Source organism: Neofelis nebulosa, chromosome 2, assembly GCF_028018385.1.
Source record: "Neofelis nebulosa isolate mNeoNeb1 chromosome 2, mNeoNeb1.pri, whole genome shotgun sequence".
NCBI classification, from domain to species: domain Eukaryota; kingdom Metazoa; phylum Chordata; class Mammalia; order Carnivora; family Felidae; genus Neofelis; species Neofelis nebulosa.
In genome coordinates, this window is record NC_080783.1 from 56,520,355 (window position 1) to 56,664,533 (window position 144,179).

The following is a 144,179-nucleotide window of genomic DNA, read 5'->3' on the forward strand; positions in this document are numbered from 1 at the left end:
CTGAAGTAGGCCCGAACCAAAAACCCCTGGAGACTGGCCAAGGTGTCAGTGAAAAGGGCAAGGTCCACTGGATCCTTCGCAGAAGATACTGTGTCTGCTTCCGGTGCTGACAACTAGCCCATCTGATATCCATCACACTAAGACATTATTTTTAGATCTGAGGAAGGAGTGGCAGGGTTTTAAAAATAAAGTACTAGATGTAGGGAGAATTTATTTGAGAACCTTAATCCTGACCAGGAAATGCAGGCCATGGGCCTGCTAGCACTAGACCTGGAAAAGATTGGTACCAGCAGCTTTCCATGTAAAAATGACTAAGACTGAGACTCCACACTTCTCTTGTAAACAAAGGTGATGCTACTAGCTTCAAGAAAATTCCTCTTACCACCTGTAATAATCTTTTGTCTTTCCAACTATTGAAGAGTGAGGCTGTTTTGTTATCTGGTTTTGATTTCTGCACTGGGTATACCCTGTCTGCTCTTCCAGATCTACCTACAGTCCTTCTTCTCTACCCTGCTCCATTTTCTGGGAAAACACTTAGAGACTCACTTCTCCTCTGTCTTCTGGTTAGGACCAGCCAACAGGAGATATCAGCAAGAGATTGGAGGTTGGGAGGACAAATGATCAGAAGAATAGCTTTATTGTGGGTAGGGCTTATTAAAATGCTCCTGGTTTCAACAATCTGATAAAAAGCACTTGAAATCGAAATAGCTGAATACTTTAATACGATTAAACCTATGTCATCCCAAAGCCCAGCATTCTGCTTGATAGAGAAACATTAGGGGCAGCCCCACTAAAGTTAGGAATAAGACAGGAGTGCTCACTGCCACCATTATTATTTAAAATTTTACTGATTGCACTGGCAGTCACAATTAGACATGATAAAGATCTCAAGTATAAAAATGGGAAAGGAAGAAAAATACTCACTATTTGCAGTTGATATGATTGTATGCCTTTAAACCCTAGAAATTCAAGTGATAAATTACTATAAACAATGAGAAAATTCAGTAAAGTAGAAGGATGCAAAATTAATATACACAAACCAATCTAACATATACAAGCAATATCTTATTAGAAAATAGAAGGATTAGGGGGGTGGCACCTGGATGGCCCAGTCAATTAAGCGTCCAACTCTTAATTTTAGCTCAGGTCATGATCTCATGGTTCATGAGTTTGAGCCCTGCATTGGGCTCTGTGCTGACAGCCTGGAGCCTACCTGGGATTCTCTCTGTCCTTCTCTCTCTGCCCTTCCCCCACTTGCTCTCTATCTCTCTCTCAAAATAAATTAAAAAATAAAAATAAAAACTAGAAAAAAAGAAGATAGAAGGATGAGAGACCTTATTTAATGTAGCAACAAAAAAGAGGAAGTACCTAGGAATAAATTTAATAAGAAATGTACAAGCTCTATATGTAGAAAATTCAAAACAAAACCAGAGGACCTAAAAAAGATTTGAACGAGTGGAAAGACATACCTGGAGGAAAATTCTAAATTGTTATAATGTCACTTTCCCTAACTTCATTTAAAATTTTAGCACAATCCCAATAAAAATACCAACTCTTATTCTTTCTACATGACAAAAATTTCTCAGATTTGTACTGGGGACAGGAAGAGAATAGCCAGGAAAGTCTAAAAAGAAGAGAAATATGTACGTCTGTGTGTGGCAGAAGGTGGAATGGTTAGCCCTACTAGATATTAGAACACATAATAAAGCCTCAGTAATTAAAATAATGTGGAACTAGTCCATAAAGGAACATACAAATGAGTGGAATAAATGAGAATGTCCTGATACAGACCCAAATAGATGCAGGAATTAGTATATGATAAAGGGGATGTTGCAAATCACCAGGAGAAAGAGAATATTGAATAAATAGCGTTGGTATAACTTAAATAGCCATCTGGAATGAAAGTAGGTCCATATTTCACACTATTCAATAAAGTAAATTACAAAGATATAAGTATTTTTTTTTCAATATATGAAGTTTATTGTCAAATTGGTTTCCATACAACACCCAGTGCTCATCAAAGATAAGTATTTAAATGTAAAAAATTATAACTATAATCACTAAAGAGGGGCACCTGGATAGCTTAGTGGGAAGAACAAGTGACACTTGATCTCAGGGTCATGAGTTTGAGCCCCACATTGGGTGTAGACATTGCTAAAAATAAATAAACTTTAAAAAAAGAATTTATGGTATTTAAATAATAATGATAATAATGATAATAATAAAATCACTAGAAGAAAACAATGGGAGGATTTCTTTATAACTTTGGAAGGGTCTTTGTAAATGTGACTGAAAATCCAAAAGCCATTTAAAAATTGATAAAGTTGATTATGTAAAAAAAAAATTCTTTCACCATAATTAAAGTTAAAAGACATATCACAAGCTGGGAAAAGCATTTTCAACTTATATAAAAAGTACTATTACTCCTTATATACAAAGCACTACTAGAAATAAGTAAGACAAAAAGTTGACATCCCAAGAGAGAAATGGGCAATGGAAATGAATAAGCAACCAATGGCTTCTGGTACCAGTTCTAACAAGCAATTCTCAGACCAAGCTGGGTGTCCTACAATTGTACTCCATTCTGAAACTATTTAACCTGGAGATTGGCCCAGATCCCATAAGTTAAGGACTCAGTCGTACAACACTGCCTGTTCTCCATTTCAGATGCCAACAGCAAGTCCAAGTCGTCACCTGGGTGGATTATAGATTAGAGGTTCCAACAATCCCCTTCTTGGGTTTGATTAATTTGCTAGAGCAGCCCACAGAACTCAAAGAAACATTTTATTTCCTAGATTACCTTTTTATTATAAAAGGATATAACTCAGGAACAGCTAGATGGAAGAGATGCATAGGGCAAGGTATGAAGAAAGTTACGGAGTTTCCATGCTCTCTGACAGCTCCAGTCTCCACATGTTCACCAATCGGGAAGTTCTCTGAATCCCTCTGTTTTTTTTGGAGGCTTCATTTCCTGGGCATGATTGATTCCATCATTGGCCATTGGTGATTGAATGCAATATCCAGTTCCTCTCACACCCCAGGAGGTCAGGGGGGTGTGACTGAAAGTTCCAAGCCTCTAATCAAAAGGTTGGCTCCCCTAGCAACCCACCCCCATCCTTAAGTCCTTTCCAAAAGTCACCTCATTGACATAACAAAAGATATCTTTATTGTGCCTATCACTTAAGAATTCCAAGAGTTTTGGGGCGCCTGGGTGGCGCAGTCGGTTAAGCGTCCGACTTCAGCCAGGTCACGATCTCGCGGTCCGTGAGTTCGAGCCCCGCGTCAGGCTCTGGGCTGATGGCTCGGAGCCTGGAGCCTGTTTCCGATTCTGTGTCTCCCTCTCTCTCTGCCCCTCCCCTGTTCATGCTCTGTCTCTCTCTGTCCCAAAAATAAATTAAAAACGTTGAAAAAAAAAAATTAAAAAAAAAAAAAAGAATTCCAAGAGTTTTAGGAACTCTGCCATAAACTTAAGGAGGCCAAATACATATTTCTTATTATAAATCACAAAGTCACAACTCACAGAAAATTTCATAAATATATGAAAAGATATTCAACTTCACTCATAAGAGAAATGCAAATTAAAGCTATGCTGATATATCATTTTTCATATATCAGATTTTCAAATATTTAAAAATTTGATTATCTTTGTGGGATTGTAAATTGGTACAATTCCATGGAGGGCAATTTGGCAAAATCCATCAATCTTACACATGCACATATCCTTTGAGCCAACAATTCCTTCTAATCAAATATATCCTTTAAATACATTTGACACATAAAATGACCTAGGTACAAGTTTATTCCTTGTAGCATTACTTGTAATAGCAAAATTGGAAACAACCCAATGTCCATCAATACGAAACTGGTTAAGTAAATCATAATGTATCCATATAATGGAATATTATGCAGCCATAAACATAAGAAATACATAAAAAAGAAAGGGTATGCTGTATGGCGTGGGGCTCAATCGCACAACCCTGGGATCATAACCCAAACCAAAATCAAGAGTTGGGCACTCAACAGACTGAGCCACTCAGGTGCCCCTCCAAGATATTTTTAATGAAAAATGCAGTATGCACTATCTTCTGTGTGATAAAAGAAAAAATGTAATATATACACACACACACACACACACACACACATATATTATGTAATGTATATATAATGTAATGTATGTATGTATGTATATATGTATGTATGTATGTATGTATGTATGTATGTATGTATTTGCTTGTATACCCATAAACTACTCTGAAATGATATCCAAGAAACCAGTAACCATGAATTAGGAGGAGATCTAGTGAATGGGAGATAGGAAGGGAGAGAAATTTTCGCCTTTCATATTTTGTAAATATTTGAGTCATGGGCATATATTGCTTATTAAAATATTAAATATTTTTAAAGTGCTTGTAAAAAAGATCAAACAATACAGAAATGCCTAAGGTAGGAAATGAGTGGTCCCCTACCTCTAAACCTACCACTCAGAGAAAACCAATGCCAACAGACGGCCATTGACCTTAAGAGATTTAGTCATTGAGAAGGAGATAGGATACTTTTTTTAAAAATTATGTATTAGGCAAGGAAAACATTATTTTCTGAGTCTCTGAAATGTTGTTGTGGCATTGCCAAATCTGCTTAGACCAAAGATAAACAGCTGAAATAAATATTGACCTCTTTCTGCATGCTCAGAGTGAGCCACTGGACTTACATAGCACATTCAATCCTATGTGAGTTCAGGTATATGTAAAATTAGAACTAGAAAATAATTCTGAATTAGGTAGCAATGTAAAAGTGAATGGTAGAGACCATTAGCTCTAATGGGCTAAGTATCATGTGTATGTGAAATTAAGACATTAACATTTCAGCAAATGAAAATGTTTATGTAGTCTGAAAATTCTTGGCACTGGAACCACAGAATTCAGCTAGCAAGGGCATCTAAATTACAAATGTAAAAGAGTTGCAAAGAACACTAAAAATTATTCCTAATTTTCCACTGCCATTATTAAAAATTATTTTAAAATATTTTCTAACTGGAATCTGACATTCCACTATGCAATGAAGCAAGTATCATGTTACAAGGCCCCCCCCTCGAAATCATGTTCCTTTGATTCAAAAAATTCCTTGATGAGTAGGAAATGAATGTTATAAATACCTGTGACAAAAAACATACATATCGCCTCCCTGTTTCAAAATAAATTGCAGTGTCTCTAGCCAAACCAGCAGTTGATATTTTTAATACATGTGCCTTAATACAACACAACAAAACAATGTTTATACAATACACTCTCTTTCCTCTCTTCTTATAAAAGTAGTGTGTTGATGTTGGAAGAAACCTTAGAAATCAACAAGTCCTCTCATGCAATCATTCATTCATTTAACAAATAGTTATCAAGTGTCCCCATGTCTCAGGCAAAGTAAAAAGCAATAGCATAAGAAGATGAATAACACAGTTCCTGGCCCTTGAGAAGCTTACCTCAGCTAACTCCTTTATTTTTATTTTGAAGAATCTCCAGGCCTCTCAAGTTCAGACCAGTGCTTCTTTTGATTACACCAAACACCAAGCGTTTATGAAAAGAACTAAATCTAAAAGAATGGCAATTATCTATTATTAATGCTTTTCACATAGTAATTTTTGGATTACCATTTAGAGGATCTAACTTCTCTTTTTCTTCACAAGTAATTTTATATACATTATGACAGTTACCTCACAAAACTTTCATTTCACAGATGAGGAAACTGATGTCAGTGAGATTAATCAACTTTCCCTGCATCACACAGCTAGTAAGTGAATCCAGATCTGTCTCTAGCATTTATATTCTCTCTACCGTAGTATCCAGCAGGATTTGTCAAAATGTAAGCTGCAGAAATTGTAATTAATATTAATACTTGCAGAGTATATGATTGTAATTTGATTGATAAATCTGCTGCTGCTTTACAGAGATTTTCTTTTTTTAATGTTTGTTTATTTTCGAAAGAGAGAGAGAGAAGGGCAGAGAGAGAGGGAAAAAACAGAGAATACTAAGCAGGCTCTGCACTGTGAGCACAGATCCTGATGCGGAGCTTGAACTCACAAACTGTGAGATCATGACCTAAGCCAAAATCAAGAGTTGGACACTTAACCACCTGAACCACACAGGCGCCCGTCACAGAGAATTTCTTACGGAAAAGCACACTATAACTAAACAATGTATTTGTGAGCGCCGTAATGTCGTTTCAAGAAGAACATGAAATGACATTGGATAACTATTTGTTTCAATCATTACAATACTCTGCATTAAAATGATCAGTGTATAAATGAAATTACTGTTTTTTCCCCACATATTCCTTTACCTTTTTATCCATAAACCTGCCTGTAGCCTTATCTTTTGTTCATTTGAACTGCTTTGCTCTACGTCTTTTGAATATCCACATCGAGTCTATTATATTTTTTAAGTTACTATAATATTTTTACATTATATTATTATTATTATTATTATTATTATTATGTTTTTTAAAAGGTGCCTGATTTTTCTTCTTTTAACCACACTGGTGTGACTCACCTCCTAACATACATGCTTCTCTACTTTTAAGTCTTCAAGGAGCAGGACATTCACTTTACAATAAATTGTTGATACACAGCTCGCTCAGAGCAGGGTTTGGATTTTTGCAATGAAGGTGATCTATATAGTAAAAGAAATAATTTGGGTAAAATCTCATGATTGAATCTGGCACTGATTGGCAGTTAGCTTTGAAGACCTTGGACCTTGGAATCAGACCATAAAATCTGAACCATGTTCTTTGGAGTGATATTCTTCAAATTCACCTGTGAGCAACTAGCAATCAGATACAGGTTTCTAGGGGCCCTTGTAATCTTTCTTTCTTTCTTTCTTTCTTTCTTTCTTTCTTTCTTTCTTTCTTCTTATGTATTTACAGATTAGGGTCAATAGTAAAGGGCTGGCAAGCAGCAATCAAGAGAGAAAAACAAATATTTGGAAATCTGAAACTGAATTTCAACATGAAAATTATAGCATAGTTTATATGGCTTTATTATATGCCGATAGCATAAAATTACGCTACACCCTTCAAAGTGTGTCATACGCTTAAATGGGATCCATGGCAAAAGTTATGGTACAGATCATAGTCCCTACTTTGTTTATTCACAAATAATTAATTTATTATGAATAAATTATTGTAAATAATAACTGGGTGGTATCTTGGGACCTAGCTTGGCCCAGTGAAAAGGCAAAGGTTTTGGAATGAGCTAACCCTAGGATATCATGTGAACTCTGCCGTGGAAGCTTGGCTAAGTTACTGAATCATAGAGTTGTGACCTTGGCCAAGTTACTGTATTGGATTGAACTAAGCTTTATCATGTGTAAAATGGTTGTTGTGAGGATTAGTAATGACTGATAAAAGGTTTGGAAGTAGAGGTTCTTACATAGTAGGCACTCAGTAAACTCAAGTCTCACATGGGATATTTCACGAAGTAATAATTTTTTATTGAATAATTACACAACAATTTTTTATCGAATTGATTGCAAGGAAATTAAGTGTTCGTATTATGTGACCTTCCTCCTGGAATGGACAATTGAAATTGAAAGGGCGTATTTCTTGCTGCTGACAATGCAGTACTTACTTCCCCAGGAGACTAGAACAGACTAACTTTAGCAAAAAATGTCCCCATAATGTTCCTTTATGGAGAAGTCTATAGTATACACAAAAACTTCCTTTATCTTATAAATAAGTATTGTCACAAAATATCTGTTTACTCAGTGTTTAGGGCTTGTTGATGTTGTTATTAATAAATCTGCAGTGACCTTGTTAGGGTACTTAATAAATGATTTTAACCAACTTGGTTCAAATTGTTTATGGTAACAACTAGGGTTTCAAAGAGAGAGGAATCAAGGAGATAAAAGAAACAGGTAATAGCTGTTGCTTCTCAGCACAGTTCAGGAAGTACGAGTAAGTAGGTCCATCAATGCATAGTATATGTAGTATTTTGTAGTATTTTTTTTTTACAAACTCAAATTTGCATTAAGATGCATATTTTATATTTTTTGGAATTTTATGTCATTTAAATCAATAGTTAATGATATTGGTTTCCCATAATTTCTCTTTGATTATCTAACAGCAAAGTTTCTAACAATGAAGCATAGTGTAGAGATATATCCCCTTCCTTTCAGTCAATGTATAGAAAACATTATATTACACATTAAAACTGCTGAGCTCTGAAAAGATAATCCACATCTTTAGTCATTAGAGGAATTCAAATTAAATGCAAATTAAAACCACAGTCACACACACACACACACATGAATGGCTATACCAAGCAGTCTTGGCAAGAATGTGAAGGAACTCTAATAGATTGCTAGTGGGAATATAAAATGGTATGGCCACTTATGAAAATATCTAGCTGAATCTTATGAAGTTAAAACATACTCCTACCATATGACCCATGCATTCTACTCCTAGGTATTTACCCAAGAGAAATGAAATGTATATTCTTACAAAGACTTATATGTGAATGTCCAGCAGCGTTATTCATAGCTAAAAAATGGAAACAACCCAATGTCTATCAACATGTGAATGAATAAATAAGTTGTGGTATATCCACACAGTGAATACTACTCAACAATAAAAAACAATTAACTAGTGATACTTGCAAAAACATATATGAATCTCAATTGTGTGGAGTGAAAGAAGCCAGATTTAAAAAGAGTATACATTGAATGATTCCATTTATAATATTCTAGAACATGCAAACGAATCCATAGTTCCAGAAAGTAGATCACTAGTTGCCTAGGGGATAGGGGATAGGGGAAAGTAGATCACTAGTTGCCCATCCTAGGGGATGGGATAGGGGATAGGGAGAAGCAGAATTAAAATGAGACACAGGCAAACTTCTGGGAGTGATGGACATATTTATTATCTTGATCGTTTTGATGGCTTCACACAAAAACATCAAAACTTATTCAATTATTGTATGTCAGCTATACCTAAAGCTGTTTTAGAAAAACAAACAAACATTGTGTCAATTTTTCATAAAAATGAAGAGACAACCCTGACCTTGTGCCATCAGGTTGACTGGATCCACTGCCTCTTTTCTGTGGCATCCACCATTTCCTGGCTCTGGGCAATGGTGATGTTTTACTACTGGACATTGACCTTAAGGGTAGAATCCATGTTTAATTAATTTTGGCCTTCCTTCAAATGCCCAGCATGGTAACCCTCATCAACTGTTATTTTTTAAATGAATAAATTACCTGGATACTTTTTGGCAAAACATTTCAGGAAACTGTTCTACCCAAATTCCCTAACTAACTCTTGCTATTTTTTTTTAACATCCAAATGAGGCAGCAAATCTTCATGCTTAAGAACTTTAGTGCCAGAGTAAACTGATCAGCTACCTACTAACTACTCAGCCATAGTTAGAATCAGCTAGCCACTCCAGGCCTCTCTTTCCTCATTTTTATTTATTTATTATTATTTAAATATTTTATTTTAATTAATGAATTAATTTGTAATTTACATCCAAGTTAGTTAGCATATAGTGCAACAATGATTTCAGGAGTAGATTCCTTAATGCCCCTTACCCTTTTAGCCCATCCCCCCTCCCACACCCCTCCAGTAATCCTTGTTTGTTCTCCATATTTAAGAGTCTCTTATGTTCTGTCCCCCTCCCTGTTTTTGTATTATTTTTGCTTCCCTTCCCTGATGTTCATCTATTCTGTGTCTTAAAGTCCTCATATGAGTGAAGTCGATATGTGTATTTCTCTGACTGACTAATTTCACTTAGCATAATATCCTCTACTTCCATCCACGTAGTTGCAAATGGCAAGATTTCATTCTTTTTGATTGCTGAGTAATACTCCATTTGTGTGTGTGTGTGTGTGTGTGTGTGTGTGTGTGTGTATGTGTGTGTGTATACCACATCTCCTTTATCCATTCATCCATCGATGGACATTTGGGCTCTTTCCATACTTTGGCTATTGTTGATAGTGCTGCTATAAACATTGGGGTGCATGTGTCCCTTCAGAACAGCATACATGTATCCCTTGGATAAATACCTAGTAGTACAATTGCTGGGTCATAGGGTAGTTCTATTTTTAATTTTTTGAAGAACCTTCATACTGTTTTCCAGAGTGGCTGCACCAGTTTGCATTCCCACCAGCAGTGGAAAAGAGATCCTGTCTCTCTGCATCCTCACCAACATCTGTTGTTGCCTGAGTTGTTAATGTTAGCCATTCTGACAGGTGTGAGGTGGTATCTCAGTGTGGTTTTGATTTGTATTTCCCTGATGATGAGTGATGTTGAGCATTTTTTCATGCGTTGGTTGGCCATCTGGAGGTCTTTTTTGGAGAAGTGTCTATTCACGGCTTTTGCCCATTTCTTCACTGGATGATTTGTTTTTTGGGTGTTGAGTCTGATAAGTTCTTTATAGATTTTGGATACTAACCCTTTGTCTGATTTGTTGTTTGCAAATATCTTCTCCCATTTCATCTGTTGCCTTTTAGTTTTGCTTATTGTTTCCTTTGCTGTGCAGAAGCTTTTTATTTTGATGAGGTCCCAATAGTTCATTTTTGCTTTGGTTTCCCTTGCCTCTGGAGACGTGTTGAGTAAGAAGTTGCTGCAGCCGAGGTCAAAGAGGTTTTTGTCTGCTTTCTCCTCGAGGATTTTGATGGCTTCCTGTCTTACAGTTAGGTCTGCTTTGAGTTTATTTTGAGTTTATTTTTTGGAGTTTATTATTTTGAGTTTATGTATCCATTTTGAGTTTATTTTTGTGTATGGTGAAAGAAAGTGGTCCAGGTTATTTTTCTGCATGTCACTGTCCAGTTTTCCCAGCACCACTTGATGAAGAGACTGTCTTTATTCTATTGGATATCCTTAACTGCTTTGTCAAAGATTAGTTGGCCATATGTTTGTGGGTCCATTTCTGAGTTCTCTATTCTGTTCCATTGATCTGAGTGTCTGTTTTTGTGCCATAAATATTTGATTTTTAAGTCATCTCTACACCCAATGTGGGGCTTGAACCCACAACCCCGAGATCAAGAGTCCCATCATGCTCCACTGTCTGAGCCAGCCAAGTGCCCTGTTTCCTCATTGTTAAAGGAGATTATAATATACTTATGTCATTGGTTTTCTGAGAGGATTAGATAAAATAATCCATGTAAAGTGCATGGTCCATAGTCAAAACTCAATTTTTAAAATGCAAATGAATTCATACATTTACTATCACAAAGCCTTTCAAAGTTTATGAACCTCAAAGATTGAAATATTTCATCTTTCATCAGGAGAAAGAAATGTGATGAACAGGTACCTAAACCTCACCAGGAAAGATAGCTTTTTTTTTTAAATGTTTGGTTGGTTGGTTTCTCTCTCTCTCTCCAAATAGTTAATAAATAAACATTTTTTTTTAAACTGGCATTACATTTGCAACTACGTGGATGGAACTAGAGGGTATTATGCTAAGCGAAATTAGTCACAGAAAGACAAATATCATATGACTTCACTCATATGAGGACTTTAAGACACAGAATAGATGAACATCAGGGAAGGGAAGCAAAAATAATACAAAAACAGGGAGGGGGACAGAACATAAGAGACTCTTCAGTATGGAGAACAAACAAGGGTTACTGGAGGGGTGTGGGAGGGGGGATGGGCTAAAAGGGTAAAGGGCATTAAGGAATCTACTCCTGAAATCATTGTTGCACTATATGCTAACTAACTTGGATGTAAATTAAAAAAAATAAAATAAAGTTACCTACATGTTAGGCTTTTTAGAACCACACAACGAGAGGAATTTAGTTTATTGGAAGAAATGCAACGGTTATAATAGCTTATAATCTTGTCAGTGTATTTTATACCAAGGCTCTTAGACCTTTTCATTAAAACAGAAAAATAAAAACTCTACCATTAGGTAGAGAGGCTGAAATTGCAAACAGTCCATTTAGTTTTTTCCTGCCCTTTACTTTGAGGTTCTTACATGTAGAAATCCTGTTCTCATGTTTGTTTGCAAGTTTTCTCTCTAGTGAAAACTACTTTATCCTTCTGTCTGTGGGGAATTAATTAAACAGAATGTGGAAAAATGTAATCTCCAGGGTGCCTTGCTGTCAGTTCCCTCAGTAAATACAGCACAACCAAGGGACTCTACAGAGACCTGACCTAGAGTGGACCGAGCCTGGGATTTAGAACTGGACAGTTTCAGAGAATAATTTTCTTGAGTTTTGAGCAACTCAAGTCATTGTTTTGTCGTCTTCTGATTTATAATATTGGGCCTAACCATGTCTCTATGATTTGTAGGAATATTTATAAAATATATGAAATAATTGTCATCATTAATAAACTGGGTTATTAATCTCCTCCAAAAATAAGGTGCTGGCATGTAAGTAAAATTTATAACTAACCCTTTAGATCTGGTCCAGTACTTAATTTGCCTTCCAAAGCCCTGGTCAATTTGTTGTGTGAGAAGAACATAATACCAGGATCAGGAAATGTTGTTCTATTCCTCGCTGTGCCAATAGCTAGCTCTGTGATCAGTGGTAACCACTTCACCCCTCAGTTTCCTCAAATGTAAAAGTAGAGAGTTGGACTAGATCAGGAAGGGAAAACACATGATATGTGCCACTACTCCTACTATTCTGTGTCCATGGCAGACATTATTAATCAATCGCTGAAATTTTTCTACCAAATCGGGAAGCTGCTTCTGAATTCTCAACAAAGCATTGTAGAGTTGGCAATCAAAATAAAACTTTCTGGCCATCTTTGGGTCAGTAAATCTTTAAAGATTCTTTTAATTCTCATATTATGCAGAGGCCAAAATGAGAGTCCATGGAATAGCAAATGTCAAAAGATAAATACCTTGGCAATTCTTCTCTTTTCACATTCCAACCTCTGAGAGTATTAAAGACTCTGTCTGCAAGGCCTGTCCATGAGGATACTTTGCTCTTCCATGATTGCATTCAGCTTTTTGTTTTTTCAAAATGAAAATAGTTTAATTGATTTTCCCCCTAATTCTAAAAATGCTTACTATAAAAATTTGAACAGTACAGAAAAGTACAAATAAAAGTGAAAATTATCTGATATTCAACACCCATTATTAATATTTGGTAACTGGCCTTGCAGACATAGCTCTAGGTGCATGTTTCTGTACTCTGTTTATTTTCTTTATATTGCAATGTTATGTATAGGCAACTTTGAGTATCATTCTGAAGCTGTGATTCTTAGTCTCTACTCAATGTACTCAAAAAATTCCATCTTTGACTGGGGGCTCCTATTCGGCTGAGTGAACATTGCAAATATAGCAGTAGATTGAAAGCGCAAAGGATCTTTAGACCCTTACCACAACTGCACTTAAAGATATGGTTGAATTCTCCAGGCTCCACTCTAGTAAATACAGAATGGAACAATTTGCAAAGCTTGTGGTTAAAATTCAGTTTGAAAATGAAATGGACCCAGTGGCTTGGGAGAAAGCAAATGTTCCTCCTTTACCCCATACCTCACCCCCACTTTTTTTTTGCTTATTATTATAATATAAAGTAATATATGTTTATTTAGGAAAACACAGGCAAAAATGAGAAAAATAAAATCATAAGCAATCTAATCAGAATGATTATGATTAATATTTTGGAGCATTATGTTCAGTCTTTTTTTTCAATGCATATATATTTATGGAAGTATAAACACATAATTCAAAAGCACTCTTAAACTTCTGGGTTTTTTTCTTTGCTCACTGCACTGCAGTTTCTGCAGAGCGTTATTTCTATTATGAGCAGAAACCATACAAGTTAAAACTGGCTTTGGAGACATACACTTCTTTGTATCAGTAGTTTTGTATAGTGACGTATGCACACCAAGGACCCAAGGTTATGGGTGTGTTTTGAAATTAATACACAAATTACTTTGAACACTGATGTATGGGAGTTCAGTTTATCCACTGGGTATGCTGCTCCTGAAGTTTAAATTCCCTCAGCAGATATTCAGCAAGTATCTTACATAACTAGTATAAATGAAGTCATGTCACGGCTAGAATTTCGATATGAATTTTATCTGCATCTACATAATTGATGAAATGTCTGTGTTCCTTCAGTGTATTTTGACAAGAATATCTCATCATCTAACATCATCTATCTAATGGTATGATACTGGTGCATGCTGTGATAAGGTGACTTATTTTGTGTGTAGCAAAAAAAAAAAAAAAAAAAAAAAAAAAAAAAAATATATATATATATATATATATATATATATATATATATATATTATAGGAAAGATACCTTCCTCACTCACAGGGAAGTCAATATGCCTCTAAGGGTTTGAGACTATTACATTGCAAAATATCATCCCTATATGTACCCCCCAATGATGGTTAACAAACAAAAAGCAGCCAGAAGAAACCTTGTCTTTGTTATCTATTGCTGAGAAACAAGCCACCCCCAAAATTTAGTGCCTGAAAACAATTGATTATAATCTCTTGCAATTCTTTGGGCTGATTAGACACAGCCAGGTAGTCTTCTACATGTCTTGCTTGGAGTCTCTCATTGATGGCGTTAGATAGCAGCTGGGGCTAGAATTCTCTGGGGGCTTGACTAGGTGGACTGGAAGGTTCCAAGGTGTTTTCTTCACTCACATGTCCGGTGCTTTGGTTCACATAGCCTCCCTCTCCACCTGGAGCCTCTTCCCCCAGGGTTTCTCCATGACCTCTCTTCCATGAAGATAGACTTCTTACATGACTGACCTCTATGAGTGTAAAATTAAAAGCTCCCAGGACTTTTTAAGTCAGAGGCCTGCCTTTTTAAGGCAGAGGCAGAGGCCTGGCATAGTATCACTTTCAGCCTCTTTCCATAGGGTAAAACAACTCAGGGCCAGCCTTGATTCAATGTGGGGGGACTATACAAGCACATCAGTATGAGGAGCAGTGGTTCATTGGGTGCCATTTTTGGAAACTAGTAACCCAATATTCTCCAACTATAAACAGGACAAATTTAGAATTCCAACTATAATTCCAAAAATCTGGATATTTTCTGGCTCAAACAGAGTACAATTAAAGGAATTAAAAGAAGAGATAAGAAGTCTCAAGGTGATGAAGGATTTTGAAACAGTAGGTGTTTCCTTGTCCTTGCAAACCTGGCAGATTAGATCAGAGAGAGGAACGTGAAATAAACTGGCCATTGCATCCCCATTATCCAAATTTTGTGTACTCAGAAGGCTTAATTAATGATTTTTATTTTTTTGTGAGAACTCTATAACCAAGTATTACAGTTCTGACACATTTGAAGCATATAGGCAGGGTTGTCTTTCCAAAGACAGCAAAAAATTCAGACAGCAGTGGAAATGTGCAAGGGTTAGTAGAATGCAAAACAGGGGAAAAATAAAATAGTAGCTAGGAGAGCCGGCAGTAAAGATTCCCATGGTACCAGAACAGGAGAGGAAAACCAGCATCCTCTTTTCTGTTCCTCTGGAGCTTCTCAGTGCATAGTATCTGTGCCCTCACAGCACAGTAGGTAAGTTTAGAGGGCAAGGAAGGACCCAGGTTCTCACATGAAGACTATCTAATTCTGCAGAGTGTCTGCAAAGACTAGGAACCTCCTTGACATAGATGGTCTGAGACTGGGGTTCCCTTTTCTTGTGCTGAACCACCATTTAACCCAAGCAGCTTTTTGTTAATGTTTATTTTTCTTTGACATGTTTAGACTGTTATCATATTATTCTCCTCCCTCTAAAAATATGTACTCTGGAGGTGCCTAAAATAATACACTCCCAGCAATTGCAGTTTTGAAAAATAAAGGTTATTTCATTCATTAAATTCAATGGAAATTTGTTGCTTAACAAGGAAATAACAAACGCCTTATAAACTCCTTGAGGGCAACTACTGTGTCATATATGACTTTAGTATCTCCTACCCCCTGGGTTCACTGTCTACTTTCTCAGATGTAGTAGTTTTAATAAGTAACTTGAATTGTTAGGCAATATGCTCTTGTGCCCTTTGAGGCAGAAGTGTCATTTCATTACGTCTCTGCATGTTTCATTGTAAATAATCAGGTTCATTGTAAATAATTCCACCTAAGCTTGTTTTCAGTGTGCAGATCATTTTGCAGGCTTTTCAAATAACAGCTGAAAAGGTTTAATTCAAGTTGAAGAAGCTTGCTTCAATTACAAGCAATTAATTTAGTTAGGCTTCACTTAGCTCAAGGAATATTTGAACATATGACTTTACAGATAAATCTTGGCAGTGTCAAATTATGCAACCAAGAGAAAGTAAGTTCTTTGCAGTTTTTTGGGCGTTGATCTGCTACAGTCAGGCTTTTTTTTCTTTTCTTTTTTTTTTTTCTCCTGTCAGGTTTTTGAATGAAATAGTAAAACCTCTGCCAGCACTATCTACTTCACCTGGCTTTGCATAATTCCAAGAAACTAGAAACTAAAAACAAGGATTACTAAAGAGTTAGAAAGATTGTTAACACATAAGAGAGAAAAAACCCCCAAAACTATCTCTTCTCTCTTAAATCTGAAAAGATTTCACAATATTCCTGTTTTCAAGTACTTGAAGTTTTCTGTGGACAATGCTTAATTTTTAAATAATTGCTTTTAATGTAAAAGGCAATATATATTGTAGATTTAAAATATACTTAAAGTAACAACGAGAAAGGTAAAAATCATTCGTGAGCTTACAGCTACGATTTTAGTAAACATTAAAGTTGTTTAATTTTTTTCCTAGACACCACCTGTTTTTACAAGACGGGTCCATACTACACCAACTATTTTATAGCTTGGCCTTTTTTATTTTTATTGTTTACATCATATGCTGGGTACGTGAAAAGAAACTTGTGAAGATTATGGCATGTTGTAGTATTGCAGTCTTAAAAGGCGCCATCTGTGGTGTGACGTGTGCGCTTTGGTGGGAAGAGAAGACTCCTGGTGGACAATACTGACCATTCTCCAACCAAAAGAGACCTCCCCGTTTGCCCACAGGGATGGGCCAGCTAGAGTGCCAGCGCGTGGGAGCAAGCGGAGGGCGTTCAGGGTGACCGAGAGCACGAGCTACCCGCGCGGTCCACGGCTGCCCTGGGCAAGTCCCACTGGCCCCGGCCCAGGTATGGACGGAGGGCGAGAGGGCAGTTCGCGTCGCGCACGGCCTGGGTCTAAACATTTAACCCCCACCCCCAGGGCTGGCGCCACTCTCGGGCGGTGGAGTGAGATAAAGCCGGGCAAGGTTCTGCAACTCCAGATCAGGGAGGCGCAGCTCCGACACCGGCGCCTCCGCGGGGTCTCCAGTAGTGTTTGTTCCAACTGTTTAAACTGTTTCAAAGCGCCTGAACCCAAACGACCTTCTGAAAACAACTCTTAATCTCGCGGGCCGAGAGTTTAGGTTTTATTTGCAGGGAGAGGGAGGGATTGAGCGCGGGGACCAGGAAGCCAATGCAGCTCTCCTCCCGGCACCCCGCTCGCCTGTCCGCGGGGACCCCCGCCCGCGGCCCTTCCCTGCCCCGGGCCCACGAGCTTCTTGCGTCAGCTGGGGCGGGGGTGGGGGATTTTCGGAAGCTCTGCCTGCGCAGCCAGCCCGGGAACGACTGGCCGGGGCTCTTGCCCCGCCCTCTGGGGGGGCGGGAGGCGGAGCGGGGCAACAGCCCAGCGGGCCACTCGGGCCGTGTCGCGGGAGTGCTGCGGTGACCGGAGGAGCAGCCGTCGCCCGCCTGTGCCGCCCAGTCCGCGCCGCGCCTCGGCACCTGGGACAAGGCTGCCGTCGGGGAGCGCCACACCACGGTCCCCAGCTCATCATGATGGACTTGGAGCTGCCGCCGCCCGGACTGCCGTCCCAGCAGGTGCTGCCCCGGCCCTTGGAGCCCAGCGGTGGTGCCAGGACGGGGACAGGGGCTCAGGGAGCTGCGGACTGGGCGGGACAACCGCAGCCGGCTTCTCCCGTCTACGGCCTGAGTCCGGACTGCTGTGGCCGCGCACTAGAGCCGCTGCGCTTGCGCTGGGGCCCGGGCGGGGAGGAGGAGTAGGGACCCAAAGGGCTGCGAGGATCCTATGGGACGCGAGGAGAGTGGGAGTGCGACCCCCGAGGGCGACTATATGGAGGTCTGGAAGCTACTTCCGTGTGCGTAGGGCGAAGGGGCCTCTCTAGCCGCGTCCCCGGCTTCCGGAGCTGGGACTCGGGAGCTCCAGCTGGAGTTTGAGCAGCCCCAGAGGTGGCAGGGCAGGAGGGGGCGGACGCTGGCGGTCTGAGCCGGCGCGGCCCGGCCCTTCCGGGGCTGCGCTGCTCCCCCGCCTCGGAGCCGGCAAAAATGTGCCTAGTCACGGGGCCGCTCTCGGGGGAGTTGAGGTCTCCTCCGGACTGGTACCCGGAGCCCTGCCCTACCGCCGCCTCCATCCACGTTCTCCGCGGGCGCGGGCGGTCGCTCTGCGCGCTCACCCTGCTGGCCCGTCTAAGGGCACCCCTTGGCAAAGTAGTCAGTCCATCCATCAGATCGCTCGTAGGCAGCTTGGCGAGAAAGCCCAGCCCCCAGGGTGGGGGAGGGAGGAGGTCACTAAGTGCCCAGCGCTCTGCGATGCCCCGACGTGCGGCGGCGGGACCAGGCGCTCCCTCGCGTGGTGGGAAATGTTCGGCCTCGGAGATCCGGGGTCGGCCTCTGGCAACCGGCGGGTAAATGCGGGCGGGGCAGCGAACTGAGGTCGGACGCGGCTTTCCGATACCCGCGTGGTGCCTCCCAGTGGCGCACGCCGGATGCGTGGACTCGGCCTCCAAGACAGTGGCCCGTTGGCTGTCACGGCGGCCCTCGGTTGGCCCTTTCCTGCTTTATAGCGTGCAAACCTTGCCGCGCCGGGGCCAAGGGACAAGTTGGAGCTGTTGATCTGTTGCGCAATTGTTATTTTCCCCAGGGCGGCTTTGTCTTTGGATTTAACGTTTCAGAATTGCAGTTCCAAAATGTGTAAGGCAGGATATTCTGTGCTGTGCTGTCAAGGGTAAGAGTTTCGAGAGTGGATTAGAATTTCTGTTGATTTTAGGCTGTTAGCAAATTTTTTGCTGTCATATATTATTTCTTCCTTGGATGCTTTCGTTTTTTTCTAGTTGAGAATTTGCTTCGATTTCTTAGCATGTTTCTTTTGCTAGGGCAGAAGGTGGGACACTTGGGTTTCATAGTATTTTGCTAGCGAGTTTTGTAAATAGTTATAAAAGTGAAAACAAGTTACTGTTCATACTTTATAGGGACTTTCAAAGAAGTAGATATTTATATTTCCAAATGTTTTTGGTAATTGGGTTTTTAGGAAAAATACTTAATACTTTGTTCAAGGAAATGTGTAGCGTAATAGGTATAAGTAAGAGCATATGTTTATACTGTTAAATGTGAAGTTTTACATTAATCTTGAAGATTTAAGATTTTAAGTTATTGATAATATATTGTGCTTTTTTGTTATTTAAAGCTGTTTGTCTTAACACCCCCCCCCCCTTAATGATTAGGATTGTATTCCCTCAGTTCGCGCTACTATGAAGTATATTGTACTTTCCGATTTAACTGCTATTCAACAGAATTTATATAACCATCTAGCTATTTATACAGTAATCTATATAACCAAAGGATATAAAAGGCTAATGGACTTTTGTTTTTCTAAACTGTGTTCTAGAGTTCTCTATTATTTTTAATTTTTTTCCCTGTGTAATTTAACATTCTATATATACAAAAGTTCATTAAGCATGTGTATTGCTTTCTCTTTTAAATGTGAATTTTCAGTTATATTTGATAAGGTAACTACTTTTCCTCCTTTGTAATCAGACACAGTTTTCATATTTGAAGACTATGAAAAAAGGAAATGGAGTAAAATTTGAAATCAAGTTCATGTGTGTAACTGTTAATCATATTAAATAATAGTGGTAGTCTGGAAAGATTTCAACAAAAAGTCAAGAATGGATTCTGAACTTTGTCAAATAAATTCCAGGTATGAGGTGGTACTAGGATTCAGTTTTTCATCCTGTGGGCAGAGGAGGTATTGATAAACAGGGTAGAAAGCAGAGCCTGAGATTCTGTATTTCTGTTAGCTGAAGGAACCATCCATTACCCCTTTCAATGGTGTCTCAGATAAAGTACTTTTATATATGAGGGATGGAGTTGATCTTGGACTAGACTAAGATTATTTTTAAAGGAACATAAGACAGGCCTCTCATCTGAATGAATGTTAAGCAAAGAACAACTTGACTTTTTAGATACGACTTTTTAGACTTGAGAGATTATGGAAGCTGCATGTAGGAGAATAAATACACAATTCATATCAGTCTTTCTGCTTTAAAAATAATGGGTCATTCTGGAATCTTTGTTGTTAACTTGGGTTTTTATAAACAATGCTGGATAAAAAAGAACTCCTGTCTTTCTTTAGGATTACCAGGATCAGTTGAAAACCAAATACAATTTTTCTTAATATTTATTTTCATTCAGGATGAATATTCTTCAGAGCTACATGAGAAAAGGAAGCCTCTGTGGACTATAAGCACATTTTTTTGTTGTTGTTGAGAATTTCCTACCTACTGGCTGAACATAATTTAAAGTGGGTTTTGCATAAAAAATATTTTCTCTTGAATTTTTCTTTGATCTGGGGTTAACTTTTCAGTGCAAACTCTTGGGTGCAGGAAGAATTTGGCACTAAGATGATAATAGATGAGTTATTGGGCACTTCCTTGAGTGCCAGGAGCTGCAATGATTGCTTCACATGCATAATTCCACACTAACCCCATGGGAAATACTATTATCTCCAGTTTCCAGGAGGAGAATAGAGGCACAAAGAGGCCAAGATTCCTGCTTAAAGTGCCCCCAACTATTTTTTATTAATTACTTTATTTACATAAGTAATCTCTGCACCCAACATGGAGCTTAAACTCACTACCTGGAGATCAAGAGTCTCACATTCCACCTACTGAGCCAGCCAGGCGCCTGAAATGCCCCAACTATTGACTGGTGGAGATGGGATTCAAACCTAGATAGTCTGACTCCAATGGCTTTAAATCACCACTTCCAGACTAGACCAGGACTGCTTAAACTTTAAACAGGAGGAATAGCTCACATTTTAAAAAGTGGAATAATTGAGAAGAACTAGGGGAAAGAGAGGCAGGAATTAAAAAGATTAACTTCTGCACCTTTTCCACTTAACAAGAAATTCATTAACTTTGTATGTATTGGAGGAGGCAGGCCCTCTTAAATTCAGTGAAAGTAAATACAACCTGGTGATTAATTACCACATGGGGGCTTTTTAAGGAAGACACTGAGACCTAGAGGGGTTTCATTTGGAGGGGCAGGACCATTTCCTTCCTTCCTTCCTTCCTTCCTTCCTTCCTTCCTTCCTTCCTTCCTTCCTTCCTTCCTCTCTCTCTCTCTCTCTCTCTCTCTCTCTCTCTCTCTCTCTCTCTCTTTCTTTCTTTCTTTCTTTCTTTCTTTCTTTCTTTGTAATCTCCACATGGGGCTCAAACTCACAACCCTGAGATCAGGAGTCACACACTCTGCTGACTGAGCCAGCCAGGCGCCCCAGGGCCACTTCTCAATATAATAATACTTTTAAAAATTCATGGGATCTCAGCAGTGTTCAAGATTAAGGTTAGGGTTATGTTAGGGTTGGGGCAGTACATTTTTCAGGGACCATTTTTCCTTTTTCTTAATTAAATCTGTTAGCTGCTAGAACCCCCTTTGCTTACCTTTATTTGCCTTGTTAGTTGGTACATTCTCCTGTTCATTGACTTTTTTTGCTTTGAAGCAGTCAAAAATAAGTTTGATAATATATGTATATGTATGTATATATATATATAGTGAAAAGTGGGATTGACAGGGTTAGGCCAGGTTGAAAGTCACTGGGTAGAATGGGGAGAATTTGAATGGAAAATGGGTAGGAGAAATTTGTTGGCTCAAATTAAACACCAGTCTCTTGTTTAGGGCATTTCTGAATTGAAGCAAGCATAAGGGCTCAAGTTATCTCAATGAAGCTTATTTAGGGTTTTGAATATTTCAAAATCAAATATATTATTTCTTAGTCTTTATTGTTAAACAAGTTGTTTTCAGAATTATTGTCTTATTTGTATGAATTAAAGATGGTGCATGATTTTTAGGACCCGGTGGATGATTTGCCTGAAAGTTAGTGTGGGTAAACCCAGGGTATTTAAATGCCTGGTCCAGGGGTGCCTAGGTGGCTCAGTCGGTTTAGCATCCGACTTTGGCTTGGGTCATGATCTCAGTTTGTGGGTTTGAGCCCTGCATCGGGCTCTGTGCTGATAGCTCAGAGCCTGGAGCCTGCTTTGGATTCTGCCTCCCTCTCTCTGCTCTCCCCTGCTCAATCTCTTTCTCTCCTGTCTCTCTCTCTCTCTCTCTCTCTCTCTCTCTCTCAAAAATAAACAAACATTAAAAGAAAATAAGAAAATAAATGCCTGGTCCAGCCATTTCTGAAAGTTTGCTGAAATCTGTTGCATACCAGGGTATGGGAGGACAAATTTACTAATGCTTTATTTAACGTACCTCCTTTACCTTTGGCTGTATGTTTGTTTTAAATTTACTGTTAACATGAATAATAGAGTTTATATTTTGATAATATGATTTTTAGGAGTTACTAAAATTTCATTGCCACCTGCTTTTAAATATGGTCCAACAGACATTTATTGAAAGGGGTCTAAGATACAGGCCAAGGCTTTTTCAATTGCCCAATTGATATGGCATGTTTTCTGGAAATGAAAGCAAAAATTTTATAATATTTACATTCCAAAACAGTATTAGGAAAAAACAATGGTATTCTTACACTAACCTTCCCACACACACAGACACCCTCCCTCCAAGAAAACACCAAGACTGCTAAACAAAATTCCGTTCTGCCTAAAGTTGTTGGTTTTCTTTGTGTCAGCCCCTGCCACAATAATCACTTTTCAGTTATTGGTATTAACAGTTTTAAGAACTTGGGCTGGCTCAGTTGGTAGAGCATGTGACTCTTGATCTCAGGGTCATGGGTTTGAACCCCAGGTTGGGTGTAGTGATTACTTAAAAAAAAAGTTAGGAACTCTGAGGGTAGGAGGCACTTTTAACCGATCATCTTTATGGCACATGGCCTATAATACCTGTGTGTCATAAAGCCTCCTATATGAGAGTCTTTCTGTGTGTGTAAGCATGTAAGTTTATTTGATCCAAACTCTGATAGTGAAGACAAATCCAGGGCATAAGAAGGGTTTAGAACACCCAAGTCCATCTATCAATGGCCCTGTTGATAATTGGCTCTTGAGAGTCATTAGAATCCCATCGACAGCCTGTGTTCTGGAAGATTAAAAAAAATCCTTGGCAATGCCAGGTAGTCACTCCTTTCTCATAAACTCCGAAATGGAGACTTTGGTGCCTGTGGTAATAGCATACTGGCCAGATCTGAGCCTTCCGTTGCTTTTTTTTAAGTAAGAGAATGATTGTGTAAGAAAAGAAAAAAAAAATCAGGTCATTTTGACTTTGAAGCTTTCTTTTGAACTTCAGAGTTTTTATTTTCTGCATTAGGCAATTCTGTTGCATCGCCTTTTAAAATCTCTGATATTTGTCTTGACTGTGTATTTTTCCCCCCTCTACAGCTAGATTGTGAATTTCTTGAAAGCTGGGCATAGAATTTGTATTTCTCTCCTTTTTAAAAATAAATAAATAAATAAAATATTTACTTTTGAGAGGAGAGAGAGCGAGAGCCTGAGCAGGGGAGGGGCAGAGAGAGAGAGGGAGAGAGAATCCCAAGCAGGCTCCACACTGTCAGTGCAGACCTCGACTCGGGACTCCCGAACCTCGAGGTCATGACCTGAGCTGAAACCAAGTCAGACGCTTAACCAGCTGAGTCACCCAGGTGCCCCTGTGCTTTTTTTGAAACAGCTATATGAGATAGAATTCACATACCGTATGGTGTACCCATTTAAAATAGTTCAGTGATTTAGTGTATTCAGAGTTGTGCAGCCATCACCACAACCGATTTTAGAACATTTTCAGTACCCCAAAAAGAAACCCCATAATTATTAGCAGTAACTCCCCATTTCCCTTCAACTCCCTTAGTCTCTGGTAACCACTCATCCATTTTTTATCTCTGTGGAGTTGTCTGTTCTGGATATTTCATGTAAATGAAATCATGCCTTATGTGGTTTTTTGTGATTGGCTTCTTTCATTTGATACCTTGTTTATAAGGTTTGACCACAGGGTAGCATGTATCAGGACTTCATTCCTTTTTATTGCCGGCTGCTGTTCCACTGTATGGATACACCACATTTAATTTCTCTTCTCATCAGTTGATGGACATTTGGGTTGTTTCTGCTTTATGTATTTCTTTTTGTTCCCTACAGCAATGGTTCTTTTTTTTTTTTTTAATTTTTTTTCAACGTTTTTTATTTATTTTTGGGACAGAGAGAGACAGAGCATGAACAGGGGAGGTGCAGAGAGAGGGAGACACAGAATCGGAAACAGGCTCCAGGCTCCGAGCCATCAGCCCAGAGCCTGACGCGGGGCTCAAACTCACGGACCGCGAGATCGTGACCTGGCTGAAGTCGGACGCTTAACCGACTGCGCCACCCAGGCGCCCCAGCAATGGTTCTTAAACTTTGTTTTCTAGTTGAATCAACCATCAGTATTTTAACATGCTGACATCCAGGTCATATCCCTCATTAAAACAAAATCTGTGGTGGTGGGACCCAAACATCAGTATTTTTTTTTAAGCTTCTGAAAAGGGATTTTCCAGTGTGCAGTCAGGTTTATGAACCAGTGCCTTAGAGCACCTAGCTCAGTGCTTGGTACCCACTGAAGGTATTTATAGTGATTTAGAAAATCTGGTTAGGATATTTGCCGAAAATCATGAAAAGAAGTGTCTTTGTATTTGATCACTGACCTTCACAACCTAAGGTTAACACCCAAATCTGGGATCTGTTTTAAGGTGCCTGGCGAATGTTGGAAATTCAGTAAATATAACTTGAGCTCTTTAATCCCTCATGGGGATTTGGGTGATAATTTTGTTATCAAGAGGTTTTCCCCAAGGGGGTCAGAATTCCTCTGTGTTTGGTCAGGAATGTGACCTGTGAGGACGTGCAGTCTCAATCATTTAGGGTGAGCCTAGGAAAGGCAGTGGGGACAGAATGCTTGGGCTAAGTGTTGGAGAGCCTGGAGGCTAGGACACACTTTGCCTTCCTCTAGGAAATTCCGTGCTCTGAGTTTTTCGGCCTTGTTATCCTCTCCATTTGAAGAGAACAAAAACCTTACATCTGCAAGGCAACTTTTAGCAATTCAATTTTTTGGTTCCCTGTAATCTGCCTAGTGAAGTATACTTTATATTCTGACTGCGGTAGCTGCCATTTGTATTTACCCAAATGGCTTTCTGGTTTACATCTTTGGAAACTGGGGCTAACTTAGGAATCTTTTACGAGTGAGTGTGTGTGTGTGTGTGTGTGTGTGTGTGTGTGTGCATGCGTGTGCATGTGTGTGAGCTACAGCACTGCAGTACCACTCAAGAGACCTGAAAGTATGGTCCCATACTGGGATCGGGCCCAGAAGGGAGCAGGCACCCGGTTCCAGCCACAGCCTCTCTCTAGTGTGGCCAGGTAAAACTTTGGCAGCCCACCTCCAGCCTTTCTGTAGCCATCAGTAGTTCGAAATTCTTTTAACCCATTCTTCCTTTTTGCTTTAAGATTTAAAAAACAATATCTTATTCTTTCATTTGTTCCTAAGAGTTTTGTCCTGAGGATAGGTGTAATGTGTGTTTAAAGTACCTTCAAACAGTGGGATTTCAGTGTTAACATTTAGGCTGTATGCAACGCATACTTGTATTTCAGTGAATGACTTGCCCCGGTAAAGGCTGTTTTCCTTCTTTGCTGGGATGTAGCCATCATCCAGAGTGGGTTAGTGCCCGTCTCTCCCCCCACCCCATGTCTGTGTAAGATCAGGGACAATAACTGACTGCCTGTGTGGGTGGCCTGCTGATAAAGAGTATGGAACTTTGCTGTACTCCAGACTTGACAGCCTTTTGTCTGCTCTGCTTCAGCACAAAAGTATAATGCACATGGATGTAGAACTCAACCAGTTCTCAGTCTAAGGGATTAGAATACAGGGGAAAGTGATTATCCTGTTCTGTTGCTTTCTGTGAACGGAACTGAAACAGAAGGGTGACACATGATAGAATTACTCTACTTTTTCAGGTGCTTGAGGGCTGACTACAGAACCTGTCCTTTCTGTTGCTTTGGTTTTTTTTTGTATTGGATCTAGGAAGTCTTATTGCTGTGTCTGGAGACTGGAAGAGCCCTGAATTTTTTGACGTAGCAAAAAAATAAATCAAAAATTTTTTAATGTTAAAATCCTGGTAATAAAAACCACCAAAAATTAAAACTAGATTTTTTAATTGCCATAGGGGAAATTGCCAATTTTGAAGAAGTTGTTTTGTTCTTGGTAATTCTCAGTGAAACAGAAGTAAAATATGCTTTGAGGAACCAACCCCCAAGGACAGGACCAGGGCTGGTTCACTTTATGCTAACTGCGGTCCCTGCCCTGTATGTTCTTCTGCTGAGACCAGGACCAGGAATGAGAACCATTCTGTGAGTTCAGGCTCTTTCTTCTCCAAAGACAGAGGCTCACCCTCTGCTGGAAACTTCTTACTTAAGGCTGAATGTTTGGGAGAACCTTGGGGCATTGGATTGAGAGTAAGGATGGTGACTTCAAGAGGGCAAATTCTGGGTTCTATTTGACTTGGAAAAAAAGGTGCTAGCATGAAAGGGAGAGAGATTGGGAGGAAAAAGAAAACTAGCTTAAGGGACTTCTTTTCAGGGACCCAGGAGGAATACAGACTTTTTGGACTTTTCCTGAGGAAAGCATCAGATGGACTTGGAATTTGTACCTGAAGATCTCCTAAATGTTTAATACTTGGATTTGCTCTTCAGTGTGCAGCCGGCACTTACGTTCTCCATGTGAGGAAAGAGAAAGCAATTTTGAGTTATCTTGTGGTGTTGACACTCGTTGTCTTTAGTTCTTTCAACAACCCTGTTAATGTAGGCTTTGTCTTTTCCTGAGAAGACTCTTTGGAGAGGTTAAAAAACAGCCCAGAGTTCAGTTTAGGAAACCAGAAACCACACGAGATGTTTCAGACAGGGAATTTAATACAGGAAATTAATGTATAACTGATTGGACAGACAACCCACAGGTTAGCAGCCTCAGGAAGCCACTCAGAAGCTGGCACCGCATCAGGAGCTGGCAGCACTGAGAGGGGTTCTCCCTCCCACCCTCCAGCCCCTCTCCTGTGCCCCTTCTAGTTGATGGAGTGCAAATATGTGACCACTGGGTAATTCAATAATGTCATCTTAGAAATCCCTATAGAGTACAGATGGAGTCTCCATTCGACGAGTTCCCAGTTTGGGTGAGTATTCCCGTTGTTGGTAGGTCAAGTGCCTTCCTTTCCCTGTGAGGTGCCCCTGGGATGCCAGGGCAGGATTGATTCTGTGTAGCCATGTTTTTGATGTTGCTGAAGGACTTGGGCCTCTGGGTCTTAAACTTCTGGGGAGGTTCAGAAAGGAGGGAAAATATCTTAAGAGCTGGGGAACCTCACGTCTTTTCTCAATGATCCTGAGAAATAAAGCCTTTTCTCCCCCAGAGAGATGGGAGTAAGAATGACACCCCTAGAGAACTCATCCATCTTCCTTTCCTCTGTGCCTGTGGGACTCTTGGAAGTCTGGGGCTCCTGGAGTACATGGCTCAGAGTCCAGTTGATAATGGAACTGTAAAGCTTTAGCACTTGTGGCTGTGCTGGTGGAGGTGGTCATGATGAAGAGACGGAGGGGACAATTAGTCTTCCCTTGCAGTCACGTTTAACCAGCTTCCTTCCAATGTCGTGAAAGAATCAGCCTTTTGATGTTACAAGGCATCTGAATACAGACAACCAACTATTTCATAGGGAAGGAAAGGGAAAAAGCTAACATTTACTGAACACCTGGTAATACTGTAGTAGGTCTTGGACATGTTCTCTTACTTGATCTTGACAATAAATCTGTGGTGGTAAAGGCTATTACCTCCATTTTACAGGTGAGGAAACCTACTCAAAGAGGTAAAATAACTTGTCTGGGGCCATGTCACTCATGATGGCAGAACAGGGATTTAGCATGTCCATAATCCCTGCTCTCCTGTCCGTTTTCCTTGTTCCTTCCATTTCTTTTCTTGTCTAATAACTGTGGGTATTTTGTTAGAAACTAAGGAATGAGGTACTCCTTTACAAAGATTAATTAAGGCAGTGTCCTTACCTCAAGGAGCTTTACTCAGTGTTTTCCAAAGGGAGTGCTGCTGACACATGGGCTGGACTTCTCTCTTTGGAGTGGAGGACTGTCCCACATTACAGGATATTCAGCACTATTGTGACAGCTAGGAAAACCCCCCCACCCCCCATTTCCATCCAGTTTCGGTTGCTGCTCAGTGGTGGTGCCAGCCCCAGTGGAACCGCTGTCCTGCACGGTGTTCTAGAGACTGATGAAGCCAGGATATTACTGTTCCCAGGAAAGCTCAGGGCATTACAGGAGTCCCTCATGATCCAAGACGCCCAATGGTTGCCTGAAACCACAGATAGTACTAAACCCTATATACACGATGTTTTTTCCTATACCTGCATACCTATGACAAAGTTTAATTTCTAAATTAGGCACAGTAAGAGGTGAACAACAACATGATAAAATAGACCAATTATAACAATGTAATGTAATAAAAGTTATAAATGTGGTCTCCCAAAATACTACTCTCCTTGTGATGATGTGAGGTGATAAAATGCCTATGTGTTGAGATGAAGTGAGCGACATAGGCCTTGCGACATAAATTAGGCTGCTGTTGACCTTCTGACAATACATCAGGAGGATCGTCTGCTTCTGGACCTCAGTTGACTACAGGTAACTGAAACTGGTGGAATAACAGGGGACTCCATGTGTACTTCCCGGTTCTTTGTAGGAAGGCCCCATCTCCTCAGATGGCAGCCTGTTCACACCTTTTATCCTAAACCTGAAGGGAGTAACAGAGAGAGAGAGAGCCACGAAAGTTCTAGAAACCAGAGGGACCAAGAACATTTCATTTACTCAGGTAGAGTGTCTAGTCCAGTTCACTTAACACAGAGGTCATTGTCATTTGATATGGTAATAATCGTCATTGCTGATGTTCACCATTTCTCAGGCCTACAGCTACAAGGAAGCTTTCCTCAAAAGATAAGCTAAACATTATTTTAAAATTTCAAGATGAAGTTAAAAGCCATGTACCATACCTCTCTGGATCTTTACTGCCTTTTCTACTGGGTACTTTGTGAAGAAGGCTGAGTCCTGAGTATAGAATAGCTGAAGAGGTTAATTATGGTAATAGATTGATGCTTTGGAAAAAAAAAAAGTCTAGAATATGGGGGCAAAGTGAGGTTACCATGTTCCACCGTCAGTCTGAGGGACATAACTAGGGGCCTCTAAGGAAATATATTTAGCATTTATGTTGACTGACGTGTTCAGGTTGCAAGGTGGTTTTTTTTTTTTTTTTTTTAATGTTGATTTTTGAGAGAAAGAGACAGAGCGTGAGTGGAGGAGGGGCAGAGAGAGAGGGAGACACAGAATCCGAAGCAAGCTCCAGGCTCTGAGCTGTCAGCACAGGGCCCGATGCAGGGCTCAATCTCAGGAACCGCGAGATCATGACCTGAGCCAAAGTCAGACGCTTAACCACCTGTGTCACCCAGGTGCCCCCAGGATATTTGATTCTCTCAAAAAATCAATTTTATTGTTAACTTGAAGGAATATGTGTTTATAGATTTAACGTATAATACTTTATTTTTAGTAGAGCACCCAAAGAATAATTTGAAGTATTATTACTATGAAATAACTTCGATAATTTTAAATAATTTTTCTACGATTGGTAGTTGGGTCATAAGTGATAGGAAACACGGTACCTTTGTTATGTAAGTAATTAGAATTCTTTGAACCCAGACACCTTATGTACACAGTGAAAATACTGAATTCTGAGCCTAAATGTGCACCTACTCATTCCACAAAAATTTATTAGGAATTTACACACCCTAGGAACTTTCAGGGCATGAAGTTGTTTTAATCTTCCAAGATAATGTGGCAAATGTGTTGTCTTCCTTGAAAGACATTTGCTTTTCAAGTTTTCCCTCCTCCTAATCAAACGCTTTGCTCTTTGTACACCTGGATTATAGGGCATGTTTCATATCATTGAGCATAATTTACTTTATATCTCTGTTTTCTCTGCTTAAGGTCTTCCTCTAGGGAAGAGACTGTATTTTATTTCTTTTTTATAACTCTGGTGTCTGGCATCATGCCTAGACTTTACATAATAGTAGTTGCTCCCTAAACTGAGGGTGAGTCTTACTGCCCTCCAGGTGCTCGGTATTTACACAGGCTCATCTGTGACACGTGACAGCTCCATGACAGTGCAGAAGAGAAAGTGTCACTTCTAACTGGGGTGCTCCGAGGACATCCTGGAGGAGGTAGCATTTTAACTATAGGTTTTTGTTTTTGTTTTTTAAGTCCATAGGATTTCTTTGGCTCAGACTTCATTTGGAACCCTGAGGAAGGGTGCAGGCACAAGCCAGACTTCTGGCAACAGATTGGGTCACTAGGGATGAGAAGGTTAATTTGGGGCTGGTTGTAGAGAGCCCTTCACTGCCCATGTGTGGCATTTCAAGTTTTCTGTAAGTATCTTGAAACACAGAAGGCTTTGGAAAGGGCAAGACACATGAGCTGAATGTGGACAGGAAGTTATTATGGCCCATGCATCAGAAAATGGAGAGGTTGGAGACAGAGGGATGGTTGGGGGGGTTGGGGAGTGGAGAGGTGTGGGTGTGGTTTGGCATCAGCACATGTACTGAGGATCTGTCTTGTAACTCTAATCTGTAACTACCTTTGTTAGCCATTTAAGAATTTTTTAAGCCCCCTTTTCATAGGAGAGGAGTAGATTTCCTCTTTCTGTTGGTCCCATCATGATACCATTTGTGCTCAAGCTGTTTCTACGTTTTAACAGAAATTCATCCACCGGTGTGTTCATTTTCCTGATGAAAGGGGAGGGAAACAACCCAGAAATTGCTGCTTTGCTTGAGGGATGGATTGTTTTTTCTCCAAGGTGGCATACAGGGAGTTTGTCTCTTTGTGCCCTTCTCTAAGATCGATTTACTCTTACTGCCTATTTTCAACTGTAACAGTCTTATCCTTGGCTTCCAAGCCCAGTGATTAGCAGTATTCACCGAAGAAAAGAAAGAACAGACAGTATCCTCTCTTTTTCATAAGCCCCGAGCTAACAGAGGTAGGCATCTAACCATATTGGTGATAGCAGCCACAGTCTCTCGGGCTCTTCTCAGTGCTGGCCAGGGTGCTAATGCTTCAACACACTGAATTTGTTGTTTGCGCTCCTTATTCACCCTGTGAGGCAGGCATTATCCCAGTGTTGCAGGCCAAGGGCTGAGGCCCAGAGAGGTTAAGTCGATGGATGTTACAGTGGCATGTGCTTCAGTTCCATCAACATTGGAATGTGTATGACACCTGCCACGGTGCTCTTAGAACTGAGTAACAAAAGAGCTGGGCATAAGGTCTAGCGCACAGCACACATTCAGCAAATGGTGGCTGTGGTGTTGTTACCATAACTGTATTTCTTTGGCACGGGTGGCTCGGTTGGTTAAGCGTCCGACTTCAGCTCAGGACAGGATCTCACGGTTCGTAGGTTTGAGCCTCGCATCGGGCTCTGTGCTGACAGAGCCTGGAGCCTGCTTCCGATTCTGTGTCTCCCTCTCTCTGCCCCTCTCCTGCTCATGCTCTGTCTCTCTCTGTCTCTCAAAAATAAATAAATGTAAAAAAATTTTTCTTAATAACTGTATTTCTTCTCTGACGGGGATGTTTGATGTGTGGGGAGCTGAGATTTCTTAGGCACACTTGAAAAAGTCCTTTCTTGAATTCTGTGTAGTGGCATAAACACATACTCTTTTTGCTCTTTGCCGTAAACTTATTCTCCTGTGGTCTTCCCTGTGCGTGTCTTTCACGTGGGGACTGAAGTCTCTAGAGACAGAAAACCAATCCGTGGCAAGACCTTACATGTGCCCTGTGGCAGCAGAGGGCTACCTGCTGGCCCAGTCTCCCCTGTGGGACCCTCCAGCCTGTCTGCTGGATTCCCTGTACTAGTGTGGATTGATAAGCTGCCATCTCTTTGAGCTTCTTCCCAGACACACTCCCTCACTTGGGGCAGAATTTCTTACTCTGGGGTTCTGGGCCTAGAAAAGCAGCAGAGTTTGGGGAATGGAAGCGCATTAGTGGAAGTATAAATCCAAACATGAGCTGAGCTGACCCCTGCAGCCTTGTCCTCTTCCCAGCCCTGCCCTACATCATTTAGTCTTCAAGGTCTGAAATGGTCCTTTTGTAATGCTACCCCTGAGTAACTCACACCTTAAAAAAAGGAGGGGGGCAGTTGGGGAGCCTGGGTGGCTCAGTGGACCAAGCGTCTGACTCGTGGTTTTGGCTTAGGTCATAATCTCATGGTTTCGTGAGTTCGAGCACGGCACTGTGCTGCCGGGTATGGAGCCTGCTTGGGATTCTCTCTCCCTCAATCTCTCTCTCTCTCTCTCTCTCTCTCTCTCTCTCACCCTCTCCCTACCCTCCCCGGCTCATGCTGTCTTTTTCTCTCAAATAAATGAACTTTAAAAAGGATAAAAAGTAGGGGCGCCTGGATGGCGCAGTCGGTTAAGCGTCCGACTTCAGCCAGGTCACGATCTCGCGGTCCGTGAGTTCGAGCCCCGCGTCAGGCTCTGGGCTGATGGCTCGGAGCCTGGAGCCTGTTTCCGATTCTGTGTCTCCCTCTCTCTCTGCCCCTCCCCCGTTCATGCTCTGTCTCTCTCTGTCCTAAAAATAAAAAAAAATAAAAAAATAAAAAAAAAAAACGTTTAAAAAAGGATAAAAAGTAAAGGGTAGAGTGGTGAAGGGAAAGAAGACCTTCTATAAAACCCTTGAGGGGAGGTAACCTAGCTGAAAACTTCTTCCATTCACTACCCTTTGGTACTGCCATGATGTCTGATGCGTGCATAAATTATGACCTCACCTTCTACTTCTTATATAGTGGTTAGACCCAGAAGCTTAAAATTTAGATTCTTCTTGTGTTCATTTGACATTGGCAATGGCAGTTGAATTTATTAATGGTTTTAATACTTCACCCCTGGTTGTCCTTTATATTTTTAAGGGGCATTATGTACTTTTTTTTTTTTCATATGAAAAAAAAGCTCTGTGAGGCTAGGCTTAGTGTCTTGGTTAGTCCTGGTAGGAATGGCACAGTGAGGTTGGGTGGCGAGGTCCACGCTCCCCTGTGCAGCTGGTTAGCAGCAGAGCCCTAACTGGTGCCACATTGGGTGGTCTCTCTCTGAAGAGACCTAGGTTATTCGAGTGACTCTGTGACCTACACCTGGGTTGGAGCTCACTGTTCCCAGTTAGTAGATGTGGGTCTTCAGGCAAAATTACTGAACCTCTTTGTGGTTCAGTTTCTTTGCTCCAAAAGGGCGATGGTGATAATACTACCTGCCTTGCAGATTGGTGTGAGTAAAGGAGATGCTAGATACAAGTGCTTGCAGTCATGTTGAGTCAGAGAAAGTGAACTACAAATGGTAGCCGTTATTATTAACGTTATTACTTACATTATGTCATACCACTCTTAATCTGGATTTAGAGTGCCGTACTATGATCTTTCATTCTCAAGTCTTAATGTGAAGGCTCACCCGCTAACCAGTGTCCTTACATATTTATTTAGCAAGTTAATTGAAAAGATTGACATTAAGGAAAAGAAAAGATTTCTGTACTGATCTTAAGAGCATGAGATACAATATAGACACTAATTATAATTTTCTATAAGAGGTCCAAGTTGCCACCTGGAGGTTGGCAACAACAGTGGGTACTGTGTGTTTTCAAACATATGCATCCGAAAGCAGCTGAAATAGAATTTCCAAACTCAGCTTCATTCATATCCTTAGTTGGAATAGACAGTGCTTTCCTGTCACCTAAGCCCCTTATTTCTCCCCATTCTTCAGATGACCTTTGCGATAATTTGTAATTGTGTGGCGTCTGGACCACACCACCCTGAGTAACATCCAAATGGTCCGTTCTGTCATTACGAGCCCCTTTAGTCATTCAGACTCACACTGGCACTTGCAGGTCACTGTAGGAGCTTTTTACAAATAATTGCTAACAGTGTAAGTACTACCTGGTGAAGTTTGGGAGGGTTCATGTTCTCACTGTATCCTGAAGAACTAATTTGCAAAACAGAAGAGTTTGGTTCAATAGAATCTGAGCCCCCCATCCCCGCCCTCCCTTGCAACTGCACTGTCACTAACCAACGGAGCTAGTGCAGCTGAGGAACTGAATTTTTAATTTTAATTAATTTTGACTTACATTTTAAAACAGGAAAAATAAGTAAATGTAAAACCAGAAACATTGTTAAGATCTTTTGTTAATTCTTTATTCTGGAAGGCAGCTACATTTCATGTGATCATATCCGTGAGATGTGTTGTAATGTATATTGTGTTCATCACTTCTGATACCTCATTAATAATTTTAAGTTTTTGGTTAAATGTTAAAATATTTTTTGATATGTTGTATTACACATATTGCTAAAATTAAATTCACTTGTTTCTTTTTTGTCTTTTTAGTAAGGCTACTAAAATTTTTTAAATGACACATGTGGCTTGCGTTATATTTCTATTGGACAGTACTACTTTAAAGCATCTATTACAGGTAGCTAAAATTAGCTTGTTTTAAAATTCAAAATTAGGGGCGCCTGGCTGGCTCAGTCAGTAGAGCATGTGACTCTTGATCTTGGGGGTGTGAGTTCGAGCCCCACATTGGGTGTAGAGATTACTTAAAAAAAATAAAAGCTTAAAAAAAGAAATAAGTAGGGGCGCCTGGGTGGCGCAGTCGGTTAAGCGTCCGACTTCAGCCAGGTCACGATCTCGCGGTCCGTGAGTTCGAGCCCCGCGTCAGGCTCTGGGCCGATGGCTCGGAGCCTGGAGCCTGTTTCCGATTCTGTGTCTCCCTCTCTCTCTGCCCCTCCCCCGTTCATGCTCTGTCTCTCTCTGTCCCAAAAATAAATTAAAAAAAAAAAAAAAAAAAAAGAAATAAGTAAAATTCAAAATTAGATTTGAGACTTGCATTTTGGATATCATAGAACCAGAGGTATTTAGAGGAAGGGATCTCAGGAGTTCCCTAACCCAGCCCTGTCCTTTGGCAGAGGAAGAAACCGAGGCTAAAAGATAAGGTAAAATGGCATGATTAGGTGGGGACTGGAACCTGATGTTCTTGATGGCCTCCTCCTTTGGGTCCACGGTTTGCTTGGCCTTGGAACCTGGTGGGCATCAGGGCTGCAAAAATCTGAAAACTCCTCCCAGATCCAGACTGAAGAAAAGGCCTTTAAGAAAAAATTATTTTGAGTGGTAAGGAAAAATAATTTTTTTGCTTTGCCTACTAGTGGATGGACAAGAGAGTCAATTCCGTGTTTGACATGTATTTTTGTTGGGCAGAATAATGAATGATACAGTCATGGGGAATAGTAATAAGGTAAAAATAATTCCCACTCTTTGTGTGAACATTTACTTTGGGAGCCTCCATACATCTGGCTTTCATGTTTTAATTTAAGAAATTCTTGGGACGCCTGTGTGGCTCAGTCGGTTGAGCGTCTGACTTTGGCTCAGGTCATGATCTCAAGCCCCGTGTCAGGGCTCTATGCTGGCAGCTCAGAGCCTGGAGCCTGCTTGGAATTCTGTGTCTCCTTCTCTCTCTGCCCCTCCCCTGCTCATGCTCGCTCTCTCTCTTTCTCTGTCAAAAATAAGCATTAAAAAAATTTTTTTAATTGAAAAAAAAAAAAAGAAAGAAAGAAATCCTTTCCCCAAAGCCAGAGATTTTAAACCAGACCCACAACTTTTGTCCTGGAAAAACAGAGGAAGAGCTCTTGACTTCACGTGTTTATCATTTAGGCAGGTCGTCTGCGGTCACTTGGTAAAAGTCTAGGCCTGCTTTATGGTATTGTTTCTTTACAAGTGTAGCAAAAGAGATTTAAAGGAAGAAGCCACCAACAAACTAAAAGGAACACCCTTTGAGCAAACCCGAATTGTATTTGTGTTTTGAGGAGTGGAAGAAGAAGGGAAGGCATTATGATTTACTAAATGGCGATTTGATTTATGAGTATGTCCGTCAGATTAGAGGAGGCTGCTTGTGCCTAAAGTGCAGGTGACAAGTGGGCGACCTTTGATTTAACATTTAGCCTTTCTCAACCTCCATTTCTTCATCTCACTGATCTTCACACTTAGTGTGAGGATTACATGACATAAGAATGCAAGTGAAAGTGTTTTGTGATCTTAAAGTACTACAGATGTGCGGGCGGGTGTCTGCAGGCCCTTCGCCGCCGCAATGCAGAACTATTTCTTGGGTCACGCTTGCTCTCGGTGAACGCTTGGATGATTCTTTCAAATTTGGAATGTGCATTTGGTGGGTATATGACCTTGACTCCGTGATTTGGGGATTCTTGGGGGTCCACACTGGTTCTGAGTTGCTTTTGTTGTAGCAGAGATGATCTGCCTGAAGGGGGCTTAGTTCTGTTATATTGATCAGGGACACAGTCTTTAGGAAACTACATGGTATTTAGAGCTCGGCTGTGAGGGAAGGAAAGTTTTGTACAGAAAAATGCACATTAGACATTCGTCACGTAGCAGGGTTTTATAGGCCATTAGTTTGGCCACAGGGTTCAGTGCCATACAACAGTTTGTAAAGGTCTGTTTTCAAACTAATTCCTAATACTTTTTGATTCTTAAGAGAAATTGCAATAGGAAGTCTACTTTAAAATCTAATTTGTGTTAGGTTTGACCATATGACCTCTTCGGGGCTGCTTCATCAAATGAGAGACAGGTCGGATACTCATTTAGCATCTCTTGGCCTCAGGAACCTCATTTATAAACCTGGGGTTTAGACTATGGTCTCCAAGATCACTGTCCGCTTTCCTTTTTCCCTTTGTAGTTTACCTTGTCTGAGAAAGGCGGAGTCACTGACTTTGCCTGACATGCTTTGTATTTCAGCTATTGAGACCTTGCCCAGCCTCTGTCTTACCTGTCTGTGCCATACCCTTTCCTTTTTTCTGCTACTGCAGATATTCTGCTGGCTCCTCAGGTACCATCCAAGGTTAAGTTGGCTAGAGCAAGGCCAGACATAGACTGGTGTTTAAAGAAATGATGCTTGCTAGCCAACCAACTGTGTAATATTCATTCTCCTCTGTAGCCTTAGTTTCACAGTGAAGATAGAGGGAGGGGCTGGTTTGAAGTGATTCCAGAATTAACATAGGGGACCTTGTACAGTTAGTATGTATTTGTTGTGTGGGTACTGTGTGCCCGTGATGCAAGCTGTGAAGGACACACGAGTGGGGAAATGGGCAGTCCCACATGTGGCTACAACCTCCGTGTAGAACTGTTGAGCAGTATCTGTCATGATTATAAATGCAGATGCAGTTGACCCTTGAACGACACAGCTTTGAACTGTGCAGGTCCACTTATACACACGTTTTTTGGATAAGTGTATTTTCTCTTTCTTCTGATTTTCATAATAACATTTTCTTTTCTCTAGCTTACTATATTGTAAGAATACGGTATATAATGCATATAACATACAAAGTAGGTGTTAATCTACCATTTGTTACCAGTAAGGCTTCTGGTTTTTGAACATGGATTTTTGACTGGGGGAGGGGAGGTCAGTGCCAGTAATTCCCACATTGTTCAAGGCTCAACTGTACTGTTTGACCCAGCAGTTCCACTTATGATTATTTATTCCATAGATGTCTCCACACATTTTTATGAAATGATTTGTGCACAAGGATATTCGTTGTAGCATTGATTTGTAATAGCAAAAGATTCAAAATATCTTAAAAGCCCAATGAGGGACTGATTAAATAATTATATTATTAAATAATATATTATTCTAGTGCACCTTTATGATGAAGCACTGCTCAGCCATTAAAAATAATGGAAGCAGGGTTGGGGGAGGCCTGGGTGGCTCAGTCAGTTAAGCCTCCAACTTTGGCTCAGGTTATGATCTCGCGGTTCGTGAGTTCAAGCCTTTGTGTTGGGCTCTGTGTTGACAGCTCAGAGCCTGGAGCCTGTTTCGGATTCTGTGTCTCCCTCTCTCTGCCCCTCCCCCGCTCAATGCTCTGTCTCTCTCTCTCTCTCCTTCAAAAGTAAAAAAAACATTTAAAAAAAAAAAAAAAAAGTGGAACAAGGGCACCTGGCCAGCTCAGTTGGTGGAGAATGTGACTGTTGATCACAGGATTGTAAGTTCAAGTGCCTCGCTGGGTGTAGAGATGACTTAAAAATAAAATCTTTTAAAAAAAAATAATGGAACAACTCTATGCCCTGATTTAGAACAGTCTCTAAAATACATTAGTAAGTGTGAAACACTATGATTATATGCTGTTTGTATGTGTGTGTTTAATAGAATATCTTCCCAAGAAAACACAAAAAATTGATGCCAGCAGTTGCCTTGGGGAAAGGTAACTTGGGATATTACTTTCGCAACTTTTAAATTTTTTTCCACATATACATGTGTTATCTATGTTAAAAAAGACATTGTCGGGGCGCCTGGGTGGCTTGGTCGGTTAAGCGTCCGACTTCGGCTCAGGTCATGATCTCACGGTCCGTGAGTTCGAGCCCCGCGTCGGGCTCTGTGCCGACAGCTCAGAGCCTGGAGCCTGTTTCAGATTCTGTGTCTCCCTCTCTCTCTGCCCCTCCCCTGTTCATGCTCTGTCTCTCTCTGTCTCAAAAATAAATAAACGTTAAAAAAAAAAAAAAAAAAGACATTGTCATGCCCTGCAGGAGTTTACAGTTTAGCCAGACCATTATAAGAAAGCCCAGATAAGACATATCGAGTACAGGGTCAATATTGTCTTTATGGGAAGATAGATTTAAATGCTGACTTCTCCTGGTGCAGCTAAGTTGACCTGATTTACCCATGAGTCATCAGGACAGGCAGGTCCGAGTGTCAGGAGGGACAGCTTCCAGGTCTTCATGTCCTGCCTGAGGGGAGGGTACTGGGGCTAAAGCAGTTTCCAGACCTTGTCCTGGTGCGGCATGAGCGCCAAGGAGCGGCACCACGGCTTGGGAAGAGCCTGGCAGGCCTGGAATCATTTCTGGGTTGGAGTCCTGGCTCTGCCACCTGCCAAACATGTGATTTGGGGCAGTGCTGGTCGGTGCCCAAAGCCTAAATGTGCTCATCCCTAAACGAAGACAAACCACCTCCCTCAGGCCACCGCAGTGAGGCTGGAATGAGATGCCACCTGCGAACACCCTGTAAACCATGAAGTGCCTGGCAAACGCCAGCTGTAATAGAAGCTGTTGGGTACCTGCAGGCTGGCAACGTACAGCAAAAGATGCTAATTTAAAAATGAAATTGAAGCAAAAATGTATCTTTTTCCCTCTGTCAAATAACTTGACATGAGCTGTAAAGTAGAGGTTAGGTGGTTTTGGCATCCTTGACCTGTCACCTTGGGCCAAGTCATTTCATCCTCTGGCCCGTTTCCCTATTGGAAAAATGAAAGGGGCTGTCTGTGTGAGTCCTGTGGTCCCTTACAGTTGTAACATTTCGTGACAGACATTGTGGCATTAGCAGTGATACGCAGCTCAGCTGAGATGAGTCACACTGACTGAAAAGTCCAAATGGGAGGAGGAAGTCTCTGGGTGGTGAGAATTTTCCTCATGCTGGAGGATCTGAGTCTCTGGGGAGACGGGGGTGAGACACTGCCGCCATCAAGAGGGGAGACTGAGAGGGGTGCCTGGGTGGCTCGGTCAGTTAAGCATCTGACTTTTGGCTCAAGTCATGATCTCACTGTTTGGGAGTTCAAGCCCCGCGTCGGGCTCTGTGCTGACAGCTCGGAGCCTGGAGCCTGCTTCAGATTCTATGTCTCCCTCTCTGCCCCTCCCTCTTTTGTGCTCTGTCTCTTAATGAATAAACGTTAAAAAAAAATGTAAAAATAAAAAGGAGGGGAGACCAAGAATGCATAAAGCGAGTGGCAATGTATTCATTGTTCTCTGTTCTCTCTATCTCCATAACCTCCTTTGCTTTCGAATGTTTCCTTAGATTAGACCTTTGGAAACCAGGCTTAACCCTTGTTTATTGAGTAGGACATTCATACAGTTGTGACCGCAGTGTGGTCTTTGTGCATTTAGTGACACTTGCCTTCGTGCTGCCTTGCTCCTATACACTTCTCATCATGTCGGAAATTAGATCAGAGACTATCTTATTTATCTTTGTGTCCCCAGCAACTAGCATGGTTCCTGGCACCTGAGAGGTGATCTGTACACATGTATTATTAGATGGGTAGATGGACTGATGATCTATTGGAGGGCAGTATGTACACGAATCTTGTTGATCTTGACTACCACTACCATTATTATAGCTACCACCACCCTTCGAGTAAAATGAGGTTTTAGCCTTTAGTGGCTTATTATTTCTAGAAATATTTCATACTCGCAAAAGAGTGCATGCTAAAAAAGCTTAAACAGACCCCGTAAGAATGTATTTTAACAGAATCTACAGTTTAAAAAAAGGCTAATTCATTTAATTACCTTTAATTAGGCAATTTATATATAGTATATAATACATGTGTATCTAATATTCAACACCACCCCCACCACAGCATACAAGGTCTTTGGTTTGTGTAATAAACAGTATAAAGTACTTACTCAGCCTGAAAGCCTGGGTGACTACCCTGATTCTTACTTTCTAAAGCTAACGGTACACAGTGAAATCTGAAAAGAAACTTTAAGATTGAAATAAAGAATTTCTTTTTAAAAACGCAGGACCCAAGGAGGGAAAAGTATCACACAGGGCATTTAGAAGTAGCGGAAGTGGCTGTAAAGAGCCCCACCAGTTGGGTCGTGGCAGTTGGGTCGTGCCGGATGGAGCACTGTTCTCCCTCACCGTGGCCTCCCCGTAGGAGGGAGGGCCACCAGGATGAGCAGGCGGGGCTGTTCGACCTCCAGGGGGATAGCTGAGCCGTGTAGGGGGACCACACCCAGTGAATTTCAGGGTACATTAGGTAAAGTCGGTTGAGGAGTTAGACCCAGTGCTCCAGAAGGTTCTCTTGTGCCGCGCCTCTGTGTGTGTGTGTGTGTTTTCCAGTAGAATCATTCTAATAGTGATGGAAGACGTACTCACAAAGTTCCTTTCATATGTGGAGGACAGCATCCAGAACTGAATATATACATGCTTGTTAAAAAATGGGGAAGGGATTAGAAAAATGTATTCTGAAGTTTGCTTACCAAACCAAGCCATTCTCTTGGCAAACTCCTCATAACCCTTATAGAAGCCCTTCCAGGCATGGCAGCATCATCTGCTCAAATACAGACTGCCAAAAAAAGAAGTCTTTTGGGGTCCAGGTGTGAAAGTTCTCATGGAAAAGCTGGAGCCAGTGCACTTTTTATAGCAGGTGGGATCACCTACCCTTATTGGAAATTAACTGCCCTTTCTGATTTCTTTTTGGCTAAACAGCTATATATCTCTTGAGAAAATCAGCAGTCCCAAGTTCCTATTCAGTTCACTTACCAGTTTTGCTTTATCTTTGCACAATTTTTGCAGCTTGCAGACAAGCATAATGGGTGAGAGTTCCAGTAAACTGGCTGGATTGTATTTCTTAGATTGAGTCATTGCTGAGAAACTTGCTTGTGAACAGGAAGCAGCCCATGAAAATGTCTGTACATAGTAACATGCCAGACTGAGGAAACTGGACTGTTCTCTAGTTGAAAGACAAAAGTGTGGAAGGATGGGTCCACTACTCGGGGAATAGCAAACTTGTGATCTCGGGTTTTAACTTGTTGAATAATTCATCTCTCGGTGTATGTTTGAAAATGTTTATTCTGTCAGAAATGGCTGGTTGTTAGAGATTGAGGAAATAATCCTTAGTAAGATTTCTCTAGAAGGAAAACTTGGACTATTGGTAACTATTACTACCTACTAGGATCTCTGCTGACACATAACTGCTTACTAGGCCAGTTATTTTTAAAAATGGAGTTGTAGTTATACAGAAATTAACTCAGTGACATTTACACTTGGCCTAGATGGCTTTATGACCCCTTCCATCTCTAACATTCTGTGATTTTATATATTTACACACACACACACGTACACTTTGTGATTCATTTTAATTACCTACTTCGTAATTATTATAGCAATATATTTAAAAGTTAGCACATCAGCCCAGTAGAACTAAAAATACTTGACTGTGGGCAAACTAAAAAGAATAACCTGTCCTCTGTCTTCTCTAGAATGCTCACTGTAAAAACAATGGGCATTGTTTGTGTATCTTCCTGTAATGAAGCAGTGGGAGAGATGCAAAGAGAAGTAAATAGGCAGATAACTATTTATGAAATATAATCGTCATCAGTGAGATGTATTTTAAAAATACACCTGCTTGGTGTCATTTTACTTTGTTTAGCAAGGATTGTGACTTGTGAACTAAGGAGTAACTTGTTATTTGATCAATTCTTCAAAATTCACATGCACTTGGTTGTTTTTGTAACCACCGGTTGCTTTCATTTGATAGGATTCATGTTCCATCTGGTTTTGCTCAAAACTATTTGAGCAGCTTCAATGGAGAAAATATTAAACCAGATTTACTTTTTACGTGAATAATATAACCACCAGGGCATAATCAATCTAAAGACTGAAGTGTATGGGGAAAAAACTACCAAAAAACCCCCCCATAGACTCTGAATGTCAGTAATTAATATTTGAATGAAGTAATTAATATTTGAAAGAGATCGCAGGGGAATAAAATTTAAAAGACACTATTTTCATGCTGGAAGTACATGATTTTAAGGGGTAGCTTGACATCAATTTGCTCTTACACAGTGAAGTTGGAAATGAGGAGGGGCACGGAGGTGGCTCAGGTGGTTGAGCATCCGACACTTGATTTAGGCTCAGGTCTTGATCTCACCGTTCAGAGTTCAAGCCCCAAGTTGGGCTCTGCGCTGACAGTGGGAGGCCTGCTTGGGCTTCTCTCTCTCTGCCCCTCCCCCCTTGCACAGGCACGGGCTTTCTCTCTCTCTCAAAAAAAACTTAAAAAAATTTTTTTTTAATTTGGAAATGAGCAGCTTTTATTTTCTACTTACATTTTTAGTAGTCTGTGCAGTTTTTTTTAAGTTTATTGGTGAAATTTATTTTTATAAACAAACCTCCTACCACCTTCCCATCCTAAAGACAAAATAAAGGATGAGGGAGGGGAGGACACTGGGTTGGGAGGTGCAAGCCTCATTGATACGTGTGAATATATTATAGAAACCATCTTATTTTTCATTTCAAATACTTCCCCAAAGCCTCAGTTTACAGAATTACCTTAAGAGAAGATTATGCTATCTTGCCTTATCTTTTCTGATTTTTTGGATCATCTGAGCATGAAAAATGCTGGTTTGTTCAAAGTACAAAACCTTATTTTGAGAGCGAGAGCAGGGTAGGGGCAGAGAGAGGGAGAAAGAGAATTGTAAGCAGGCTCCAAGTTGTCAGTACAAAGCCTGATACAGAGCTCGAGCTCGTGAACCATGAGATCATGACCTGAGCCAAAATCAAAAGTCGGATGCTTAACCGACTGAGCCACCCAGGCACCCCTGAAGACATGTTTAATGTGGGATTCAGTGTTCAAGGCCTCTCTTCTTTCTTTATCCTAGAACAAAGATACTTGTTTCTAAGTGGTATGAGTTAATAAACCAACTTCAGATTCCCCATAAAACATGTAATAGATTACACAGATGGCAAATGATGATATATACATTTTAAATATGAATATTTCCGTTGGACCAGATGGTGATTTAATGTGAATTGTCAAACATTTATGTTTCTTATTAAATTGTCATCTTTTGTGTAAGCCAAGCTAGCAGCATAATTTGCAACACACTCAGGAATCACTAAAGGACAACAACAAAAAAGTCAGATGCTAAGTGGCTCCATATGGCCTGTGAAGGCTCCCATCCAGCGCCTCAGTTGCTCTGGGAAGTTTTTCCCAGGTCTTCAGGAAAAATACCTGTTGGAATGCCGTGGAAACCATCCCCCTGCTTTCCTCTCCATCCCCAGACTCTACCGATCTGCCATTTTACCTGGTGGCCTGCCTTTTTGGGGGCCTGGAGAGGATAAGAAGCTCTTCTTTCTCAGGGCCTCAGGTTTATGTGCCAAAGAGCAGTTTTAGCTTTTCCTTAGGCATTTCCCTTCCCCGCTGTCCTGCGTCCTGTTCTTGTTTGTTATAGGCTCCACCCGGACTACTTCCTCTTAGACGGTTCACGAGCCTTGCAGAGGTGGGTCATTTGTGGAGTAAGTCATGTGCCTAGTCACAGGGTTCCTTGCAGGAAATGCTCACTGCCTGTGAGGGTAGCACAGAACAGTCCCAAGCCCGTGGGGTTCCCCAACAGCAAGTCTTAGGTGGACACATTTCTGCTGTTCTCATTTTCAGCATAAAGCTTTGTTTCATACACCATCAAATCTCTGCAGGTTTTTTTCTTCTGAAGTTGAAGTGAAAATTTGAGTAACAGAGTATAATATGTTAAGGCCATGACAAGAAACCCATTGTTGCTTTATTCAAAATTTGATCAGAACATTTGTTTTAAGGAATTCAGGGTAGTTAAAACTACCATTGCTTTTATTTTCAAGCATAAGTTTTCTTTTAGTGACTTCTCATAGCAACAGTAAATATTACATAAAATAAACTTTGGGGTGCCTGGGTGGCTCAGTCGGTTAAGAGTCCAACTTCGGCTCAGGTCATGATCTCACTGCTTGTGAGTTCAAGCCCCATGTCGGCCTCTGTACTGACAGCTCAGAGCCTGGAGCCTGCTTTGGATTTTGTGTGTCTGTCTCTCTCTGTCCCTCTCCCACTAGCACTCTGTCTCTCCCTTTCTCAAAAATAAACATTAAAAAAATAATAATAAAAATAAACTTTAAAAGGGGCACCTGGGTGGCTCAGTCGGTTGAGTGTCCTCTTGATTTCAGCTCAGGTCATGATCCCAGGATCATGAGATAGAGCCCAGTGTCAGGCTCTGCACTGGGTGTGGAACCTGCTTAAGATTCTGTCTCCCTCTGCCCCTCACCTGATGCGCTCTCTCTCTCTCTCTCTCTCTCTCTCTCTCTCAAAAATATATATATACAATTTTAAAAATTCAAAAAATAATAAACTTTAAATACAGAGGAGGGGTGCCTGGGTGGCTCAGTCAGTTAAGTGTATCCAATTCTTGATTTTGGCTCAGGTCACAATCTCATGGTTTGTGGGATTGAGCCCCATGCACTGACAGCTCAGAGCCTGCTTGAGATTCTCTCTCTCCCTCTTTCTCTGCCCCTCCTCTATGTGCATACGTGCGTGCTCTCTCTCAAAATGAATAAACTTAAAAAAATACAGAGGAAAACCTCCGAGAACACTTTGAAACCTGCTTTGTCCCCTGTGATCTCACTGAAGGCTGCCCGGCCTGCACTAAGAACAATTAGATGTTGTCACATGAAACATCTTTTGGTGGCATTACTGGTGGAGACAGTAAGCTAGAGCGGTAGGAGCTGCTCTGCCCCCTAGGGTCCAGCATTGTTTCAGATCAGAGAAGAATAGGATGCTCAAGAGCTGATCCAAACGATTCAGGTTTTATTTTTCCTGTTTGTGGATGAGGATCCATTAAGGTGCCCTTTTCTGATCCTGTTACGGGAAATTTTAAGAAATTGAATTAGTTTGGCTGTGCATTGAAGGGTAGTCATATCAGAAGTTGAATGGCTGTTGAATGGGTATATATGTGCTATCCATGCTTACATCAAAGTATAGGTTACTGTTTTTGTTTTCAACCCATGTTGCACAAGCCAGGGAGTCAATTTCAGACCCTCCCTGAGGAAGAACCGAGTAGCCTCCCTGCTGAATGTTTTTCAGGCTCCCACTACAGTTAGGTCCACAGCTTCTTTATTATCCATTGGGCTTGAGTTTGATCTTGCTTATATTACAGCAGGTATTAGAACCATCACTGTCAACATGCATAGCAACATTTGCATATACTTTACATATAGAGAGGTTTCTTTCACATCTCACTTGATCAGCCAACATCTGTATGGCAGGAGTAGGACAGAATAGTTATATACTAAATTTATAGCTAAACCATCTGAACCCACTCAAGCATCTCATCTGGTGGGGAGGGAAGGGGGAGAAAGGAAAGAATAGACTTGTATCAACTCTTGGTGTACTTGCCTCTGTTAATTTTAGAGTAAATACATTAGACATTTTCTTTCAGCCCATAGGGCTGGGTTCTGGGGATCCTCTGGAATAGTCTGATTTGTGAGCAGATGTTGGCAACATGAACTGCTTCAGCGTTCTTTCAGTTCTTTTATGAAAAAGTCAAAGCTGGATATTGATTTTTATCCTGAGATCTCTTAACAAGGAGAAGGCCCCGCCTAGGCATTCTGGGGAAATTAAGGAAGGGATGTGTCAGAATGGCCCCTAGGTGCAGGGGCAAGTGTTTGGGTTTCTCTTTGATTCATCTTCTGAAGAGCTCAGCACACTGTCCACATGTTTTTTTTTTGGGGGGGGGGGGGTGGCGGTAGGAACAGGTACTGCCGGTCTTATAGAGAGAAACTGGAGTTCAACTGAGACTGTGTGATCATGCATGCCTTTAAATCCTAGCGCTGGCATTTAGTGGGTGTGAATATACCAAACACCTCCTTAGTACCTGGCTCCTTTAGCTCCAGCTTGGAGAAAGCCTAGATAGGATACCCCACTGTTCTAAATTCACTAAGAAGATATGGCCCAATCTAATTAGAATTTTAAAGTAGGTTTCTCTAATACCTTGGACCTTTCTCATTCAACACCTTTGGATAAACATGTCCATTAGCATGGAAACACATCATTTTTAAAATGGGAATTATTTTCATGTTTTGTGTTAGTGGGGAGTTCCCTGTGGAGATAGCCATGTATGAATAAATGCTCTGTGGTTGCTATTCTGTGTCATGGCCAGGAAAGTGAATGAGGTGATGTGCTCAATCCAGCCTTCTGTAACCTGGCCACTTTTTCACATCCCCAAGATGTTAAAGCAGAGTATATATACGACAATGGATTTTATATCCTGCCCGGTTTGGGAACCACTGGCCAATGATCAGATTTTATTTTTTTTAGTGTAGCTTGTGGTTAAAAAAGCATGAGTCCAGGATTGAGACTACCCAGGACATATCCCTGTATACTTCCTAGAAGTATCCCTTCTTTCTAAACCTCAGTATTTTTATCTGTAAAAAATAGGATGTATGTTATCTTCATATGGTTCTTTGCAGATTAATTTGTATATATATAAAGTACTTTTAACAATGCTTGGCATGTAGAAAGCCTTTAATAAACGTTGGCTTAAAAAGATACACGTTAGCCAGTTCTAAAGAGCTACAGACGGTGTTATAATTATACCTACTCTGTTTGCTGTAGACTCTTTAACACTGCTCAAGGCTAGAATACTGATAAACCCCATGGTCAGGAAGGGTTTCACAGCATTTAAGATTCTACCACCAGGGCTCGAATGCCATAGCCTCTGCTGTCCATGTAGCTGTGCTGCCTTTAGGCTGGGTGGCCTGCCCCCTCCTTTGTTGGGTAAAAATAGCCTGACTGCTCAGTGAAGCAACAGCCATGTTATTTTTGTCCTTGGAGGCAGAAAGTAGAGTCTAGACGCACTGGGCAACCCTGTGCTGCCAGCCATCATCAGAACCAAAATACATGTGATGTTTGTGCATAGTGTCTACTGGCTTTCAGGCCCCAACTGCCTTCCCCCATGTCTTGATTTTTCCAGTCTCAATCTCATTTTCTTATTTTCAGTATAGATGATTTCTTAAATGGAAAGTGATTTAAATTTCCTACCTGTGAAGACTTTTCCAAAAACTAAAGTTATAAGTCAAAAAATTGCTTTTGACATATTTGTGGTTAGGAAAATCTGGACATGGTACCTAGGCCTAGTTTTGTTATAGAGATATAGAGATATAGAAATAACCATTCCTTCATTCATTGTAAGATCTCCCCATGTCTTAAACTTTCAGTACCTTCCATCCTTCTGTGGAACCATGTTTGTTTTTTTTTTCTCCTGTGTGTGTGTGTGCGTGTGTGTGTGTGTCTGTGTGTTTAAGAGGGTTATCTGTGATTTCTCAGAAGTGAAACTAGTGGGTACTACCCCTTTTCCAGGGCCAGCCTCTTGCTTCACCCATGGGTCACAAGATTACCATTAGCTAGGACTTTTCTTTACCAGTTTGTTCATACCTCAGGAGCTAAAACTCAAATCAAGAGGAAATTGTTTTAATAAGTGAGCCACAGGGATTAGAGTAGCAAGAAATGATGGGGGAAAGTAATCCAGTGTAGGAAATACCAAAAGATTGGTGATATTTCGCAACTGCTAGATTGACATTTAACCAGGGTTTTTCCCCTTTTCTCTGTAAACTGTGTATTTGCTGAGGTTTAGAAAAAATTCTACATATTTGATCATGTTTTCCATGTCTCATAATACCAGTGGCTTGGAGTGTTTGCTCCAATTTCTATATTCCACTAAACAAGTGTGAGATTTCTTTTAATTCAAGAGCTGTAGTGTGCAACATGTTACTTTGCTCTTTAGTGACCTCTACTATCACCCAGTCGTTAATAATCCAAGTAATAAGTGATTAGAATGGATGGCTGTGTTTTTAGGTTTTTTTCTTTTAATGAATAGATTCATTGAATGGAATTAACTGTGCCCTTCCAGAACATTGGATCTGTGTTCCCATTCAGATTGTTTCTAATTTCCCTATCCCGCAACATCAATAATGGCATAATATAAATTTTAGGATCTCTGCCATTTTATTTTTTTTTCAACTTTTTTATTTTTTATTTTTTTTTTATTTTTTATTTTTTTTATTTTTGGGACAGAGAGAGACAGAGCATGAACGGGGGAGGGGCAGAGAGAGAGGGAGACACAGAATCGGAAATGGGCTCCAGGCTCCAAGCCATCAGCCCAGAGCCTGACGCGGGGCTCGAACTCACGGACCGTGAGATTGTGACCTGGCTGAAGTCGGACGCTTAACCGACTGCGCCACCCAGGCGCCCCAGGATCTCTGCCATTTTAAAAACCATCTTAACCATGGTCTCTCTTTCCTTTTTTTTTTTTTTTTTTTTTTTTAACATAGGACATGGATTTGATTGACATACTTTGGAGGCAAGATATAGATCTCGGGGTAAGTCGAGAGGTATTTGACTTCAGTCAACGACGGAAGGAACATGAGCTGGAAAAACAGAAAAAACTTGAAAAGGAAAGACAAGAACAACTCCAAAAGGAGCAAGAGAAAGCCTTCTTTGCTCAGTTACAACTAGATGAAGAGACAGGTGAATTCCTCCCAATTCAGCCTGCCCAACACATCCCATCAGAAACCAGTGGATCTGCCAACTACTCCCAGGTATAGAATTCTCACTTCTTGGGAAGGTGTGTGGCAGGGTTTAAGGAACTGATACTGACCGGTGAGTTTAAAATATCTGCATTGGAGTTCCAGATTTGCCTTTTTACTGTCTTCATGACCATATCAAGTCAACTTCCCAGCCCCAGCTTCCTGAGGAGTTCAAAACCTGACTTTCCTCACAGAGTCGTAAGGATTGAGAGGACATAAATTACATGAAAGTGCTTTGGAAGCTGTGGAAACGTCCTGTAAGGATCGACCGAGCAGCAGCAGTAGTCATAGTAGAAACTGTAGTACAAGAGTACTAGCGTTTTATTTCCAGATGGGCAGTTGAAGCTCAGAGATTCAGTAACTTGCCCGGAGCACACAAGAAATCAGGGAAGCCAAGATTTGAACCCAGATGGTCTGGTCTGTTTGATTCTGTGTGCTATACTACACTAAACTGATTTCAGGAGAAGAGAAACGTTTGAGTAACCAAATTGTAATCATTGTAGGACACTGAACAATATTTCTCTTCTTCTATGTCTTTCCTTTTTATCCAGGTTGCCCACATTCCCAAACCAGATGCTCTGTACTTCGATGACTGCATGCAGCTTTTGGCAGAGACATTCCCATTTGTAGATGACAATGAGGTACAACATTTGGTTAACAGCAAAACTCCCCAACTATATCTCATACATCCTATGAGTGTGCCTTCATTAAAGAAGTATTTTAGGGGGAAATTTTGTCAAAGAAATCTTAGCCTATAGATAACGTTACAATTCAAAAAAAAAAAAAAGAAAGAAAGAAAAGGTCCCTACACCATGCAAGACCAAATCCTCTTATCCTTGCATAGCCAGAAGCATGGATCTGCATAACCATGAAAACAGGTAACTCATTTGATACATACAGGTACTTAGAAATAAATTTGGGTGAGTAAAAAGCAAGCTGGGTAACAAACCAAGACTTGCTCAGTTAACGATTCGTTTGTTTTGCGTTTGAAGCACTATACTAGCTATTATACTGGGAGATGCAAATTAAATCCAAAAGCGTATCACTTTCCTTGAAATTTACCTTCAAATGCATAGGCTAAAACAAGCCAGTAAATGAATAAATGTGGAGTTATTTTGTCAGGGGGGGAAAAAAGATTTGTTTCATTATATAGAAATAGGGGCCACAGTACTGTTGGCTAATTCCAGTTTAAAGTGTTGTGATGGTGCGCCGGCATGTGCTTCTTTCTCCACTGTTGCTGGCAGACTCACACAGATAAATGCTTTGTCAATTTTAGGTTTCTTCAGCTGCGTTTCAGTCACTTGTTCCTGATATTCCCAGCCAAATCGAGAACCCCGTCTTCATTGCTCCTAATCAGGCTCAGTCACCTCAGACTCTTGTCACTCAGTCAGTCATTGCTGATTTAGACAATATGCAGCAGGACTTTGAGCAAGTTTGGGAGGAGCTACTGTCCATTCCAGAATTACAGGTAACTAAGATCTAATAACAGTAAGTGCCAAAAACACTTTCATATTCAGTGCCTTTAAATTATTTATTCCACTTACTCTTTATATGCCACCTACTTCTAGGAAGGATTGGAGGGTGCTTTTAAATTAGTCACGAGAGGGGCGCCTGGCTGGTTCAGTCAGAAGAGCATGTGACTCTTGACCTCAGGGTCGTGAGTTCAAGCCCCACATTGGATGTAGACATTACTTAAGTAAATGAAATTAGTCATGAGAGCTGCCCATGCTCACTTAAGTATGCTTTTGTTAATTAAATGGACTGGATGTCTTGAGGAAAGACCAAGTTGTAAACCTGAAGTCTGATCTAAGAACTGTGAAAATAATACATATGCTTACACATAAATATCTGTTAGAAATAGGAATTATCTGAATTATAGAAGACCTTGGGAAGAATGAGGGTGGGGAGAGAGTTTACCATCAAATATAGATTATCAGCTATTAAAAACATTTGCATTCAGGGGCACCTGGCTGGCTCAGTCTGTGGAGCTGGATGGAGTGTGTGACTCTTGACCTCAGGGTTTTGAGTCCAAGCCCCACATTGGGTGTAGAGATCACTTAAAAATAAAATCTTTCAAAATAAGTAAAAATATGTGCCATCAGATACAGATTATCAGCTGTTAAAAATACTTGACTTACATTTGGTAAAAATTTCTTTTCTGTGCAGTGTCTTAATATTCAAAATGACAAGTTGGTTGAGACTAGCACGGTCCCAAGTCCAGAAACCAAAATGACAGAAATTGACAACAATTATCATTTCTACTCATCGATGCCCTCACTGGAAAAGGAAGTAGGTAACTGCAGTCCACATTTTCTCAGTGCTTTTGAGGATTCCTTCAGCAGCATCCTCTCCACAGAAGATTCCAGCCAGTTGACCGTGAACTCATTAAATTCAGATGCCACAATAAACACTGATTTTGGTGATGAATTTTATTCTGCTTTCATAGCAGAACCCAGTAGCAGCAATAGCATGCCCTCCTCGGCTACTTTAAGCCAGTCACTCTCTGAACTTCTTAATGGGCCCATTGATGTTTCTGATCTATCACTTTGTAAAGCCTTCAACCAAAACCACCCTGAAAGCACAGAATTCAATGACTCTGACTCTGGCATTTCGCTGAACACGAGTCCTGGCCTGGCATCACCAGAACACTCAGTGGAATCTTCTGTCTATGGAGACACACCGCTTGGCTTCAGTGATTCTGAAATGGAAGAGATAGATAGTGCCCCTGGGAGTGTCAAACAGAATGGTCCTAAAACACAACCCGTACAGTCTTCTGGAGATACAGTCCAACCCCTGTCACCATCCCCAGGGCACAGTGCTCCAGTGCGTGATGCCCAGTGTGAAAACACGCCCAAGAAAGAATTGCCTGTAAGTCCCGGTCATCGAAAAACCCCATTCACAAAAGACAAACATTCAAGCCGCTTGGAGGCTCATCTCACAAGAGATGAGCTAAGGGCCAAAGCTCTCCACATCCCATTCCCTGTTGAAAAGATCATTAACCTCCCTGTTGATGACTTCAATGAGATGATGTCCAAGGAACAATTCAACGAAGCTCAACTGGCTTTAATTCGAGATATACGCAGGCGGGGTAAGAATAAAGTGGCTGCTCAGAACTGCAGAAAAAGAAAACTGGAAAATATAGTGGAACTGGAACAAGATTTGGATCATTTGAAAGATGAAAAAGAAAAATTGCTCAGAGAAAAGGGCGAGAATGACAAAAGCCTGCATCTACTGAAAAAACAGCTTAGCACCCTGTATCTTGAAGTCTTCAGCATGTTACGTGATGAAGATGGAAAACCTTACTCTCCTAGTGAATACTCCCTGCAGCAAACAAGAGATGGCAATGTGTTCCTTGTGCCCAAGAGTAAGAAGCCAGATGTGAAGAAAAACTAGATTTGGAAGGATCTGACCTTTTCTGAGCTAGTGGGTTTTTTTGTTTTTTTGTTTTGTACTGTTATACTAAAAGCTCCTACTGTGATGTGAAATGCAAAAACATACTTTATAAGTAATTCTATGCAAAATTATAGTAAAAACCTAGTATAGGAAATAATATAAACTTTAAAAAAGCATTAAGGTAAGTCATCAGTATGCTGAATCAGTAGTTTCACTTTAACTGCGAACTTAATTTCTTAGAACACCATTTGGGCTAGTTCCTGTATAAGTGTAAATACTACAAAAACTTATTTATACTGTTCTTATCTCATTTGTTACATTCATAGATTTATATGATACATCTGGCTAAGAGCAAATTGCAAAACTAACCACTATGTACTTTTTTATAAATACTGTATGAACAAAAAGGCATTTTTTTATATTAAATTGTTTAGCTATGGCAAAAACCAATTTAGTTGAAAAGCTGGTACTAATAAAGGAGTATTATGACTGTTAAATTATCTTTGGAATTCATTTGAGTTTATTCACAGTATTTTCCATAACACACTTAACATATTTAGAAACATTCTTAACATTCAGAACATTTCATTATAAATATGAAAAGCATTTTATACTGAACTTCTGGTCCCAGAGACCTAAAGAAAGTATATCCAGATGTTTTATCTCTTCAATAGCAAACACAGCTCAACCAAGGAAAATATGTGGACATGGAAACATTCAGTTTACTTACATCAATACATGTATGCCTACCATGTACTAGGTATTTTTTGAAGAACAGGACATGAAAATCCCAGTACTCCCGGAACTGAAGGAAGACAGCAAACCCACACACACCGGGATTGGGGAGACCAGTAGAAAGGAAACATTGCAATTTAAACTAGGGTTGCAGGGACTCCTGGGTGGCTCAGTTAAGCGTCCAACTCTTGATTTCAGCTCGGCTCATGATGTTGCAGTTCAGGAGTTCAAGCCCCTCTTCGGGCTCTGCGCTGACAGTGCAGAGCCTGCTTGGGATTCTCTCTGCCCCTCCCTCTCAAAATAAGTTTAAAAAAAAAAAAAGGGTTGCAAACAGTAAAAGCCTATTGAGATGGCAAGGTTTGAAGGTGACCCATTCTATTAACTAAAGAGTATAACAGCCATGATACAGGATGTTCAAAGGCTCTGAACTCTAGAAACAAGGACTATACGGCTGACCAGCATTCACTTTCAAATGTCCCCTCTGTAAAGAGAGCTTCCTTATATTCTTGCTTTCTCATCTTATATTCTAAGACTTTTGACTGCTGCTCAAAAAAAGTATACAGCTGAAAATGGAGGGAGAAACAAAGCAGGTAGGAGTGGAATACGGCATAGAACCTTGTTACACCTTCATGAGGACTTTGGCTTTTCCCTAGGAAAGTGGGGAACCATAGGTGTTAAGGAGTAACATCTGATTTTTAAGTTTCCTTAGCCTGTGTATTGAAGATAGTCTAGAAGGTTAAGGTGGGAGCAGGAAGACCACTGGGAAAGTTCTGAAATAGATGGGATAGTGTTTTGGTCTAGGGTGGGGATAGTAGGAACAGTGAGAAGGCACTGGATTCTGCAGGTTTCAAAGGTAGAACTAAAAGAACTTTCTGATAGATGTTGGGTGAAGATGGGAGTCAAGGACTTGTAATATCTTTAAGAACTGAGGGGCATCTGGGTGGCTCAATCAGTCAAGCATCTCTTGATTTTTGGCTCAGGTCATGATTTCATGGTTCACGAGTTCAAGCCCACTGTCGGACTCTCCTGGCAGTATGGAACTTGCTTGGTCCCTCTCCTCTGTCCACTCATGCTCTCAAAAGCAAGCTTAAAAAAAAAAAAAAAAAAAGTGGGGTAATGGGAGATTCATCTTGAGGATTAAAACACATTTAGAATAAGTACTACAAGGCAGAGGCCCACAGGCCCTAGAGGCGCTGGGCTTTCTGCTGCCATTTTGCTAAATGACCTCCAATAACTGAAGACACTTGGGCTCATTTCCTCATCTGTAGAGGAAGTATTGAGTTACTATGCAAAAAGTATTGTGCCTAGCTCACTAAGCACTCAACAAGCATATTTTCCATTTTCCTTAGCCTTGTACTGGGATGCGTTTTAGTTGCTAGTGAAAGAAACTAAGGTGAAATTAGCCAGTAAGAAAACCTGGCCTGAATGACAAAGCTCAGCTTGGGGTTGAACACGACTTCAGAGACTAGTGAATGTAGCAGGCATTCAGATTCTGCTGCTGGCCTCTCTGGCACAGTCAAGAATGTCTTCTGTAACTGGTGGTGATGAGACATTTTTCCAACCTCAAGACAAAAGACTGAAGTGCTCCACCCTTAGGCATTATGGGGGTATGTGGCATGAATCCATTACCTGCAGCCCCACCTGAACACCTGGGATTGGCGCACCTACAAGGGGTGAGAAGCACTGCTGGGCAGACTGGAACAGACTTCTAGCCTGGTAACAGTTGAGTTCACTGTGGTGACTCTTTTTTTTTTTTTTTTTACAGGATCTGAAAAAATAACTTGTAAGTACAAAACATTCTCTCTAGTTCTCTGAAAATAGGCATCTGAGTGACTCAGGTTAAGTGTCCAACTCAGGTCATGATCTCAGTTGTGATACACTCCTCCTGCCCAAGTCAGGCTCTGCTGAGTGGAGCCTGCTTTGGATTCTCTGCCCCTCCCCCACTCTCTTGCAATTTTTAAAAATACGGCATTGTGCAGAACTTAATGTTTAAATATAACAAAACCTACTTATGACAAAAAATAAAGCCAAGTTTTCATCTTTTGATCTAGACTTGAGTTAGAGCTTTATACTGTCCTCAGTTTAATTTTGGCTATCCAATTATTCAAACACTAAACTCAAGTTCCTAGTTTTAAAATGTGTACCTACCTGGGTGGCTCAATTAAGCATCCAAATTTCAGCTTATATCATGATCTCAAGGTTTGTGGGTTCAGGCCCCACATCAGGCTGTTGCTGATAGGGAGCCTAAAACCTGCTTCAGATCCTCTAGCTCCCTCTTAGCCCCTCGCCCCGCTCCCACTCTCAAAACTGAACCTTAAACATTTTTTCAAAAAAAAAAAGCGTATCTATGCCTTTTACATTGATTTATAGCAAGCATTCTTAGGAATCTTAACTGAACGATACTGCATTTATTACGTAAAGAAACATTTTCTTGCTGAGATTTCTCAAGCCCATGTTTAGGGAAGGAGTGGCTACTCACATTAACTTACACTTATCCTACCCATACTTGTTTTTAGGCCTCAGAACATACACAAAGTAATTGCCATTCCTATTTTACAGATACTTATCAGGAACAGGTTTTCAGTTGCTTTTTATACTTTTTGAGAACTGGAAAAATTTCTTTAAAATAGAGTTTTTTTTGTTTAAGGTTTAGAGACAGAAACAGCGATGAGTGGGAAAGGGGCATAGAGAGGGAGGAGGGAGACTGAATCCCAAGCACGCTCTGCACTGTCAGGATGGACCCTGATGCAGGGCTCGAACTCACGAAATTGAGTCATGACCAGAGCCAAAACCAAGAGTTGGACACTTAACCGACTGAGCCACCCAAGGCACCACACCCCAAGAGAACTGAGAAATATTTAAAGGCCACAAAAACTGTGTGGAGAGAAAAACTTGTAAGACATTGGCATAATTAACTTTATTGTAACCCGTTAAAATATTAAGTATTCTTCAGGATAGTAAGAAAGCACCCATAATTACCCCAAATATCTTTAGACCGTGGACCAGATGCTAGCTTAAGTTCTTTAAACCCAGCATCAGATTCAACCTCCAGACTCAATGAAAAAGAGGGTATCATCTCCGCTTTACACAAGTTATTAGGTAAAAACAGCTCCTAATCTGGATAGAATTTGAGTTTTCATGGAGAAAGTTACTTCTTTTCACTAACAGTTAATAAATTTAGTATTTCCTTCAACACTACATACGACAATCCACAATACCATTAACAGTAAACTGTCAGTTAAACATTATCAGGTTACTGTTACTTCTAAATGCCATTCATACATAACTTCAAAGTCAGAAGTCAGACCCTCCTAGCCTCATTTGATACTTAAAGCATGTATTAAATAAAACTTTACTATTTTCAATGTAATGTTTAACTTTACGTACTTAATGTATATGAAACCAAGATTCCTAGGGTCTGTGTTGACATCAAACTGCCAATGGGTAGCATGCATAAAGAAACCCCAAATAACTTTCCCAAGCTCACAAAACAGCTTAAGTTCTGTATTTAAATATTGTACTGACTTAAACTTGATATAAACAAAAATCTAATTGCATTATTCTAATACCTATTAAAGAGACAAAAGATTAAATCCAAATAGACCACCTATCAGAGTTCTTTTCAATAAGTACCTATAGTTTACTCAACATTTCTATCAATAATGTATGGACTAACAGTGTATTTTAAAGTGAAAATTACCTGTATTTTAACTTCCAAACTAGTTAACATTTGATAGAATTCATCTTTTGTCATTATAGGCCCTTTTAACATATTATGGCTATATACATGGATATGGTAAAACCTAACCATTTCCTATTTCCAAGTATTTTAAAGCTGCCAATACCGTTGTATTTAACACTTACCAATAAATCTTAGAAGTTGAGTATCCTGGGCAAATTCTTATTTCCTACCTTTCAGCATAGTACCCACTTAACCTCTAGAATGCAGTTCAATGCACCCTTGCCATTACCAGTCTTTATATAAAGTGTTCTACTGGAATTATAAGGTACTTACTGCTGCAGAGTAAGACCACTGCACATACCACGAAACCAGTGTTGAAACCAAACCCAAGCAAAATGCGTTGCAATCCTAACAGCTAGAATTCCTTACATGGCTACAACTCCTATTCAACATGTTCTTAATAGCTACTAATGCTAAGAATCCAAATATTTGTGCTACAAAGTTTCCCTAAAAGTCACAATTCTTAAAACTCTACCCCCAACAAAGTTCTTGCTTTAACAGAGGAGTATTACCACCTTTATTTGGATAAAAATGCAGTATTTCAGTCTGGCCGAATTTCCTGTTTTCTCCCAGTCCACCCTCACACCACAGAATACTCAACCAATCCACTGAAACCCCTTCATCTTTCCTATCTTTTCAGTCATTTAAGTATCCTTAACTGCGTTTTTTAAGTTCAGATTCCTCACTTACCACCCAAGCATCTCATACACTGGTATTCAAGACTTAAATCCTTAAGCAACAGGCTTTCAGTTCATTTTCTGTCCCCATTTCGTGTCATGTTTGTTTCCCACTGAATAGAATCCATAACCTTGAACTGCTATGTAAAGGCTCATTTCAAGTTTCCCATTATTTTATTATTAATAAAGTATGTAATATTCACCTAGAGTGTTTAAATCACACAAACACTGGAAAGCAACAAAACAACACACACATTTCTAAAAATATTTTAATGAAAAAGTTATCTTTCTGTAAACATTTCATTAATACTACAAATGAAACATTTGAATCCATTACAGACCACCTCTTAAGTCTTAAAAATCAGGATAAAACATTGAAATTTAAAAGTAATCTTGAGTATTATATAGGCTAACAATCCTTTCATTACCCCTGCCATTAACTTGCTTATTCAACTATTTGTGACATTCAATTATTGGAACTCCGATACTGTCCCTTAATTAGAAATGTTTCAAGTTGTGACATACCAGAACTCTTAAAACCAAGCCTATTCCAACCATTCAGTTCCTTAACAAATGATCTTTAGTACCAAATTTCCTTTTTTAGAACTTGAGTGTCTATCAGGCATTTTTTTTTTTTAATGTAGTGTGGGAAGCAATAACCTATAAGTTGGTTTGACAAAATCTGTTAAAAAGCCTGGCTCAACCATTTTCCCCCTTCTAGAACTTCCTTATTTGGCTTACTGGTGCTATGACTAAAGAGCACATTTTTCAGAAATGACAGTGGAACTACATTTAAATAAAATCATTTTATTTCAGAAGAAAGGAGATGGACTGTAAAGAATATTACCTATCTTGGTTAATTTGCTTCACGCTAAAAGAAAATTTATTAAAAGACTATTATCTTCTTCAACTTCATTTTTATGATGATGTGTGGAAATTTAGTCCTGATTTAGTTGGAGAAAACAGAGCCAACCATTTTCTGAGAATAAACTAAAACTACACCTATGTATTAACTTTGTAATTTAGAAACTGTTTTAAAAGCCTGTCCCCCAAGTTTTTTTCAAAGTACATAAACATCAAATCTCATTTTCTGAAGTTGTTAAGTCCAACATGAGGCTTGAACTCACCCATGACCCCATGATCAAGAGTTGCATGCTATACAAACTGAGCCAGCCAAGCACCCCTCAATTTCTCAAATTTTTAATAAGCCCTTTGGGACAGTGATAATAGCCCTTATGAATGATCAAATGATTTAAATAGTAATATTTTAATTACTCTTTGGGAAATCTTTTAAGGGAGTATTAGCATAATTAGGTCCCCCACTACTTCTGGTTAACTGATTAAAACACAAAAGAACCAAAATGTATCCTATTAGTTCAAGTAATTCCCTGGATTTATATGCAAGAGAACTTTATGAGGCCACTTGAATGAAGACCATTCTTCTATCACCTGACAATTTTGAAAGTTCATTCTAAGGTGTTTTTCATGGAATAAGGATTAGCAGCTTAATGCTTCTGTTCCAAGTGTTATGCTTATTACAAAAACTTCACAAAATTTAAGGTTACTCATCAAAAACCAACTTTACCCTAAACACACCAACAATGAATTGTATATATGGGGCCACATCTGACTCAAGATAAATATTCATGGCTGTTGCAGGGCCTGAAACTGTTTAAAATGTGTTGGATGTGGTTCTAAAATGTTGGATCTGGTTCTGAAATAAAGTATTCAGCTGAGTAATTTTGCCAATGTACCTAATAGTTTCAAAATATGTCATATAAGTTTGTAGGGAAACAAATGGTGTCATGAGCTTTTACTGTGAGCTACAAACCTTACCCAGCCAGAAACCTTCGTATATAAGATGGTAGGAAAGACATTCCTCATTTAGGCAAGTAGGGTTCTCATTCAACCTGCAAATCAAAAAGATTACTCTTACCTTGCTTTACAAAAAATTACTCTTTAATTAGTGAAAAAATTCAAATTCAAGCCTTACCTAATGCTTATTGCCCTTCCTTGCAGGTCTAAATGCTAGACCTAGTGACTGTGGCAACTATCTCTCATTGTGATGTTCCAAAAGGCGAAGAGCTCCTTCCTGCTAGACTTTCTTCGATATTTCAGTTGTAATAAGCAGATTTAACTAGCTTTTGGAAAGTTGCTCACTATCACCATAGTATCTTATGCCTTCACTTCTCTGTAGTTGAAGCTCTTGCTGCTGCCTTGTCATTCTTTATTTATGCTGACTTGTCCATACTCAAAAGGCTGCTGAAGTCCTGTCTTAGTGAGTCTCCTTTGATCCACACTGTGCTTAAAATGCACATCTTAGGTCCTTTAAAGCTGGTTAAATCGCTCTCCTCATGGCTTACTTTTCCACACTGTTCACAAGAACTAAGCTAATACAACTTATAAACAGGTCACATACACAGATTTCACCTGCTTATAGGTTGCAAACATCAACTTACTGAAAATATTTTCACTATTAAACTAGTTCCAGAACACAGAAAGTTTGTTAACAGTACAATTAACCTCATATGCCATTAAAGGATACTGTCAAGGTTGTGTCAAACATTTTCACAAACATAGAAACAGGAAATGTCAATCTCCCCCATTCCTTCAACCTTTATTATATGAATAAAAGAACTTGAGACAATTTAGCTCAATTTTAATAAAATGTTTCCCAAGCATTACTTTGACCAGGTACCCAGGTTTAAATTATGAACATTGACAGTGTCCATTTATATAACCACATTTGAAGTTGTTAAAGACTTAACCATTTTCTAATATTAGCCTATTTTCTACGCTGCTTATTCACATATGTCCGTTAACAAATGGAATGTTGTCTGTTACATTTATTGGTTTGTGAGTGTTTTCTGGAAAACTGCAGTATCTGTGAAGACCGATTTCCATGCTGGCATTGCATGCATCCAAATATTAATAATGCACAGAGGCACAGAATTAGAGCAACAAGAGAGCATATTCAAACACTAGCACGCCCCATTCCCCTTTTTATTGCTTGTTTTGCTTAGTACTTCTGAAAACAAAAATAATCTCGAATTCAACGTTCAACTGCCAAAGAAAGAGTAACAGCAGAGCACATACTCAGGGCTCGAATGAAATTGTAAGCACTAGCTGGCGCACAACAGTAGACATTGGTTTTTGTATTTACGACCTTATCTAAAACTCTTCTCAACCAGGGTCTTCCAAACCAAACTGTTAACTCATACCAACATGATTTATATGTTCAAACATACATATGGAATAACAGTGTGTTCTTCTGGATTTTTAAGTGAGCAAAAACTCACACTATTCAAATTTGAATTTGGGTCTCTGGGAAGTGAGAAGCTTGTACTAAGCAACTATGCTACACTTCTACTGTAGGAAGTCATTTGGGATGATTTTATCTAGACTGTCCTTGGTTTTATCCAGCAGAATACAGAGGGTACACACAGGAAAGCATGCCAGCCAGTTAAGGGTTCAACAATGCATGATTTTTATTCTCTTGCTTCTGAAAGCTTGTATCAAAAAAATAGATATATATTAAACCAAGGAAAATAACTGAAGACTTATGGGCCTCTTGTGCTTTAAAAAGGGAAAGGAAGAGTAGCCACTAATTTGCTCAGATACAGCAAGCTTAGTGGTCCTGTTATTTTGAAAAGTTTTTAAGAATGGTTTTTAAGGGAAAGGGAAAACATCCACTACCCCTTTCCAGAATTTAAACAGAGGGCAGCAGACATTCTTTACACCCAAATAAAACTATGGCAGTTCACATGTGACCATGGTGAATGTAGAATGGAGATGTTCTAAACACAGCTAGGACTCTCAGCAAAGCTAACACACTAAAATCATATGATTACATTTTGAAATAAAATGCACAAAAACCAAATAGGAATTTTGAGATTTTTCATTTGAAGGTAAATCTTAATGCTATTAAATTCACAAATATGCTAATTTAAATACCCAATTCTATTTATCTAAAACACACATTGCAAACATACAAATATCTATTCTCTCCACATGTCAGAGCCCATTCATTTCATGGTTTGGAAATGCGGAGAATAGATTCCCCTTAAACTGCAAGTCAGCAGGTGTTTCTTTACAGTTAACTTTAGCAAAATTCATACAAAATAGTAATTAACAATGATCTTCTTTACTTGTTAACTCACAAGGAAACACCTTCAAAACTGCATTTTGTTAAAGTTTCTGTACTAAAATGTAGAAAAACTGAACTACACAAATATTGAAAAGTTAAAAATTCCTTAATTTTTTATTCCTGGTACCACTACCACAATTTACAGGGCAATATACCTGATGTAATGAAAAGAAAAAGAAAAAGACAAAGCTACAACAGATAAAAGACCTCAGGAATGTACATCTAATTGACACTACATTGCATTAATCAATAGCTGCACTTTTTGCAAACTGTGGCTATGACAGTCCTGAACAAGAAGGGTTTCCTGTTTAAGCTGCAGTAACTTTTCTGACTATGGATCATCGTTCCTTCTGTGGCAGATTTTTACAGTTCCTCTAATGCATTTGGGACGACTGTCTCAAAGTAACCTGCAGCTTTCCTGACAACTCCTCGCTCTCTCTCCTGCTAAGAACTGTAGCCTGTTGAATAATACAGGATAAAAAAATTATTACACTCAGTGAACAGTTCCACATATTCTTTATCATCATGATAAAAATTTAAAGATACCTACCCTTTTCTTCTGAAAATTTTTAGAACCTTCTGCTACCATATCCACCACTTCCACCACCAGATCCATAACCACCTAGAAATACACAAGTTGTTTTGTTTTAAAAATCTGTGTATGTTTTTAAATTAAGAAGTCTATGGAAAACTTAACCAGAAAAATAAAAACAGTACTTACCACCATAGGGACTGCCCGAGCTTCTTCCACCAAAACTGCCCCCCTTCATGGGTCCATAATTTGATTGCTGTTGTCCACTGTAATTTCCAAAATCATTATAGTTCCCACCACCACCATAGTTACCTGAAATCACAAAAGTTTTGTTTGTAGTTGACCTATACAATTATTTTCCTCTTTTAACATATGTACCCATTCTTGTGACAGCACACTTGGGAACACTTAAAATGCAACCCATTTGCAGTTTATAGAGCTACCAACTCTACCAACAGAGGCCGACTAGCAGACCTGAGGCATAAGTAGGAGAGGAAGAATCAGAGTGAAGATGGTCCAGAAGAGCTCCTATGTCCGCATCAGATGTTATGCCCCAGTTCATTTTCTTGCCTTCATACTACTAACACCATCAGAAATGTGCTTGATTCACTCTAATTCTAATGTAGTACAACTTTTATATCAATGACAAAGAACATACAATCAGATGTTATGCCCCAGTTCATTTTCTTGCCTTCATACTACTAACACCATCAGAAATGTGCTTGATTCACTCTAATTCTAATGTAGTACGACTTTTATATCAATGACAAAGAACATACTCTAAATGAGCTACTCAAAAAAGAAGGGTGGCTCAATCAGGTAAGTGTCTGACTCTTGATCTCAGCTCAGGCCATGATCTTATGGTCCTGAGACAGAGCCCCACATGGGGTTCTACGCTTTCAGCATGGAGATTCTCTCCCTTGCTCTCTGCCACTCCCCCACTCTCTAAAGTTAAAAAAAAAAAAAAAAAACAACTTCAAGGGGCATCTGGCTGGCCCAGTGGGTAGAGTATGCAACCCTTGATCTTGGGGTTTTGAGTCCAAGCCCCACACTGGGCACAGAGCTTACTTAAAAATTAAATAATTTAAAATGACAAAAACTTAAAAACCTTCTGTTGTTGACACATTAACATCCCAACAAAACTCAATGTATTCGAAACAAAGCTCTTCATCTACAGTATCATGGAATAATGATGAAACTGGATTATCTGAAATGTACCTGACATCAAAATTCAAAATACTCCTGTCACCTAAACCCCAGATGACAACTGATTTTTCAACGTGTCTGCATTTAATTTGAACTTCCCATTTGTCCAATTTTAAAGTGCCTAGAATTAAGTTAATTCTGGCAACAATTACTAAAAATATGTCCATTTTGATTACATAACAGTTGAACACATTTTACCAATTTGCTAAGTAGCCAGCAAAAAAATTCGGTTTCATCACCCATCATTTGAGTATTTTCTAATATTATGATTTGACTAAATGCTACATTTTAACATTTTTTAAAACATCTGTAATGACCTATAAATGATATGGAATATTTAAAACAAGTAAAAGCTTACCACCTCCAAAATTTCCTCCTTCATTGTAACCATCATATCCTCCACCACCGCCACCATATCCACCTCCTTGGTTTCCATATCCTGGTCCACCTCCACCATAGCCTCCTCTGCTACTATAACCAGGACCACCACCATAGTTGCCACCTAAAAAAAAAAAAAAAAAAAAAAGTCACAAAAAACCCCACAAATATAGAGTCAAATTATTGAACTATATTTGTATCACCACCAACCAACTGAAAAATAAACCAATGACTTAACACTCTAAAGGCTGGTAATACCTCATTAACACAGCATCAGAAACCTGGGCTACTGAGAATTAAGATGAAAGCTTAAATATCTTTTCATACTAAAAAAAAATTGTTCTACTTTTTTGAAGTTAAAGTTCACTGAAGAAAATAGTGAACAGTATCCACTGACACAGTCTGGCTCCACTGCTAGTACAATAAAACATTATTAACCAAAGAGAACTAGCTGATGTTAAAAATTAAGGGGGGGGGGGGAATCCTGGTCTTTCATGTCATTAGTTAAAAAAAAAAAAAATCACACTTTCTAATAAGCCAAGGAAGTTTTCACTAAAATTCACAATATAAACAAATGCTTAACTACCAATAAAGTACATAAAGTCAAAACATCAAACAGTTAAAAACTTACCATCACCTCCAAATCCATTATATCCACCATCACCTCCTCCATAACTACCTCTGCTGCCACCACCTCCACCACCATAGCCTCCTGAGGAAAAGGTTATGAATTAAAAATAAATACTCAACTTAGCAATGACTTTTAGATAAACACATTACAAGATAACTATCTTACCTCTTCCACCAAAGTTTCCACCACGGCCAAAGTTACCACCACCTCCAAAGTTTCCTCCACGACCCATAAAGTTGCCAGATCCACCTCCACGACCTTTAACACGGGCAAGGAAGATCTTTAAAAACCTTACAAACACCACTCACTTCTATTGTGTATATATACATTGTTCTACTCACCTCTTTGCGATCCAGCAGACTGCATTTCTTGTTTAGAAAGGGCCTTTTTCACTTCACAATTATGCCCATTAATAGTGTGGTATTTCTGAACTAAATTTTTTTTTAATCAAACAAACAAACAGAAGTTATTTGATGTTTGGAAAAGCACATATAAATGATAGCCTTTTAAAAACTCATTAAAATATCGTCAAGAAGGTAGTGACTGAATGGGAATGAGGGAGTGTTCTGGAACAATAAATAAGGTTTATTTCTTGATCCGGATGCTGGTTACACAGGTGTAGTCATTTATGAAAACTGAACCATATGCTTTATATGCTATGAAACACAATACAAAATGATAAGCAGTCTGGCAAATCTAGCATAGCACAAAGGAACCTTTTCTGTTTTCTCATTCAAGCTCCAATAAATTCCTACTTACCAACAATTTTATCAACTGTATCATGATCATCAAAAGTTACAAAAGCAAATCCTCTCTTTTTTCCACTCTGCCTGTCCTCCATAACTTCTATGGTTTCAATCTTGCCATACTTTTCAAAGTAGTCTCTCAAATTATATTCTTCTGTATCTTCTTTAATACCACCGACAAAAATTTTCTTCACAGTTAGATGGGCACCAGGCTTTACAGAATCCTACGTATAAAAAATACTTGTCAAAAACCAAATTCAAATTCTTCAACAATTCCGCACATTATGCAACATAATATCAAAATACCTCTCTAGAAACAGCTCTCTTTGGTTCCACTACACGCCCATCAACCTTGTGTGGTCGAGCACACATTGCTGCATCCACCTCCTCCACACAAGAGTAAGTCACAAAACCAAAACCCCTGGAACGTTTTGTTTGGGGGTCTCTCATCACCTATAAAACAGAAGTTTTAAAGTACTGAAATACATCTGTACAGGTCCCACACCCCTTAACAACCTTTTTTTGCTCTTTTAGTTAACTTACCACACAATCTGTAAGTGTGCCCCATTTTTCAAAATGTTCTCTTAAACTATCATCTGTAGTTTCAAAGCTCAAACCACCAATAAACAGTTTTCTCAACTGCTCTGGTTCCTTTGGATCATGGCCCTGAGAAAACAAATACATGTTAATTATTTCTTTGAGCGGATGAATTGCTAAGGTGCACAAAACTTTAATCTGCTACAAATGATAAACTCACATCAAATTCCTGTACCATTAACACTTTGTCCAATTAAAAACTGAAGATCACGCATCAACTGATTAAAGGTACCAACACCAAAAAATTCTGTAGCCAGTCTTTCAAATGCCAACATCACTTCAACTACATTGAAGTCCAAGAAAACTTCAGAATCAAAAGTCCCTTAACTTTAGACTTCAACTAAAAGTATCTGGGGACAGTTTAGAAGTTGCTACTGGCAAACTATTCTTTAAGAAACCAATGTGTTGTAGAAGCAGTAGTCCATCCATGCCATTTATTTTCATGTCTTCCCTCCTCAGTCTACGTTTCAAGCATTTAATTTTAAACCACAAAACCGTGAAGAAAAACTTAAAGGTTCTTAGTGGTAAACTTTTAAAAATTCATCAATTTCAAGAAAATCAAGATGTTAAAACAGGTATTCCTCAATACCAGGCTAAACCAGCATTCTTCCTCCAAAAATTACAAAAAGAAACCCACCATTTATCTTGATCGCTTTCTATAACCAATCTGTATTTGCACTTGTATCACATGGCAAAAATTTCAAAAACATAGGATCACAAAAAGGACAAGTTACATTAAATATAGTATGTAATGTTCGACAAGAATGGAGCACAACAAAACAAAACGAGATTTAAAAAAATTAAGATGTGATATGGACTGAATTGTTTTGCAATTTAACTAGTTCCTTAATAAAGTTACATGAACTGCCATTTAATGCATGCATTAAAATTCATTCATCCAAAGTCCTTAAATAAAGGGGCTCACATTTACATTCTAATGTCTTCGTGTGTCTTCCAAAGTAGAGATGTTAAGGCATTTAATATGAAAAGACTGTCACATGCTAGAAAAAAATGTTAAATGATTAATAGCCTAAAGCACCATTCACGTAATCTTTTCAAATCTTGGTTAACAGCATTTAATCGACAAAACACAAAGATGACCAAAAAAAACCTTGTAACCGCATAAAATTATCTCAAACACAGGAAAAATTCAACTGTGGTTGCAGTCCTCAACAACAAAAATCAAAGAAACCATTACAGCCAACCCACAAGGCGCGAAAATACGTATAATTCTAAGTACTTTAGCAAGAATAGTAAATCAGGAAGTATTCTAAAGCAGCAAACTTTTTAAAAATTTCATTATTGTCAACTGGGTGCTGCGAAGAAAAAAACAGGAGAATTAAATTCTCGTCGCCTTAAAAAGATCTGAAAGGACGAGAAACGCGCGGGCAGAACTTCAGCGAAAGCACTAGGCCCCAAGACCCAAGAACGTTTGTGGCATTTTCTGCCGGGCCGCCTCCTCCCGCTTCCTTCCAATCCCGCGCTCTTTCCCAGCGGCGGAGCGAGGCGGCGGCCATTGCGGCCCAATGCGCCATTTCGTAACGCGGCAGCGGATCAATGTCAATGTGGCCGCCGCCCGGCTGCTCGCTCGCCCGGATGTGACTGCTCGTCCCCTCCCCTCCCCCACCGCCTCCTCCCAACCGCTCCCGCCGAGGCCCGCCATGCCGCCCTCGGCCTTGGATCCGAGGCCGCGCGGCCTGCCGGCCAGCTCCTCTCCCGAGATCTCCCCAGCCACGCAACGCCTCCGAGGGGCCACCTGTGCAGCCGAAGGAGAAGGCAAGGGGAGCGAAGGGCCCCCAGAAGGCCTCCGAGGCCCGCTCCCCTCCCCCTCCCACCGCCCGTCTCAACGCAGAGCGCGGGACGGTCGACACGGTCCACCCGACCTCCCCGCTCCCACCGAGCTAGGCCCCCCACGCCGGCCACTACCCGTCAACCCCCCGCTCTCCCCCTAATACCTCCTCCCCCCGGCGGCGGCGGCGACGGCCGGAGTCGGGCTGGGGGCGACCGGGCGGCGGTTTTACCTCCATTTTGAGACCGGACTCGCCTCTTCCAACTCGAGTTCAATATGGGACCGAGAGGAAGAGGCGGGGCTAGTCATCACGTGACGCGCTTTCCGCGCGCCACCGGCCTGTGGGGGAGGGGCAAGTTCGGAAGGGGGCGTGGGCAACTAGGCGCGAAGAGGGAATGGACGAGCGGGTTGGCGGGCGGGGAGCGGGGGCGGGCCGGTCCGCGGGAGCGCGCGCGCCTCGCCAACTTCCAGTGCGGTGCCGCCTTTTCCGACGTTCGCGCCGGGAATCAGGCGGGGACGTCAGCTGGGACTCAGCCAATAGCGAGCGCCCACGTCGGGAGAATGCCTCGTGACCGCGCGTCACCGGAGAAAAGGCTTTTCTCTTTCTTCTCGCGCTTTTTTCCCCTCCCCCACGTAGGCTTCTCGGTTTGCTCTTACGAATTCATTTCATTCCCGTGCCTGAATAAAACCGCACTTTTCTCACCTGTGCTTTAAGGTTGCAAGAAAGCCCTGTGGGCCCCTCGGCATCTCGCACGTTTCCACATGCCAGAGACCAGATTCTGTGACTGCGATGCCCACTGTGAGGTATCCCTGCGACCCCGACATGTGTGATTCATAGGCACCTTGGAAAGGCCTCAAAACGCGGCTGACCTAGTGAAATTTCACCCTTAATGAGCTGAGGCAGGACTGGTCGAGGTCAGTTCATTAGGTACTCACCGAACTTAAATCTATGGCCACAGATTTCTAACTTCTGGTTAACGTGGAAAGCTGAAACAGCTGTTCTCGTGGACGTAATTTCAGGAATGATTTACAAGATTTCTAAAAGGGTGGTCAGTTAGGCTTCTTTTACGCGAGTGATCTTTATCTTAATGTTTCCAACTCGATTTTGAAGTATAACGAACGAGACAGATAGAAAACCGATCTAACAATCCTTTATGTAGTGAAGTGATTTTAAATCATTCGACCTTACTGAGCTCTAGTTTTAGTTTTTTAAATGAAAAATGGAGGTGAGTCTCCAACACCTATGGGAGCTGTAAATTAATAATCTACCGATCCGTGTCTAAACGAAGGTACTGATAAAAGTGGCCACAATTGGCAAGTCTCCTACCCTGCTAAGAAATGCCCGGTATTTTAATGTAACGATCCGTAAAGAAGCAGCCAGCCACTTTAGAATTGAGAAAGCGCTCCTTTGGAAAGATTAGAAATCTAATCAAATACATAAATCGCTTGAAAAACAGTTTGTGTTAAATAGGGAATGGTGGGCTTGGAGTTTGGAAAAGGGAGCACAAAGAGTAAGAGTTTGTTGATGTTTATCTAGCGCTGCCAAGTGGAACAGGTGTTTTATTTAGGAGGCATGAACAAAAAGTACTCTGTTTTGAGGCAGAACCCAGTCACCAGGCCTTAATGTAACTTGGATGAAATAACCCTCCAAAGTAGCCTCTTCCTATTATGACTCCACATCACAAGCAAACCATTATGTATTTTTATCAGGTACTCTTGATAGCCAACAAAAGTAGTTAAGACATTCAGAAAATATATACCCTTAGTGTCTGGTTAATACATCAGGCTTTGTGAGTTTGATTATTGTGAAATAGTCATGAATAACTTGGACAATTCTGAGTACTTAGAAAAACACAAAGGGGCGCCTGGGTGGCTCAGTCAGTTAAGGGGCCAACTTCGGCTCAGGTCATGATCTCCGAGGTCTGTGAGTTCAAGCCCCGCGTGGGGCTCTGTGCTGACAGCTCAGAGCCTGGAGCCTGTTTCCGATTCTGTGTCTCCCTCTCTCTGACCCTCCCCTGTTCATGCTCTGTCTCTCCCTGTCTCAAAAATAAATAAAACGTTAAAAAAAAAAATTAAAAAAAAGAAAAACACAAAGTTAAAGACTTCTTCACTTAGGAAGGTAGTGTCTACACCAAGATACCTAAGAGCCACTGCAAAGGTCATCAAGAAGACTGATCACTTGGGGCGCCTGGCCTGCTCAGTGGGTACAGCATGTGATTATTGATCTCAGGGTCACGAGTTCAAGCCCCACATTGGGCATTGAGCTTACTTAGGAAAAAAACAAAAAAAAAAACTGATCACTTGGCTTTACCATAGGGCATGTTTGTCTAGGTGTTTGCTAACCAAGTTACTTCTAATTAGTAATGATAATCATAATTTGCTATTATTCTTTTTTTAATTGTATTAAATTCTTATATTCATATGAGAAATGATGGGGGATGGGGTATTAAGTACTTCCATCCAAGAATATATGTCAGTACATTCATTCACGTCTTTTGTCCTTGAGTAAATATGGATTCCTCTCTTTGGATTTATCCAGGTTTGCTGTTAAGTGATTTTTCGACATTAGCTATTTGTTATGCTTGTGTCTAAGTTTACCCTCCAGCCCTGGAGCCACATAGTATCTCATACAAATATCCATGCTGGAGTACTTGACCCTGTTGGATACAGACTTAAACCTTGGCCACTGTACACTGTAGCCCTGGCACTCTTTGAAATGTGAGAAAGAGAGAAAGAAACTATATGGTGTGGGAAGCAGGGGACAAGGTCCTAGGGTAAGATGAGATGGCAGACACACTTTATAAAGAAATTATATCAGGGATTCTCAACATCTTTCATATCATAACACATACAGAAAAGGATAATTTTTGCACAGCAAACTAGTAACATAAAAGAAGAGATTTGGAGGCATCTAACTGATGGTAAAAAAAAAAGTCATAGCATTATCTTTATATAATTATAAAATAAGTAATGCATTAGAGAATATATTAAAAATTAAATTAGAATAAATCTTTCAAATAAAAATTTTCCACATTTTTTAATGATCAACTTGATCATTAAAGATCATCCTGTGAATACATTTTGACATTAGGTTTTATGGTCAAAGTGGCTTTATGCAGTTTCTGATCCAGACTTCTTAATAATAAACTTCTCATATTCCAAATAGTAATTTATCAGTGAGGGACTCTGGTCACATAAGTGGGTGATAGAATGTTTAAAACCATTTTATAAAACCATTCAAAATTTACAATTATAATTATATGCAAAGAATAACAACCCTTTTACTGACAAATGTCATATTGCAATTTCATAAGATAATGAAAATGGATTTGGAACCCAATAGTATATTTTTATATCAGGATTTCCATATTGAAACTCTAGCTTTCAGAACATGCATGCATTGTCAACAGCTAGCCTGGGCACCAGAAAAAGAGTACATTGTTACAAAGGGATAGAAATAACCACTATATGTTAAGACAGATATGAAGGGCATTGCCTGGAGTTGAGCCCACTAGAAACCCCACTCTGTCCTCTTTCACCCTCTAACAGACCACCCCTGAGGCTGTGTGTTGTGACCCTTGGATATCTGGATCACAAATATGAGCACTGGCTCCAAAATCTCCAGTCACTGATGGGTAGTGAGGTCCTTTGCATATGGATGCCCAAGTGATAGGCATCTCCTTGGCCATGCACATCCGTCAGAACTGTAAGTGCTGGTTGTTGTCCACTGTGCTTGCTGCTGCTTTAGGATACACCCCAGACTGCTTTGCACAGGCTGCCCTAAAGAGACCTAAACAAGGCTGCTCACAGCCAGAAGTACTGGCCCAGAGGACTCTGGCTCTCCCTGGCCCTTCTTAATTGCCCAGTTGCAGGAGAAGTCAGTTTCTTAACCCACATCCAGGACACCAGCAGGCCAAAGTGCAGTAGTTGGGAAGCCCTACCTAGATTGCATGCCTCATTTTGTGAATGAGAAAACTATTATGCAGATCAAGGAATTGATTTTTTCCAAGATTAACAGGAAATGATGACAAAGTCAGAACGGAAAGAGAATGGAAATTGAATGAAAATATTTTGGACATGTAATTCTGAGAAAGGAGGAAGTGTAACATACTATAAGCTTTATCATCTACCACTATATTCAGAATATGATAATAGTTTTATTTCTCTAAAATCTTGGTTTTTAAATAAGGAGTATTTAAAGTAAAACACAAAACAAAATTCTCTCCCCTACAAATCCTATTACATAGATTTAACCACAGTCAACAACTTAGTGTCTCTCCATTTATATTTTCTTCTAGGCTTAATCGATGCCTTAAAAATATATGAACGTGTATGGATAACCATAACTTTGACTTAGTTTAGGCTGCTTAACAAAATACCACAGACTGAGTGAATTAAAAACATTTATTTTTCACAGTTTTAGACTGGGAAGTCTATCAGACTGCCAGTATGGGTGGGTTCTTGTAAGAGCCCTCTTGCTGATTGCAGATGGCTGCCTTCTTGCTGTGTCCTCACTTGGAAGAGAGAGAGAGCTAGCTCTTGCGTTTCTTCTTTATAAGAACATTCATCCCATCACGAGGACTATACCTTAATGACTTAACTGTCTCCTAAAGGCCCCATCTCCCAACACATTGGGGGTTACCAACACATTGGGGATTAGGGTTCCAACATATGAATTTGGAGGCAACACAAACATTCAATCCATAGCATACCTCCATAACCCAGGGACTGGTATTACTGTCTATCCCTCCTTTTTGGTGTTCTCCTACCTTGTCTTTATTTAGGACGTTGATTCTCCCCTTAAGGGTTCTCTCAGCTCCTCTCTGGTCCTTTCCTCCGTTGTCTTCTCCCTCTGTTTACACAAGATTTGTAATACTGAGAACCCTCAGGGAATTTGCATATACTTCCCAGGGAGGTTAAAGTAGTGGTCAATTTTGGTTTTTTAGTTTTTTTGTGGGGGGAGGGGGGAATGATTGTTATTTAGCAATTTTTTTTAATTTTTAATTTTTTAAATTTTTATTGAAATCCAAGTTAGTTAACATATAGTGTAATAATGATTTCAGGAATAGAATTTAGTGATTTATCACTTACATATAACACCCAGTGCTCATCCCAACAAGTGCCCTCCTTAATGCCCATCACGCATTTAGCCCATCCCCCCACCCAACCCTCCAGCAACCCTCAGTTTGTTCTCTGTATTTAAGAGTCTCTTATGGTTTGCCTCCCTCTGTTTTTATCTTATTTTTCCTTCCCTTCCCCTCTATTCATCTGTTTTGTTTCTTAAATTCCACATATGAGTGAAATCATATGATATTTATCTTTCTCTCACTGACTTATTTTCCTTAGCATAATGCAGTCTAGTTCCATCCACGTTGTTACAAATGGCAAGATTTCATTATTTTTGATTGCTGAGTAATATTCCATTGTGTATATACCACATCTTCTTTATCCATTAGTCAGTTGATGGACATTTGGGCTCTTTACATAATTTGGCTGTTGTTGATAGTGCTGCTATAAACATTGGGATGCATGTGCCCCTTTGAATCAGTATTTTTGATATCCTTTGGAAAATACCTAGTAGTGCAATTGCTGTGTTGTAGGGTAGCTCTATTTTAAAACAAAAAAAATTTTTTTTTGAGAGAGAGGGCACAAGTGACCAAGGGGCAGAGAGAGAGGGAGAGAGAAAGAGATTCCTATGAGGGGCAGACAGACACAGAGAGAGAGGGAGAGAGAGAAAAGCGTGACTCACCTGAAGCAGGGCTTGTGCTTACTTGAAGTGGGTCTCAAACTCATCTGAAGTAGGGCTTGAGTTCACCCAAAATGGGGCTAAAACTCATGAATGGTGAGATATGACCTGACCTGAAGTCAGATGCTTAACTGACTGAGCCACCCAGGTTTTTTGAGGAACCTCTATACTGTTTTCCAGAATGGCTGCACCAGCAGCAGTGCAATTCCCATCAGCAGTGCAAAACTGTTCCCCTTTCTCTGCATCCTTGCCAATCTGTTATTTCCTGGGTTGTTAATTTTAGCCATTCTGACAGGTGTGAGGTGTATCTCATTGTGGTTTTGATTTGTAGTTCCCCGATGATGAGCGATGTTGATCATCTTGTCATGTGTCTATTAGCCATCTGGATGTCTTCTTTGGGAAAGTGTCCGTTCATGTCTTTTGCACATTTCTTCACTGGATGATTTGTTTTTTGGGTGTTGACTTTTCATAAGTTCTTTATAGATTTTGGGATACTAACCCTTTACCCTATCTCTCATTTGACAATATCTTCTCCCAGTGGCCAGTTCTGATGAGTGTGATGAGATGATAGGATAGATCACACCCTCTTCCCCAACACACACGCACATACACACACATACACCAGGCACACCCCATAGGTGGGTGATTTAAAGTATGAGGAGGTAATTTGATACTAGAAGTATTAATGAATCATGCACAGTGATTATGTTCTTTCTCAGGTCCCAACTTGGAAATTTGAAAAAGCTAAAATCTTTGTAATAGGTTTTTCACAAACGACTTCCCTGTGTTTGCCTTGTCACATCTTCTGGAATGAATATCTGTGATTTCACCTATCTAGCATCCAGTTCCCTTCTAGTAATAGCACTCTGATTTTCCTGTGGAACTACCCACTTCTCATTCTCAGACTACATGGTTCAGCAAGAACTGATACCATCCCTGACCACAGGGGCAGCATGTAATTTAGGCCTGGCCAATTGGAACATTGTATCCCTTTGTCACTGAACTAAGGAGTTTGCTCCTTGGTGAGTTACAAAGACTACACCAAATGGTGTTGTCACACAAAAGAAACTTTATTTGCAACAAATAAGGAGATCACAGGGAATAACTTCCAAAGTGTGCTCCCCAAGCAAGGGTGAGTGTGTTCCTTTTATTTAGGATTAGGGTAAATATTCAGAAAGAAGAGTTTTGTCATCCTATGTAGAGGTGAGCCTAAGGTCATGCATACATACTTAGGAAACATGACTATACATGCATGGTATGTGATGTAAGGTTTGTGCTCCTCCTTAGGTGGACATTTTAACACTTATCTCCTCTAATGAAGTAGAAGTAACTGTTCAACACTCCATGGCTCTTCTGCAGAGGTCCATCTGTGCAGGTGAGTCATTGGTTGAACTCAAACTTGTCTCGGCCAGCAGGAGCTCTTCCTGTTGTTTGCCTGTAAAAGATAAGGTTAACATTCTTGTGAAGTAGTGGGGGTCATTGGGGGTCTTGGTGATGACACCTCTAAGCTATATTTATTGGTTTAAGATTGGACAAGTGAGCTTTTCATTGGTTCATTTGTTCACTCAACAAATATTTATTGAGCACCATCCATATGCCTAAAAATATTTTAGGTGCTAGGGATACCTCACACGAAAGAGAGAGAGAGAGAGAGAGAGAGAGAGAGAGAGAGAAGACAACATTTATGGAGCTTACATTCAAACTGAGGGGAGCAGACAACAAACAAAATAAATTGTATAGGAATAGAAAATAACAAGTGCAGAGACCCTTGTTAAAAAGAAAAATTCGGGGCGCCTGGGTGGCGCAGTCGGTTAAGCGGCCGACTTCAGCCAGGTCACGATCTCGCGGTCCGTGAGTTCGAGCCCCGCGTCGGGCTCTGTGCTGACAGCTCGGAGCCTGGAGCCTGTTTCGGATTCTGTGTCTCCCTCTCTCTCTGCCCCTCCCCCGTTCATGCTTTGTCTCTCTCTGTCCCAAAAATAAATAAAAAACGTTGAAAAAAAAAAATTAAAAAAAAAAAAAAAAAAAAGAAAAATTCAACTGAGTAAATTTTAAAGGTCGAATTGGGGAGCCTCTCACCTAGCAAGTAGAGGAGCCTCTTTTGAGGAGTTGTACAAACTGGAAGGCTTTTATAGGAAGGAGGATGGGGCAAGAAGTTATTAGCAAAAGAAAAGAGTTGTTTCTGGCAAGGTAACCTTCCCCTAGGAGGAAGGACTGGGGATATGGGGGAAGGTGTTTTATTAGGTAAAGTACCATATCTTCCTTTAGGGGGAGATGGAGAGGACCCATGTGACAGTCTCTGGTGCCTACCAGAAAATTTCCAGATTGATTGGCTTAAAATTCCACTCCTGGAGAAGTTGAAACTGCAATTAAGTCTTGATTTGCTGTCCTGGGGCAAGTAACTCCATCTTGAGCCCCTGGTTTTCTCTTTCTTGTCTGGAGTATTTGAGCAAGGAAGCTCTTGGGTAGAAGCAGAGTGAGTGTGGAGAAGAGAACTGGAGTAAGATCAGAGGTAGTAAGAGATGTGATCATGAAGGACTTGTAGGAAATTGTTAAGAATTTTGGTTTTTACTGTGACAGGAGAAACCATTTGGTAGTTTTGAGGCTTCAATTTTTACAGGATTGCTCTGAACTCTATCAGGTAAAGCACTTACCTTTGTTAATTAAGGTCTGTTTTGGGAGTTTTATCTTGTCCTTTTTTTTTTTTTAACATATTTTTGTTTCTTCAGTTTTCTTAACTCTTGTCACCTCTCCCAGTCTTGAGGGAATAGTCTTACATAGGAGATGAACCTTATCATTCAGCCCTGCCCTGGCTCTTGGTTGTCTTTCAAGTCTTTGTGATTGTCCAAATGGAAGCCAAATGTTACAGTCAGGGAAATGTGACACCAGACTATTAGGTTAGTTAGGCATGAACACTGGATTTATCCATGATGACAGTAGGACTTGGCGTAAAGAAGGAAACTGTGGTAGATGCCACATCTTACATTAATACAGGAAAGTGAGAAAACACCTTGGCTAGAAATAAAATATAGAAAATAGGAGACTTTTTGTGGGATTTGATGCTAGGTAGTTGAAAGAAGATGGAAGGTGAGCTTTTGAGTCAGCAGATCCAGCTTCTAATACTTAGTAGCTGTGGAAATAGTGATATATTCTTTAAAGGGTTAAATGAGATAGCATTAAATGAGATAAAATGCACAAGTGTACTTACAAAAGAACACAGTGCCTATTTGGCACTCCACTGCATGGGAGGGATTTGGAAAGCCTCAGGTCTTTAAGGGAGACAACCCAGCTGCAATTCACATTCCACCCAGCATGAACTGAAATAAACTGGGGGTAGAGTTTATATATATTTATTATGTATCTTTTTATTATAGAAATTTTATTTATTTTTTTAAAGGCTTTTGGGGGGCGCCTGAATAGCTTAGTTGGTTAAGCATCCGGCTCTTGGTTTCTGCTCAGGTCTTGATTTCACAGTTAGTGAGTTCAAGCCTCATATCAGGTGCTGCTCGTGCTCGTGCTCTCTCTCTCTCACCTTCTTTTCCAAAAAGAAAGTTTATTTATTTATTTTGTGTGTGAGAGAGAATGGGGGGTTGGGGAGGGGCAGAAAGAGAGGGAAAGAATCGCAAGCAGGCTCCACACTGTCAGTGCAGAGTCCGATGTGGATCTCGAACTCAGGAAATGGAGAGATTATGATCTGAGCCGAAGTCAGATGCTTAACTGACTGAGCCACCCAGGTGCTCCTACAGAAATTTAAAAAAAATACAGAAAAGTCAAAAGAACCGTACAAAAATCACCTTTTATACCTACCAACTATATTCAACAATTGACCATGTGCCATAATTTTTTGTTTTTGTATGGAAATAGATTACAAACATGATACTTTTCCCTTAGTACTTTAGCCTGCATGAGCTAGAAATAAGGAAATTCTCTTCTATAGTCACATTACCTTGGTTTTTTTTATTAAATGTTTTATAATCAGTTGCAGTCATTATTCCTTTTGATATGCAAATTGCCCCAAAGTTGGCTTCTATGTCCTTTGTGTCATGCCCCACTAGTCTTTTTTTTTTTTTTCCCTTAAGATTTTTTTATTTTGGGGGGCGTCTTGTGGCTCAGTTAGTTGGGTGTCTAACTTCAGCTCAGGTCATGATCTCATGGCTCTCTGCTGTCATTATGGAGCTTGCTTTGGACCCTCCATCTCCCTTTCTCTCTGCCTTTCCCCCTCTCAAATATAAACAAACATTTAAAAAAAAGATTTTTTATTTTTAAGTAATCTCTATACCCAACTTGGGGCTCGAACTCACAACCTCAAAATCAAGTCACATGCTCTATTGACTGAGCCAGCCAGGTGCCCCAGGCTGGCACTAATCTTAAAGAGTTTACTTGAATTCTCTCTTAGGTGCATTTGAATTGTATTAATCAGAACAAACTGGAGAGGGTGGAATTTTAGGCAATATGTGGAAAGATTGGGGGACGAGGAAAGGGAGAAAGTGGCTGATATGTATGTGAGCCAGCAAGATTGTCCTTAAAGTCAGCCAGCCTAGGCTCATCCTGAACTGGGGAATCATCCCTTCTTTCACATTCACAGCCCAAGATTCACCAAAAGCTCTATTGCTTTTCAGAATTTATCTGCATCAGGAGGCTGAAATTAGTATGTGAGTGTTTTACTTGTTTGTAAATTAAGAGTTGTCTATGTGTTTGTGTAGGAAGAGTCAAGAGAATATAACCCAAATATAATTAATTAAAATTAAATGTGCGGGGCACCTGACTGGCTTAGTAAATAGACCATGCAACTCTTGATCTCGCCCGGGTCGTGAATTGAAGCCCCACATTGAGTGTAGAGATCACATAAATAAATAAACAAACAAACACTAATTTAAAAAAATTTAAAGGGAAATAGTTATCAGTAGCAATATGGGACATTAAATGAGGAAAGTATGTTGTTAAAAATAAAACAATAGACCTGAAATGGAGTTGTTTAGGCTAAATTCTCCCACCAATCCAAGACTTGAATGCAGTTTCACTCAAGCAGAAATGGACTCCTAAACCAGTCGATCAGGAATCATCTGATCAGCACTATTTAGGTAACATAGGCCCCTGCCATCCGTTAAAGGAAGGTAACCTTGTGATAACCAACCTGTTCTTTTGCCTGGTATAACTTCCTCATGTCTGCTCCCTCCTGCCAATATAAAAGTCTTTCATTTTGTACAGCTCTTTGGGGCACCTTTCTTTTTGCTAGATTGGACACTGTCCCATTTGAATAGACTTTTGCTCAAAATATGAAAATTTTAATATGCCTTGGAGTGCCGGGGTGGCTTAGTGTGTTTAGCATCCGATTCTTGATTTCGGCTCAGGTCATGATCTCACAGTTCATGAGATCTAGCCCCATGTTGGGCCCCTGTGCTGACAGTGTGGAGCCTGCTTGGGATTCTCTCCCTCTCTCTCTGCCCCTCCCCAGCTCATGAGTGTGCAGGTGCGCACACACACACACACACATACACACACTCTCTCTCTGTCTCACAATAAATAAATAAATAAACATAAAGAAAATAAATCTCCAAAAAAAATTTTTTAAATATGCCTTGTAATACGTATAGTGACAAGAGACTTCTGTGTGAGATGTTGAGAGAGCATACATTTGGAAATCCAGCTGTCCTGCACCTCGTTCCTTCCATGGTCTTCTGAGCTCCCGCTGACAACAAATCCCACAGCTTGGGGTTGTTGTAACTATCCCAAGGGAAAGCTACGTCTTAAGAAAATTTCTTGTGACAATAATACTTAACCTAAAGCAAACATTTTCCAAGGGTGGGAATTTGAGTCATGGAGGCAAGTCAGTGGAGGAATTGGTTTTGGACAGAGGCTCTTTTCATAAGTCACCACCATAATAGCTACTTCCTATTCTGCTACCTATCTCTCTGGCCCTGGCTACAATCTTATCAGTATATGGCTGTGAACACGTAGAAGGTAGAGAAGATTAAATTACCCTGAGTTATGCAATCTCCTGTCTTATAGAAGAATGGAAAAATGCTTTCATGTTTCTGCAAATGTAGTAATGCTCAAGACATATTTGATGGAGGACATTTAAATAACTCTCTGTGAGGGATTGAAGAATGGAAGACACTTAAGACTGCCAGTCTTTTCAGTCATCCCCCTATCTCTTTTCATTTTATTTACTTAGATTCCCACATGCATTTAAATCCTTTTGTTTTATGTGCTCATTTTCATTTCCCTGTATTTCCCTTTCTTCTGGTTCATCTGGTCCATTTACTATCATTGCCTTAGTTAATATCCTGGGATCTAGTGTCATGTGCTTCCCACCAAGAACATTTTCATACTTTAGTTTTCCTAAAATGGAGCTTTGGGATTTCTTCATTTAGTTAAATTATTTCCTGGCGACAAAATATGAAAGGGATTCTGCTAATCCTATACACTATATAAATTATACATACTCTTAGAGAACAAATAATATGTAAGCTAAACAAGGATGTAGGTTTCACAGGCTTACATGTAATTCAGGTGTTCTCTCTCTGCTTTGTTACATGGAGTAGCTAAAGTGGTGTTGGTCCCAATCTCTGGTTCTCTTTCACCTTAGAGTTCTGCTCAAAGTCTCTCTCTGTAAACGGAATCTTGGTATGGGCTACTAAGAAGTCACTTCTCCTTAAGGAGGGCACTTATGTTGTATGTAAGTGATGAATCACTGAATTCTGCTCCTGAAACCAATATTGCAATGTATGTTGACTAACTAAAATTTAAATTAATAAAAAAGTTACTTCTCCTTGTGCCCACATCATTGAATATAGATAAAACCATGTACCAAGAGAAGTGATTTTATTTACAATTATTCAGCTAAGCAAACAAAATATGCTGGTTACCATGGCAGTGTATCTTACATTCCTTAACCTCCAGAAGTATACATAAAAATTAGAAAATAGAATAAAAAGAAGTAGGTATGGGAAGAGGCAGATTATTATAAGGCTTAAGGGTGGGCATCATTCTCTTTATTCCCTTAATAGACATTTTTTTCTGGCACTTTATTTTCACTGTGGTAAAATATATACAACATAAAATATACCATTTTAGCTATTTTCTAAAATGTTTATTTATTTTTGAGAGAGAGAGAAAGACAGGATGCTAGTGGTGGGGGGAGCAGAGAGAGAGGGAGACACAGAATCTGAAGCAGGCTCCAGGCTCTGAGCTATCAGCACAGAGCCCAATGTGGGGCTCAAACTCAAGAATTGTGAGATCATGACCTGAGCTATAGTTGGATGCTTAACCAACTGAGCCACCCAGGCACTCCCCCCCTACCCATTTTAGCTATTTTTAAGTGTACAATTCAGTGACATTAATTACATTCACAATGTTGTATAACCATCACTGCTATTTCCAAAATTTATCTACTACTGTAAAGAGGAACTCTGGAACCATTAAACCATAACTCCCCTTCCTGTTCCACCCTCCTCCCAGCCCTGATAATCTCAAATCTACTTTCTGTCTCTATGAGCTTGTCTGTCATTAAAAAAAAAAAAAAAGTTTATTTACTTATTTTGAGAGAGCACACTGTGTGCATGAGCAAAGGAGGGACAGGGGGAGAGAGAATCCCAAGCAGACTCCGTGCTCAGTGTGGAGCCCTTCGCGGGGCTCTGTCTCAGGACTGTGAGATCATGACCTGAGCTGAAATTAAGAGTGGGACAATTAACCAACTGAGCCACCCAGGTGCCCTATGTCATTTTTAAAAGATGAACTCTGGTGGCTATGTGGATGGGAAATATGGCATGAGGAATGCAAAGGAACAAGACTTAACTCTTTTCCTTCAAGTAACTTAAAAGGGATAACACTTTGAAAACCATTTATAGTGCCCTTCTCTTTTGCTTTCCTTAGAATGCAATCTTTGCTCTAGTTGGCAGAAGTGTGGATCTAGCTGTCAGAACTGGGAAATTAGGATTTGAGATGGAAAGGACACAAAAGAAAAAGCTACATGATATTCAACTTCTAAAAGCAAAATAGTAGTATGCATGTCAGTAGGCTTGCATGCTGAGTTTTTATCTCAAGAAAGGATTTTTCCAAATCCTTTTAGTATTCGCTGGCTGAATCGGAAGGAACCAGCACCTAAAGTTCTGTGGTATATAGAGAGGCTACTCTTGTGTTTATATTAACAAAGCCACAAGTCTTTGTACTCAGTAGTAAAAAAGGGGAATAGTTATGTTAAGGTTGCCTGCAAGTAACAAAAATACTCCAGATAAGAGTAAGTGAGGTAGAAATTTGTTTCTCCATCATATTCCAGAAGTCTTTTTTTAGTTCTCAAGGTTGTCAGTCCAAATCTGTCATGGCATTCAATAAGACTAGGAGATGTAGGCTCCTTCAGTCTTGTTATCTGCTATACTTCACCTGAGAAATTTAATCTACGTTGCAGCCAATTTCATTTGCAGCAAAATGAAAGGGGGAATGAAGGGTACTTCACCTTCCTTTAAGGACATTTCCTGTAAACTGCACATACAATGTATGTTCTTACCCTACTGGGTGAAACTCACATGGCCATAACTAACTGCAAGGGAGCCAGGAATCAGGAGCTCTGTCATTATGGAAGAAGGAAGACACAGATATTGAGGAATAACTAGAACTTTCTACAACAGAAAGAGAGGTAGTTTGAAGAATGAGACTTCCAAGATGGAGGGCAGTGCTGAGTGGAGGGCCTTTGTGAGGGCTCTGAGCAGCCCAAAGGCAGCCCTTGTGAGGGAACTGAGTGTCAAAATAGGATAGTTCCAAATAACCGAGAGGCTGGCAAATGGGTTTTGTTGGCTGAGAAGGTACCAAAAGTTCTCTATCTTAGCATTTTGGCTAAGACTAGTCCTGTCCCATCTTCACTGTAAATTGTATGTGAAATGGCTTCTTCAGAAAATGAGTCCCAGGAGGGAAGGGAGCCTGGTGGATACCCTTCTTCATCATGCTGCCTCAAGAGTCTAGAGGTAGGATTAAGGGGAATAGGAAAGACCTTAATCAGAACCTCTAATATAGGACCTGGACCTCTGGCCTGCTGAGGGAATGGGCTCTGGTGAGCAGCAGCAGGAGAAAGTGTGGATGATCCCTTCAATTTGTAAGGGAACTCTGCTTTGATCTGCCATTTAATTTGTGATTTACAGCAAGGATTTGGGAGCCAGACTATGTAGTTTTGAACCTCAGCACTACCCCTTCCTATCTCTGTAACTTTCCTATATGAAAGGAGGTACTAAATACTAGAACCTTCTTCATATTACAAGATTACAGGATGTAAACAAGACCAGAGATATGTAATCATTGTAAGGTTCAATATGGCTAGTCCTACCAAATTGAGATTATTTGCCTGTGTTTACAAATAACAACAACGACATTTGAGATGCTATCTACTTAATCCCTATTGCTCTGTTAGTGTCTCTCCTATTATTTCAGAGTTCTTACAAGTGATCCTATTTTGGGTTTTTACAAGGTTCTTATAAGTTTCTTGTAAGGATTAATTTAATTAAAACATGTTATATAGAAAAACTCAAAGTTAGCTATTATATATTAATGTTATTATTATGTCTCAGAACAAAATGGAGAAAATTGCTAAAAAAATGGAGCTATAAGGAATTGACTTAGGCTAAGGAAATAGGTATTTATTGATTCTTCATCAGCATTGATCTAGCATGATTTAGATGGTGGTAACCTACAATCCTTTCAAAAGTTAGCAGGCGAATAAATATGCTTTTGGTTGTGTTATCAGTTCACGCAATGGAAATGACCTTAAATCCATACCAAATGACAGGCACAAATGGGATGAAGGTTGAGTTAATGAGTTATTTTTACAGTTGAGCAACATTAAATCCAAACAATGTTATTCTGCAGTGTATATGACAGATCTGTGCTTTCAGTTAGTCCCTTGTAGCAATTATGACAGTCACAAAACTGTAAGAAGAAAACAAGGTGCGATTCAGATTGCTTTTGGGAGTGAGCATAAGAGAACAAACAGTACCACAAGTAAGAAATTGGACATTATAAGAAATACACTAGGGACAAAGTTTTGTAGGGAGAAAGTAAATACAACCCTGAACGTCTTCTTTCCCCCCCCCCCCCCCCCCCCGCCCCCTTTCCTTTTTGCAAGGCATAAGCAAACTCCTTCTGGTAGGACTAACCATTTTGACTTTCTAATGATAATACAGCTCTGGATTTGTTTACATACCATATAGCTTATTCACAGAGCGTGCTAACCAACATATGCTGTGTGTTTACTTCAGGCTTGCAATATTGACTGTGAATACTGCTCAGTCCAAATACCACCGTGGTCTTTTGAAGCTGTAGTTATAATATTTTAAATACTCTCAGATGTACTAGATTGTTAATCAGTTAAGCATCCAACTTCAGCTCAGGTCATGATCTCATGGTTGGTGAGTTGGAGCCCTACGGTGGGCTGTCTGCTGTCAGTGTGGATCTGCTTTGGGTCCTCTCTTCCTGTCTCTCTGCCACATTCGCCCGCTGTCTCTCTCTCTCAGAATAAATCAACACTGAAAAAAAAGAAAATCAGAAACTTATTGTTATTAGATAATAGAGCAATAAAAATATTTTGGGGGGAAGGGAGAAAGGAAGGTTCAAAACACCTAAGCAGTGACCCAAGCAGCTTAATAAACCATTTGGCATGAAGCACCTCAGAATGTGCTAACATGTTCAGAACACTTACTTCCATGTATCTGAGGAAGAATTGTCACATATTTTGATTCCTCAATTTGAAATAATTTTGAGCTTTTTCTTCTTTTCCAAAAAAATGACCTTGATTTCCCAGTTTTGGAATTACACATTTCTTAGTCTAGACCTTATAATACGTAACAAAGACAAACTGGCCACATACTGGTGTAACCGTTAAAGTTAGAACTGTCGATAATTAGGGTTAAATCCCTAAATTTAGAAAACTGACTCTCCTTCAGTGAGTACTGCTGTTTACTGAAAGGTAAAATATTGTTAGCATGGTGTAGCTGATAGGGTGGGTAAGCTCCAGCTGGTGGGTGCTCTCTGCTTCCTCAGTCTTACTGGGTCACCCAGTCTGCCTTCAGGAAGCACTTCAGGTTAGTTAATTCCAGGTGGGGCACTCATACCATTGTTCCCAGGAAACTAGCAATATTAAACTTTGTAAACCAAGACCTTAGATGGTCCATGAAGTCCTTCCAAGTGTTGCTTTCTGTTTAACTCCCTATCCCAGGTCAAGCCAGCCCTACAGGCAGTCACTGGGGGTATATCCTCAGTTGTTTCAGCTTCTTTTTTGTAAGTAAGGAAGAGAAATCTACTCTAATTAATTCAAATAAAAGGGGTGGGGACATGTAATAGTAAAGACCTCACAAAATCAAACATAGTCAGGCTTCATGGGAAATCAGACTATAACTGAAGCTATCAGGAACCAAGAAATCCATATTCTTCCTTTTTCTGTCTCGCTGGGGCCAAGCGGTGTCTCCTCTTCCTTTCTCTTAGCCCATCCACTCCATTTTCCTCTTTCATGTAGCCAGCACATTAATGCACATGTTCCCAAAATAGCAGACAGCCTCCAAGTTTGTATGACCTAATCAGCATAGCTACCTTCAGGCTTTAGGTGTCTGATCAAAATATTTGAGAGGGGTAAGAATGAGGGGAGAGAGACAGAATATGATGTGATACAGGGAGGCCAGTGGACTATTTTACCTCAGGTAGCTATCTTTGATCCATCAACCTTGGCCTTAGGGCTCCTGGATGTTAAAGATCAGTCTTATTCATCACAGCAAAGAAAATGGGAGATGACAAGTGAAGCAAACTGGAGATCAATGACATTTGAAAATAGTAACAATTACTACATTTTCATACTCCTTGACATTTTCTCTTTGTATGCGAGCTAGATTTTATGATGTTCAGTTGGAGCTTCAACACTTTGTAGGAGCAATACTGGTATGAAAGAGATGATTTCTTCTCTGCCATGTGAGGATCTGGCAATATTGCTGCCATCTGCAAATGAGGAAGAGGGCTCTCACCAGATACCAGATCTGCTGGCACCTTGGTCTTGGACTCCCCAGTCTCCAGAACTGTAAGAAATGAATGGTTGTTGTTCAGGTCACCTACTGTGTAGTATTTGTTGCAGTAGCCAAAATGAAGACAGGCAGATAAAATCTAAAAATGTTATTGAAATATTTTTCTCTTCATATTTGATCATTTTAACACTGCACTGAGTTGACTTGTAACTGTGAGTATGCTGCTTACTCTCTAGGGACCTCGTTTCTTTTGAGTTACTATAATCTATAATAATGAAGTTCCAAATATATATTCAAACCCATCAAAAAGAAATTGCCTGATTGGATTTGAGAAAGGATTCTACCCCTCAGGCATTTCACTTAGTTCATGTTTCTATGATGATGTTATTCACCTCTAACTTTCTTTATGAAATATTCTTATAATAGAACATAGAATATTAGACCTGGAGGAAATATTAGAAATTATGTAGTCCAACTCCCTCATTAATTTATACCATAATTTACCCTTCTAATTATTGATATAAAACACTATTGAGGTAACAAAAAGGAATAAGAAAAATCTGGGACTACATAAAATGAAGCACTTTTTAGAGAGGAAACAAAACTCAAATGAGGCCTCACCTTTATCAATAAAGCTTTGTTCATTTACCCCATAATTATTACCTGATAGATTTTTTAAATTTGTATTATCTGAATCACAGTATTCACAGATATGAAATAAGAAGTGACCATGTTTATGGTTTCTGTTATAGGAAAAACAACTTTTAAGTGATTCTCCTATATTCATAATTAGTTGTGGCTCAAAAATATAAATAGACATTAAATACATCACTAATGTTGAGATTTTCTATGGAGACAAATTTGAAAAACTTCCTTTAGTCTTATAATTAAGTTTTGAACAGTATGCTATTTGATAACAAAAAGCTTATTTCTATATTTATTAATATTTGCAATGCCATGATGGACAAGGCGCCATCTCAGCTATAAGAAACATGTGTTCTGAAGTCCTCAAGCTAAAGTCCTTAGGCCCAAACATTTCAGTTTTGTTCATGCTTTAATGACCACACACCTTTCAGAACTGGAAGGAGTCTTTCAACATAGAGATGGAAAGGACAGACAGCAGGCTATTTTTAGTTGCCAAGAATAACACATTCTAGCCAATACATTTTTTTACATGGTAGTGTGAGCCAAGTCCAAGGGTGTCATTAAAGTATCCCTTAAAATGTGGAGCAACGATTGTTTCTAAAAAGCATTCATAGGGGGCTCCTAGGTCCCTTGGTTGGTTGAGCATCTGACTTCGGCTCAGGTCATGATCTCATTGTTTGTGGGTTCGAGGCCATAGCTGTCATCTGTGCTGACAGCTCAGAGCCTGGAGCCTGATTTGGATTCTGTGTCTCCCTCTCTCTCTTTGCCTGTCCTCTGCTTGTGCGCTCTCTCTCTCTCTCTCTCTCTCTCTCTCTCAAAATAAATAAACATTTTTGGGGCGCCTGGGTGGCTCAGTCGGTTAAGTGTCCGACTTTGGCTCAGGTCATGATCTCACGCTCTGTGAGTTCCAGCCCCGCATCAGGCTCTGTGCTGACAGCTCAGAGCCTGGAGCCTGCTTCAGATTCTGTGTCTCCCTCTCTCTCTGGCCCTCCCCTGTTCATGCTCTGTCTCTCTCTGTCTCAAAAATAAATAAACGTTAAAAAAAATTTTTTAAATAAATAAATAAACATTTTTAAAAAAGTCTTATAGAGCTCTCTCAACCTTTGCAGGTTGGGGGATTAAAAAAACATAAAATAAAAAGCATTCACAAAGTCCAATTCTTTTTTTTTTTTTTATGTTTATTTATTTTTGTGAGAGACAGAGACAGAGACAGAGGATCCAAAGCAGGCTCCAAGCTGTCAGCGCAGAGCCCAATGTGGGACTTGAACCCACAAACCATGAGATCATGACCTGAGCGGGATTCTGATGCTTAATCGACTGAGCCACCCAGGTGCCCCCACAAAGTCAAATTCTTAAATAGTAAAAAAATTTAAAAATCTAAACATTTTAAGAATTCTTGCTTATTCCTTTGAGAATCTGTTTCACTGGAGTTAAATAATTCTCAGGTCAGAACAATACAGCCATTTCCTCCATTCTTGGCTCTCTGTCGATTTCAACATTAGATTTTGCTCTATTTCCTCTGCTGTGAGTTTGAATTTCTAGGCAATAAAGATAACAAGATAGGAAGCAGTGTGACTTCTCCTTTCCACCTATATTTAAAAGGTAGGAGGTGGCTAGAAACTTGCTTAAAGAGCCCACTAGTTGCCAAAAATGTTTGCAAATTGTTTCAGTTAATCTTTTTTATTGGTCATAGGTAGGTCTATTATCTCCATTTTAGAGAGTAGGACACTGTGGGTCAGAGAAGCTAAGTAATTTTCCTAAGGTCATATGGCTAATAGTAAGACTGGAAGAGGACTCTGAATCTGAACAGAAACAGAGATAGAGTGAGATAAATGTCTCATTTGGTGAGCCACTCACCCTCATCTCTCTTCATGGCTCTTCTGCACAGACAGTAGAAGTAGTAATAGCTTTGGCTGCCCTGGGCCTCTGTGCAGAATTTAGATGCCATCCAATGGAAGCTTTAAATTTTTAATATTTTTTAGAGAAACTTAACAGAAGACCATAGGGGAAGGGAAGAAAAAAGAAGTTCAAACAGAGAGGGAGGCAAACCATAAGAGACTCTTAAATACAAAGAACAATCTAAGGGTTGATGGGGGTGGGGGCTTGGGGAGCAGGGAAATAGGTGAGGGGCATTGAGGAGGGCACTTGTTGGGATGAACACTGGGTGTTGTATGTAAGTGATAAATCATGGGAATCTACTCCTGAAGCCAAGACTACACTGTATACACTATATGTTAGCTAATGTGACAAAAATTATATTTTAATTAATTAATTAATTTTTGAGAGAAAGAGTGTGCAAGTGAGTGAGGGGTGGGGAGGGGGGGAAGGGGGGGAAGAGAATCCCATGAGGGGCCAGAGAGAGAGAGAGAGAAAGACGGGGAGAGAGAAGTGGGGCTCACCCAAAGTGAGGCTCAAGTTCACCCAATGCAGGGCTCGAGTTCACCCAATGAGGGGCTTGAACTCACAAACCACAAGATCATGCCCTGAGCTGAAATCAGAGGTTTAACCGAGTGAGCCACCCTGGTGGCCCTGAAGCTTTAAATTTCTGAAATAAAGGCCATAACCTGCCAAGTATATTTGTAGTAAGATGCCTTAAACATTGAAGGTATAATATTGAGTTGCTTCCTTTATTAGCAGTTTTGTAGTGAAAATTCTCCATGAGGAGTCAGTACAGCTCACCATGCATGGTGATGTGGGACACCTGTACCAGAGCTTTCTCTTCTGGTGGCCTCAAGCCTTACAGGCTTATTTTTTGTGCTTTCAAATCTTTCCTCATTTGATTCTTTCAACTTACAGGCAATTCATTTCTTAAAACTCAGAATTGGCTTTCCAAAGTGGTGTGAAATTTAGATGCTAATTATGTTTTATTTAATTTGATGTGTGAGTTAAGGGGTTAAAATAAGTCACTAACTACTTTCTCAAAAGATATAATAAATCTCTCAGATTGAAGAGCAAAATAGAATAAATTGTAATCAGAATAGTGTATGATATTGGGGTGCCTGGCTGGCTCAGTTGGTAAAGCATGAAACTCTTGATCTCCAGGTTGTGAGTTTGAGCCCCATGTTGGGTGTAGAGTTTACTTAAAAAAATTAGTGTATGACAAGTGTGATGTTTCAAAGGGGCACATACACCCCAGTATTTGTAGCAGCACTATCAACAATAGCCAAAGTATGGTAAGAGCCCAAGTGTCCATCGACAGATGAATGGATAAAGAACATGTGGTATATATATGCAATGGAGTATTACTCAGCAACCAAAAAGAATGAAATTTTGCCATTTGCAACAACGTGGATGGAACTAGAGTGTATTATGCTAAGTGAAATTAGGGAAAAACAACTGTATGACTTCACTCATGTGGAATTTAAGATACAAAACAGATGAATAGAAGGGAAGAGAAGCAAAAATAATATAAAAACAGGGAGGGGGATAATATATAAGAGACGCTTAAATATAGAGAACAAACTGAGGGTTGCTGGATAGGTTGGGGATGGGGGGATGGGCTAAATGGGCAAGGGGCATTAAGGAGGATACTTGTTGGGATGAGTACTGGGTGTTATGTGTAGGGGATGAATCACTGGATTCTACTCCTGAAATCATTATTGTACTGTATGCCAACTAACTTGGATATAAATTAAAAATAGAAAAAAAACAAAAAGAAAAAAGTGTATGATACCTTTTCATGCAAGAAAAATGAATGATTTGTAAGAACTCTCCTGAGAAATTAGGTTCAGAGACAGGCTCAATCCTCGACTCCTCCCCTCCTCCCTACTTCTTCATCCACAAGACAAACAAAGCAGGTATTTTGCAATACACAATTTAAAGTGAAGCTATAATTATCACCTAGTAATCTCTCATCATAGAATTCCTAACATCTCCACACCATCCTGCTTTGATAATTCTCTGCTCAAAGTAAATGGCTGCAGTATCAACTGTTGAATGTCAATAATCAATTCCTTGGTAGATTACATAATAGAATAACAAAACAAAAAATTGCTGCCTAACAAACAAAGCCTTTGATCTCTCATTTGGCCACTTGTGCCAAATGCCTGTATGTCATCTGCAGATAACGAGCAGTGCTGACATGGCAGACAGGAACATTTGGGAATCGCCTCCAGGCCTAAATCCAGCAGAACCAGTCTCCTGCTCTCAACTACCTACAGAAAAATCTGCACCTTCATGATTTTCTTGGGACAACTCCCCCTTCTGGACCATGTTATGGCTTCCTGGGACTCCCAGGAAACAGCTTGTGCAAACAGCTTGGAGCACACATCAGAGCCTGCGGTGTCCCCACTAGGTTCTTTGGTTGGTCTAATAATTAAATTGACAGGACAGATGAACAGGAGAGGGATTTAATTTCAAACATTAAGGAGCCCATAAAAATATGAGACTCCCTGAAGTGACCAAAGCAGGTAAACTTTATACTTTTTAAGCAAAGGAATAATTATTTGCGAAGAACTGACAAAAGGATTTGGGCTTGGGGTGGCAAATAAATGAGGGGCAATATATAGCCTTCTTGGCCCTGAATTCTCTGTCTCTGGTGATAAGGATGCTTTCTACCCTTCAGGTGCAGGGAGGGTAGCCTTCACTGGAGTTTTTATTTCCTACTTTCAGGGGGACAAAGGGTCCTTCCTGTACCAGCTGTTTCTTAAGTAACTTTAGTTCAAAATAATATGTTGAGGCACCTAGGTGGCTCAGTCTGGTAAGCGTCCAACTCTTGATTTCAGCTCAGGTCATGGTCTCACGGTTTGTGAGTTCGAGCCCCCGATCGGACATTGTACAGGCCGTGCAGAGCCTGCCTGGGATTCTCTCTCTTTCCCTTTCTTTCCGTTCCTCCCTCACTTGTGTATTATAAAAAAAACACAATAAAGTTTAAAAAAATAATCAATATGTCGAAGTGGCAGTGTGGGGCAACCCACACTGACTCTCACCATTCCTTCTCATTGACTGACTACCTTGTGGCACTGCTTTCCCATACAGCCCACGTGTACGTTGCTTCCCATTCCTCCCTGCCTCTCCTCCATCTCACTGCCCTGGGTTTCTACCTACCACATAAAGCAAGAGCACTTAGTCTCCTTTACACTTTGTTGTCTAGTAAATTGGGCTTACACATAAGCCCACTATATGAACCAGAAAAAATAAAATTCTGGATGTATGTAAGGTACAAAAGCAAGTGGCTCTAGGAATAACTGATAAAAACCTATTTTTATGCTAATATTTTCAAATTGCATACATAATAAATCATTGTTACAATATGAATTTAGAGGCATTCTAGTGCTTGGATGTAAATTTCATCTTTCAGAGTCCTGAGATTCTTTGTTATATCCTAGTTAATTAAGAATTTATTGAAAATCATGTATATGTGCAGCACTATGTAAAGCTTTGGAAATGCTAAAAAGGGCCCAAGACACCTTCTTTGTCCTCATAATATAGTTAGAACAGGGAGACAATATAGAAGTACTGATTTGTGTGGCCTAAAGTGCCTCAGAGAAGTGAGGAAATTGTTGATGGTCTCAAGGATCTTGGAAAATTTCATGATGGAGATGTAAGGGTTCTGCATCCAATTCCAACGTGGAAGAGGGGTTTCCCCACACCAACAGGCAATTCTTGGGCACCAGCTGCGCTACAATTCAATTCAATGCTGACACTATCTACTCTGAGACAGTATCAGATTCCACAGATTAAAAGCTCAGTCTTGCAAGACTGCCTCCCACTCCCTTTAGACATGAGTTGCAGGCCCAAATTGTCACTTGTGCTTCTGATGGGCCAACTACAGATCGGAGAGGTTCCAGAGCCCAGGGAAACATTTTGCTTACCAGATTAGTGGTTTATTATAAAATGATGAAACTCAGGAACAGCCAGATGGAAGAGATGCATAGGGCAAGACATGGGGAAAGGGGAAAGGTTAAGGAGCTTCCAAGCCCCTCTGGGTGTGCTGTTTTCCCAGTACCTCCATGGGTTCACCAACATGGAGGTTCTCTGAACTCCATCTTTTCGGGTTTTTATGGAGGCTTCATTAGGCATGATTGATTATATCACTGGCCATTTACTCAATCTCCAGACCCTCTCCCCTCCACAGAGGCAGGGTCGGGGACTGAAAGTTCCAACTCTCTAATCACAAGGTTGCTCTCCTGGCAACCTGCCCCCATTCTTCAGTGCTTTCCAAAAGTCACCTCATTAATATAAGACATCTTTATTGCTTTCATCACTTAGGAAATTCCCAGGGTTTGAGGATCTGTGTAACAGAAACAGGGATGAAGGCCAAATATACATCTCTAGTGATAAATCACAACATCACAAGATGAAACTTTTGAATGGTATTTTTAAAAAATATTTATTTTGAGAGAGAGAGAGAGAACAAGCAGGGGAGGTGCAGAGAGAGAATCCCAGGCAGGCTCTGTGCTGCCAGTGCAGAGCCCTATGTGAGGCTTGAATTCATGAACCTTGAAATCATGACCTGAACCGAAATCAAGAATTGGACACTTGGGGCACCTGGCTCAGTCGGTTAAGCCTCCGACTTCAGCTCAGGTCATGATTTCACAGTTTGCAGGTTCAAGCCCTGTGTTGGGCTCTGTGCTGACTGCTTGGAGCCTGGAGCCTGCTTCAGGTTCTCTGTTTCTTTCTCTGTCTCTCTCTGCCTCTCTTCCACTTGTGTGCTGTCTCTCTCTCTCTCTCACAAATAAAAATAAACATTTAAAAAAAAAGAATTGGACACTCAACTGACTGAGCCACCCAGGTGCCCCACTGAGTGGCATTGTTAAGGATGAATAATATCTGAATGGGTAGAGAGGAGAAAGAAAGGTGCTTCTGGGTGCACTCACTATCCCTGCATTCTTTTTAACACCCCAGGGCGTTGTAGACTGCTTGAATCTTACCAGTGAAACACACATTCATCCATAATATAAAAAAATTAATGGTTTGACAATTTTCTCAAAACAACAACAAACAAAACAAAGCTGAGTCTAAACCTCAAATCTGAGGGTGCCTGGCTGGCTCAGTAGGTAGAGCATGTGATTTTTATCTCAGAGTTGTGAGTTCGAGCCCCATGTCAGGTGTAGAGATTACATAAAAATAAAATCTTTAATTAATAATAAAATAAAGTTCAAATCTGGGTCTTCAAGCAAATTCTCAAAAGGGCCCTCTCAATTTTGTTGATAAAAATAAGCACTCTTGATGAAGGGTCCCTTACTGATAACTTAGATGTTTAAGAGTAGGTAAATTAATAACTGTGTATGGTGACAGATGGCAACTATACTTATTGTGGTGAGCATTTATCTGTGTACATAAAGGTTGAATCACTATGTCATATACCTGAATCTAACGTAACATATGTCAACTATACTTTGATTAAAAATTTTGTTATTTTATGTTAAGTAGCCTCTATGCCCAGCATGGAGCCCAATGTGGGGCTTGAACTCATGATCCTGAGATCAAGATCTGAGCTGAGATCAAGAGTGGGATGCTTAACCCGCTGAGCCACCCAGCCACCCCTCAATTAAAAATTTTTTAAAAAGAAAAGAAATTCATGCATATTAAATAGAATAGTCAGAATATAGGATTGTTTATACAAGAGTGAAAATAGATAATACTTCACTTTAATATTGAATTATGGGATATCCTGGAAATAAGTGACTTAATCTCATTGACAAATGATTATCTAGGCCCATATTTAACATTCAAGTATGTGACCTATAAAGTGTTGTTGATCTGGGAGTAAAATTCAAGAATTTAATTTTACTTGAGGACAGTTTGTTAGTTGAGAACTCACAATTCAGCATAAAAACTCCTACTTAAATTTAAATAATTGAATTCAATATAATTGTTAAACTTAAAGAGCAATTTATGAAGGAAAGGAAGATAGATAATTAGGAAAAATTCCTAAAGAAAAACCCTTGTTAAGGGGACAGATTATGTTCTCAACTATTAGCCACAAATTTCTCCTCTCTCTTTCTTTGAGTGATACTAAAATTTCAAAAATTCAGTATATGAAATACATACTGGTGAGCCAATATGATGAACAAATTTGCTTCAAAATATTCCAGGAGAAAAAAAGTTGGGAGAAGAGCAGACAGGAGGAACAATGAGAGGTGACAGGTCATCAAGCTTCATTATGCCTTCTCTCCTATGTATTTGTAATTTTTATAATATGAATTATTTTATAAAATCCATGTATTTTCAGCAGATGACAATTGATGAATTAAATCTTAAAAATTGTTTTAAAAATGTTTATTTTTGAGAGAGAGGGAGAGAAAGCACAAGTGGGGGACAGGCAGAGGGAGGGGGACAGAGGCTCCTAAGCAGGCTGACAGAAGAGAGCCAGATGTGGGGCTCAAACTCATGAACTGTGAGATCATGACCTGAGTCAAAGTTGGATTAACCAACTGAGCCACCCAGGTGCCCAATGGCAGGAATTAAATCTAAATTTTTTTCCTCTTTTTCAAGGTATTTATAAATATACGTTGTCAAAAAGAAAACCATAGACCAAGGGACACCTGGTGTCTCAGTTGTTTAAGTGTCCGACTTTGGCTCAGGTCATGATCTCACGGTTTGTGAGTTCAAGCCCCACGTCAGGCTCTGTGCTGGCAGCTCAGAGCCTGGAGCCTGCTTTGGATTCTGTGTCCCCTTCTCTCTGTTCCTCTCCTGCTCATGCTCTGTCTCTGTCTCTCAAAAATAAATAAACATTAAAAAAATAACAACAAAAACACACCACAGGCCCAAAATGGAGTCATATATTATACTAGGCCACGTCAACAAACTGGGGCATAATACTTAGCCTAATTGTAACCTTCCCAGAAATGCAGTCTTAACCAGTCAGTCAGGAAAGTCAGTCAGGAATTTTCTGATCAGCACCAGGGAGGTAATCTGTCACATGGGCTCTCTCCATACCCCAAAGGAAGATGAGGTAATCTGTATAATAAGACTCCCCCCCCTCCCCTTCCCCATAAGGAAAAGTGACCTTGCTTGAAACAATCATTTCTTTTTTTTTTGGCTTGATAACTTTCTTGCCCCACCCTCATTCCTATAAAAACCTTCCTTTTTGTATAGCTCTTCAGAGCTCCTTTGTACTTGTTAGATGGGATGCTGCCTGATTTATGAATCATTTAAGAAAGCCAATTAGATCTCACATTTACTCAATTGGATTTTTGTTTTTAATGCATCAATTATTTCATTTCAGCTAACTGTATTGTTATTAGGGGTGAATAAGGCAGAGGAGGGGATAGACTAGTCAGGAGTGATGGGGCAGAGTTGTTGGATATATGTAAGGAAAACAAACACCTTCTGAGGAAGTTTACAAGATTTAGTAACTGCTTAAAGAAAGAAAGTAGGGGGACATCTGGGTGGTTCAGTCAGTTAAGCATCTGACTCTTAGTTTCGGCTCAGGTCATGATCTCTTGGTTTGTGAGATCAAGTGCCGTGTCAGGCTCTGCGTTGACAGTATGGAACCTACTTGGGATTCTCTCTCTGCCCCTCCCCCACTTACTCTCTATTCACTCTCTCAAAAATAAACATTAAAAAAAAAAAAAAAAGAATAAGGTAAGAGTTGAGTTTCTTAAACTGAGTGGATGATGACAGTACCACTAACTCCTCAGGCTATAAGGGTAAGGTAGGAGTCAGAAGGGATAAAGAAAGCTATAAAGAGAGTTGTTTGGCTGGGCTGATTTTGAGGCATCTAACAGATATTCTGCTCCAGGAACATGTTTCAGTTTTTTACCTTGAATTAAAATACCCCAATCCTTTTGATAGGTACTACATCTTGGTATTTTCAGAGGTAGTCTTCCCTTAAATGGGTTTGTCTGCATAGTCTCCTATGGGCAGCCTCAGGAAGATTCTGGAACCTCCTTGGCTAGCATCATGTTGCTGAGAAAATGTTGTTTTCAGGATTAAGAAATTAAACAGTTAATTTATGTTTAATCTCAAAAACACACATAAGAACTACCAAATCTTAAGCACCCGGGTAATAGGTAGTGGGGTACTTGACAATGATTCATTATCATTTCCTCCCAGCTCAGTGAAAATTGCTGTCTCCTCATTGTGGTTTGAGTAATTTGACCAAAGTTTAATTACTAAACACAGGCAAAGTCCAAATAAAACTTCATGTTTTTATTCTTTGTTCTTTTGCTTTATTTTTTTTTTAATAAATCTCCATAGCATTTATAAAATAATAACAACATATCTGAACCAGTAGCATGTTCCTGCGGGTAGTGTTTCTCAGCTGAGCTCCAGGTAACAGAGACCAGAACCAGAGCTCCCTCCCTTTCCTATTGTACCTTCACCAGGTTCTTTCATTAATGGAGTATTGTCCCTGCTTCTTTCTTTTCAGTTCACTGGTCCATAGCTTCCAGGTTAAACAAAGAAATTTCAGTAGATCATTTTTATATATCTATTTATGTATGTTAGCTTCCTCTTCACTGCATTCCAGGACAAATTTCTACCACTAACCAGGCACCTTTTCTGTGAGATTTTTGTGAATATTTGGCTTGTTATTATTGGATAAAACACAAAATGTGACTTCAGATTAATTTCCTTTTTTAGTCTTTATCCAATTTTCCACAAACTACTTCACTCCTAACTTAAAGGGATCACTCCTAAAATAAAGATAGTCTTCTTTTTTCTTTTTTTTTTTTTTTAACCTTTGCATTTGTTTTGCCTCAGGTACTTTTAAGACTGCTGGCTAAGGGTTCAATCAAATTTAAGGAAGATTAGATTGTTTTGAGGTTGGACAATTCTGTTCTCAAACTTGCTTTGAGATTTTATCATCTGATTGACCACATGAAAGAATATAATGAGAAAAGAGCTAGGAATCTGAATCAGGCTAACAATTGATCTAGTGTCATGGGAAAGAGAGGTGAGCATGACCTTTAACACGCAGTAAATCTGCTCAAGTGTAAACTTGGCCTAATTTGATGTGTTGGGCTCTGACCAATCAACAACATTTTTCTTTGGGGATTGGTTTACGCAAAAGTGAGAAAAGAAATTTGAAGAAGGGAAGAGAGACCTCAACTTTCATAAACCTAAGGAAACAGAATACAATAAGGTTTTGGCGAGTGAAAGCCTACAGGTGACAGTATTTGGGATAAAGTTGGAATGACAGGCCTGGGAAGGGCAATGTAACGGGGTTCCTGCATGTCAAGAAGAAGCTTGAAGAAGAGGATCTCTGGTAGGAAGGGGTTCTTGAAGGGAGAAAATGGGTCCTCAAAGATCAGTGTTACCTACAATTTTACCTAGGCTAGGTCCTAAAACACTCATTATCTTTGGCTTAAATCATACCAATTTAAGATCTGCATTACTCCACTGACATTTGAATCAATAAAGTAAAATATTCAGGAAACAAAATGCAGAGTAGATTATATTACACTTTTTTACTTGATGCCTTAACTTTTAAGAACCAAGATACTGGAATGCTTGAAGGTAAACTTAAAAAAATGTTTTTAATGTTTATTTATTTTTCAGAGAGAGAGACAGAGTGCGAGCAAGGGAGAGGCTGAGAAAGAGGGAGACACAGAATCTGAAGCAGGCTCTCAGGCTCCGAGCTGTCAGCACAGAACCCCATGCGGGGCTTGAACTCACAAACCCCAAGATCATGACCTGAGCCGAAGTCAGATGCTTAATGGAATGAGCCACCCAGGTGCCCCTTGAAGGTAAACTTTTAAAGGAGAAATGCAAATGGTGTGGGGGTAAATGAACATTTTCATACATGATTTACTCTAAGGTATTAGCCGATCAAACAAGTATTTCTTGGGGCACTGTGCTGACAGCTCAGAGCCTGGAACCTACTCCAGATTCTGTATATGTCTCTCTCCCTCTGCCCCTCCCCTGCTCCACTCCATCTCTTTCTCAAAAATAAATACACATTAAAACACACACACACACACACACAAATATTTCTTGAGTAAACAAGGTGGGTATATGGATCACACTCCATGTTAATTCTTGCCTCAATAATGATTCTGTGCTAATGATCTTTTTTTTTTTGTAAATGCTTACAAGTCATCTATTTAATTGTGCTGTTGACCTTTGTCCAGGATAGTATCAAAATCATACATCTTTGTATTGATCCTCTATTAATTTTGTTCTCTTCACACTCTCGATCTATCTGCTCTTAATCTGTCATTTTATTTAAAGATTTGATTTTAAAGCAAGTAATTTCTTCTTTTCAAACACCATTTGAAAATTATCTGAGGAGTATGTTTTTTAATTCAAATTCAGGAAAATTAGATTTAATTGCAAAACTGATAACATTTTGAAAATGGAATGATATCTTTTGGAAACTGAGAATTTTAATTTTGAACTTGCTGACATATGAACCAATAAAAATGTTCCTAGAAACATCCATGGTGCTAAAATATCATTTAAAAAAGTTATACATAATTTTCATGCAAATATATAAAGAAGATGTATCAAAATTTCATCAACTCATTAATTAATGAGGGAACCAGTAAGAGAGTAAGATCAATTCAAAGGATAATTTGAAGAACAAATTCTTATCAATAAATATCAGTATTATATTGCTAAATATATACACACATATAGTCAGGAATGTTGAAATGATTTGATCAATAAATACAAAACTGGTTAATATCCCATAGCCAATAAAATAGAATGTTTGCTTTTTCCCTGGTCATCTACCATAGAACTTTACCAAGGCTGAACATCTGGGAAACAGATGCCCTACAACATTCTTCCTTCAGTAACATTTCATGAAATGTGCTTAGGATAGATCACAATGACAAAGGACAAATATGCGTAGTTTGAAGAAAGCCTGTAGCCTAGGCTTCGTAGGCTTCCAGACTATGAAGTACTCTACTAGGAGAATGTCTTTCCTTATCCTTGAAAATCACTCAGCATCACCCTTTCCCTTTCAGTGAACCTTTTCTTTGTCCCATTCCTACTGCATTTTGTAAGAATGTAGGCTTGCTTTTTTGGTTCAATTAAGGTGTTAAGTAGTACACTTACATTTCTTGGAAAACATATTTTTGGCTTATCAAGAGCCTTCATTGCCTTAATGCAAAGAAGTTACAAGTGCAGAGATTTCAGGCAGGATGGAAAGTGGGGTGGCAGCTAAGTTTTGTCTTTTGTTCAACAGATATTTCCTGAGAATCTAGTAAGGGCAACACACTGTATTAGGGGCCATGAAAGAAATCAGTTGCACAAGACTTGGTCCTTCCTTTCACAGTTTGAAAGTGAAAAAAAAAAAAAATCTACACAAATAACTATAATGTAAAACATGTCCTTCAACATTGTAAATTTTTTAAAGTTTTTATATATTGTTTTTAATAATCTGTACACCCAACATGGGGCTTGAGCTCATAACTCCTAGATCAAGAGTCGCACGTCCCACTGACTGAGCCAGCCAGGCCCCCCATATGAATTTTTTTAATAATAGAAATGATGGGTGATCAATGGAGAAAATTGTGAACAACAGAAAAGTAGAAAAACATTATCCAGAGTTCTACCACCCAAACATAACCATTATTAATATTTTAGAGGAATTTATTTTAGTTCATTTTTTTTGATGGTCACCTTTTACCTTTCTTTTTCCTTTTTTTAAAAAATTGTTTTGCATACTTGCCATCTTACAAATACAATTTTACGTCTTCTAAAAAAATTAGTATTATATTTTAAGTCCTTTGCATGGTTTCACAGATATCTGTTAGTTTTGTGTTTATCCCATAGCTTGTATTTTGAGAACCGCTTCTCTCTTGCTCTGAGTGATTAGGGTTGGCCAAACAGAGTAACCCACTTCTCAGGAAATATAGACTGGTCTAGGAATGAGCTTGTGACCTATCTAAGCAGGACCAACACTGTTTTGGGAGATTGATATGAATGCTCAGAGAGAGAGAGGTATCTGAACTATCAGGGCCCATATTCCCCAGCACATGCAGAAATTCTACCTAAATAAACCTAGTAAAGAAAGGGACAGGGCGGGGGGGAGAGAGAAGGACAGAGGATGACAGATCAGAGAACACTGTTTGAGCATCTGGATATTGGCATACTAAAGCTAGCCAGGAACTGGAACTTGTTGTGAGCAAAAATATTCTCCTTATTTGTTTAAAATAAGTGAGGTGAGGTTTCTGCCACTTGCCACCAAAAAATTCTGACCATATACATGTGATTATGTAGTCTTAACCATCATTCAAAAAATATCTGGTTTCTATGCAAAGACTTTATTTCCAACAAGGGTAATAAATGTGGCCAAAACAGAAAAGGTTCCATACTAGGGTCTGTGAAGTGTTCTTCCATTTTATTTCCATATTCTCCTTTACTCCCTCCCTCCCTTCCTTTTATTCTCTTTCCGTGTTTATTCTCACTAAACAAACATTTATTAATTGATTATTTTTTGTATGCTAGCCACAGTGCTAAGTGCTGAATATACAACAGTGAATAAAACACACTTGGTCCCTGACTTCTTGGAGTTTATGAACTCACAGACTTCCTTTTTCTTGCATTGTGTGACATTGTACTGGACAGCATTGGCACTGTAGTGTTGTTCCATGTTCTATTTTCAGGCAGAAATGAAACTGCTTTTTTTTTAACAGCATATCATAGTAATATGTTAGTGCTATTTGAAAAAATCTCTTGTGATCCTGAGATAACTACAAAATAACTATATAGATATTGACCGGTATAACTCAAATAATAACTAGAAGCCTTTGAAAGTGACAAATGCTATATATATGACGCTATATAATCTGTTGACTTGTTTGCCTTTGAAATATACGAGCCTTAAGTTGTCCTTGTTTTTTGACTAGACACCAAATTAATATATATGTATATATATATGTACAATAGTAATAAAATCAGTGCACAGAGAAATGCCACAGGTACATTATGTCTGGTGAGTGGAAATAAGTAAAATGAATGTCATTTATAGAAGATTTCCCCAAGTTTTTTGCATTTGCCCCTAGAACAATATATAATTCTTTCAAAATGTTTTGACTAAAATAAAAGGTGTTAACCTCCCCTGATAAAAACTCTTGTAATATTTTTAGAATGAAATAGATAAAAGCATGTGAATAAGATGATGATAAATGTATTTGGAAGAAGCAAACTTTGGAACTGAATCCATCACAGAAAAGTTCTCTTGGAAGTGAAGGTAGACCACCTTTCCCACACAAGAGTGCAGCAGGCTTTAGAGCGTTTGGCTTTCCTGCCAGGAGGCTGCACTTCCCAAAGTGCTCAGGGATACAGCTTCTCGGCATTCCAGGCAAGATCTCTGTACAACGATAGCAGAGACATGTGGGGAGGAAGGTTCGGAGGTGGTTCTAACTTCGCAGAAACTGACTTCCCTCATCATGTCAGGAGAAGGATGGTGGTTCTGATAACTGGGCTTAGCACGGCAACAGAAGTGCATGGCTCAGGTGTGTGTCCTGTCACTATGTCCTCTCTGGAAGGGATGGCCATCAAAGCCACCCTCTAAAGGGTCAGTGGGGTATAGCCCAGATTCTGAACCAAGGATGAAGGCTGTCCTGTCTAGACACAGCACATTAATTATATTAAAAAAATTTTTTTAACGTTTATTTTTGAGAGAGACAGAGAGGGAACAGGGGACGGTCAGAGAGAAAGAGAGACACAGAATTTGAAGCAGGCTCCAGGCTCCAAGCTGTCAGCACAGAGCCTGACATAGGGCTCGAACCCACGAACTGTGAGATCATGACCCAAGCCGAAGTCATATGCTTAACCGGCTGAGGCACCCAGGCGCCCCTAATTATTTTTAAATAGATGAAAGCCAATCTTATCTTATGTTTCAAATCTGACACTGATAATTTTCCACATTAGAATCATATTATATATTTATGTATTTATTTTTTTAAGTAGGCTCCACACCATGGAGCCCAATGTGGGGCCTGAACTCATGATCCTGAGATCAAGACCTGAACTGAGATCTAGAGTTGGATACTTAACAGACTGAGCCACCCAGGTGCCCCAAGTCAGAGAGCTTTAAAAGTCTTGATGTCCAGGCTGTACCCCTGACCTATTCAGTCATAATCTTTGGGGGTAGAACCTAGGCATCAAAAGTTTTAAAAATTCCCTTGGATGATTCCAATTGTCCAAGTGGTAACAATTAGCTTTTCTTTTTTAAGCCTATTGGCTTTGATTACTTTAGAAATGTTGACCAAAGAAATAGTCTTGTTATAAAGTGGCACTTGCTTGGAGGATCCCAGGGAGAAGAACAATCATGGGGATCCTTATGAAGATCTCATTATATCATTTTTATTCCTCTTGTTGTTATATTTGTCCTATATTCTCACTTTTCACCCTTAGGACTTGCTTTCATGTGGCCACTGGATCACTCTTTGTGTGTGTGTGTGTGTGTGTGTGTGTGTGTGTGTGTGTGTGTATGTGTGTGTGTATGTAAACGGAACAAATTAATTTGGGGGATAGTGCTACCTTTACTTGCCTTAGGTTGTTTTGTTTTTCCAACAAAACAGGATAAAATGGGAGGTCCAAAATTTGAACTGGGACCACAGTTGTTCCCAGAGACCCATGCTTTTCCACCAACCAGTGAGGGGAAGAGAGTGAAAAGAGTGTTGAGATCACCTTGCCAACCAGGAGCTTTCTGACAGAAATGCAAAGTAGGAGGTGCCTGGGTGGCTCAGTCAGTTAAGCTTCTAACTCTTGATTTTGGCTCAGGTCATGATTTCAAGGTTTTTGGTTCAAGTCCCATGTTGGGCTCTGTGTTGACAGCATGGAGCCTGCTTGGGATTCTCTGTTTCCCTCTCTACCTACCCTGAGTACTCTCTCTGTCTCTGTCTCTCTCTCAAAAATAAATGAATAAACTTAAAAGAAAAGAAATGCAAAGTAGGTTAAGTTACTAAAGGGGCTTTATTCCACCCCCTATACTAGGAATTAGGTGAAGTTTCTTACTGTACCTTAAGACTGTCCTGATAATGCCATTACCTTCAAACACTCTCAAAAGAGGACACCTGGGTGGCTCAGTAGGTTAAAACCTCCATGACTTTGGCTCAAGCTCAGGCTCAGGTCATGATCTCCCAGTCCGTGGGTTTGAACCCCTCATCCGGCTCTGTGCTGACAGCTCAGAGCCTGGAGCCTGCTTCAGATTCTGTATCTCCCTCTCCCTCTGCCCCTCTCCCCTCATGCTCTGTCTCCCTCAAAAGTAAATAAACATTTAAAAACAAAAAACACCTTCAAAAGAGGAGCTAGTTAAAAGCAAAGTATTTATCACCAATCAACTAAAGATAATTCCTTTAAAGATTCTACTTCAGAGCCAACAGGCCTTTAATCCAACATTCCCTTGCTTCCAACTCCACTCCTTGCCCAATACACACATGGATGTTACAAAAAATTCACATAGTCTTTTTAAAAAAATGTTTATTTATTTGGGGGGGGGGGGCGTGGGTGGGGGGAGGAGCAGAAAGAGAAGGAGAGAGAATCCCAGGCAGGCTCCAAGCTGTCAGTGTGGAGCCCAACTCGGGGCTCAGTCTTAGGAAACATAAGATCACAACCTGAGTGGAAATTAAGAGTTGGACACTTAACTGACTGAACCCCAGGAACCCCAAACATGCACATATTCAAACTAAACATTTGTAATTATGATTTAGAGAGTCCATGGAAGTTCAGTTAACTATCATTGACTTTCATTCTTTTCATGGGACTTTTAAAAAGTTTATTGATTGATTGATTGTTTTTTTAGTTATCTCTACACTCAACATGGAGCTTGAACTTACAGCCCCATGATCAAGGGTCGCATGCTCTTTCAACTGAGCCAGCCAGGTGCCCCTCCATGGGACTTCTTTATTTCAGTGTAGAGTAAAAGAGGAAACCTGGATTTTCATAGTAGAGAAATCTAGATTTGAATCTCTGCCACTTACTCTATGGCCATTTTCAGTGCCTCAGTTTCTTTGTCTATAAAATAGGTAGAGTTACTGTAGGAATAGAACACATATATGTGATGTTTTTGGTATATGGTATGAAATCAGTATTTAATATTGAAGTTTTAATTATTTTTTTAAGTTTATTTATTTATTTTGAGACCGAGAAAGCGTGAGTGGAGGAGGGGCAGGGAGAGAGAAGGAGAGAGAGAATCCCAAGCAGGCTCTGCACTGTCAGCTGGGAGCCTGATTCAGGGGTGGAACCCGTGAACCATAAGATCATGACCTGAGCCAAAGTTAGAAGCTTAACCCACTGAGCCACCCAGGCGCCCCAAAATTTTAATTATATTTGTTTTTTTTTTTTAATTTGTAACATTTATTTATTTTTTGAGAGGAAGACAGATTGCAACTGGGGGAGGAGCAGAGAGAGGGGAGACACAGAATCTGAAGCAGGCTCCAGGCTCTGAGCTGTCCGCACAGAGCCTGATGCAGGGCTAGAACCCATGAGCTGTGGGATCATGACCTGAGCCAAAGTCCAACGCTTAACCAACGGAGCCACCCAGGTTCTCCTAATTTTGTTTTTTAAAGGAATCTCTACACCTGATGTGGGGCTCGAGCTCACGACCTTGAAGTCAGGAGTCAGTTGCTCTAGCAACTGAGCCACCCAGGTACCTCCGTTTTGTGTGTGTGTGTGTGTGTGTGTGTGTGTGTGTGTGTGTGTGTGTTTTTAAGTGTGAGGGTTTTTCTCTATCGTGCATTCTCCAGTAATAACTTGTGACCACTGAGTTCTCACCCTTGACTGTAAACTCCATGAAACCAGGAACTCTATCATTTAATCTACTGCCTGGAATAGAGAAGGTCATCAATAAGTATTTGCTGAATGCATATATGTTTCTCTTGTACAATATGCTCAAAATGTCATGTGAGCAAATGCCTTTACTATGACATAAGAGAACTTCAGGACACATTTTAGTGATGAATGAAGTAAATTGTAAAAACAATTCTCATGTTACTCTCTTGAAAACATTAACTTATTGTTCCCCATTTTGTTCTGTTCTTCTTTTTTAGTGCTACAGCATAGGATTGTGGGTGTGGGCTCTGCAACCACAGCGCAACACTCCCTGGTTTCAAATCCAGACTACATTACTGAGTAGCTGTGCAGAAATAAATTAACCATTGTGTTTCTCAATTTTCTCATGTGTAGAATGGTTATAATAGTAACACCTATCTCACAGAGCTCTTTGTTGATGGTTAAATGAGCTAATACTTGAATGTACTTAGAATAGCGCCTGGCACACACTACGAGTATTAGCTCTTCTAGCTCCTTCCCTGGGCCAGCCTATGCTAGTTATCCTATCCTATTCTGAGATCTAGGATGAATGGTCTCTCTTGTGGCCTTCTGGTTTCTGGAGAAGCGGGCAAAGTCCTGGCTTTGCTCTCGTTCACCAGATTTGCCCTCCAGTTTTGATTCTGTTCTTTCCGCAGCCATGTGACTGGCATGTGGGCAGCACATCCAGAGCTCTGGGTGCTGGAATCGCTCTCCGACACTTCCTGGTTATGAGCAGTTTCCTAGTGGTGAGTTTCCTGTCAGGAAGCGATCTCTCTGTCCTCTCCTGCCTATCTCCTTCCCGGAGCTCTTCTCTCCTAAATTAGTATATTCTATATCCTGTCCTATGATTTCTTCTGAAAGTCTTTTGCCCTTCACAACTCCCTCTCCCCAAGTTCTCAAGCCACCTAGCCTGATCTAGATGATATATCTGTATCCCTTCTCCACTTTCCTTTCCCAAGTCACCGCCCCTCCCTCCAGGGACACAGTGTAGTCCCCTCTGGGGAATGTTCTCTTCGAGTCTCAGACAAGTCTGTGGGTGTATGCAAGGTATTTGAATGTTGCCTAGAATAAGAAAAGATCACCCACATCCCTGACTGCAAAAAACAACAATAATAGTAAAATGAGGACAACCCAGGGCTCTTGAATAGCAGAACCAATTTCCAGAGCCTCCATACCTAGCAGTGCCTAACGCTTAGTAGGGCCTCCATAAAGGTGTGTGGAACACTGAACTGGCTCAGCCTCCAGGCCAGGCCACAGTCTGGAAAGGACAGCCTTCTAGCGCTCTTGACTTCACTTAATTCTGGGGATCAGGCCCCACCCTGTTTGGTTAACTTGACCTGTACCTGTGAGAAACTGCAAATATTTCACTGTAGGTTCCTACCATATCTGAGGAAATGTTTATTTCCTGTCCACTGCTAGCATAATCCAGCAATATTTAAAAAAAAATAGGGTAGCTAGAGAGAGCCATGAAAAGAAGGAAAAAAATGAGTGGTCACTTGCTCACAGAAAGCAAACACATAAAAAGAAGGAAGAAAATGTGGTTATTGCTAACAAGTGGCACAAACTCCCAGTTCCTCCTTTTATGCTTCTGTCCATAGGCAGCTGTCTCCCGTGGCCTTCTCTTACTGGGCGTCTCTCTCACATGACCATCACTGACTGATGTGACTCTGGGCTCTCTGAGACAGAAACACCAGGAAGGTGATTTGCTTCTGGCCTTCCCTCTAGACTCCCCCACATCAAAAGGCCCATATCTGCTAAGTCTGAGACTGGGAGAGGAAGAGATTGAGATGTTCTCCCCTTCTGTACAGATTCCTCATTCAACCTGGCTGATTTTTTTTTTTTTTTTTTTTTTTTTTTGAGAGAGATAGTGAAGGAGAGGGAGGATGGGGAATCGGTTGAGAGAATTTGAGAGAAAAAGATAAGGAAAAGGAGAGGGAGGGAAAGTGGGAGTTACATCATATCTGTGCATCTGACTTTTAGAATTTTTAAGAGCAAATTTTTGTGTGTCCTCCTTAGAATTCCATACGATGTGAAATTTGAGACAAGATGTATATAAAGTGTATATTTGGAAGGTCATACGATGAAGATCAAAGGTTATTTAAATGAGGGGAGGGAGTTGTCTCTTGGTGGTTACTAAATCTCTACTGTGTATTTTTAGAGCTTTCATTGAATCTTAAGATAAGGTGAGGAAAACAGGATTTCTTAAGTATTGATAAGTGGCAATTTAACAATCTTTGTGATAACCATCAAAAAGTTTCCTTGAATAAAGTTATCTTGCTAAGAGTTTTCAAACTGTGCCCTTGGGTGTTAAGGGAGAGGGAACTGAATGGTGGGGTTGGCACCGGGGTGTCTGAGGCATGCTGCCCACTGGCTAGGATTCAGTGCATCTCTTATAAGTCTTCATTCGTGATAGCCAAGGTGGGAGCATTTATACCACAGAAAGCAGCATTTATACCTCCAAATCAGTGTTTCTCAGAGAGCCCCTTGTTAAACGTTTACCAGCACACCCCTGCTTTTATTTGTATTTGTAGATAATGTCTGTGTAAAATACAGCTTTTGAAAAAGTGTTTGGCCTGAAGCAAGTTTGAACATGCTTCCCCTCAGTTGGGGTTTTCTCTTCCTTTCTGAGTAAAATGCATAGTGAATATTATCCACATTTTCCTCAACTTGTGCTAGTGTTAAGTCCTGATAAAGCCATCAGAAGTCAAAAGTACATATAGTGCACCCGATCTACTGATCATCACAGTTTAGCCACACCTACCTTATAACCGTGCTCAGAACACTTAGATTGGCTTACAGATGGGCAAAATCCTGTAACACAAAGCCTATTTGATAACAAAACAGTTGACTGTATGATGAAATTTATTGAATACTGTGCTGAAGGTGAACACCAGAATGTTTGTATGCGTGCAGAGTGGTTCTGTACAAGTGTCCATTGTTTACCCCCTCCCTCACCGATGGATGGCGGGGCCAACTGGGAGCTGGGGCTGCTGCTGCCCAGCGTCACGAGGGTCACGGGAGAGTCGCGTGCTGCATATCCCTAGACCAGGAAGAGATTGAAATCAAAATTGGAAGTTTGGTTTCTACTGAACCATGCACCATGCATGGTAAAGTAAAAAAACCATTAAGTCAAACCACTGTAAGCTGGGGGCCATCTGTAATTTGAAGAACTATTAATCATTTTATTATTTTTATACCACTTTTTTTCAGAGATCACAGTGATTTTATTTTGCTAAAACTATAGCAGTTATATGACATACCTTGAGCTTTCTAATAAATCTGCATAAAATGACTGCATCAGGTACTTAAAAATGTTTTAAGATAAATCAAAAGAAAGAAGATCTTTGGTTGTGGGCTTGGGGTTTAGTAAATGTAGCCTTTATGGGGTTAGTCAGCTGAGTAAATTACAGAAATGGATGTGTTCCAGAAAATTGCCACTCCTTTATGTTTTATGTGCCAGGGAGCAGTATTAATATTTCTTTAAGTTCTGATTAACATTTTTGTTCTTTTTGGATTATGGTATTGGAATACTGTATTGATTTCTTCCCTACTACTTTTGACTTCCTGGCTGTTTTTTCCTTGCATGTTTTTTTTGTAGTGGCTCCTTAAACTTGCACTTTGAGAACTTTGATGGTCAAGCCCATGAACAAGAAACATTGGTGATTTAAGCCTTAGATCACTTTCCTCAGGTCTCCCCCCACTCCTCTCAGTGCTCCTTTCTCAGGCTTTGTTGGGTCAGATTTCGGGTCACTATTCAGGCTATTTTTTACTTTGGTCTCTTATCCCAGGAGGCTAGCTGGCTTAAGGGATGAAAGATGCCAAGATCTGAGTTGAGCTTAAGGGAAGGGAGGGAACTCATTTTGAGTTAAGCCTAAACCATGTGCTTGGTCTATAATCAGAGAGCTCGGCCTTGGGGTTTTAGGTGTGTATGGTTCTTTGACTTCCTTTTCTCATCACTTTTAAACATCTTCCCCAGGGCCTGTGGAGAGAAGATGTGGTTGTACCATGCAGGAACTGGGTACTTTGGAGTCCTTTGGCTTCGTAGCATGCCCATTATTCCAATGAGGGTCTCCAGTTGTGGTTGTCTGGTTTTGAACTGCTGTTACCTGCCCTGAACCTCTCCGTGGCCAGGCTCTAATGAAGACCATCTTTTTCTGATGTATACAAAGGTACCCTTAAGGCTTGTTTTCTGATCTAATAGCAAATCCTGTGTAAGCTAGCAACAGTGACGATCCCATTGGGTATACAGATTCTGACCCTGTGTCCCAGTTTCCTAGGACTGAAAAACAATCAAAAGAGTTATTTTGAGTGCTCACTTTGGCAGCACATACACTAAAATTGGACTGATACAGAGAGAGTTAGCATGATTAGTGCTTGCCAGTGGCTGGGATGGGGGTGGGTGAAATGGGCAAAGGGAGTCAAAAAGTACAAACTTCCCATTATAAAATAAATAAGTTGGGGATGTAATGTACAGCATGGTGACTAGAGCTAATAATACTGTATTGCATATTTAAAAGTTGTTCACAAGTTAAATCTTAAAAATTCTCATCATAAGAAAAAAAATTCTATAACTATGGATGGTGTTGGATGTTAACCTGACTTCTGTGATCATTTTGCAGTATATACAAATATCCAATCATTATGTTGTACACTTGAAACTAAAATAATGTTGTGTGTCATTTATACCTTAATCATAAAAAAAAAAAAAAAAAAAAGAATTACTTTGACAGGGGAAGATAAGTCAGTCCTTAGTCATGCAAATAAGACTTTTGCTCTTCCCTGAAAATGGAGTTCTTCTGCTGGAAGCCTTTTGTGCATCTCACACGTATGGCCTCCTCCTCCTACTAATTTGCCAGACTTGTCTGGATCTGTTTGAATTGAAGTAGCAGACCCAGTTTGAGTGCATTGCCAGAGGCCCCTCAGGCTTCTGCAAGGCCTGCCCCACCAGTTTGACAAACATGCTCAGGCATACTTGAACTCCACCATGGACAATAGATTTCCCGCTATACAAGTAAAGCAGGGGAGCAGGAAAAGAAATGGTGGTCAAGGAAGGAGAATGAAAGGGCATGACCTGGTGCTGCTGCCTGCCTTAGGTCCTCTTTTGATTGGCATTTTGGTGGTTAATTCGGCAATAAAAATTGCTGTACACCCACTTGCCTGCCTTTCTTCTCTCCACATCTTAGACCATAAACTCTTTAGGGGTCCAGCTCCTTCCTGGCTTAGGTGTAGTGTTTACCAAAAATGCTTAGGAAGCTTTTTTGACAATTAAAAAAAAAATTTTTTTTTTCTTCCTACACAAGGAGGAGTGACCAAAAATGAACTTAGATGTGAAACTGAAGCAAACAAAAAAGCTTTTCACTTTGCTTTGAACTGAGGACTTTGTTAAAGGAGCAAGGCTCTTTCTGCATTGATATAATTCTACCGCAGCCAGTTTCACCAGGTCTGTCCAATGACTGTCGTAGGCCTGGATCAGCTGTGCTGTGTATACAACATGGCATCACTAATTCTCGCTGCTAGCTTCGGCTCAGACACAATGGAAAACAACTCCCCAAAGTTAGATTTAATCATCTGGATTGATTTTTCTTTAGTTCCAATCTTTGCAAGAAACAATGAATGTACAGCCAAACTCACTGTCCTTGTATCTTGTATTTCTGGGTTTGGTAGTGAAATATCATATAGATAATATAATATCAATACATACATACGGATAATACATACATATGTACAAATAATATAAATTTGTTTTTTGTGATTTTTAGAAAATATTTTATTTACTTTATTTTTTTTAAGTTTATTTATTTGGGGGGGGAGGGGCAGAGAGAGGAGAGAGAGAATTACAAGCCCAATGTGGGGCTCGAATCCATGAACCATGAGATCATGACCTGAGCCAAAATCAAGAGTCAGATGCTAACTGCAATGCTGACTGAGCCACCCAGCTGCTGCTTTAAAATTTTATTTATTTTTATTTTTTATTTTTCTAAAGTTTTTAATATTTACTTTTGAGAGAGAGAGAGAGAGGAAGCAATCGGGAGAAACAGAGAGAGAGAGAGAGAGACAGAATCCAAAGCAGGCTCCAGGGTTTGAGCCATCCACCCAGAGCCTACTGTGGGTCTCGAACTCACAAACCTGGAGATCATGACCTGAGCCGAAGTCGGACACACAACTGACTGAGCCACCCAGGCATCCCCTAAGATTTTATTTTTAAGTAATGTCTACACCCACCGTAGGGCTCGAACTACAGTCCTGAGATTCACAGTCACATGCTCTACCGACTGCCAGCCAGGCGCCCCCAGTGTTTCTTTAAAAGTAGCCAGATAAACAAGTGCATGGAATTAATACAAATAGTATCATTTCAAATCTTGTTGAAGGTTATAAATGAGGATTCTGGTCTCAGAATCTCTTACCAACAAAGATGTTGGGGAAGGAAAAATAACAGCAAAAAAACCCAGCAAAATAAATTCGGGTGGCCTCAACTTCTCATTATCCACATTGATCAATCTTCTGATTACTTCTGCATTTTTATAAAAAATGGTTGTGAATGGGGCTGTGCTGTCCTATCACCAGCCTTGTTTACAAAAGGACTTTTTAAGAGTGAAGGGCAGAGTGGCAGAACCCTGTATCCTCTTATGTAGAGAAACAGTCCATGAGTTTTGGCTGAGCCTCAGGTAACTTTCATCTCCCCCCCTTCCCTTGCAGTTCTAGGCGTAGCCCTGCGACCAAGTTCTGGCCAAGGGGGATCTGAGTGGAAGGGAGACCTCTTCCAGGAGCTTCCTGCTGCTTGGAATTTTAGAACATGAGCACATGATTATGCTCGCCTGAACAGCAAGACAGAGGAACTTGGGTCCCTAAAACCATACACCACTATATTAGTTCTGTCCTTCCCACCCCAACTTTTATGTGAGCAAGAAACTTAACCTGTGGCTTCACACAACAAAAGTTTATTTCTTGATCACACCACTCATCCCATGCTGGTCAGCAAGGGCATCTGCTCATCGAGGGCACTGAGAGACCTGGGCTGAAGCATTCCATCTCAATCAGTCCTTCCACTAGTGTAGAGCCAGGCAAAGGAATGTCATGAATTGTATGCTCTTAAAGCCCCCACCTGAAAAACACACGTTTTCTCACATGTGAAAACACACGTGTCACTTTGTTGGCTAATGCAAGTCACATCACAATGCCTAGCCTCAAAGAGGGTAGGGAAGTACAATCCTACTATGTGCCCCAATAGGAGAACTAGAATGTGTCAGCTATCCTAATGAGTACTATAATTTCTGTCTTGCTTAAGCCACCGTTATTTTGGGTTTTCAGCTACTTGCAGCTTCACTGATTCCCAACCAATACAGGAATGATCACATTAATGCTGTAATCAGTAGGGAGTGTTGGTCTCAGTCTCTGGAGTTCCCAGGAAACATGCTTTTGTATATTTCATAGTAAGATAATAATAGTAGATAAAAGCAATCATAGGTGTTGCGGACACACAGTTAACTGCAGTATTTGAGTAGTTTAGGAATGTATTCTGATCTGCTGTAAGTAAGATCATGTCTGTCTGCCGCTGCCCACCCCCCCACCCCCTGAATGTAGAAACCATCTGCGGTAGAAGGCTGACATAGATATTTATTTCTTTAAACCAGACCTATTGTGCAGCTCAGGCATTAAATCTGTAATCCAGAGCATTTATTTACTGTGTGTCACCTAGAAGTAGGCACAGTTCATTAAAAACAACAACAAAAAAATCACGTTAGTCTCATGGATAAAAATTCTACAGACTATGGACAGAGGAAGTCTTTCCTGTTACTGCAGAGCAAGCCCACGCACAGAATGGACCACTCTTGCTCTCTTACAGTCTCATTCTTGAGCAGGAAAGCAGAGCTGTATCAGATATGAATCTGAGGGACAAAAGCAGCTCTGGAGACACCAAGCAATAGCCTATGTTACAGGTTTAACACACTCCTTTAATTTCATTGGAAAAAATAATGAAACTGGAGAAAAGTATTTATGGAACTGGAGGAGAGCATATTTTGCTGGTTTTACTTTATGTTTGAAGTTTTGGGTATAGCTCTGCCCATAAATACTGAAATGCCTAGCATAAAGAACGCAGCCTGGGGCATACCCCATAAAACTTACAGTGCAATTAAATGAGCAATTTCCACTGGAAATAAAACGGGCATGTTGAGTGGAATATGAATTAAACTGTGCATAGGGCTCAGGCTTGCACTAGGAACCTTCTGGTTTCAGTAGCAACTGATGCAGTCCATCTATAGGTCAAGGCCAGTAAGTAACAAAAGACAACTGCGGTTAGCATGAAGATCAAGGCATTCCCAATTGTGGTTAATGTAGTCCCCCTGTCATTATGTCTCTTGGAAAGGCCCAGCAAAATCATGACTGATAACAAAGGAGTAAATCTGACCCTCCATTATACTGCGGACACACTGAGCTCCTCCGTTGTATTTGCTGTGCAGAATTTTTGATGGTCTCAAAACTTTATTTTCACCTGAATATTCCTTCCTTCATTAAAGTCACCTAGGTATCATTAAGAGATGCGTTCATAAAGATTTCAACTGGAAGACTGAAAAGCCATCAAAACAAACATGTTTTGGTAACAGACCACACTCTGGTTCATTTCTGGGCCCTTATTTGGAGAGGAAAGGACAATGACTCACTGATATCCCAAGGGAAAAGTTCAGGAAAGGTTTAGAACTGCAAGTCTGAGGCACCACATGTATACTTTGGCTGAGAGAGGGACTGGCTTCTAAGTAAAGAAAACACATTTATCTCATTTGTCATGGAGGTGAAACAAATACGCCCAAGATAAAGCTTAGCACTCATTCTTTGAGTAATTAGCATAAGGGCGAGGAAAGGAAAGCTTGAAGTCTTTCTGCCGATGAAAACCAGAGGAAAGCTGGGAGAAACTGGTTCTTTCCTTCCCAGTCCCAAGTGGCCCACCTCCACTGTCCTGGAGGATATAAGGGGGCAGAGAGGGCAATAGGTCACATGGTTTGAATGGGTATTACCAGCCATTTAAACCGTTCATAAGTTAAACTAAAAAGTATTGCTTTAAAAAAATACAGTAGGAGTGCCTGGGTGGCTCAGTAAGTGCCCGACTCCTGGTTTCTACTTAGGTCATGATCTCCTGGTTCGTGGGTTCAAGACCCACATTCTGCTCTGTGCTGACAGTGCGGGGCCTGCTTGGGATTCTCTCTCTGCCTTTCTCTCTCTCAAAGTAAATAAATAAACATTAAAAAATAATTTTAAAATATATTTCCCTGTAATTTTGTCTGAATTCTCCTCTTGCCAAAATAATCAGAGTCTGTGATTTTTCTAATTGTAAAAATGTACTATGTAAAAATGTATGAAGTTTTCTCAAATGAAAAACAATGTTTTCCATGGCAGCAAATGCTTTGAATTTTTTGTATATGGTTTTGCTCTAGCCATACCTAAATCTCAGCATATCTTACTTGCATGATGATAATTTATGTTGTGAACCCAAAACACCATTTCCTCTCTTTTGTCCAGGGCCATCTTTCCCTAAAATGAGCAATTATTTGTATTTGGCTGGCATTTCTCGCCACAGAAGTGCAGCCATGGCGGTGTCTGGAAGGGCGGTGTTGGGTTTGCACGGGAGGAGGCAAGGGCAGGATGAGAGAAAGCTGGTGGAGCCCGCATGCCAGGAGTGGAAAGCTGAAGCTAGTTACAAGGAAGGAGGGTGTGAGAGTGAATTAAGAGCTAAGGCAGTAAAGTCGCTTTTCTTGTATGACCCTCCTGTGTTGGACATTTCTGTCTTAGACTGAAGGCATAATAAAAAAGGCACTTTATTTAGGTTAACAGAGCATTATATAACCGGAAAATTTTACAGTTTTATATGTATAGTGAATAGTTTGTAGAGGAAAAAAAAAAGACTTCTATGTTTATTATTTAGATTTAAAAAAAAAACTCCTCAAATTCTTTAATGATTTCTTTCTTTCTTTCCTTTCTTCTTTCTTTTCCTTCTTTCTTTCTTTCTTTCTTTCTTTCTCTCTTTCTTTCTTTTGACAAAAGCTTGGAGGCATAAAATGGAGTTATTTTAATCGAAATGGCAACCTCTGTGGTGCTGCTTTACTATATGCTTACAGTTAAAATCATTTCATGTTTTCCTCAGATAACTACGGTCAGTTTGAAAACAGCCTTGTTAATTAGCAGGCTGTGACGCAATATATCACTGCATCTTTAGGGTTCTGGCGCCAGCTAGTGGTAGACGAGGGGAGCCGCGCGGTCGCTCTCAAATCAAGGGCAGGCGGCTATCATCATGTAGCCTCCCATTAGCCCTCGTTCTTCCCCATTTTTCCCCCCATCAATGTAATGGGGGATCATTGTCGTGTGGCCGGAGAGGGGCAGGCTGATTTGCAGATGAAAGTAGAGAAAAACGGTGGGCAGGGGCGGAGAGAGGAAAGGCCAGACAAATGGATTCCGTTCTTCCACTGGATTTGAGAAGAGAGCATTTATTTGAAATATTCCTGCCATGTTGATGGAGGAGCTCAATCTTTTGCCAGTGAATGCTTAGCTTTTTGTTTTTCATTTGTAGAGATATTTGAATGTATATTTAGGATATGTAATAACCATGGAACTTCACCACAAACACCACTGAAGACAGACATGTTGTAAGTTTAAATTTGTGTTCATTTTTAAGTAGCAAATATTTCTACTGTGAACAGGCTCTGCTACCTTCTCACTGATACAACTCTAAGATGTATAACTCTCAAATGCTTAATAAAACAGAAACCTCTTAAGACAATATTTGCGGCTGGCACATTATGAAAAAAATATATAAAAATTTCAGGCAAAAGACACTTTGTTGGGGATGTATGAAGTAAATTTAGGCTTGGAGCCCGATCTATCCTCAAGTTGAAATAGGTTATAAGGATTTGCAGGAAAACTGCAAACATACAGTTATGTATTTTAAGGACAAAGAATTTTGGCAGGCCGTTTTTCTCATTTAATTAAGCTATAACTGATCTTACTAAGGTTATGGAGGGACTTCAAATGCTAATAAATAAAACCTGAAGCTGAGACATTTCTTTCATTAAATAGCAGGAGTGTTTATTACTTACTGCTAAAATCAATTATAAGTATTAATATTCTATGTGGAACTTATAATGAAAACAAGTTGAAGCTTCTAAAGAACTTTTTAAAAATGTCGTTTGTGTATCTCTATGTCAGTTCTAGAGACTAAGGATAATCTGAGCTACCATTTCTTGTGACAATATTTTTGGAAGGCAGATCTAACTTAAGAGGAGGTTTTAGGCGGGAAAACTTGTCACAATCTTACCTGGCAGCCTAATACGTTACTGTGCTGTTGGGGAAATACATTTCTTCTCTATGGGAGACATCAGATGGTAAATTAGGCTGGTCCTGGTGCTGCTGTATGAGATTTATGGAAACTACAACTTTGAGCTTCCTTTGCACTTTTGCTAAAATCTGCATATTGCATATGAACAATTCACCTTCTTACCCACCAAGTTGAAAGGCAGACATCTTCTCTTTGGTTTTAAGCATCTTGTAACTTTTGGTATATCATAAAGCCCTGGTTAAAATTTTTAAAATCTTCAGTCTATCTGGTCTCCTCTGAGTCTCTGTTATCTCTCTGTATGATGGAAGCTGAGCTTATCTAATTGAATAAGAGTTTTAAATCAGTACCTCAAATGGGATATTATGATTATTTTGGAAAAAGAAAATTAATTTTAACAAGACTCTTTCAATGACAGTAGATTAATTGCAACTGAAGTGAATGATAGAGTGGAATTGTCATAAAATTTTGAGAATTACAATGAGATAAAATAATTTCTGCTCTTTTAAAACAGTTTTGTAGTGTGTAAAGACTTAGTTTAAATGCTGAGTTTGTGATTAGGTCTATCTTTAAAACTGTTTAATGGTCGCCTTAAAATATTTTGATGCCTACTATAATCCTTATGTAATTTCCCATATGCTGCCAAGTAAATGCTTTGAAATGTCATTCCATCATAATTTGAAATTTACTCATAAAGATTTTCAGATTTATCATTTGGCTTTAATTTCTTATTTCTTTTTGAGATTATAAAGTTAGAAATTAACTCTCCATTGCAAAATGAACACATTTAAAGGAAGGAAGGAATATATACCTGAGTACATATATATTTTTTCCTCTTTGGAGGTTTCTCTGATGACTTTGAAATGGTGATAGCAAATAACCGGTTCACTCAATCTGGATTTTCCTTTCATTTGAAATAGTCTATAAAGTTTTTACAAAAGAAATAAACGTAGCACATCATTTTTACTTGTGGGTGTCCCCAAATGTGATGGCATAAAAACAAACTTATTAATACATTCACATATTCTGGTGTTCACATCTGAAAAGAAGGCATACTAAAATGCATGTATACATATAATCAGATATTGGTTTGGCCTCTAGATTACACGGTTCCTAAGTAGCACAATCTTGCCTCACAGAGTGATCCAGAAGCCCTCTATAGACCCTCTCATTAGGAGACTCTGGCACAGTATGAAGAGGGGCACGCATCTGCCAGCAAAATGCTACAGATGGTTCCCCTCATTAGCCTACAGAACTCCGAGCAGCCGTCACGGAGGAGGCCTGGGATCTCACTTGGACAAGACGTTAAGCTAGCCTCCTGTTCAGTGTCATTAGGATTTCTCCAAAATAATCTCCTTCGTGTACCCTGTTGGGCTTAGGCTGGTCTGCATGTCACACTCGCAGAGAGTCAAGATGGCGGCACTGCATCCAGCTTGCCAAGGGGCTTTGTCTGATTTTCGGATTTGACAAAGCCCCATAGCAAGTCAGACTTATAAACTTCTTTATCTAAATGCAGTGGCAGGACAGTCTTGTCCCCAGAAGCCCATTAGTATCACTTTTGGAATTCCAGGTAATACTTGCCTCCATGTAAATGCTTACTTATCACACTAAATGCACTGACAATCTCGTTTCCCCTTTTCCTTTTGACCTACTGATTTATTGATATAATGGCATTTTAATTTTGTTTTGTTTACCCTTTGTTTATGAATCAGCCTTAAAATCAGGACACCAAGCCGTGGCAACCGGAAATGTTAGTTAAGTTTAGCAGTAGAAACAGCAGGGGGAGCCCATACTGTTTTATGCTCTGCAGTTTCTCTGACTGGATGATTATTATAATAATTATTATAGTTGTTTTACACTTATAACAAAGATGTTTACAATTTATGTACATTTATAACATAGATGTTTAGAATACAGATAATCACCATGTGCTAGACTATTACGATTTTAAGTCACAGAGGGTCTTTATTTTCTTTATGATTTATTTATTTATTTTTAAATGTTTATTTTGAGAGAGAAAGAGAGCACGAGTGAGTGTGAGAGGGGGAGGAGCAGAGAAAGAGGGAGAGAGAGAGACTCCCAAGCAGGCTCTGTGTTGTCAGCGCCAAGCCCAACACAGGGCTCGATCTCACAAACAGAACTGTAAGATCATGACCTGAGCCAAAATTAGAGTTGGAAGCTTATCCCACGGAGCCATCCAGGCTCCCCTTTATGCTTTAATTGTATCAAATTGTTAGGATACTGCTAAGAATAATTGATAGGTAAGAATTTGACAGTAAGAATTTTTCTCCCTGTCTTTTAATCCAGGGAAAAACCTGTTCTGAATTTTATTTCTCAAAAAATGAAATCAGCTAAAATCCCTGTATAATTTCTTGTGGCTGTTCTCTCACATTTACACCTTTTTTTTTTTTTTTTTTTTTTTGAAATAAAGTGTAAAATATACCATCTTAGGGGCACCTGGGTGGCTCATTTGGTTAAGCCTCTGACTTTCGATTTTGGCTCAGGTCATGATCTCTCAGTTTCCTGAGTTCTAGCCCTGCATTGTCTAGCTCTGCTGACCTGCTTGGGATTCTTCCTCTCTCTCTGCCTCTCCCCTGCTTGTGCTGTCTCTGTCTCTCTCAAAATAAATAAATAAACTTAAAAAAAGAAAAAATATATATACCATCTGATATATTTTCAAGACTGTGGTAGTGAGGGCAAGTCTGACCACAATCACTTTGATGTTCTAATATGACCCAGACTTAATTTTCAATTTTGAAGTTAATAAAATGCAAAAGCCCAGTGGCCTTTAATATTGTTTTCTTATTCTTGATGAGCTCCTTGGGTCAGTAGGTTTTCACTACCACAAAATAATTCAGAATATCTGAATGACTTTTTGCTCCCTAAGTAAGCCATTGTAATATCTCTGGGAATGCATTTTATATATTGTAGCCCATCCTAGATTATTCTGCTCTATTGGAGGGGAAGGGACTCTAGAGTGATACTCATATACCTGCATTGGTGATTTTGCCCATAATATCAGAGAAGCCACCTGATGGTGTGCCATTTCATTGTTGTGTTAAAAGGGTTTTGTAAATTTAAGCAATTTCTATTGAATAATTTCTGAATTTCTTAAGAAATGGCTTAAAACTAAGCATCAACTGTACATTGACAAGGATGTTGAATATGGGTACAACACATACAACTTTTTAAAAAATTAAGAAATCTTTTTGCCAAAAGATTATAAGGCTTAAAATTCTATGATGGATCAACACTTCTGCAGATCCATAGTTCTGTTTCCCTCCATGCTAAAATAAAAAAAGAAAATGCAATCTCAGAGTGATCAGAAAAGTTTAGGGAGGAGTAGCACTTAAGCAGAGCCTTGAAGGTTAGGAAGAACTTTATGGGGATGGTGGTGGGGCTGTAGTATGTAGTTGTGGTAAGAGAGAAAGATACTTCAGGCAGAAAGAAGGTCACAGAGGGTCACAGTTGGAAAGGGTCACAGTTAGACTAGGGAATAGGAACCTTGGCTACCTATGGGAGTGGGGTGCCATCATGAGAGTTTTGATGTGCAGTTAAGCAGTTAAAACTTCATTCTGGAGGCAGAGGGAGACAGGGAGGGTTTTAAAGGGAGACATACCCATAGGAATAATATTCCAGAGAGCCAGAGAGATTGATTTGGTGACAGGGAACAGGATCCTTGAAGATTTAATCAAATTGATTTAGCATCAGCATTAGAAAGCAAAATAAAGAAGTTATAATTTAAAGTCTCTGTTCACATAATTTTAGAATGTGATTTAAGGTGTTTTCATATCATCTTCCTTGATTATTATAGTCAATGCTAAAAATCCAGGAGAACAAGTCCGAGTAGAGCTGTGTGTGGGTATTTTCTTTCCATGAATATTAATAATAACACCTTGCATTTGGGGAGCATATTTTATTTATTTTGTTTTGTTCTTTTGTCAATCTGATAAGGTTAATGGATGCTTATGAAAGTAAACAGGTATTACAAGCCTGTCCCTCCACCCACATGATCTCTCTTTAGTTGCATATGTAAATGTAGAGTGAGAGATTAGACTGAAGTTTATGGCTGTGTCAGTTTTTCTGTGAAGAGTTGACAGTATTATTCCATGGCTATTTGTTTTAAACAAGCTTTGAACTTCATTTTGTGTCTTAGACCATGGTAGGTGTATTATGCCACAGTACTATTGTTGCTTCAGTTATATGCTCATAGGAAACACTTTTTGGAGGGAAATAGAGTGCCATCCAGTTATATGTAAGTGTTGTTTGGTAGTATCTTTATTTTTTTCTAAAAAAATTTACAATTTACAGATATAATATACTAGTATATCATGTCATTTACATGATCCAGAAAGATGGAAAAAAGGTACAGTCACTTGAAAAAAGCAAAAAGGAGTCCTTATAATTATAAGACAGAAAAGAGATTTTTAACATTTTAGTAAAATAATATTTTTTAAAAAGTTGAAGAAAATAGAGTTTATATAAAAATTTGAAGAAAATACAGTTTACATCAATACACTTAAAAGCCACATAGTAGGGGCACCTGGATCGCTCAGTCAAGCATCCTTGAGAGTTGGTTAAGTGACTTTTGATATTGGCTCAGGTCATGATCTTACTGTTCGTGAGTTTGAGCCCCACGTCAGGTTCTGTGCTGACAGTGTGGAGCCTTCTTGGGATTCTTTTCTCCTTCTCTCTCAGCACAACGCCCCTTCCCCCAAATAAATAAATAAATAAATAGCCACATATGATATTAAAAAAAAAAAAAAGCCAGAATATATTGGCAGGGGGAACCCAGTAAGATAATCATTTTTTTTCTAAACTACCTGATGCAAAGTGGGAACTTAGATGAGATCTGGTGTATTCAGGGTAGTAAAAGAGTGGAAACTTAGAATAGCTAGCTGCTCGGTGTTCAGATTCTTTTAATGCACTACATATGTTTGTCTATTGCACTGATAGTGCCAGGATTCATGCAACACATCATTTGTGGCTTATGTGGCCATAATTGTCATCTTTGATCTCTATGTCAATGCTCGGTTCATGTAAATTTATAAAAACATATAGGGCTCTTTAGACCCCGTGTTTGGCATTATCACAATTTTTGCTTGGCTCAGACAGGGCAGGTTGATTATCATTAAAGTGTTATTTATTTCTATTTTATTAAGCCCCTTTTACATTCATGTTACAGGTTAATTTATACTTTTATTTCATGCACTACTTGGCTTTACTGATTAATATGCCCCATGGCATTCAATAAAGTCAGGCAGTGGAGGAAATAAGAGTGGTATTAATTTCTAACATTGCTATAAATTTGCCTTAATAAAACTAGCTCAATACCATTGCAGAAGTAATACAATGGATGCTTCTGAATTGTTAACAAAGATGCAACTAAACCATTTTCCTTCCTGAATTTAACATACCCCAATTGCCTTTTCTTTCAAGTGTCGAAACAAAGCCTGCCATATATTTTTTTCCCTCTTTAAAAGGTAATCTGATAGTTGGCATAATACAGCAGTACACAGCCCTGCATTTGACTTATTCCAATGCCTTATTCAGACTTAAGGTTACAAACTATGCAAATTAACGCAGGCCCATAGGCCCTTGGAAGGGGGATGACTTTGTTCATGTAAGAATTTTAATACAGATTAAAATGATCTAAAAAAAGTTATGTCTCTAGCATCAGTTTTTTGTCCTTCTTTAATGTATTAACACTCAGTCCCAATGATAAATGTTATCACTGTGGTATCTGATAACATGAAGAAGCTATAGCAAGAATCTATGTCCTGGAATTAGTTTTTTGTCAGTTACCCCACCACTCCCACCCTAACTGCTCAATTAAATAAAGTTAGAATTAGGATTTATAGGAATTTATCAAGACAAGGACACACTACCACCCACTGATTTTTGGGTCACAAAATTTTGATGATAAGGAATATACTCCATTGTTAAGTAACCAAATTCATGTGTTACACGGTAGCACTTACTCTTTCCCTTTCATTTGTTAGACTGTAGCCAGACTGGCCAAAAAAAAAAAAAAAAATTGTTACAAATCTAAAATTTGCCTTCATTTCAATTATTCTGAAAGAATAAGTACATTTTATTCACTCTGAAATTTCCCATTTTTTTCACTTTCCAGTAATTTCTTTAAATTCTAGCATTTGCAGATTAGAAAGAAAATTGATTGAAAAAAAAGCGAACAACATTAAAAAACTCTCCTTTGCATGCAAGTGTCAGGAAATGTGTTCATTCGACAGATAGATGTTTATTTTATTTTATTTTTTTTTTAAATAATTTATTTTTTTTGATTTTTTTTTCAACGTTTTTTATTTATTTTTGGGACAGAGAGAGACAGAGCATGAACGGGGGAGGGGCAGAGAGAGAGGGAGACACAGAATCGGAAACAGGCTCCAGGCTCCGAGCCATCAGCCCAGAGCCTGACGCGGGGCTCGAACTCACGGACCGCGAGATCGTGACCTGGCTGAAGTCGGACGCTTAACCGACTGCGCCACCCAGGCGCCCCCAGATAGATGTTTATTGATTAGCGTCTGTGGTAGGCACTAGTCTTGTCCTGGCAATGGAACTGTGAGATAGTTACGGTCTCTGTCTCCCTAGAATACCCAGACTTGGTCTTTTATTTACTTTAATGATGCTGAAATTTCACACATAGTAAGGAAGATATTTTGAGACAGGAAAAAAAAATTCTTCTTCTGGGTCTATTTGTCTTTTGAATGAAAGAGGAGCTTCTAGATTCCTAAAATTCCCCTCAAATCACACCAAAGTAACAGGCATCTTTGCTCATAAAACAGTTCAAGAAACAGTAGAAGAGTGAGTCATCCTATATCCATGCTGTGCTCAGGAACATATTTTTTGGCTTTTACTAAATCAGCCTAATGGAGTGATTCCCCAACACCCTCTCCCCACCCACAAGCTGAATTCAAGTGAATCCAAGTCTGATAGCTAGGTGGATTTGATGTTACTATATTTTCTCTTGCTTGTCTTTTCAGGTAATTCACATTGAAAAGATGTGTCTTTTCATGTTCATGTATTTATGCAACCTCCAGCTTTACACAAAAGTAAGAATCTCCTCTTTGTGGGTGTTATTACCAAGCCCAAACTGATCCCCTTTACCCATAAAAATCAGACTTTAAGAATAAGTATTTTCTGAATGACTCCTCAAAGCAGTATTTAGTAAAAAGTTATTTTCAAGAGAATAATCTACATCCTGGATCCTGAGGGTGCTGACTCAAGAGCAAAGCAACAATTTTGGAGACTTGGGAGTGTCCCATCTTAGAAAGTTAGTTTTAGAAGGTTAAAGAACGTTTGTTTCCAGAAACCAATGTATACCCAGAGCCTGGAGAATAGAGGGCTTGCATTGGATTAACAATCTTCCTGTAATCTTTATTCACAAACATGCTGACTCAGTGAACTGCCTCAGTCCACAGACAGAGTCCCGTGCTAGCATCCACTGACTGCAGGAAATCTGGTTGTTAGCTACTCTGGAAAAAAAGTTTGGAATATTGACCCACACTCGTGTTTTGATGGATCTTATGAAGTGAACAGACACAATCTAGTTTATTGTATTTCAGGATGGATTTAATAATACCATTGATTAACCAGTAGGTGATCAATACACAAAGGAACTTACACACACAGTCCTCAGCTAGTGGGCTAAACTAAGACTAAAGTTTTGCCATTCTAATCAAATGGAGAAATCTTATTTAGGTAAGAATAGGAAAATCAGGCCTGTTGGTAAAATGAGTTAGGCAGTGAATTGAAACAGAATATAAGGTTATATGTTTTTACTTATAGACTGCAACACCTCAGGACTTTGAATCCATGTATAATTACATTTCTTAATTACCCCCCCCATACTATCTAATCCAAAGTAATAGTAAATAAAATACAAATTAAATGATGCCCCAAATGCTTCCATCTTAAATTCCTATTCTGTAAGTAAATCTAAAAACTTTAGGAGTCTCTAAAAATGTATTTCAGTAAGTCATTCTTTGCAGAACTTTTCTGGGGAACAATGCTGACCAGAATGGAACAGTTGCAAAATTATGATAACTTTGCAAATATTAGTGTAAAATACATGTATAAAGCAAAGAGAACTTATTTGATTGGTGAGAACTAGAGGATATTGTTGTAACGTTAAATTTCAGATAGTCTCAACTTAAGTCTTTAGTTAAATCACATGATCAGAACTCAACAAAATATATGTGAATGTGAGATGTGGGGGGGGGGGTGTCAGGATTTCCCCCTCTATTTATTTTTTAAACAACTCTGTTCAAGAATTACTACCCTTTGAGGATAAGGATATTATTTTCTTTTTGAAGGGAAACATTGTACTCTATAGTATGACTGGTACTGTCTTTTGTGCCATTATTAATACATTTCCTGTTTAAGGAAATGACTTTTTTTTTTTTTTTTTTTTTTTTTTTTACCATGATAGTTTAAACTTCAAAATAAGTGCTATGGACTTTTACAAGGTCTTATCTTACCAATGTCATTCTGGGCATGAAGAATAAAGTATGGGAAATGCTTGTCATAATAATCCTATTGTCATGAGATTCTTCTTTTTGAATAAAGTGGCTCACGTTTGGTTTTCCTTTTTTGGGGGCAATTGGGAGAGAGAAAGTAAGTTTTGTAGATAAAACAGATTCTTCCCTTCTAGATTAATGATTTTTAAAAATACAAATATATAATATCCCTATCATATAAATAAAGATGAGGAATAAATTCCAAAGTTCTTATCTTCATATTTCCAAAGGCCATGTAAGTCTCCTCATACAGTTCTAGCTTAATGAATTTTGTTTCCCTTCATTTTTATTTTTCTGTTCTTACTGCATTCTTCAAAACCATCATTTAAACTTAATCAGATTTGAATTGAAGCATTATGTACAGAAAATAGCAATAGCAAAAGCTAAGTTTGTGGTTTTGGATTTTTCATGTTACATACTTAAAGCACATTTCACCAGTGAAATAATACATACGACTGATGTGTATTTAATAAGTGATGTAGATTCCACTGTGAAAGTTTCAGTATTTACTGAGTGGAATCTATTTATATTTTATTTAACTTACTACAGTTAAGATATTTTTTCAGTTATAAAACAAGTAAGATAGTAATACTGTTAATATATATATATAATACACACATATATATACAATATGTATATATAATGTATGCATATATAGTATGCATATATAATGTACATACATATGTGTATATATAAACATATACATATGACAGTAATACTGTTAATATATATACACATATATAATACAAGCATATGTTTTAAGGTTTTTTTCATTTGATATGTATGTATGTATGTATATAATATCTTTCCTGTTATTAAGGCCTCAATCTTAAAATCAAGGTGACCCTCAGTTTTGAAAAATACAGAGCAGTATAATGATTAACAAATTATATTCTTCAAAGTAACTGTTAATTGTACATTAATACTAATAGATATTACTTACTACATACTCACTTGTGCTAGGCAATATGCTAAGTGCTTTATGTACATTAGTTTATTTAGCCTCACAAGAAAGCCACAGGGTAGATATTTTTATCCTCATTTCAGAGTGAAAAACATTCTTGGGATTAAATGACATATTCAAGTTCCCGCAGCTAGTTACTGGTCGAGCTAGGGTTTTAACCCAGGGCCATCCATTTACACACAGAGTACGTTGAACAAGATCAGATAGCTTTAATTTCTTTGTAAATTTTTTGATTAGGAAAATATCAGGTGAAAAAATAATGATGACAAGACCAATAAATGTTAGAAGACAGGGTTTACGGGACAAGGATATGGCACATGAGTCTTTTCTCTTGCAGAAGGAGTGAGAGAGGGTTTTTGCAGGAGACAGCAGTACAGTCCTGTAACACCGTGAAGGGAGCATAGATTGTGCCCAGTTTATTCATTCACTTGAGCAGGTTTTTGTTGGTCACTGTGTTGGGTGGTGGTGTACAAAGGTGAGTAGGAAATAGCATCCACCTTTGAGGAGTATACAGCCTTATGAGGATATAGACCATCACACAAATACTGTAGTAGCTCAAGAATGATCAGGAATTGTATTGATTACAAAGGAAGGTGTGTAATCTAGAAAGAGGTGGCTGGTGTGTGGGAAGGAGACTTGCCTTAAGTTTTAAAGATTTGCAAGTGAGACAGGCAATATGGTGAATGGCAGGGTGGCAGGGTGGGGCCTTCCAGGCAGAGAGAGTAGGTGGACTAAAGACGAGAAGGTTCAAATGAGTTTGAGTGGGTTAGCATAGCTGTAGATGAGTCTAAAGACAGACAGGAAGAAGACACACTAGATTCTCCAGGGCTAAGGATCACAGAGGTTCCTATGAAGCCTCTAGGGAAGAGGAATGATGAGATTTACTTGTTAGGATAAACTCTCTGGCTAAAGCATAGGGAAAGGATTGGGGAGGGGTCACATTGGAGGGGACCAGGTAGGTAGACTATAGGAAGACAGGAGGGAAATGACAAGGGCCTGACTGTCAAGGGCAGTGGTAGGGGTTTTGTAAGAAGAGAACAGCTCAGGGATGATGTCAAATGATGTTGAGAAAAAGATGTTTGTTGGGTTCCAAGAAGGTCCCTTGTGACCCTTACTAGAGGAGTCTCAGGTGAAGGGTTTGCAGAGCCAGTGGGGCTAATGAGTGATCCAGAGATGAGTGGAAAGGAAATACAGTGAGTGCAGTCTCTCACTTTTCTCCTTTTCTACTCCCTGTGATTTCCTCCTCTGCTCCCAATCTCGGAGAAAGAAAAAAACACTTGCTGGGTAATTAATGAAAACCAGTGCATTGTGTGGGCCTCATAATGACCCTGTGATGTAGGGCCTACTGTGATCTGCGTTTCATAGGTGGAGAGTGCAGGGTTTGAAAGGTTTATACACCAGCCCAAGGCCTACAGTTGACAAGTAGCAGGCCTCTAGTTCCAATCCAGCTCTTCCTGGTTCTTGAGCTCAAGATCTAACCACTGCCTTCTAGAATTTAGCATCTTCATGTCTAATCTTTTCCCCTCCCTTTGCAAGTCTTCCTGCAATCGTAGAGCTAATGTACTTATTCTCACCAAAACATAAATGATGGATAAAGCTTAATGTGTTCTTTTTCCTCATGTATTTTTTTTTTTTTTAATTTTTTTTTTTTTTTAATGTTTTTTATTTATTTTTGGGACAGACAGAGACAGAGCATGAACGGGGGAGGGGCAGAGAGAGAGGGAGACACAGAATCGGAAACAGGGTCCAGGCTCCGAGCCATCAGCCCAGAGCCCGACGCGGGGCTCGAACTCACGGACCGCGAGATCGTGACCTGGCTGAAGTCGGACGCTTAACCGACTGCGCCACCCAGGCGCCCCTTCCTCATGTATTTTTGGAATGACCACTGGATGTGCTTATTTTACATTTTTTATTGTGAGATACAACATACAAACAGAAAAGTGAACATAACACGATGTACAATTTGAGGAAGCATCGCCGGACCTCCAGAAATTGCCTGTGTCTCCCTTCCCATCATTCCCCCTCTTCTCAGAGGCAGCCACTGGCTCTGTGCTTTTCTAATCTGAGTTATGCAGCCCTAAACAATAGTTTAGTTTTGCTTGTTTTGGCACTTTATGTAAGTGGAATTATGTGTATGTATTCTTCTGTGTCTTGCTTCTTTTGCTCAAAATTATATTTTGTGTTGGGGTCCCTGGCTGGCTTAGTCGGTACAGCATGCAACTCTTGATCTTGGGGTCATGAGTTCAAGCCCCACTTTGGGGGTAGAGTTTGCTTAGTAAAAAATAAAACAGATTTTAGAAAATAAGACATTTTATTTTGTGTTGTGTGTGACATAAGTGCATTCATTTTCAATGCTGAATAATATTTCATCATGTGAACTTACCATGTTATTTATCTGTTTTATTGTCTAGGGACATGTGGGTTATTTCCAGTTTTGAGCAATTATGACCAGTGTTGTTCCCTTTTGGGTTAAGTCAAGGGCAAGATGCTCTAAGTATGCAATTTTAAACATCTTTAAATATCTTAGGGGGTTGGAAGCTCTTTCTAATTTTCTTGATGTGAAACCCCACAGGTGGTTCTTATGGGGTTCCTGATTTGCTTACTCATGAGGCCAAGCCTGAGGACTGTGAGGAGCATTTCTAAATTAAAATGTTTAAAGAAGTCAGGTGAACTGAAAAAAACAAAGAAACGGTTATTACCAGATCCCCCCGTTTCCCCTAGTTTTTCCACTTCATTGTTGCAATCTTAGCTCAATGCAGTCAGCTTGCATATTTTCCTACATCAGTCCTTTGATCAGCGAAGTAATTTCTTTTCCTTCCTCTGCACAATTCTTTTAATTATAGCAAGCTTTGAAGAACAAACATGGTAAAAAATATGAACAACTTGAATCATTTTAGCAGCTATCTAAAATAACTGATCTTACATGGGATGAAGGGATAACTATTTAATTTTTGTAACGTGAATCACTGAAATATAATACAACCAGTAATAAGAGCAGGGTGTTTCATATATTTAATAACAACATAGAAGGCAGGCAAAATACAGCAAGGTAGTTTTGAGTACAGGTTCCAGAGGCGGACTGAAGTCAGGTTCTAGCCCTACCACTTCTGACCTGTGTTGCTGGGTGAATTTCTTAATCTTTCAGACTCAGCTTCCATGAACTATACGATAGGGAGGGTAGTAGTGCTTCTTTCATAGGGCTGTTGTGAGCGTCCAATAAGAAAATGATGAGTTCTTCTAAGAACTGCTTTAGTAAAGCTCAGTTTTACTAGCTAGTTACCGTTGGTATATTTAGGCCCACAAAAAGAATAATCAGACAATTTATTAACATATCTAAATAGAGACAGTCATCTACTTATGTCATAGCTATTTATTCAACATTTAATAGGCTCTTCACTGTGGTAGATGCTGGGGGTCATACAAAAGTCCTCTTTGTGGAGATAAGCAAGTAGGAAATCACAGACAAGTGGCAACGTTAAATAGGACAGGTTTGGATGTTGTACACCTGAAACGAATATGATATTGTATGTTAACTGTGCTTCAATAAAAAAAAAATTTAAAAAGTATGTCACAGAGAATACAGTCAATAGTACTGTAATAACATATGGTGACAGATGGTGACTGCACTTATGGTGGTGAGCACGGTGTGATGTATACAATTGTTGAATCAGTATGTTGTACACCTGAAGCTAATCTAATGTTGTTTGGCAATTATACTTCAAAAAAAGACATGATTGGTAACATAAAGTAGCAAGTGATGTGGCTCAGCCACGGGGACAGGTTTCCAGGAGATGTATTTTGAATTTGATCTTATACTAAGTGGTAGACATAACTTTGCCAAGAAGAAAGTTGAAGTCCTTTCATCTAGAAGATATGTGTGGGCAAAGAACAGAGGGTAAGGAGTAAGACATCTTTGGGGAGATGTTAGAAATGGATGGTATTGGGGTGAGGAAGGGAGAAATAGTTGGTGGAGTATTTTATAAGCAGCATCTTTAACATGCATATATTTATTAGATGGTAGGAAGAATAAGAATTCAGTTCCATTTGGATTGCCCCACTGAGTTATAAACCCTTAAAGTAAAACATAACTGTACAGTATCCAATTTGGCAGATTATAGGAGAGAGAAAATGGCAATATTTTGGCAAAATAAACTTTTCATATTTTCCTTCTCATAATAAATACAGAAATAATGAAGCACTTTGACATTTCAAAGACTTAAACTTCATACTGAAAAACCGATTGTGAAATTCCTGTAAGAGTCATTTGAGTTAATACATGTTCGTTCTACTTTTTCTTTGTTTTTAGATAAGTGTCCTTCCCCACTGCTTCGATTGTAGTTTGAAGCAAAAAGGAAACAAAAATTTTCTTTTACAGGTTGGCTGTAGGGATTGTTCCCAGAATCTTGCACAACCCCCCAGTCTCTTGCCGACTCCCCCAGATCCATGGATTCCACTAGATGGCGCCCAGATCTACCGCTGTGTTTTGCCTCCGTGGGGCGCAGATCTGGAAACAGCTGTAGATTTTCTAAGAATGGCTGCAGAGATCAATATGGTCCATGTGCAGCAGCTTCCTACAGATCTGCTCCAAAATGCTGTAAGCCTGGTGCTCCTTCACACTGTTACCGTAATGGAATTACCAAATATGGGCAACGATGGTGTGGTTTTGAGTCCGAGGCCGCCCGCAATTTCGCAGTACGCGTCTTAGCCACAAGCAGCAGGCAGACAGGCATTTTTTTAAGCGGCAGTTCACAGCCTCTTCGCGGGCAAATTGTGTGCTGGCGACTTAGAAGCTACTCCTTAATGCCAAAATATTGATTTAGGCAACAACACTGTTGTTTGTGGAGAAGGGGAAAAGGGACAAGAAGAAGGTATCAAAAAGGGAGAGATCTTAATAGTAGCTTTGGTGGCTGCATAATCCTCTCTCCTTTTGTCAGACAGTTGAACACTGCCTGAGTTGCAAAATCGAGGATATATTCTGATGTAGATTTCAGGTAGTAGGAGATGAAGCATTTTGTTTTTCTTTTGAATGGAGCTGAGCAATTGCCTTTACTTCACATATGAAATGATGAAAGCTTTGTAAAATTATTTTACACTTTATTAATATTCTTCTAGAAAGGGACACAGCTCTTCTTTCCAATTCAAAGTAGCGGATAATGACTTTGGCAGCATTTCCCTGCCTTTTTCAAGTTTATGGGAGCCCATTTCTCATCATTAGGCTTAAGATGAAGATCAGAAAGAATAAGCCTTATTCTGGAGCTTGTCACATCAGTGTTGCTTCTTAGGTGATTAAAAAGAAGCAGTGGAACCTTGGAGAAAACATCTGACAAAAGGTAATGCAAACACAGTAATAGATGAAAATTGGTGGTACCTTAGACATAACCAGCCAGGGAAAACCCACTCTGCTAAGTACACAAGTACAATTCAGTTCAAGAGCAAAAATAAGACTCTTCTTCTGAGGCTCTCAAAAAACCTGACCTGCTCTGGCCCCACAAACTAAGGTTATTTGAGCCTCCCCGAAGGTGATTATACTGGGGAGGATGTATTTTTTCTGCAGCTAGTTTAGGAACTCAGCACCAGTCAAATGCTTCGTGCAGCTGCTAGTTGGCACGTTAAAAGGTATGGAGCTTCTTTAATTAAAAAAAATCACAGGTTCATTTTAATTTTGGTCAAAATAGATTTTGTTATTTTTAAACTTCCTGTGGAATAAAACAGTACTCTTCTTTCCTTTCCTCCTACTTGCCCAGCTCTTATTCCATCCCCATCTTCTGCTATCATGATAATGGGAGGGTTCAACAGAACATTCTTAAAATGTCCCCAGGTTATAATTTTGGTTCAGGGATATACAATGGTTCAATATAAATGTTTTTAGAAAAAAAACATAATATGGGGTATATGGAAATTGTGTAATAGTCACAGAACCATTTCTTAAAAAATATTTTTGCTAATAATGTTGGTTAGGCTAGAGGTAGACAAGTGGGCTTTATATTCAATTCTGGAAAGTATTTTGCCTGATGTTAGTGGGCTTGCTTATTGTTTTGAAGGATACGCAATTTAATTCAGAAGTGAAGTACTTTTTTCAAAATGAAGGCATTTATTTTTATTTGTTAAAATATGGTATTTCGATATGTAACTAAGAAAAAATTATTTCTAGTATGTTACTAGTAAAAAATCTGGAAGTGACATAAAGGATGGCTGAGAAACAGATGATGGTTAACCATATAAATTTCTAGAAGTAATACACTTTTCACCTCTGGGTGCCACTGTTCAACTGCTTCTTGTTTTTTATGACTGTTTGAAAGCCGGATGCTTCCTGTAGATGTATTCTTAAAAGAATCTGTTAAAGAGACATTTCCTCTATCTCTAGTTATCTGCTAAATAACTTTTTGGCACATGGATGTAAATTCAGCATGGTTGTGATTTGCCATTTTAATTACCAAATGATGACCAAATAACAGTAAAGATTGTTTATATGGGCAATTGGCCAGGTTAAAAGCCCAATTTCATCTCCTATTGAAATAAATCTTGTACTTACCTTTTGGTAGGCATTTAACCAGAAAAAGCCATTAAAACACCAGGGAGTTTTAGCTTATATCTGTTGCCATCTGCAGCCATGATTTTAATTCTGCACAAATATTTCCATAGAAATCAATTTTATAAGGGGAAATAATGGGTAGACATTGGGGGAAATTAATCAATTAAAATATAATTTTAAGAATCTAACATTGTTAACTGAGAGATTATTTTTCCACTTAATTTCAAAGCTTAACTGCTCCAGTATTTCCATTTAAAAACCCCACAAAGTATAGTTCTATATATTTTCAGAATTCTTAATTCTTGGATATAATTATTTTAATAACTAAAAATAGGAACCATATTTTAATTATGCAAGATGTTACGAGTAATCTTTTCTTTTCACAAACCAGGCAATGAGTTAGTATTCTGTACCAAGAAACAAATGCACATGTTTGGTTGGTTTTTAAATCTCCAATTATTTATTTTAAACTTGGGGTTCATCTGAAATGCCAGAATAAGGGGTTATAATGACAAAGTTAATTTTGTTTTGTCATATACAAAGTAGTTAATCTAAAAATTATTGATTGATATTCTCCCTCTTTTAACTCTTTTAGGACTCAATATTTAAAGGGAAACTAATTTATCTAGGTGTTCTATGGCACAAAATTAATTCTACTGGGACTGGGCCAGGCCAAGCCTCATTATGGAACGGTTCCTCTTGCTGAACTAGCCTAAGCCTGATTCTTCCTAGAATACTTTTTCAAAATTATTCACAACACAGAACTTAACCCTTGAGATGCTGTAGAATCAATCTTCAATGTTACACTTATTAGGCCATTTGACGGCACAAGGATATATTAAAAGGAGAGTTATGTTTTACCTCTGTTGGTGCTGACACTGGGCCTTTTCAATTAGGCAACTGTAGTTGTGTATATTGGAGGGATTTTAATTTTGTGATTCATGTGCCAGAGTTGAAGTATTCATTAAAAAAATTTCCCCCTGTTCCTGCCTGTGTCATATTCAATAAGCATATTGTTGACACTGTCTTTTTTCATTTATATGTAAGTAGTGAGTTTATCACCTTGTCTCAGTGGCTGAATAGTTTCTTAGGTAACCTAGATGGTTGACTGACTTTTTGCTCAAATGTCTGACCAAATCAATTGGTTATTTTGATGTTTTTGTACATGTACAGAGCCCAAGAGTGTAACTGTTAGGCATCAGTTATCTGTTGCAGGTACAAAAGGAATTCAGCATCATATATATTTTTCATGTGCGTGTGGTTTTCTTTTAATATCTATGCAAATGTTAGTGGGGGATGGATTTTTGTGTCTATTTTTATGTTGACTTTTTGCTTGATGTGTAGCAGTGAGGATTTTCCACTGGAGAAACTCTTGTGTTTTAAGTTTCTCTACTCAGTGTGGGCATCTCACCAGATTTTTTCATAAAGTGGTTTTCTTCATTCATATTGCCTCATTTTCCATTAAAGTGTTACTAATTTGGCACAGCATATCTGTATCTATATCTATGTCTATATCTGTATCTATATATCTATGTATCTATATTTATATCTGTGGCTGGTAAGAAATATTTATTTGGTGGTAGTGATTTTGTGCCCAATCTACCAGTGTGGTCTTCCACAGAGAATCATATGGTGGTAACCTTGAGTGTGGTTAGATGTCTTTATGAAGGAAAAGCAATAATTTAGCCTTTAGGTGGTTGCTTGATCTATATGCTAATAACCCACCTCCCCCAAAGAATGGATAGATTTTCATGAAATTAGTAAATTGACTTGATGCCTCAGTTTCACATAGACGCACCAATGGAAGGTGCTGCCTTTACGTTGTGAGGCCTAATTCATCAGCTTAAACTCATTTTATCTGAAATGCAATAACAATTGTTAAGTTTTCCTAATGTAAAAATAGGTTAAGTCAATTATTCTAGGTTATCATCGAACACCAAATAACAGGATTAATAAGTAAGGATTAATAGGTAATTCAGCGGTACTGAATAAGGAAATCTCATTGGTTTACAGAAAATTAAATTGTAAAAATCACCTAAATAGATCTTATTGTTTAAAATAAAGTAGGTTTTTAAAAAAAAGCTTTGTGAAAACATAGATTGGCCAGTGAATTTAATTTCTCCATAAAATAGTAGTTTTAATAGAAACTGTTGCCTTGTGAAACTGAATTCTCAATCCGTAATGTGCTTCTGTTTTAAATCCATTATAAAAGGTATTTAAACTGCATAGTTTCCCCCCTTCTATTCTTGTTAGCTTAGATGCTTTATTCTTTCTTAAAGCATCTAAGAAATTTAATAAACATTAATTTTTTATTAAGAACTTAATCTCCAAATAGATGCAGATCTATTTTAGTTCAAATCTGTTCACAATAAGTAACAGCATCTATGAAACTTTGGGAAGGTAATGGTTCTCCACAAGAAAGTGGGCTTAAAGCTTGGCAGGGAATATTTTACAATTCTTTTCCCTTGCTCTTCCCGCCGTGGTAATCAGTATTCCCAGTCAACAGTGAAAGAAAAACTCCAACAAAAAGAACACCCACTCCCCAGTTTTCAATTTATTTATTTATTTTTTATTTCATTTGGAAAATCCCCACTGAATGAATTTTTAAAAAAAATTAAATGTATCCTGGGAACATGCCGTTCAGGATTTTGGAATGGGAACTTCAAACGAAGTTGGTAAAGGAGTCAAATGCGTAAGTGGAAACTTTGAGGAAACTGGCAACGAGAGACTGGAAATCAGACAGTCATTTACGTTTTACTCCACCCCCCTCCGCATGTGTGAGTACAAAGCAGGGAGCTGGCAGGGCTGTGAGTCAGAATTCTCCTCTCAGGAACTGAGCGGAGAGAGATTCCCAGCATCTGTTTCCTCAACTATCACCCAGAGGATACTGGTGGTAAATCACAGGGAGTAAAAATAGCCTTGGAAGTCTAGTTCCAAACAAATGTTATATGGTTGGATATGTGATAGTGGCGTGGAGTGTCTCTTCTCTCCCAATTCTTCATTTGCTAAGTAACAGATCTGTTATTATTTCTACATTAATGAGTTATATTTGTTTAAGTTATTCATCAAAATGTTGAGCAAAATCTTGACATTTTTATTGCCCCGAATTGAACTATTACCTAAATTACTTGGCGTTTGATATAAAAATCTGAACCATGTGGTTATGTGAAGGTTGGTCTATAATCAATAATCACAGATGTTAAAGCTGTGCTTCAGACACAAAAAGCTTGTATTTCTGAAATAAAAACACCACTGAAAGCTTCGTACAATAATGACGATTACCAGTAGACTGACAGGGTTTCCCTGCATTTTGGCTGCAGGAAATTTTATGGGTAGGATCTTGCAATTTAACACAACTTAAGATCCTTTAAGGTTATATTTTATATACAAGGCAATATTTCTTAGGTCTGGCTAGAACTGTTGTAATCTGATATTAAGTTATAGCTTCAGATTTTCAACAAAAACAGCAGCTTTAATAAATGAGATTAGCAAGTGGTGAAAAGTTCAAAGCATTTAATGGAATTGATCTACTAAATTAGCATTGACAATTTTTAGTGGCTATCTTAAATATACATTATTATCATGAAAGAATTAGTCCAATTAAGCCTTTACATTTGGAAGATGCCCAGTGTGACCTTGTTCTACTCAATATGAAAAGTGAGAGGGTCTCTGGGATTAGTTAAATTTGGTGCTATATCAGTGGGTTTGGGGGACCCTTTCACTGCTATTTGGAAAGGAGAGGAAGCCCAAAGGTTCTTTATGGTGACAGATGGGTTATTAGAACAGTTATGTATTGCAAATAAAAACAATGGCCAAAGAATAGAACAGTATAATACTCAATAAATAGATCAGATGAATCAACAAGAGTTGGGTTGTTTTCTCATGATTTCTCACTACAACCATATATTACTGTGTATACTGAACACTTTAGGTACAAAGGTCATGCATTTTGAAACTTAAATAATTATATTCAATGTCAGGTTTTATTTAGAGCATTCTGAATTAACAAATAACCAGCTAATTAAAAACAATTTTTTTAAGGTTTATTTATTTTTGAGAGAGAGAGAGACAGAGTGCGAGCAGGGGAGGGACAGAGAGAGGGAGACACAGAATCTGAAGCAGGCTCCAGGCTCTGAGCTATCCTATCAGTGCAGAGCCCGATGTGGGGCTCGAACTCATGAGCTGCGAGATCGTGACCTGAGCCAAAGTCAGATGCTCAACGGACTGAGCCACCCAGGCGCCCCAATAACCAGCTAATTTTTAAAACATAGAAATCTATGCAAGTATACATGAAGAGATAAGTATGGGATTTTCCAGAAATCTACTTCCTGTATATCCACAGTATATTTTATATTCTATTTTGATATAGACCCCTATGATGCATTGAACATAAATATCATAAAAATAAAACTGGGTTTTGCATTTTTGTGCAAAGGTTCTGATGATGTCTGGTTATTCATATTTATTGTGAAATTGTGGGTCCCTGGCTCTGGAAGGGGCTTGCTTTTGAGAAGTTAGCTCTTTAGTTCACAAGGGCTCACATATAACCTTTTCATCACTGGAGCTGAGAGGCCACCAGCTCTTTTGTGAAAGCATTTAGTAAAACGTATTTTAATTTTGTCATTGTTGCTGTTGTTGTTAGTATCCATTACAATATTTAATGGTTCATTTCCCTGTGGGCTTCTGACCCATCCATTTTGGGACATTTTTAGTAGAAAAATATGTTTTCTTTGTGTCGGATTTCTTCAGAATTTGAGCATTGTAACTAATACACCCCGGCTTTCTCTTCCTTAAATAGAGGAATCCAGTTCTGTAAACTGATAATCCCATTCTCATTTATTGCCCGCCCCCCCCCCCAGCATTTCTAACTTCTCCCTTGAATGGTCAGAAAATTATTCATATCCATCTTTAAATACAGCTCCAAGAGGGAGCTTAGTGCTTTAGTGGGGTATCCTGAGGAAGACAGGAGGATGATATTATTCACTCTTAAGGATTTATTGAAAGGCTGCTCTTGCCAGACTCTGCTAGGTACTGGGAATACAGCAAGGAAAAACAAAACAAAACAAAAAAAACACTTGAGGGAGAGCAAGACTTGCCAACAAATAATGACAATACCATGTGCTAAATGCTAATGTGGGTGTGTAGAACGTGCATTTGTATGCTATAGCCCTGATTCCATATCCATTGTTGGAACACTGTTATAACTGCTATTGCAATGCTATTATAATTGCTATTTGGGTAGTCAGATTTCTACCCAAATAATCTCTTAACTCTTTCTCTCCCACAATCAAGGTATATTTTGAGCACATTTTTCTTACCAAGTTTAATTCTGAATTTTGTTTCTGGTTATTTATACTGTTTCACCTGAAACTGTTATTTTCCCTTCTGAATACCCTTTTTGGCATCTCTGTTTGTTGTTCACTTTGATGTTACAAAACACTATTTGTGATCTCCTAAATTTGAGTGCTTTAGCTACTGCTCCCCAATCCAGCTGTAGTTAGCTGGTGAAGAGTTTGTTGTCTGTTCCTGTTCATATTTTTCCATCATGTTTTATAGGGCAGGATCCAAAGGCTTCCTAAAGTCAAGCTAGGTTTTCATCAATTTTTATTCTATGATCTACCAGGCCTGCTACTTGGCTATGTAAGAAGATCACTGTATATTACCAAGACAGGACACCTTCTTTGTGAAGTCATATTGATTATTCATGATCATATAATTGTGAACACGCTTAGGAGTTCTGGTTATTTTGGTTCCTTTTTCAGTCTGTAAGCATCTACTTAGTTCTCTGAACATTACACCAAAGTAGAGATGATAATTTTGTAGCACTCATTCAATGTTGTCAGATGGAAAAAGTCAGAACCAGGTGTATCAGAAAAGGGGACATCAAATTCCTAATATGGCTAGCTCTTTAAGCATTCAGTGTTGACTTACAACTAAAACAAAATCTCTTTTGGAGCACCTTGGTGTCTAAGTCAGATAAGTGTCTGACTCTTGGTTTCAGCTTAGGTCATGATCTCACGGTTTGTTAGCTCAAGCCCCACATCAGGCTTCGTGCTGATAGCATGGAGCCTGCTTGGGATTCTCTCTCTCCCTCTTTCTGTGTCCCTCCCCAGCTTGCTCACTCTCTCTCTCAAAGTAAAGAAATAAGCTTAAAAAAGAAAAAAGAAAATGGGGCAAGTCCCTTATTCTGGTCACAATCTTGTTAGCATTAGTTCCTTCATAGTCTGCACTAATCATGGCCTGATGCAAGCTTTTATTTGGTCACCATGGACAAGTTTCCCCCTCTTTATTGATTGTAATATACCCTTTAGGATTGTGCTAAAATAGGACATGACAACATAGCAAAATGACTGAAAAAAAAACCCAACCCTATAATTCCCTTATCTAGAGATTATCATTTTAACATTTTGGTATATACATTGCTGAGGTATACATGTGTTACTAAACCACATTTTACTTTGCAGCTTTCTTTCTTCACCTAGTACTATATAGAGTTCATTTTTCTAAGGTAATGCACATCATATAACCACACAAATTCAACTTTTCAATACCGAACCTCTGTTGTTGTTGTTGTTGTTGTTGTTTTATTGTTTAATAACTCTTCGTTAACTCCCTGAATAAAAAGAAACCTCTCCTTCATACATACCTTTCTGTGGCATTATCTCTTTTTTAATTCAGTAGGTTCCTTATTCTGTTAGTAACTGTGGTCTCTGAGAGTAGGATCTGTTCATGACTTATCCTTATGTTCCTTAAATTGTAGCTGCATAATAAATACTTATTGAATTAATGAACTTTAGCAATGGGAATTGAAATCCTGAACCTTTATGTTTTGATCTTAGTTCTGCTTCTGATTTTAGTTGGTAACTGTTTACCCAGAGACAGAAGGAAAATAAAGCAATTTCTCTCATATTTGCTATGAAGTATGCTGCAGAAGGTAAGTTATTGGTATGATTAAAAATAATTTCTTAATATTAACCATTTTGGAATAATGGTTTTCATCAATTTATACCCTATGATCTACATCTACATCTCTTTCTGATGCACTACAAGCTTTATTGGTTTTTTTTTTTTTTTGGAAGTGAAACATACTAGAGTAAACAGTTTGAAAATATAAAGGAGAAAAACAACCAATCTATAATTCTACTACCCAGAAATAATCTTTATTCTTATTTTGATGTGTGTTTTTCCAGCCTTTCTTTTCTATGTATTCCAATGCATATGAGATATGATTTTCACTTAGATTTTTATCAAAATGGGACCATAACAAATTACTATTTATAAGTGCTTTTTTCTTAAAATTTTTTTTAACATTTGTTTATTTATTTATTTATTTTTTTAATTTATTATTATTTTTTTTAATGTTTATTTTTTGAGACACAGAGAGTGTGAGCAGGGGAGGGGCAGAGAGAGAGGGAGACATGGAATCTGAAGTAAACTCCAGGCTCTGAGCTGTGAGCACAGAGCCTGATGTGGGGTTTGAACCCATGAACCATGAGATCATGACCTGAGCTGAAGTCTGATGCTTAACCGACTGAGCCACCCATGTGTTCTTATAATTGCTTTTTTTCTCATGAATAGAACATTTTTACATGATGAGTTTATGCCTAATCATCAGTGTTGATGGTTGTATAGTATTCCACGATGGAGATATGCCATGATTTACTTACTTACCCTCCCCTTATTGAGTATTTATTTAAGATGTTGTCTACTTTATGCATTATACAAACAACATTGTAACAGATACCCTGGTTCATACATCTGGGCACTTGCCTACAAAAGGTTTTAAAAATCCTTTTTTAAAATATCAGAAGTTAGGTAAGCTTATAGTCCCTTTTCCTTACATCTCCAAATTAAAACAAAATATAGCTTCTATGTATTTCTTTAGTGTATGATATTGCTTAAGATTTAAATAATTATTATTAAACCAGGGCATGTTACCCTGGTTGGTGATAATGGAATTACTTTCTGTTTCAAATTCATTCTAGAAGACTTATTTGGCTTCATTTGATCTTTTGTGACATACAAATTGTACTTTTTTTTTTTTTAGAGTTAGTCCTATATACAGAAGAAATAAAAATTTAAATGTTCACATTTCCTGGAAGAAGCTGATATATCTAGCTAAATCTTTGTGTCATTTCATAAAACTATAGGCTTGTAGGGAGATTGGTTTCTGTGATCCGCTCTGTTCTCCAGTTTCCAATTTTGTAAGTAGGGATACTACTAATCATGCTTCTTATAGGGCTGTAAGAGTAACAACTAGTGACAACAACAGCAGAGTTATCATAAATGGCTATGAAAATGTGGGCAGTATTACAAAAGTGCCTTCAATTAGAAAACACTGTGCAAACTGCATCCATAGCGATGGGACTTTTTAAATTCTTGAGAAAAGCATTTGCATTTGCCTCAGCTCTTGCTTTAATGCTAAGTAATGTTTATAGCTAAGCTAGTGTTTATACAAGATCGAAATATTTACTAGATCAAAACATTTGTAAGAAAGAGAATGGCAAAGTCAAGTCACTGATGTAGACTGGGAACTCTAGGGCTCCGTGTGTTGTCACACTGAGTAAGTCACATAACCTCCTGGCCTTAACTTCTTAATCTGTATTTTAAAAAATTTAATATTTACCAAGTGTTTACTAAAAGATAGGTTCTTTCTGAGTGTTTCTCCCAAGTCATATTTATTATTATTATTACTTATTATTATTATTATTATTATTATTACTATTATTATTTATTCCTCATTCCATTTTATTGCTTCCTAGTAGTCAATTGTAAGTATCATGGTTTATTCAGTCAGTCTTCTCTGGGCACTTGGGTAGCTTCTGATATTCTGCAAATACAAATACGGTACAATGAAGAAGTGTACATATATAGGCATACGTATTATTTCTGGAAAGGTAAATGCAAAAACCATTCATTAGACATTGGCAAATGACCCATTCAGAGGGGTTGTACTATTTTCCATTCTCTGTAGTACTATTTGTCTCCCCATAACCTCACCAACAGAGTGAGTCTCTAGATGTCTGTACAGTCGTCCCAAGATCATATTAAAAAGCCCTCCTTTGCCTCAGTTGTTTGCTTACCATACACTAGATTTCATATGTAGTTGGACTGATTTCTCTACCTTCTATCCTCTTACATTGGTCTGCCTATTCATTTGCCAGAACCACATTATTTTCACTCAAGAGGCTCCATAGTAAGTATTGATATTTGTTAGAGCTTCTCATCTCTTGTATTTCTTCTCAGTGTTTTATTAGCTATTTTTGCCAAATATGTATTATTTTACTTAGTCCTCACAAAACTAATGAGGTAAATGTCATTATTACCCTATTTTATAGATGAGAATACTGAGCTACATAGAAGATAGTCTACTTGACCAACTTCATAGAATGGAAGATGATGGAGTCAGGATTTGAACTCTGGCCATCAAATTCCAGCATGAGCTCTTAGCCACAAGACTAGGTTGCATATATATATATATATATATATATATATATATATGTATATATATATATATATATTTTTTTTTTTTAATTTTTAAAAATGTTTATTTATTTATTTTTTTGGAGAGAGAGAGAGAGACAGAGCATGGGGGAGGGGGTCGCTCAGAGAGAGGAAGACAACAGAATCTGAAGCAGCCTTCAGCTCTGCGCTGTCAGCACAGAGCCTGATGTGGGGCTTGAACCCATGAACCATGAGATCATGATCTGAGCCAAAGTTGGATGCTTAACTGACTGAGCCACCCAGGTGCCTCTATCTTTTTTTTTGAAAGAAGGCTAGGACTATATGATCTTTATGGCCCCTTCTATCTATAACTCATATGAAACTCTAACTTCAAGTATCTTTGTGAAAAATAAAAAATGAACCAGTCTCCTGATGACTCATATGCTCCCAACATCCAGATATCTGCCCTTTTTAAGCTTTTTAATTCTGATGCTTTACATTCTGTGTCCCAGCCTTTGCGGTTGTATTGCCACGATTTTGTGTTTTAACACTGGGTAGGTCTAGGTGAAAAAATCAGACTCTGTAGGAGATGACCACCTGGAAGTATCATAGTTGAACTTCTAGAAAGAAAATGACAGTTGTTACTAGGAAAGAACTTTGAAAATCAGGATTGCAGTGTTTAGCCATTTTGATGGCATCTATCATGCTAGGTTTTTAAAGAGCTTCAGCCCTCTGATTTGGGGTAGAGGAAGCACTAAAGTAACATTATGCATTTTTGGAATGAGTGAGAAAATAAAAAGTTGCTACTATTTTTGCTTAAAATGAATCACTGTTAATTGGGGACTGTGAGATTTTACAGTTGGGACCTAGAGAATAAAGAGAGAGAAGAGAAAAAAAAAAAAAAAAAAGGGGCGCCTGGGTGGCGCAGTCGGTTAAGCGTCCGACTTCAACCAGGTCACGATCTCGCGGTCCGTGAGTTCGAGCCCCGCGTCAGGCTCTGGGTTGATGGCTCGGAGCCTGGAGCCTGTTTCCGATTCTGTGTCTTCCTCTCTCTCTGCCCCTTCCCCGTTCATGCTCTGTCTCTCTCTGTCCCAAAAATAAATAAAAAACGTTGAAAAAAAAAATTAAAAAAAAAAGAGAATAAAGAGAGATCACTACTTTTGCTTTTTAATTTTTTTAAATGTTTATTTATTTATTTTGAGAGAGAGAAAGAAAAAACGAGAGTGAGGGGGAAGGGTAAAGAGAGAGGGAGAGACAGAATGCCAAGTAGGCTCTATGCTGTCAACACAGAGCCCAGAACCCAATGCAGGGCTTGATCTCGAGTCAAATGCTTAACCTACTGAGCCACCTAGGCACCCAGCTATTTTTATTTTAAATAAATCAATGCTGTTAATTGAGATCTGGTCCTATTCAAAAATAGGGGGAAATAGGAGATTACTATTTAGTATTGCTAAGTAACACCAAATAATATTAAATTGGGTTGATTCCATTCTCTGTAGTACTACCCCCAATAACCTACCAAGAGTAAGTGGCCCAGGCTGTGATGTCTTAGAATTAAAAAAAACAAAAACTTAAAAAACAGAAATTAAAAAAAAAACAACTTTAGAAATTGACAAATTTTGTCATGGTTTCAGTTAGTAAAATCACTATGTTAGCAGAAATAAATCTACAAACACATCCTGGATTTTCACACAGCAATTTGCAATATTTAGGTAAAAGCAGTGGTCCTGGCTGCCCAGGACTTTTCTCCAGCAGTTGAACAGTTGTGTGGTTGTTGACTTTAACCATTCTGTCACACCAAAGAAGAATGATCTGCAAAGCAGATGCCAGATAGGAAAGAGGTAGGAGGTAAGAAGGGAAGAAAAGAACCATGGTTGACCAATGCAGTCTGAAGGGAAAGGTGAAAGACTTCTGAGCCTTAGGCCAAAGTGTCAAGGTAAACCTAGCTCTTATGAAAAGGATCTTTGGGGCCCCACAGAGCAGATAGGCCTCTGCTTTGTAGGTCTTACTGGGAGCCATTCGTGCAGTAAGTGGTATGGGACTTGAATTTGAATTTGCCTTAGAAGGAAGCTATGTGAACCTTGCTTGAGTCTGCAAACTGATGGCTCCAGAGAGCCAATGCTTAGAGGGCTGAATTGTGTAGAGGAAGAAGCACAGGATGGGAAGAGGGTTGGCTGGATTCTAATGTCAACGCTGCCACTCACTGGCTGCGTTGCCTGGACAAGTCTCTTAAGTCTGTGGTCAGGTTCTTCTTGCATAGAACAAGGAGTTTGATATCAAATCCTGGTACAGTGATCTCTGAGGTCATTCCCAAGTTTTGGGCATCCTGGTCACAGGTAGCCTGTGTCCCCAGGACTGGGGGTTTTGTTTGCTGTGGATGATTACAGTGA

General features: G+C 39.3%; 2 protein-coding genes and 1 long non-coding RNA gene across 8 annotated transcripts; 2 read left to right on the top strand and 1 right to left on the bottom strand.

Moving 5' to 3' along the window:
• Positions 1 to 17,610: 17,610 nt before the first annotated feature.
• On the top strand, positions 17,611 to 53,274 carry NFE2L2 (NFE2 like bZIP transcription factor 2). 2 transcript variants are annotated; one of them, XM_058713055.1, is made up of 5 exons: positions 17,611 to 17,792; positions 49,127 to 49,393; positions 49,933 to 50,022; positions 50,658 to 50,849; positions 51,548 to 53,274. In XM_058713055.1, the coding sequence occupies exons 1-5, from the start codon at positions 17,748 to 17,750 to the stop codon at positions 52,772 to 52,774; spliced, it is 1,821 nt and encodes a 606-aa protein (XP_058569038.1). In that variant the 5' UTR covers positions 17,611 to 17,747; the 3' UTR covers positions 52,775 to 53,274. The 2 variants fall into 2 exon arrangements, with proteins under 2 accessions (XP_058569038.1, XP_058569044.1); XM_058713061.1 differs by lacking the exon at positions 17,611 to 17,792 and adding an exon at positions 18,701 to 18,936.
• Positions 53,275 to 58,179: 4,905 nt separating this feature from the next.
• HNRNPA3 (heterogeneous nuclear ribonucleoprotein A3) lies at positions 58,180 to 68,316 on the bottom strand. Of its 5 annotated transcripts, none has more exons than XM_058713098.1 (11): positions 68,187 to 68,316; positions 66,112 to 66,234; positions 65,875 to 66,021; positions 65,582 to 65,792; positions 65,164 to 65,253; positions 64,988 to 65,080; positions 64,823 to 64,903; positions 64,172 to 64,315; positions 62,797 to 62,919; positions 62,626 to 62,697; positions 58,180 to 62,533 (listed from the first exon to the last, which is right to left on the bottom strand). In XM_058713098.1, the coding sequence occupies exons 1-10, from the start codon at positions 68,190 to 68,192 to the stop codon at positions 62,645 to 62,647; spliced, it is 1,071 nt and encodes a 356-aa protein (XP_058569081.1). In that variant the 5' UTR covers positions 68,193 to 68,316; the 3' UTR covers positions 58,180 to 62,533; positions 62,626 to 62,644. The 5 variants fall into 5 exon arrangements, with proteins under 5 accessions (XP_058569081.1, XP_058569073.1, XP_058569067.1 ...); XM_058713090.1 differs by having other exon boundaries at positions 64,175 to 64,315; positions 68,121 to 68,273; XM_058713084.1 differs by having other exon boundaries at positions 58,180 to 59,838; positions 68,121 to 68,273.
• A 16,230-nt stretch (positions 68,317 to 84,546) lies between these two features.
• Positions 84,547 to 110,601, top strand: LOC131502372 (uncharacterized). Its single transcript, XR_009257025.1, has 3 exons — positions 84,547 to 85,746; positions 97,784 to 97,971; positions 108,969 to 110,601. It is a non-coding gene; the product is annotated as an uncharacterized LOC131502372 (long non-coding RNA).
• Positions 110,602 to 144,179: the final 33,578 nt, after the last annotated feature.

Bases quoted from the DNA above. Each gene is read 5' to 3' on its own strand.
- NFE2L2 (XM_058713055.1), top strand. From the start codon at position 17,748: ATGATGGACTTGGAGCTGCCGCCGCCCGGACTGCCGTCCCAGCAG. The intron at 49,394-49,932 runs GTATAGAATTCT...CTTTTTATCCAG, and splicing joins GATCTGCCAACTACTCCCAG to GTTGCCCACATTCCCAAACC. The intron at 50,023-50,657 runs GTACAACATTTG...TGTCAATTTTAG, and splicing joins CATTTGTAGATGACAATGAG to GTTTCTTCAGCTGCGTTTCA.
- HNRNPA3 (XM_058713084.1), bottom strand. From the start codon at position 68,192: ATGGAGGTAAAACCGCCGCCCGGTCGCCCCCAGCCCGACTCCGGCCGT. The intron at 66,235-68,120 runs GTATTAGGGGGA...TTGTTTTCTCAG, and splicing joins GCCGCCGCCGGGGGGAGGAG to GGCCATGATCCAAAGGAACC. The intron at 65,081-65,163 runs GTGAGTAGAACA...CCCGTGTTAAAG, and splicing joins GTCTGCTGGATCGCAAAGAG to GTCGTGGAGGTGGATCTGGC.